Below are 144,179 nucleotides of genomic sequence, written 5' to 3'. Positions count from 1 at the left end.
CTATTCTGTATTAGACTTAGATGATGCCTTCTTCTGTATTCCACTAGTCCCAGAGTCACAAGAAATTTTGGCTTGTGAGTGGCAGGACTCAACATACAACAAAGTCAATACTGCTGGGCCGTCCTGCCCCAAGGGTTCAAAAATTCCCATACCGTCTTTGGGGAAGCATTAGCTGAAGACGTGAAAGTTCTACCTCTGTAAAAGGGAACCCTCCTTCAATATGCAGACTACGTTCTGATCACCAGCCCTACTAAGGACGCCTCTGAACTACCTAGCCAATAAAGGATAGAAGGTGTCCAAGAAAAAGGCTCAAATATCACAGACTAAGGCGACCTGCCTGGGCTTCATTCTCACAGAAGGTCGGAGAAGCCCATCCCAGGAAATGGAAGAAGCCATTTGCAGCCTTACCCCTTCTGAAACTAGAAGACAGCTTAGGGGTTCCTGGGGAGGCCGGGGTTGGCTGCATCTGGATCCCTAACTACAGTCTAATAGCTGGGTCTCTATATGAAACACTGACAGGAAAAGATGATGATCCTTTTGAATAGAATCCAGAAGCAGCCTTTCAAGAATGGAAAGAGCAGTCAATTCAGACCCTTGCCCTGGAACTCCCTAATTTAGCTAAACCCTTTGATCTTTACATTCCCGGTCAAAGGTGAATCGCCCTTGGAGCATTAGTGCAAAAACTGGGACCACTTGAAATGGAGCAACGCAAGAATGCCCTTCAGGTATGATAAACTATGGTCACCAAGGTCTTGGCCTGCCGCCCCATCCGCCCAGGATACTGGGGTATCTAAAAACCTGGAAATCAGCAGCCCACAAGGCCAGCTCCCTCCTAAGGGAAAAGGACCCCACGTGGTGATCCTACCTACCCACCATGCCCTGAAGTTGGAGGGGTCGCTCCGTGGACACACTGACCTTGAGTGAGGAGGCCCTCCAACTCCAACCACCAGAAAGACAAATGGGGGCAACGGGACCCCATGACGACTCGTGTGACCATCACTTGACCTGGAGTTTCTCTCAGAAAACAAGAGTGTGCCCCGAAAGAGCAGACTACTGCTTGCAGGACTTACTGCACCCAGAGGGGAGCTAATAAGCTTGGCAGGGGAACCGTCTATCATGCTTTCACCATAGAAAAGCCTACAGACACCGTGGTGATGGTGGCCAATAAGACCAGATGGACTCCTGGCTACTTCAAAAGGCCATTGACTCAGTGGCCGTCATGGTCCTGGATCACCACCGACCCTGGACTGTCTGGGAGTTGAGCAGGCAGGGCTCTGACACCTGGTGCTGTTTGTACATTAATTCAGGGGCCTAATTGAAGAAAGCACAGACTACTTGTCAGAGCATCTAGGCTGGCAGAAACCGTCAGCCTAAGGTGGCCGAACAAATGTGGGGCGGGGTGAAACCTGCCCCCCCAGCGTCTCTGCGCATCTCTTTCCTGGACCCTTAAAGGTCATTAGAATCTATAACACTTCCAATGCTGGTGCTCAGGCGGACGAGCAGTGAGGCAGGAGGCCTGGGGACAATCAACCTCACCTGGAGGCTGCTGCGGAGAAGTTCTGCCCCTCCACCCTGGGTATGAGGACTCCCAACTCAGCACGAAGCAGTTACAGAAGAGGGGTCTGCACCCTCAGCACCCCAAGAATGAGGAACGGGACAAAAAACAGAGGAGGTGTTTGTCTCCAGCAAAGCCCACTAAAAATTCCTGGGAGATAAAAATAGAATCTGGGCAATAAAATAAAGTCTAACCTTTTTTTCCTTTGTGCTTTGTCTAATTTCACATGCTCCTAGGGTTCTGCATGCAGAGGTCCCACACCCGGCACTTCAGACTCGATTTCCTAGTGCAGAATGGCTGGGTCGACACCTCAGCTTGCGGGGCCCCATGCAGACTCCGCGACATAGAGCCTGAGCTGCAGCCAACCCGGCACTCGAGAGCTCCATCCCCTCCCTCCCGCTGACGCTGCTGGGATCCATACACAGCAGCCCAGCCCACAGCCCACGGGGGAGTGCACGCTCTCACGTCTCCATTCTCTGATCAAAATATAAAGTTTCCTTTGCTTCTGAACCAAACTCAGTCTTGATCTGTTGGCTCCAATGACACTGCACAGGGGGGCCCTTGTTGGGGCCCACTCTGGAGGATCAGTAACAGAAATTGAGAACATTGTAACTTCAATGAACAGATGTGTGAGCCAAACTGTAATTAACATAGAGCAGTGTATAAGGCTCGGGTAAAATAAAATGTTTCTAAGACTTACATTTGATATTTCCATCACTTTATTATAAGCAAGTTCAGTGAAGAGGTTTGTCTTATTTGTCAGGTCAACATTAGAGAAATGAAGTGATTTCTTTCCAAAGATGTACATTTAATACTCTTGGCTGAAGCTTCAATCTTGTTTTGAATGCTTTTCAATTGAAAATTATACCTCTCTTTCAGCTCCCCCATTTCTGAGAAGTATAAAATCTTATAATTTATTATTACCAAAGGGGAAAGGTGGGAAGAGGGATAAATTAACAGTTTGGGATTAACACATACACACTGTTATGTATAAAATAGATCATCAACAAGGAACTACTGTATAGCACAGGGAACTACGCTCAATATTTTGCAATAACCTATAAGGGGAAATAATCTGAAAAAGAATAGATATTTTTTATCAACATCATCTATCAACAACAGATAAAATGTAACCTAAGGGAAGCCGATGGTGAGCACTTCTGACCCTGAAGACTTCAATCATCTAAAGTTCAGACTCTGCCTACTTCCCAAGGCCCTTAATGAACATACATGTAGCCGTAGCTTAAAAATTCCCCAGTTTGGGGTTCGGGGAGGCACTGATTTGGAAAAATCCCTGGTGCTGTCCTTACATGCATGGGACCCTTCCTACTGCTAAAACATGCCTGTCACACCTAGAGGATGGTACACCGTTTGATCAGGAAGAGTTTGGAAAAGGCACCTCATCTCCTCATCTCCTGGTGCTCAGGGTCACCCCTCCAGCATCTTTCCTAACAATCTCCTCACTTGGGGATGTCAGCACTGTCAACATCCTGCTGTGCACAGTTTGGAATTTGTCCAGAGGATGAAGCCGAAGGATGAGAAACAATGAGAGACAAGTCCTAGGTGTTTGGACAGGCACATGTCACTCTAATTTCCAATCAGGAAGATGAATTCACCAAAGGCTAGGATTGCCCATGGAAACAGAATAGGGCTTGAGGAAATCCCACTTTTTTGTGGCCAATTTCCAAAAACGCTAGTTGAAAAATGGAACTCAGGGGCACTAAAATTCATGAAAGTGCAGAGTTGAAAATATCTATTGTCGAAAAATGCCTTGAGGTAAGTCACAGAAAAGGACTTGTAAGCAAGGGAGAATGGCTGGAAATGGATTTGAAGAGGTAGAAAGGACTCGCCATTAAAGCACAAGAAAAGGGGTTGAACATCACCAATGATGCAGCTGGCCAAAGAAGGCATATGCGTTTTTTTCTGAATATATTCAAGGAAAGGGCATACACCCTTTTTAGCCAAGCAAACAGGTGGGCACTGGAAATCAATATTACAAAATGTATCACTTCACAGTAGTCAGAAGAGCCATCCTCATAAAGTGTAGACACCAGAAATGCAGGAGAGGGGGAGGAGAAAAGGGAGCCCTATGAGGCTGATAGTGGAAATGTAAATTGCCAACGGCCACTCTGGAGAAGTGTATTGTGTTTACTAAAACATCTAAAAAATGAGCTACAGAGCATAGGGCACTTGCACTCATGGGTGTATATCTTGGGAAAAACAAAAATCGACAGGACACAGGCACCCCAACGTTTACCACCTCTCTGTTAAAAAGAGCCTCGACTTGGATATAACCTCAATGTCCCTGGAAGGATAAAATGGATAAAAGAGATGTGGTACTTATGTAGAGTGGAATATTACTCAGCCGGAAATCAATGAAATAAGGCCAGTTGCAACAACTCTGGAGGAGTTACGTAAGATCGTTCTAAGTGACATAAGTCAGAAAGAAGAAGACACATATCATAAGGTGTCACTTAAAGGTGGAATCAGAAATGGCTATACATGAAATAAATTACAAAACAGAAACAGAGTAAAATATGTAGAAAACACACATAAGGCTGCTAAACGGGAAAGGTGGGGAGGGGTGAGGCATTATCCAGGAGGCTGAAATTAGCAAAGATACCATTCCAAATACCAAACAGGTAATCGACAAGGCCTACAAGGTACCTCAAAGAACTGCACTCAGCACACTCAAGTCACCAGAAAATACTATATACGTCTGGTAAGAATCTGAAAAAGAATTTATTGATGTCTCTCAGTACGTGAATCAAGTGGATGTACAGCAGCAAAAAACAGAGCTTTGAAAATCAGCTGTAACCAATATAATAATAAATTTAAAAAAAGACAGTGAGACAGAGAAAAATTCTTACAACTTTTGCTCAAGGGCTATGATGCAACATGGATTGAACACATCTAGACACACAGCAGGATGAGATATAAGGCTGGAAACTATTCACGCTAAGAGATATTAGTGAGGTTGGGTGAGGAAATGCAGACCTTTTAAAGTAATACTGCCTGGTACCCATTCCATGGGTCCCAAATCTGCAGGTTCAAGGGAATCTTCATACAGAGAAAACATTCATGGGAAACCCAGAGGACTGTACACCATGTGATCAGGAAAGGTGTCTAAAATGCACCTCATTTTTGATGTCCTGGTGCTCGGGTTCACCATTCCAGCCACGTTACTAACAATCTCCCCACATGGAGAATCAGTGCCTTTAACCTCCTGTTTCACACAGTTTGCAATTTGTGCAGAGGATGAATAGGAAGAGGGGGAACCATTGAGAGACTAGCTGTAGGAGTTTCGACAGGCACATGTCACTCTAATTTCCCATCAGGAAGAAGAATTAACCAAAGGCTCAGCCTGCCTCCCCAGAACCAAAATAGGTCCTGAAGCAATCCTGCAGTTTTGCAGGCAGCTCACTAAAAATCGAGTTGAAAAATGAAGCTCAGGAGTACGGCAATTCACAAACCTGCAGAGTTATAAAAGACAACTATTGTCTAAAAATATATTGAGGTTAGGCAGCGAAGAGGATATGAAAGCAAAGCAGAACTACAAGAAAAATATTTCAAGAGGTAGATTAGAGTCGCCTTTAAAGCACATGAAAAGTGGCAGGACTTCGACAATGATGCGGTTGGCCAAAGAGGGCGTATACGTTTTTTCCTGAATATATTCAGGAAAAATCACATACGCCATTTTGGGCCAACCAAGCAAGCAGACCATGCAGATCCACACTACAAAGAAGTTTCACTTCCCAACACTCAAAAGGGCCATCCGATAAAAGTGTAAAAACCAGAAAGGCAGGACAGGCCATGGAGAATAGTGAGCCTTGTTACGCTGATGGGCGGGATGTAAATTGCCAACAGCCACTCTGCATAAGTGCATGGTGTTTCCTAAAACATCTAAAAAAACAGAACTACAGAGCCTAGGACACTTCCACTCAGGGCTGTGTATCTTGGGAAAATTAAAATCAACAAGACACAGCCACCCCAAAGTTTAGGGCTGCTCTGTTTACAAGAACCTCAACTTCGGAACACCTTAAATATCCCAAAAAAGAGAAAAATGGATAAAGAAATTGTGGTACTTATGTACAATGGATTATCACTCAGCCATGAAATCAATGTCATACAGCCAGTAGCAGCATAATGAGTGGATTGAGGTATGATGATTCTAAGTGAAATAAGTCACACAGAAAAAGAAACTTATCATAATATATCACTCATAGAGGGAATGTACACATGGCTACACATGAACTGAATTACAAAGAAGAACAGAGTCACACATTTAGAAAACACACTTATGCCTGCTTAAGGGGAAAAGTGAGGTAGGGTGATGCATAAAACCAGAGTTTTAAATTAGCACAGATACCGTTCCATAAACCAAATATGTAATAGACAAGACCTACTCCTGGCTCAATGAACTGGACTCAACACCCCCTATTCAGTGCAGAGTATGACTAGTAAGAATCTTAAAACTATGTATTGATATGTCTCTGTAAGGGAATCATGTGTGTGTAGAGTGGCATGAACACAGCAGTGAAAATCAGCTAAACCCCCTTATAAAAATATATTTCAAAAACAAAACACAAAACAGCAAAAAGAGAGAGAAATTCTTAAACAATTCGTTCAGGGCCTGTGATGCAACCTGGATTGAACACATCTACATCCACAGCTGGATGAGACATAAGACTGGACACTTGGGGCTGACAAGATTGCTGAGGTTGGGTGAGCAAAAGCACACCATTTAAAGCAATACTGCGTGCTACCCATTCTAGTGGTCCCAACTCTCCAGGTTTAAGGAAATCTTCCTACAGTTAAAACATGCATGGGAAAGCCAGAGGATGGGACACTGTGTAATCGGGAAAGCTTTCTAAAAGGCACATCATTTTTCTTCTCCTGGTGCTTGGGTTCGCCATTTCAGCCACTTTACTCACAATCTCCCCACTTGGAGAGTCAGCACCTTTACCCTCCTGTTTTGCACAGTTTGCAAATTCTGCAGAGGATGAACGGGAAGAGGGGGAACCAATTAGAGATTAGCTGTAGGTGTTTGGATGGGCACATGTCACTCTAGTTTCCCATCAGGCAGAAGAATTAACCAAAGGCTCAGCCTGCCACTCCAGAACCATAATAGAGCCTGAAGCCGTCCTGCGGTTTTGCAGCCAGCTCACAAAAAAGCGAGTTGAAAAATGGAGTTCAGGGGCATGGCAATTCACAATCCTGCAGAGTTATAAAGGACAACTATCATCCAAAAATATACTGAGGTAAGGCAATGAAGAGGATTTGAAAGCAAGGCAGAATTGCAGGAAACAGATTTCAAGAGGTAAATTGGACTCACCTTTAAAGCACATGAAAAATGGCAGGACTTCAACAATGTTGAACTTGGCCAAAAAGGGCGTATGTGTTTTTTCCTGAATATATTCAGGAAAAAAAGCATACGCCCTTTTTGGCCAACCAAGCAATCAGGCAATGCATATCCACACTACATAGAAGTGTCACTTCCCTCCGGTCAAAAGGGCCTTCCGAAAATAGTGTAAAAACCACAAATGGGGCTTCCCTGGTGGCACAGTGGTTGAGAGTCCGCCTGCCGATGCAGGGGACAAGGGTTCATGCCCCAGTCCGGGAGGATCCCACATGCTGTGGAGCGGCAGCGCCTGTGAGCCATGGCCACTGGGCCTGCACGTCCGGAGCCTGTGCTCTGCAACAGGAGAGGCCACAACAGTGAGAGGCCCGTGTACCTCAAAAAAAAACCCCACAAATGCAGGACAGGCCATGGAGAACAGGGAGCCATGTTACGCTGATAGGCAGGATGTAAATAGACAACAGAAACCCTGGAGAACTGTATGTTGCTTTCTGAAACAGAGCTACAGAGCATAGCGCACTTCCACTCATGGGCGTATATTTTGGGAAAACTAAAAATCCACAAGACACAGCCACCCAAAGTTTAGGGCTGCTCTGTTTACAAGAACCTTGACTTCAGTACACTTTAAATATCCCAGGAAAGAAAAAAAATGGATAAAGAAGTTGTGGTACTTATATACAATGGAATGTCACTCAGCCATAAAATCAAAGTCATAAGGCCAGTAGCAGCATAATGAGTGGATTCAGGTATGATGATTCTAAGTGAAATAAGTCACACAGAAAAAGAAACTTATCATAAGATATCACTTATAAAGGGAATGTAAACATGGCTACACATGAACTGAATTACGAAAGAGAAAAGAGTTACACATTTAGAAAACACACTTATGCCTGCTTAAGGGGAAAGGTGACGTGGGGTGATGTGTAAAATCAGAGTTTGAAATTAGCACAGAAACCATTCCAAATACCAAATATGAAATAGACAAGACATACTCCTTGCTCAATGAACTGGACACAACACCCCCTATGCACTGAAGAGGAATATATCTGACTAGTAAGAATCTTAAAACCTATGTATTGATATGTTTCCATAAGGGAATCAAGTGTATGTAGAATGGCATAAACACAGCAGTGAAAACCAGCTAAACTCGATTATAAAAATAAATTTCAAAAACAAAACACAAAGACAGCGAAAGAGTGAGAAATTCTTACAAAATTCGTTCAGGGGCTGTGATGCAACCTGGATTGACAACATCTACACCCAGAGCTGGATGATACATAAGGCTGGACACTTGGGGCTGAGAGGATTGGTGAGGTTGGGAGAGCAAATGCAGACCATTTAAAGCAATACTGCATGATATCCATTCCAGAGGTCCCAACTCTCCACCAGGTTTAAGGGAATCTTCCTACAGCTAAAAAATGCATGGGTAACCCAAAGGATGGTACACCGTGTGATCGGGAAAGGTTTCTAAAGCGCACCTCATTTTTCCCTGTCTGCTGTTCGTGTTCGCCATTCCAGCTGCTTTACTAACAATCCAAAACCATACACTAACACACATGCTAACAAATACACTTACACTCACCCACTGCCATAGCGTAACCTGTACCCTAAACCAAACCCGTTCCCTACCCCTAACCCTAACACTAACCCTAAACCCTAACCCTAACCCTATCACTAACCCTAACCCTAACCCTAACTCTAAACCCTAACCCTAACCCTAACACTAACCCTAATACTAACACTAAGCCTAACCATAAACCCTAAACCTAACCCTACCCTTACCCTAACCCGTACCCTAATCCTAACCCATACACTAACACTAACCCTTACTCTAACACGTACCCTGACCCTAACACTTTTCCATAACCTCACCTGTACCCTAAACCTTACCCATTCGCTAACCCTAACCCTAACTCTAAACCTAACCCTAACTCTAACCCTACCCCTTACCCTAACCCATACACTAACACTAACCTGTGCCCTAACACGTACCCGGATCCTAACACGTTTCCATACCCTCAACTTTACCCTAAACCTTACCCGTTTGCTAACACTAAACCTAACCCTAAACCTAACCCTAAACCTAAACCTAACCCTAACACTAACCCTACCCCTTACCCTAACCCGTACCCTAATCCTAACCCATACAGTAACAATAACCTGTGCCCTAACACGTACCCTGACCCTAACACTTTTCTGTACCCTCAATTGTACCCTAAATCTTACCCTCTCACTAACCCTAACCCTACACCTTACCCTAACACTTTTCTGTACCCTCAATTGTACCCTAAATCTTACCCTCTCACTAACCCTAACCCTACACCTTACCCTAACCCATACCCTAATCCTAACTCATACACTAACACTAACCCGTGCCCTAACATGTGCCCTGACCCTAAAACGTTTCTGTACCCTCACCTGTACCCTAAAGCTTACCCCTTAGCTAACCCTAACCCTAAACCTTATCCTAACCCATACCCTAATCCTAACCCGTACACGAACAGTAACCCATACCCTAACACGAACAGGGTTTTGTACCCTCACTGTACCCTAAACCTTACCCATTTGCTATCCCTAACCCTAGCCCTTACCCTAACCCGTACCCTAATCCTAACCCGTACACTAACACTAACCCATACCCTAACACGTCCCCTAACACTAACAGTGTTTTGTACCCTCACCTGTACCCTAAACCTTACCCGTTCGCTATCCCTAACCCTAAACCTAAACCTTACCCTAAACCATACCCTAATCCTAAACCATATGCTAACACTAACCTGTACTGTAACACGTACCCTAACCCTAACACATTTTCGTTCCCTCACCTGTACCCTAAAACGTACCCATTGGCTAACCCTAACCCTAAACCTAAACCTTACCCTAACCCGTACCCTAATTCTAACCTGTACACTAACATTACCCCGTACCTTTACATGTACCCTAACCCTAACACATCTTCATACCCTCACCCATACCCTAAACATTATGCTTTTGCTTACCCTAACCCTAAACTTAACCCTAACCATTAACCTTACATTGACCCGTACCCTAATCCTAACCTGTACCCTAACCCTAACATGTTTTCATACCCTCACCTTTACCCTAAACCTTACCTGTTTGCTAACCCTAACCCCAACCCTTACCCTAACCTGTACCCTAATCTTAACCCGTACACTAACACTAACCCGTACACTAACATGTACCCTAACCGCAAAACGTTTTCATACCCTCACCTGTACCCTAAACCTTACCCGTTTGCTAACCCTAAACCTAATCATAACCCTAACCCAAACCCTTACCCTGACCCTAACCCTAAACCTTACCCTAACCCATATCCTAATCCTAACCCAGACATTAACACTAACCCGTACCCTAACACATACCCTAACCCTAACACATTTTCGTACCCTCACCTGTACCCTCAACCTTACATGTTCGCTAACACTAACCCTAACCTGAACCCTTAACCTAACCCGTACCCTAATCCTAACCCTTACACTAACACTAACCCATACCCTAACACATACCCTAACCCTAACTCCTTTTCGTACCCTCACTATACCCTAAACCTTTCCCATTCACTAACCCTAACTGTAACCCTAAACCTAACTCTTACCCTAACCCGTACACTACCACTAACCCATACTGTAACACATACCCAAACCTAACCTGTAGCCATACCCTAAACTCTACCCTAACCCTACCCTGTACCCTAACCCTAACACTAACCCTAAGCCGTACCCTAAACCATACCCTAATCTTAACCTGTATCCAGCACTAACATATACCCTATCATGTACCACAACCCTAAGCCATTACCATACCCTAACCTGTAAACTAAACGGTCCCCATTCCCTAAATCTAACCCTAAAATTTACCCTAACCTGTACCCTAATCCTAACCCGTATACTCTCACTAACACATACCCCAACACATACTCTAAACCTAACCTGTAGCCATACCCTAAATTGTAGCCTAAACCTATCCCGTACCCTAACCATAACCCTAACCCTAAACCATACCCTAACCTGTATGCTAATCCTATCCCATACCCTAACACTAACCCATAACCTAACCCGTACTCTAACCCGAAACCGAAGCCATACCCTAAGCTGTACCCTAACCCTAACCCATACCATAACCCTAACCCTAACACTAACACGTACACTAAACAGTACCCTAATCCTAAGCCGTACCCTAACATGTACCCTAAATCTAACCCGTTACCATACCTAACATGTACCCTAAACTGTACCCATTCCCTAACCTAACCCTAACCCTAAACCTTACCCTAACCTGTACCCTAATCCTAACCCATACACTAACACCCATACCCTAATCCTATCCCATACACTAACACTAACCCGTACCCTAACACATACCCTAATCCTAACCTGTAGCCATACCGTAAACTATACACTGACCCTATCGTGTACCCTAAACCTAACCCTAAATGGTACCCTATCCCATACACTAATCCTGACCCATACCCTAACAGTAACCTGCAACCTAACCCGTATTCTAACCTTAAACCGTAGCCATACCCTAAACTGTACCCTAACCCTATCCCGTACCTTAACCCTAACCCTAAATGTTACCCTAAACCGTACGCTAATCCTAACACTAACACTTACCCTAACACGTACCCTAACCCTAACCAGTACACTGACACCCGTACCCTAATCCTAACCCGTACACTAACACTAACCTGTACCCTAACACATACTGTAACCCTAACCCGTACCCATACCCTAAACTGTACCCTAACCCTATCCTGTACCCTAACCCTTATGCCAACACTAACCATATCCCATACCCTAAACCATACCCTAATCCTAACCCGTACCCTAACATGTCACCTAACCCTAAGGCATTACCATACCCTAACCTGTACAGTAAACCGTTCCTGTTCCCTAAACCTAACCCTAACCCTTACCCTAACCCGTACCCTAAACCTAACCCTAACACTAACCCTAAGCCTTATCCTAACCCGTACATTACCACTAACCTGTACCCTAAAACATACCCTAACCCTAACCCGTAGCTATACCCTAAACTATACCCTAAATGTATCCCGTACCCTAACCCTAACGCTAACCCATACCCTAATCCTAACCCATACCCTAACACTAACCCGTACCCTAAAACGTACCCTAACCGTAAGCCATTACCGTTTCCTAACCTGTACACTAAACTGTCCTCGTTCCCTAACCCTAACCCTAACCCTAACCTGTACCCTAATCCTAACCTGTACACTAACACTAAGAAATACCCTAACACATACCCTAACCATAACCCACAGACATACCCTAAACTGTACCCTTACCCTGTCCCATACCCTAACCCTAACCGTAAACCGTACCCTAACCCGTACACTAATCCTATCCCATACACTAACACTAACTCGTAACCTAACCCGTAGTCTTACCCTAAACCATAGCCATACCCTAAACTGTACCTTAACCCTAACCCATACTGTAAACCTAACCCGAACCCTAACCCGTACCCTAAACCAAACGCTAATCCAAACCGTACCCTAACTTTAACTCATACCCTAACACGTACCCTAACCCTAACCTGTTACCATACTCTGACCTGTACCCTAAACCATACCCATTCCCTAATCCTAACCCTAACCATTACCCCTACCCTAATCCTAACCTGTACACTAACCCATACTCTGACACGTACCCAAACCCTAACCCATAGCCATTCCCTAAACTGTACCCTAACCTTTTCCCATACCCTAACCCTAACCCTAGCCCTAAACCATACCCTAAACCATACCCTAATCCTAACCCATACCCTAACACTAACCCGTACCCTAACCCGAACTCTAACCCTAAACCGTAGCCATACCCTTAACTGTACCTTAACCCAAACCTTTACCATAACCCTTACCCTAACCCTAACCCATACCCTAATCCGTACCCTAATCCTAACCCATACCCTAATACTAACTCGTACCCTAACACGTACCGTAACCCTAACCCTTTACCATACCCTAACCTGTACCCTAAACCGTACCCTTTCTCTAACCCTAACCCTAACCCTTACCCTAACCCGTGCCCTAATCCTAACCCATACGCTAACACCCGTACGCCAATCCTAGCGCTTACACTAACACTAACATGCACCCTAACACATACCCTAACCCTATCCTGTAGTCATATCCTATCCTGCTCCCTAACCCTTAACCTAACTCTAACCTGTACCCTAACCCTAAGCTGTACCCTAATCCTAACCTGTACCCTAACCCTAATCCATACCCTAACCCGTACCCTAAACCCTATTCCTTACCCCTAACTTAATTTTTTTGTTTGCGTATTTTAAAAAATAATTTTTCTGGGGTTAAAACAAATTAGCATAACAACAAAACAAAACAGAACGTAACCTGAGTGTCCCTCAAAAAGCTAAGTCTGAAATACTTGGTACTTCTCTTCTACAGACTGTTATGTAGCTTTTAGAAAGTGTGAGAGCTAAATCTGTTTTTCTACAGTGAGAAACATGATGTTCCAGATGTAAGTAACACCTGGATAAAATGAGGAAGCTAAACATTATGCTTGTCGTTTCAGGGAGTGGGAAAGGATGGCATTTGGTAAAATATTTTCTTTTCCTTTAATCTTCTTAAATTTCACTTGTTACAAAGAACTTGAATTATAATTGTACTTTAAAAAGGTAACAATGGAAATTTAAAAGAAAAAAATATATATTGTGTGTTTAATTACATTTCATAGAATTATTATCCCTGAATCATAGTTCTGTTAGTACACCAGCATAGAGATTATTTCTTAATATTTAGGTGAGAACCATTTCCTCCTGTTTTTGAGAATAATTCTGTAAACTCATTTCCAGTAATGGCACTCTTCCCCAAATCAAAGGTTTAACGAAGGAGATGCAAGCAGAATAATCATGAAAACACAAAGCAATACAACAGCAACAAAAAATTTCTAACTTCCAATAACAGCTCAATTTAGTAGAGGGTTCATATCTTCAGAACAAAAGCATTCCTCCTTGACTTCCTAACCAGTCAAAATCTCTGTATTCTACAGAAAATCTGTGATGTTATTCCCATAAAACTACCCTTTACTGCTTCTGCCTCCATTAGATTTCCTAAGCACTAGTGTTTTAATGTACAGGTTAAAAACAAAATCCTAATGTGATTTATTTATAATGTGTGTGTTCTTTGTCTTATCCTAGTGTCTAAAGTCTTCTCCATGGCTGGACCCCAAATAATATTCCTTTACGTGCTAAGTGATATCTGGAGAGTGGGAGATGTTTAATAAATACCCAAACCCTAAAGCGTACCCTAACCCGTGCCCTAACCCTAACCCATAGCCATACCCTAAACTGTACCCTAACCCTAACCTGTATCCTAACCCTAACACTTACCCTAATGCTAACACTAACCCTAACCCCGAACCCTATCCCCTAACCCTATCCCTATCCCTAACCCTAACCCTCTTCCTCCCTGTGATGATTCCATAGACATTTCCAGCCTGGACCCCTCTCCCAGGCAAGATACCTCTGTCCAGCCACTGCATCCTCATCTCACCTTGGGGGCTAACAGGCCCCTCAGAGGACTGCAGCTCCCCACACCCAGGGGCAGCCCCACCTTCCCAGGTTGCTGAGCTCAGACACTGTGTATAACAAAGCAGGACCATATGAGAACTTCCCAGGACAGACCCCTCCCCCATATCCTCTGCTGTAGCTTCTCTCTGAACTACCTAGATAATAGTATCTGATGCAGGCTTCCTGAGTTGTTTTATAGATGCTAAAACCACCACCAAATGGAAGAAATTAACTACTTCATGATCCTGAGCACAGAGCCCCCAGACCTACTACTGCCTAAGAATTTATAACGTTAACAGCCTGTTACCTCATCTTCAACCAGAGGATTGTGCAGCACCTGCTCACATACCTTGCAACAAATGCCCCACTCACCTGGCCTTTAAAATTGCTTTGCTGAAACCCTTCTGGGAATACGAGAGTTTAGAACACAAGCCACCTGTCCTCCTTGTATTGGTGCTTTTACAATGAACACTTCACTTTCCTTCACCACAGTCCAGTGTCAGTAGACTGGCTTGACTGCACTCGGGCGAGATGATCCAACTTCAGTTCAGTAACACTGGGGCCTCTCAGTCTCCCACTTTCCCTGTGCCCCAGTGACTGGTAGCTCCTCCTCCAAGAGTCTGTGGCCAGTCCCCACACTAATTCCCCTTTATGCCCACAGCCATGACCCAAGCCTGATCCCTCCATTAAGCCCTGACAAACTCCCTGCCCCCAAAGTGCATCTCACATCCCACCCCAATGTGGTCTTTCTGAAGCATAAATGAGATTTTGACTCTCTCCCACCTGTACACCCCCCTCAAAGTTTCCCCACTTTTGCTGGGCTGTCTGGTGGGAGAGGCATCCACCATGTCCTTGAGAGTCCTCAGCATCCCCACTAGGCTGCTGGCTCCTGGGTTCCCTGGCACTGAGCACCTCAGCAGGCCAGGCAACACAGCAGGAAACCCCACCACTGCTCACCTCAGGATGGGGCTGGCACAGCCACTGCCAGATCAACGAGAGCAGAGAAGGGTTCCCCAGCTGGGACACAAACATTTCACGAGTGGCCTCTCCCTCGGCCATTGCAACACCTCCGTGGGACTTGAGGGAAGGAAGGATGGAGGCACGTGTTAGTTCCTAAGCATGATGGTGTGCACTCAGTTGTGTCCCCCAAATTTCATATGCTGAATCCCTAACCCCCAGGACCCCAAGATGTGGCTGTATTTGGAGATAAGGTTTTTAAAGGGGTGATCAAGATAAAAATGAGGTCACTAGGGTGGATCCTAATCCAATAGAACTGATGTCCTACAAGAAGAGATTAGGACACAGATAGGCACAGGGGGAGACCATGTGAGGACATGGGGAGAAGATGGCTGTCTATATGCCAAGGAGGGAGACCTCAGGAGAAACACCTTGATCTCAGACAGCATCCAGTACTGGGAGATGTCTGATGTTTAAACTACCCTGTCTGTGGTATTTGTTATGGCAGCCCCGAGCAGACTCACACACAGGGTAAATCAGGTCTCAGACTGGACAGAACCCACTGTCCATTCCTCTATATGTGAGTTACAGCAGCCTCAGGAACTGAGGAGGGTGTCCCCGAGGAGAGACACAAGATAGAAGATGCTAGGCATTAACATGACTGCATTCATGTGAATTATGCCTGAACTACATTCACACGAGATAGTTTTGTCCTATATGTACACCCACATTGGCACTTTCAGTCTGAACTGCAGACCTTTGTATTCACCACCTCCACTGAGACCATTAGTTTCACCTGCTGTGAACCACCTCCTATAGGATTTCCAGAACCACAAAGCATGGAAGAGCTCATGCTGATGTGTAATCACGTTTCACAGGACCCACAGACTGTGTGCTAGAGTCCGGGAGACCCCACCATGACATCCAGGTGATCCCGCCATGGTGGAGCCACCCAGTTGCCCACCAAAACCCGTTTTCCTTTTTCCTGTTCATGGCTACCCTGTACCTCCCAGCCTTCCCACCCCTTGCAGCTGGGGTCCAGTGTCTCGTGTTACCAAGGGGAAGTGGTAGAGGTGGTGAGGGCCTTGGCCAGCCTGCATCCTAGGATGGAGGGCATGGTGCCCACGTGGTCACCCCACCCTGCTGGTTGGAGCCCTCCACCCAGAAGCAGGGAAGAGAAACAAGGTGGAGAGAACCTGGGCCCTGACACCCACCTGCCCTGGACTCTCACATGAAGGGGACAGAGACATCTTGAGCCTCAGTCCATTTTGGGGGGAACACTTTTTGTTCCAGTAACAAACCTTTGCCCTAAAAGTCAAGTTGCTTTACAAACCCCTCCCCAGTTGTCACAGAAAGTCAGGCTTAACCTCACACACTTTTCTCAAACCCCAGCTCACGCTGAGACCACCACTCAGGTGATGGTGCTTCAGAGCAGCCCCTTTAAAAGATACCTGGAGTTCAGCTCCTCCAGCTCTGCCTTCAGCTTAAAGGAGAAGTTTCCTTGACAACCTTGACAAAACTGCTCAGTTTCCTTGACAACAAAGCTTTGCAACCTCCCAAACTCTTCTCCTTCAAACATTCCTATTCTAGGCTTGCTGCACCTAAAGTGACAGTGCTGTCATCATGTGCCAGAAAGCGATTCCTCCAAGCCTGTAGTTATTGGTTACATGATGCTATTGATGATGAAATCCCAGAAGAGCCACCTTTGCAAGGTAACTCCTTCTGGACTTGGCACTAGGTTTCCTTCCAAGGACAGGATGGAGTGGCTGTTTTCACAGGCCTTATGGTGGAAGAGCTCACCTTCTGACGAAGCCAGGCCTTGATCCTTTCCTGGTGATTCCAGGGTCTTCATTCTCCCCTGACCCCCACCCACATGGCTGCTGTCTATGCCAGTCTAAACGGGACCTTGGTAATCTCCTAAAATGAGGGTTATATTATACACAGATAATGGGTTGAATGGTGGCCCCAAAAGATGTGTCCCCCCAGAACACATGAACAGGACCATATCTGGGAAAAGGGTCTTTGGAGATGTAGTTAAGGATCTCGAGGTGAGGTCATCTTGGGTTAGAGTGACACTCAATCCAATGACAGCATCCTTATAAGAGACAAAAGAGGAGAGACACAGACACAGACTAGAAGCCACGTGAAGACAAAGGCAGAGATGGGAGGAATGCAGCCGCAGCCTGGGGATGCCTGGAGACCCCAGAAGTTGGAAAAGACAGAAAGAACCCCATCCTGGAGCCTCTGGAAGGACTTCAGCCCTGCAACACCTTGATCTAAGATATCTGGTCTTGGACTTCCCTGGTGGTGAAGTGGTTAAGAATCCACCTGCCAATGCAGGGGACACGGGTTTGAGCCCTGGTCCAGGAAGATCCCACGTGCCGTGGAGCAATGAAGCCCATGTGCCACAACTACTGAGCCTGCGCTCTAGAGCCTATGTTCCACAACTACTAAAGCCCGCATGCCTAGAGCCCGTGCTCCGCAACGAGAGAAGCCACCGCAATGAGAAGCCCGTGCACCGCAACAAAGAGTAACCCTGGCTCGCCGCAACTAGAGAAAGCCTGCGTGCAGCAACGGAGACCCAACACAACCAAAAATAAATAAATAAATAAATTTTAAAAAATAAATAAATAAAATATCTGGTCTCCAGGACTGGGAGAGGATGAAGTCCCTTTGTTTTAAACCACCCAGCTTGTGGTCATTTGTTACAGAAGCCACAGAACGGTCACACAGACCATGCTCTGTAGGATCCTGGAAGTGCGGTTCTCATTAAAGGTCAACAGAGGCTGGATTGCAGAACCCTTAGAGTCAGCATTGGGCCCGAGAAATCGTAAAGCAGAGGCTGGACACCGGAATGTTGAGGGGTCAGTTGGAAGCCCATCCCTAAGGGTGCCAGCTGCACACGGCCTCCCCAGGTTTTTACTCCTGTACATGTTGGAGATAAGTATTTCCATCCTGATTCAGGACCTCTGATGTCACCCTTCACGTTGTTAATTAAGAACCCCCTAGTTACACAGATGAAAACCCTATCAGGCACTTGCTCCAGTGGTAAACAATTCTGAAGTTGGTCAGAGGTGGAGAATCGTCTCCCATGCAGCCAGCAGGCCCCCCCCCCCGCAAGGAGTGTCCTCATTGCAAAGCTGGGGGACCGTGCCGAGGTGTCTGTGAGTAAACGTGAGCTGAGCCCCAGGCCAGCTGCTCCTGAACCTTATCCCAGGTAAAACACCTAAATATGTGCAAACACCTTACAGGCTGGATGAAAGGGCCAGTGACAGCACACTTGCTGAGTTAGCTCCTGCAGGCTATGTGGGATGGTCCCAGCCTGGATGCTTTTCTGAAAGCTTTCCATTTACCTGAGTTACCCCTCCTGTCCTGGCCCCCACTACCTTTTTCTTGCTTCTTCACATCTGCCCGGGGAGAACTTCCAGTGGCAGGTACAGGCAACACATCCTCTTCCTTAGCAGGTAGCAGCCTGGCAACTCCTGCAGAAAGTCCAGCAGAGCCCCACTCAGAGCAGGTCACCTGCAAGGCTATGGCCCCTCACTCCCTCCCACCAGCCGAACCCCACAGCCACTGACAGGGCAGGAAGTATGGTGTCAGGTAAGCTGCAAGTACTCTTGCTGTCTGGAGGGGGTGTTTATACAGACCTCAACTCAGGCACACCTGGGGAGGGCTGGCTGGCTCAGAGTTGCAGAAAATGGGCCTTGTGCTGGCCGGGTCCAAGGAACAGGTGTGGGGTCCTGAGGATCAGGATAGAAACGGGGCTGCAGCTCTGGCTTGTTTTCTAATCATTTTAACTGGCCCATAAGTGGGAGACAATTTCAAAATGACCTTCTCCTCACAAGAGGAATCCAGGAGTCACGGAGAGGAGGGATGGTGGGTAGAGACAGGGGCCTGGTACCCCGGATACAGTAGAAGCCTCTGGAAGACCCAGTAGAGGGAGCCCACACAGAGTAAAACTCAGGGTCACAGACCTGTCCAGGAGCAGCTGTTTGTTAGTTCAGGTCCTGCTCTGAGGTGCTCAGGATCAGCTCTGACCAACAGGTAGGCTGGCGGTGGTCTGCAACGAGGGCTACCTGCACTGTTCCTATGCACTGAGCCCTGCTGGGTGCCTGCCCAGGTGAGCTCCATATCCTGGGAGGGGCCTGACCACAAAAGCCCCATGCACTGGGAGGGGTGTATGAACAAGCTCCCTCTCTTTGCAGCTGGCACAGAGTTGCTTAGGATGCAGATTAAAATCAGCCGAGGGCAGAGGTGAGGAGCAGGGTCGGGGGTCCCTCGGCATGGCCACCCAGGGAAGCCCACCTGAATCCTGAGGTGCAGGGTTTATTGGGGTCTGTCACGTCAACATCGGGACCACCATGTGCCGGACCTCAGCTTTCAGTCCCCGGGGGGCCTCAGGAAGCCCCACCAGGCCTCATGCCATCAGCACAGACCAGCCTGGAGTGAGGCCCACAGAGCACGGACACTCCCGAAAGACTCAAAGTGACCTTCTGGAGCCAGGAGCAGAGGTCCGGCCTCTCTGTGGGCAGGTGAACCCACACCACACAGGCCCTGGTGCAGTGCCCGTTCCGTGTGGTCAGCATGAGTGCATGCGGGTCAGCCAGTGTCTGTGTGTCTCAGCCTGTAACCACTGGCCACACTGTCCTGCTCTGCTCAAAAGAGCGAGGCCAGTGGAGGGACAATGGAGACATAGTGTCAAAGCTGGGTCACGGTCAGGTGAGAAAGGGTCCGAGGAGCCAGAACACTGCTGCTCTTGCCTGGTGAGCTTGACGTCACCCTGTGGTCAGTCATGCCTCCCCACATCCCGTGGTAGGGCTTCCTTTCCTGTGTCCTGGGACAGGGTCCTGGGTGGGAGAAGCATTTGGGAGCATCTGGAGGGAGCTGGCACCTGTCAGCACAAGTGGTCCGAGGACACCAACCAAGGATGGGCAGGCATGGGAGCCCAGGGGATGGTACTGCATCAGCCCTGAGGCTGGACAGAGGCTGTGGAGCTGGGGGTGATGACAGTTGTGACAAATAACTTACCACCCAACAGGAGATAGGCCAGCCGGGGCAGCACAGGGAAGTGAACACTGTGCCCCACGGGAGGACGGAGAGACCAGTAGGCTCTACCACTGGCGTGAATATCCCGGCTGCTCTTTGCTGGCCTGAACCCGGCCCCGCCCCCAGCGCCATGAGCCCATCCCCGCCCCCAGCGCCAGGGACCCGGCTTCGCCCTCAGGGCAATGGCCTCCCTCCAAGGCTGGGTCTATAAACAGAGACAGTCAGCTCCAGGTAATCAATAGATCAGTTTATTATCAGGTAACTTACAGGGTGGGATCGGGAATGGGGGACAATCGGAAGCATGTGCAGCTGCACTCTGCATGGCCGCGGGGTCACTGGGACAATTTATAGTTAACGCAGGGGGTTGCTTGGAAACAAGAGGTGCATTCCTAAGTCAAGGTTTATGAATGGGTAACTGTTCTCATGGGCGCCAGGAACACGTCAGCAGAGGTCTTCATTGTTTGGGGACTAACAAACTATAGAGGCCACCTGGTCCTAATGATTATTAAACAGTCTCTATTAACTAGAAAGGCCTTGAGGACAGAGAAGTAACGGACCACACAGTACAGTCCTGGGTAGGATCAGTGAAGGACAGAAGGAGCTGTATGGACCCAGGACGGCATCAGTTATGCTGACAGCCTTACACGGGGGATGCAGGTCTGGGGAATGTGCAGGCTTGAGTCCCGCAGGGGCCACAGAGAAAGGGATGTGGGCCAGGCAGTGGGACAGGCCTTGCACCTCGAAGGCACAGGGGTCGTGGCCCTAAGAAGTGACCTCACGCTTGCTCGTAGGGACCCCGCTGTGTAGGGTGGACACGTCTGTGTCCAGGATCATGTCCTGCTGCTTTGGGACCTGACTAATCAGACCTCTGCGTGACCTCTGCAGGATGACCTCAGTGGGAGCATATTGTGTCAGGAGTCTCAGGCAGGACACATCCTCAGGGCTCGGGGAGGAACCTCACGAGGCCTTGGAGGCCAATTCTGCTGGGGGAGGATGGAAGGGCTCAGCTCCAACCACCGTGGGGAAAGTGAGCAGGGCAGCGAGTGTCCCATGTGAACAGGGAGGTATTACCAGCTCGCCTAAGAAAATAACCTTTCATGGCTCCTGTGCGTTATTTAAAAATCATGTTTCTACCATGAGGTTCTCAAGGAACTGGAGGTGCTCCGGTCTTGCTCCACAGCCGTGCCCATGTTCCAGCAGTGACCACGGACTGCCGGCAGCACCATCCACTTCAGCTGGTGGCCCCGGCCTCGGGCTGAGAGGAGTCAGGCCGCAGGCCCCGGCATCCAGGGCTGCAGTCAGTCAGTCACCAGTGCACGGCCACTGGCCCCACGAGGCTGTTCACACTTGATGATAAAGCCGGCCAGCCCTCTCAGTGGATTCTGTCCTGTGCTGCTGTGGATGCATGTACACATGGGCTGAGCCCTGGGTCCGCCTCTGGACCGCCCCGGTGTGGGGTCATTCACACCCTTGTTTACACTCCACGGTCCCCACATGGTCACCCGGGAACCACGTGAGCAAGCAGGTGGGGTCTTTCAGCAGAAATGCGAGTCCCCTGTGGTGTCAAGTTGTTGATGTGATTAACGATGTTTTTTTTTAATTGTGGTAAGATATATGTAACATAAAACTCACCATTTACCATGAAAGTGGACAACTCAGTGGCATTTGTCATGTTCAAATGTTGTGCAAGCACCACCTCTATCTGGTTCCAAAGCATTCTCAGCCCCCCAAAGGAGACCCCATCCCCATCCCCATGAGCAGTCACTTCCCATTTCTCTTCCCCTCCCCCAGCACCTGGCACCACTAACCCACTTCCTGTCTCTCTGGATTTGCCTGTTCTGGATGTTTCCTATAAATGGAATCATACAGTTTGTGGTTATTCTGGGCTGGATGTTTGTGTCCCCCCAAAAATTCACATGTTGAAATCCTAACCCCCAAGGTGATGGTATTAGGAGATGGGGCCTTGAGGAGGTGATGAGGTCATGAGAGTGGAGCCCCCATGAATGGAATCAGTGTCCTTATAAAGAGTCCCCAGAGAGCCCCCTGGCCCCTTCCTCCATGTGAGGACACAGTGAGAAGAACCGTCTGCAACCAAGAACAGAGCTTCACCAGAACCTGACAATCCTGACACCCTGATCTCAGACTTATGGCCTCCAGAACTGTAGAAAATACATTTCTGTTGTTTAAGCCCTCAGCCTGGTATTTTGCTATGGCAGCCCAAGCAGAATAAGACAGTGTCCTTCTGTGCCTGGCTTCTCTCACTGAGCATCATGTTTTCAAGTTTCATCCACGTTGTAGCCTGTGTCAGAGTTTCACTCCTTTTCATGGCTGAGTAATGTTCCACTGTGTAGATGGGCCACATTGTGTGTATCTGTTCTCTGTTCACCTGTTGATGGTCACTTGGGTGGTTTCTACCTTTTGGTTGTTGTTAATCATGCTGCTATGAACATGCATGTACAAGTGTTTGTGTGGACATGTGTTTTCCTTCCTCTTGTGTTTATACGTAGGAGTGGAATTGCTGGGCCATGTGGTGACTCCATGTTTGACATTTTGAGAAACTATCAGACTGTTTTCCAAAATAGTGGCACCATTTCACATTCCCACCAGCAGTGTTTGAAGGTTCCAATTTCTCCCCTTGTTATTGTCTGTCTTTTTGATTCTAGCACCTTAGCGGGAATGAAATGCTATGTCATAGGGGTTCTGTCAGCCCATCAGACCCTCACTCCTTTTGTATCAAGTATTTTGTGACACTCCCCTCACTTTCTGAAATCAAATGCAGAAGTAACATAATCTGTATACACATATAATTTAAATATAATTATATTTATGCATCTATCTATGCAGTTATAGTTACAATACAGAGGAGCATTAAAGGGAAATATATTTTAATGAAATAATACATAATTTAATAGGTGAGTGCTTGGCTTCAACTACACTAAGTAATCAGATGTTTGCTTGAATTTTTCTTCAATTTAGATGAAGAAAAGGTAGATAACATTCAAATGAATTCAACCTTTATATTAATGATTTTAAATGAAGGCAAATAGGCATCTTTGTATATAATTTGAATTACTGTTGTGACAGCAATCCTGGTGCATTTACTGGCAATTCAGAAACTCTGAGCCAGGAGATACGATTTTCTAAAATTTTGGAGAATTCTTGTTAAGGTTCTGAATAACTATGAGGACAAGCTTTCCTCGAATCACATCATTGTTATATTCCTGCATAATTTAGCATATCTTAACGGCATACAGAAATAACTTGTGTGTAAAGTAGAACAGAGTCAGATTCTCGGCTCAGAAAATCACGAGCAGGTCTTTCCCAGGAAGGGTGGGGGGCACAGGGCAGCCCTTCCTGCAGGAGGCCTGGCAGCTCAGGGCACCACCACAATGTGCCTGAGAACCCCAACCTTTGTGTCGAGCACAAGTGCACCATTCCACGTGTGCCCGGGAGAACCCAGCTGAGACCAGAGGTTCCCAAACAGGGACATGTGCCCCTGTCCAGGGTGCAGGAGAGTGCATGGTTTGCAAGGGGGTCATTTTGCAGCTGCCCCTGAAACTGGCCTTCCTGGAACCCCTGTGTGCAGAGCAGCTCACGTGTAGAGGGACCTTGGTGCAGTCCCCTCTTCCTAGGACATTAAATCCTTAAGGCCCTATAAATGCAAGATGTCGTAACTTGTTTACCATAACAAACACAACACACAGGGCTGCTTAAACAACACACATTTATTTCTCACAGTCCTGGAGGCTGGAAGTTCCAGAGCAAGGTGTCAGTGGGGCTGGTTCCTGCTGAGGACTCTCTCCTTGGTGTGTACACGGCCGTCTTCTCCCTGTGTCCTCATGTGGTCATCCCTCTGTGTGTGTCTGTGTCCTAATCACCTCTTCCTATAAGGGCACAGTCACGTTGGAGTATAGCCCACTCTAGTGACTTCATTTTACTTTAATCATCACCTCTTTAAAGACCTTGTTCTCCAAACACAGTCCCATCCTGAGATCCTGGGGGTCAGGACTTAACATGAATTTTGAGGACACGATTCAGCCCACAGCAGACACACGCCTGGAACACAAGACTGCCTGCCTTTCCTGGCCCAGGGATGTTTGTGTTAAGGGCGAGGACAGGAGATGGGGCAGGTGGCCTCAAGGGAAGGCAGGAAATCAGCTGTGGGTGGAGCCAGGACAGTTCTGCCATGTGTGCCTCGTCTATCCTCCAACCACATGAGAACCACTGCCCCCGAGTGGGAGCCCACTTGGACAAGGTGTCCACAGCGCTGGTGAGAGGGGTGAACACAAAGTGTATCACTTTTTTAATACAAGCAGTTCTTTTCAGCTTTTCTCTACATGAAAGGAAAGATCCCAGGAAGGTCAGGACAGGATGGGTTGTCAACTGTCATGCTGTCCAGGGCTGCGGCTGTTCCCTGGAGCAACCGCTCTGTGACTTCTTCCTGGTGGGCATGCTTTCCTGGAGCAGCCAGAGCTTCTTTTGTTTAGTTTCATGTGTGGCTGGTCCTCATCAAACCTTAGAAAATGTCTATAACTTTCTATTAATAGAGTATCTATCTGTACACTTTTCGATTAATACAGTGTATTCTACCTGCTGACCTGATCTGCCCCACCCCACCCCCAGTAAATACGTTTCTACTGCCTTGAAGTTTGACTGTGATAAAGTCATTGAAGGCTTTTTTTTTCTTTTAGCGGTACGCGGGCCTCTCACTGTTGTGGCCTCTCCCATTGCAGAGCACAGTCTCCAGATGTGCAGGCTCAGCGGCCATGGCTCATGGGCCCAGCCGCTCCATGACATGTGGGATCTTCCCAGACCGGGGCACGAACCTGCGTCCCCTGCATCAACAGGTGGACTCTCAACCACTGCACCACCAGGGAAACCCTGAAGGCATTTTTAATCTTTATGTCTTCTTAGTTACTTATTCTGAAGCTAAAAACCAAAGTTTGATACAGCCACTCCCCACACTCATATGTACATTTCCAGAAAATACAAAGTAATCTGTAGTGACGGAAAGCAGATCCAAGTTTGCCTGGATTGGGGAGAGCAGGAGGAATGTTCTGGGGATGAAGGTATGGATGAAATAAAAATTCATATTTTAGGGCTTCCCTGGTGGCGCAGTGGTTGAGAGTCCGCCTGCCGATGCAGGGGACACGGGTTCGTGTCCCGGTCCGGGAAGATCCCACATGCCGCAGAGTGGCTGGGCACATGCGCCATGGCTGCTGAGCCTGCACGTCCGGAGACTGTGCTCCGCAATGGGAGAGGCCACAACAGTGAGAGGCCCGCGTACTGAAAAAAAAATTCATATTTTAAGGCAAGACAAGACAAATTAAAAACATAAGCTTTTTCTCTGCCCTTTGGCCTCCTCCCTCCCCACTAGTATGCATGTGCATTTGCATTACGTGTTCACCTGACCTCCCCAATGACAGAAATATCTGCTCACCCACAAAAATTAATTTTTCTCCTTCTGGCAACAGCCATGTAACTCCTTATAAGGTAGCATTCCTTTCCTTATCCTGTAAGGGGTCACGATGACCCACCACTCACCTTGTACGTACAGACGTCTTTGGTTGACTTTATGGATAACGCCACTATATCATTTCCCTTAAAGATAATGATTGGTGCAGAACAGACTGGTCAGACGACCTGGGGAGATACTGGGCTGCACCTAAAATATGTTCTTAGCTTAAATACTTACTTATGACCTTATTAAAGTCACTAGCTATATTACTTGTATTCTGCCTATTTTACAAGATTTTTCTTTCTTGCATTACCAAATGTGTGACTGAGCCTCCGATAAAAATAATGATGACTATGTGACCTAAAACAATTGTCAAATACACAGTTCTATAAGATCAGTGATTGTAATAGTGTAACTCTAGATATGGGAAGAAGCCACAAGAGAGAACCATTTCCTGGACCATAACAGACTAGTAGGACAGGCGGCCTAGAGGTTTTGGGCTACTGTTAGCAGGGTCTAGTCCAGTTACAGCACGTTGAGTGGCCTATCAAGGAAATCCTCGCCTGAACTGGGAATGAGCATTCTTAGCACCGTGGGATAAATTGGTCACTAAATGCCTCCCAAACCTTGGTCAAAATTAAGACCAAAAGGGAGGGGTTGTAACATAAAGAGTGTTGCCCACCAACCAGTTCTACAAGAATTGTCATCAACCACGACAGTCGCTGACTTACAGGACACCCTGAAAGGAATTCAGACAACAATCAGGATGAGGCACTTTGTGCCCTAGGAAAACTGGCAGAACTGGCCCTTAGAGAGTTCTATATTTTCAGGAGAAAATTTTTATGAAGCTGGATTCTTGCCTCTTCCCACACTTAGAAAAGCACTAAAACCGTTAAGGTATCTGTTCCATGTGAATAGCAGTAACCTCCTAGCAAGCTGTGTGCTTGGCTGAACATAGCCCTTCATCAAAATCACATATAAACTGGCTTCCCTCCTTACCTCTTCAAGACAGTCCTCAGACCTTTCTGAAAAACTGTCTCCTGGATTATAATCCTCAGGTTGGCTCGAATAAAAATTTCCATTTCTTTCTTAGATTGACCATTGATTAATTTTTCATTGACAGTATAATCATTATCTTTATGGGGTACATGTGTTTCCAAACCTATCAAATTGTACACTTTAAACATGTGCATTTGTCGTATGTCGATTACACCTCGATAAAGCTGTTAAAGTATCCCAGAGTTTTAGGTAATAATGCATCATTGCATGTTCAGCGGCTTAATGAGAAGTGACATTTTGATCTCTCCTGTTTTTGTGACTTAAATAGGAACCACGTTCACCCCAGCTCCATCATTCTTATTCTGATCTCAGTGGAGCTCCTGTTTGCCTGCAGTTTGCCTCTCACCGGTTTGGTGAGCCTCCTCAACACAAGCACACAGTTCTTGCAGTGCACAGTGAAATGAGTCTTGACTATCAGAGAATCCAACCAGGCTGGTGGGCCAAGCAGGGAGGATGGACATGCAAATCATCTTCCACAAGCAGAATAAGCTAAATATGCAGATTTGAAGAACGTGCACTTAAAGCACATCCTGAAGTAAGAGCCCTTTATTAAAATGAAATACTACATGTACAAATGTGGAATAACATGGACATTGTTGCAACTTTCCTGGGCCATCAGGTTAAGCAAGACTTTCTCAGTGAAAGAGTAGCTAGTCAAATTGACAGTTGCTCAATTGCTGAGCCTAATGAAGGCTTTGTCCTGCTTCCTAGACACTGAGAAGGGATTCTCATAAATCCTCTTGACAGTTTCCCATGGTTTGCTTTCAGCAAGATTGAAAGAAAAGCTAATGACATCATCAGCTGATAGATTACCAAATATTTTGTGTAATATTTAGGTAGGTAATTGGGAAAGAATTGAAAGAATAAGTGACATTTTTAAAACAAAACTCCCACTCTTATCTGAACAAGGTGTCTCAGTGCTAATATGTAAAAAATACAAACTAGGAATAGATCCAATTACTGAATCTTTTCTCTTCCTAGCAAATAGTCATGGTCATCCTTGAATACATATAAAAGATAAAAGGGAAAAGTCACATTCATTCTATTAAAAGATATGTTTCCTAAAAGCATTTATCTTTAATAATTATAAAATATGTGTAATAATATATATACTGTTTTAATGAGTTGGAACTACTTATAATTGTAATAACAATTAAGAAAAAATGCAACCCTTAGAACTCTATGGTCATAGTAAATAAAACAAAAATTTAATTATCTATTTATAAACATGGATATGCTGGGTAGTCAGTGAGACTTCTAGGCATCAAAGTCCATTGCATTGGAATAACAGTCTCTGAGTGTTGTGGAATGAAAAGACAATTTCAAATAAAAAAAGAACAGGAAGTTGGTCTGAGATGTTACATCCTGTGTGATTCCAACCAAATGACATATTGGGGAGGGCAGATTACAGAGACAGTAAGAGGATGGTATTGCCAGGGGCTGGGGGCATCAAACAGGCAGAGCACAGAGGATTTTTAGGGCAGAGAAATACTCTATATGATACTATAATTGTGGATACATGACATTATGCATTTGTGTATATATATATGTGTGTGTGTGTGTGTGTGTGTGTGTATATGGTGATGTATACACACATACATGTGTAAAATAACTCAATAATCAATAGCCATACATATGTCCCAATAATACATAGCCCAGTAGAAAACTGCGCCAGTCATAAACAGCATTTCACAGAAGAGCAAACTGAATGGGCTGGTCAACAGTGGTGAGAAGGTCCTCAACACATGCCTTGTCCTACGTGGTCTGAGGTCCCACATGGCTCTCCTCTCACCCACTGTGCTGGGGAAGTTGAACCAGAATGTCTGGCCCTGTGTGTCTGACATGCCTTTACTGGCCACCCAGATACAGGGCTCCTGGTGGGGGAAAATGCAGCCCATCAAGTCCTTCTCTTTGGTCTCAGGTGCAGGGACCACCTCTCCGTGGGCCAGATGCCTTGGCACAGAACAGCCACTGGTGGGGGTGGCCCCCACTGAAGCAGCTGAAGAGGAAGGTCACCATCACCATGGAGGTGACCCTCTTCAAGAAGTACTTGCCCAGAGGACGTACTCTGCGCAGGTGCAGCCACTGAGGGGGTCACAGCTGGGGACATGGGAGCTGCTGGGGCATGTAGTGGGGGAGGGATGCTCCACACCAGGCAGGGTTGGTGGCTCAAGCCTGTGGCAGCTCTGCAGCCCTGTGGTGCCCTGCCTGCCAAGATGCCAGGTGCACCTGATCATGTGTGTTTGCACCACTGGCACATCACATGCACCTGATCTCTCACACATGTGTGCTCACTGCTGACCCCACATGTGCCTGACGTCAGACACACATATGCTCACCTGCTCACTGCAAACCCATCACATACACTTAATCACACACCAGCTCACTGCTGCCTGTCACCCCCAGACCACATAGATTGAGTCCTATAAGGAGGACGGAGTTGCCCTGCTGGACTTCATCAGCTGGTCCAGTGCTGCAGCTGTGAACTGGAGCCTCACACGGGTGCTTCCTGGCATCCTTCACACTCGGGTCATGAGTTGCACTCTCCTGCCCAGGTCAGTTTCCAAGACCAGAAGGGCTCAGATCTCTTCCAGGGGCTGGCTTAGGTAAGGGGCTTGCTTGTTTTCTGGACAACATTATCTTTTATCTCAGAGTGAAGTGGGATCATGTACCCCACAGGGAAAGAGACATCCATGTTCTGACCCCAGGGCCTCAGGACATGACCTCGTTTGGAAGTAGGGCCTGGTCGTGTAAGTAGGTAAGACAAGGGCATTAGGGTGGCCCCAATCCTGTGTAACTGTGTCCTTATAAGATGAGTGGAGTCACAGACATGGAGGGGAAGCCATGTGAAGATGAAAGCAGAGATGGGAGGGATGCAGCCACAAGCCCAGGGATGCCTGGAGTCCCCAGAAGCTGGATGAGGCAGGAAGGACCCTCCCCTGGAGCCTCAGCACTTTCCAACTAGACAGTTACCATGAATGGGCCTGAACTGAAGGCAGCACCATGGCCCTGACCATTCGGTCTTGCCCGCATGGTGCCCTGGGGAGCAGCTCTCACAGGACGTGGACCAGCAAATTGGTTTCACATGAGACCATAGGACGCTGGTCTGTAAACATGCAGGCCCTTCTCACCCTTCCTCCTGGGCTCTAGTCACACAGGGGGACTGTGCACCATGTGGGGCTGGGCTTTCAGCCTCTGCGCAGGACCCCTGGGTGTTGCTTAAAAGTGCAGGTTACACCTCAAGAATGACGGAAGGTGAATTTCTTATTCACCTCTGTGGATCTGACTGCTCCAGGGGCCTCATGTGAGTGGAATCACACAGTATTTGTCCTTTTGTGTCTGGCTTATGTCACTGAGCATAATGCCCTCAAGGATGATCCACACTGTAGCCTGTGTGAGAATTCCCTTCCTTTTTAGGCTGAATAACATTCCTTTGTGTGGATGGACCATGTTTTGGTTTTCTGTTCAGCCATCAATGGACACAGGTAGTGTCTACGTTAATTTCTCATGTCTTATAATATTCAGGGAGCAACTTGCTCAGCACAGCCCCGACTCTGATGGGGTGAGCACCTCTTTCCTCAGAGTGTCCTACTGTTCAGTGAAGGGGGTTCATTCTCCTCAAACTCAGCATCAAGAGTGGGGGGGTTGACAGCCCCCACTGGGTCTCCTTCATGTGAGACTTTGATTTTGAAAGAGCAGGCACCAGGCACACAGTGGTGGTGGGTGTGGGATGTGGGACGCTGGTGGACAGGTGGGTCACTGGGTGGAGATGGGGCAGTGTGCAAGGAGCTCAGCCTGTGCATTCTCCACTTGGGTGGCTTCCCTTGAAGAAGACAATGTGGTGCCCATTCTGGGCATCATACTAGTTCAGGAAGTCGCTTGACCAGAAGCCATAGGAGCCATCAGGCCTCCCCACACACACATGCTGCTGGGAAGCAGGACCTGAGTGTGGGGCTCTCGGTGACCCTGAATGTGCTACGCCCGGAGTCAACCCATGGGATGGACTGTTCTACCCAGGCTTCCAGTGCAGTTGTCTCCTGCTGGAAGCCTGGGACGCTGGAGTCAGCCCACTTCTGGTCTGTCCTTGCAGGAGCCTGGGCTGCACTACACGAAGCTCCCTGCTCACCCTGTTACCAAGTCCAACCTCACTCTGCTCACCACACAACAGGCCAATAAATTGGGAGACGAGATGTTGAGGCAAGGAATAGTGACTTTATTTGGAAAGCCAGGCATCCGAGAAGGTGGCAGACTAATGTCCTAGAGTACCATCTTATCAGGGCCTGGATGCCAGTTTCTTTTATAGAACATAAAGGGGGAGGAGGTAAGGAAGTAAAGTAAAAAGTCCATTAGTCTTGCAAAATATCTCCCGGTTTGGCCAGCAACAAGGAGGGGATGTGATAATGTCTTCTTTTCTGCAGCCATTCACAGGTGGGCAGGGTCAGAACCTCTCCCTGTGAGCAGAACAAAGGCACTTCAGTTTAACATTCAGGCAGAGGGGCAGGGTTCCCAGGGGCAGGCTATTATGTATGCTTACAGCTATAGACAGCATCCTTTTAATGATTATAATAACAAAAGCAACTAAAACAAATGTTAAAGTAAAAGAAACATCCAACATGGAGTCAGATTTTGCTCTTCCCTGTTACAATTCCCCACAGTCAATGTTCATTCCACAATCTTGTGGGGAAAGGGGTGATGACCACTCTAACTGCTTCCTGCAGTGTAGGATTGACGAGGGGTGATCATGGAATAGAATTGATCAGCCTTGTGCAGGGAATAATTCTTAGAATTTTTAGTAAATAGAGGAACTCCCAACTCTTTGAACCTGATGCTGTGTTGTTCAGTTGAATAGGATTAAACAAGTAGATTAACCCACCCTTGTCCAAATGTAAGGAAATTGCAATCTCAGTTTAAGGAGTTTAGCAGTTTTCCTTGTATGGGAAAATGCAAGAGTCTGGGCTCACTGAAATCATTCCTTTGATATGCCCCTCAGCTATCTGGGGCCTGAATCCTGTATTTTCACATCCTGAGTTTCCTCAAGGCTCACCATAGGGAGTGGCTGAAGTCTGATGGCTGCTAGATGGCAGGCATTCTTCCTTCCACAGGGCTCACCAGCTCATGTTGGAGGGCTGCAATCACCGATGACTGTGGAAGGAAATATTCCATTTCTCAGATCCTCCTCTTGGTCTGGAATTCGACCAATATTTGGGAGACATTTCATGACCAAATTTTGTCCCACGGCACTGGGAGGCTAATCCAAGTTCAGGGGAAAATTCTTGTTGATATGCCACTCCAGGTGCTAATTTCCAGATTAGGCCCTGAGGATAATTAAAGATTCTCTGTCTTTCTAGTCTATTATGATCCAGGAAATGTCTTCCCTTATTGATTCCTCCCATACTTAGAATCACAGTATTACAATTATTCTATAAGAGTCATAAATGTGATCTATTTCCTCAAGATGTTGAGCTATCATCAATTGTGTTGGAGGCCTGGTTACATACTGGGTACTCTAAGAGACAACAATCTTATAAAATAACAGTATAGGGCTTCCCTGGTGGCACAGTGGTTGAGAGTCCACCTGCCGATACAGGGGACATGGGTTCATGCCCCGGTCTGGGAAGATCCCACATGCTGCGGAGTGGCTAGGCCCATGAGCCATGGCTGCTGAGCCTGCACATCCGGAGCCTGTGCTCCGCAATGGGAGAGCCACAACAGTGAGAGGCCCACGTACTGCAAAAAAAAAAAAAAAAGACAGTATATAAGTAATGCAGCTAGTAACATTGACAAAGTCATAGTTCAGTAGGGAGACACAAAACATAAACAATTTGGAAACAAAGAACAAATTAAAACAATGCTTAGTATAACTAGTTGTAATCCAGTTACAGTAAATCATCAAGTCCACAGGAGAGCTAGCTGGAGAAGCCAAATTCTGGCAGGATCAGGTAGAGAGAAAAAGATAAATGTTTCACCTTTGTTTACAAGTGTATAGTTTATCAACTTGTTGTAGGTCATAGCATAAGAGAAAAGGTCTTTCTGGAAAACAAAGATTAAAGCTAGTATATTTCCCAAAGTCATAAAGTTATAAATCATATTCATCAGTTCACTCAGTCCCATGTAATTAATTCCTGTTGATCTAGATGAAGTAATCAGTTTTCCCATTAGTTTTGTCATTTGTTACCCAGTCTAATGGTATTATCTAAATGCTATCAGAAACTTATATTTGTTAAAAAATTTCTTTTTATGAGCCTTCTTTTTTTGAAATTAATTAATTAATTAATTTTTGGCTGCGTTGGGTCTTCGTTGCTGCATGCGGGCTTTTTCTAGTTGCTGCGAGCGGGGGTTACTCTCCGTTGTGGTGCACAGGCTTCTCATTGTGGTGGCTTCTCTTGTTGCAGAGCATGGGCTCTAGGTGTGTGGGCTTCAGTAGTTGTGGCATGCGAGCCCAGTAGTTGTGACCTGCTGGCTCTAGAGTGCAGGCTCAGTAGCTGTGGCACACGGGCTTAGTTGCTCTACGGCATGTGGGATCTTCCCAGACCAGGGCTCAAATCCGTGTCCCCTGCATTGGCAGGCAGATTCTTTTTTTTTTTTTTTTTTTGCAGTATGCGGGCCTCTCACCATTGTGGCCTCTCCCGTTGTGGAGCACAAGCTCCGGATGCACAGGCTCAGCGACCATGGCTCACGGGCCCAGCCGCTCCGCGGCATGTGGGATCTTCCTGGACTGGGGCACAAACCCGTGTCCCCTGCATCGGCAGGCAGACTTTCAACCACTGTGCCACCAGGGAAGCCCCTGCAGGCAGATTCTTAACCACTGCACCACCAGGGAAGTCCCTATGAGCCTTCTTGAAGATGTGGCAGTTTTGCAAAGCATCACCTTAGCTGCCTATGAATGATAAAGGTCTTAAAAAGGCAAGATTAAAGATCTGATTACAATTCTTCTTGGCAAAGAAGCTTATCCAAGTTGTTGTGACATACAACACTTTAAGATAACAACTAAAACTATAAAATTATACCAGGATATATGCAAATTTCAGAAACTTTATATAATTTTTAGAATGTCTATATCAATAACATTTATTCTACTGTACAATCTGAGGAGGCTTATCATTCATTTGACAATGCTTTCCATGTAATTTAGCATACCAACCAATTCTAATCAGTTTAATATATATATATATATTCCCCCCCCCTTGGAAGTGCCTCAGGGTCACAGTTCCCTATCCCCAAAAAAGGAAGATTCCCAACCAGTGCCCCCTCAGTACAAAAGGGAAGAACCCCAACCAATGCCCCATTGGAGATGAAGCTGAATGAATGACCAAGGCTAGTTCAAAAGGGAAAATCCCAACCAACGCTCTGCCACAGGCAAAACCTACACAATAGGGAAGGCTCTCAGGGGCCCTCTGAAGCATCCCAAAGCTAGCTGAAGTGAAAAGAACTTTAATTAGAATTTGATAGGAAAATCATCAAAAATATCAAAAAAAATTTTAAACATTTGGTTAGATAGAAAATTTAAGAACAAATACAGCTCAAAGGCAAGATAGTTCACACAATCTGTTATCAAAAGCAGCATTCTAAGTAAACTTGTTCTCTTAGCAAAGAGGCACAAAATCTGGTCCTGCACCAGTCTACTTTATTTTTTTTTATTTTTTATTTTTTGCTTTATAACAAATTTAATCAGTTATACGTATACATATGTTCCCATATCCCCTCCATTTTGCATCTCCAAGGAATGTGATTTAGTCTCCAAGCAATGTGCATCCTAGTTCCCACATGAGAGTGAGTCCCCTGTCCAGAGATGAGAGACCCCACTTGTATGACCTGTCCTCCTAGGAGAGCAGCCCTAAGGTAGTTTAAACCTGACCAGGTTCTGTCTACACAGTAGATTTAGATCTCCCATATTCTGTCTACACTCAGTATGTTTAGACCTGACCATATCCTGTCTACACTGTGATATTTAGACCCAAGAGTGATCTGTCTACACTAAGTACATTTATACCTGGCTATGTTCTGTCTGCACTGGAACATTGGAATATTTATCTGAAGGTGTCCTGTCTACCCTGAGTTTATTTATTTATTTATTTGGTAAGAAGAGATGCTTTTACTTCCCTGCTTTGTCCTCTTTGGTAATTTTTTTTTTAATTTTTGAATTTTATTTTATTTATTTTTTTAAACAGCATGTTCTTATTAGTCATCAATTTTATACACATCAGTGTATACATGTCAATCCCAATCACCCAATTCAGCACACGACCATCCCTACCCCCCCGCGGTTTTCCCCCCTTGGTGTCCATACGTTTGTTCTCTACATCTGTGTCTCAGCTTCTGCACTGCAAACCATTTCATCTGTACCATTTTTCTAGGTTCCATATACATGCGTTAATATACGATATTTGTTTTTCTCTTTCTGACTTACTTCACTCTGTATGACAGTCTCTAAGATCCATCCACGTCTCAACAAATGACTCAATTTTGTTCCTTTTTATGGTTGAGTAATATTCCATTGTATATATGTACCACATCTTCTTTATCCATTTGTCTGTCAATGGGCATTTAGGTTGCTTCCATGACCTGGCTACTGTAAATAGTGCTGCAATGAACATTGGGGTGCATGTGTCTTTTAGAATTATGGTTTTCTCTGGGTATATGACCAGTAGTGGGATTGTTGGATCATATGGTAATTCTATTTTTAGTTTTTGAAGGAACCTCCATACTGTTCTCCATAGTGGCTGTATCAATTTACGTTCCCACCAACAGTGCAAGAGGGTTCCCTTTTCTCCACACCCTCTCCAGCATTTGTTGTTTGTAGATTTTCTGATGATGCCCTTTCTAACTGGTGTGAAGTGATGTCTCATTGTACTTTTGTTTTTCATTTCTCTAATAATTAGTGATGTTGAGCAGCTTTTCATGTGTTTCTTGGCCATCTCTGGGCTTTCTATCTTGTTCCATTTATCTGTGTTTCTGTTTTTGTGCCAGTACCATACTGTCTTGATTACTGTAACTTTGTAGTATAGTCTGAAGTCAGGGAGTCTGATTCCTCCAGCTCCGTTTTTTTCCCTCAAGACTGCTTTGGCTATTCGGGGTCTTTACTGTCTCCATACAAATTTTAAGATATTTTGTTCTAGTTCCATAAAAAATGCCATTGGTAATTTCATAGGGATTGCATTGAATCTGTGGGTTGCTTTGGATAGTATAGTCATTTGCACAATGTTGAATCTTCCAATCCAAGAACATGGTATATCTCTCCATCTGTTGGTATCATCTTTAATTTCTTTCATCAGTGTCTTATAGTTTTCTGCATACAGGTCTTTTGTCTCCCTAGGTAGGTTTATTCCTAGGTATTTTATTCTTTTTGTTGCAATGGTAAATGGGAGTGTTTCCTTAATTTCTCTTTCAGATTTTTCATCATTAGTGTATAGGAATGCAAGAGATTTCTGTGCATTAATATTGTATCCTGTAGCTTTACCAAATTCATTGATTAGCTCTAGTAGTTTTCTGCTGGCATTTTTAGGATTCTGTATGTATAGTGTCATGTCATCTGCAAACAGTGACAGTTTTACTTCTTCTTTTCCGATTTGTATTCCTTGTATTTCTTTTTCTTCTCTGATTGCTGTGGCTAGGACTTCCAAAACTATGTTGAATAATAGTGGTGAGAGTGGACATCCTTGTCTTGTTCCTGATCTTAGAGGAAATGCTTTCTGTTTTTCACCATTGAGAATGACGTTTGCTGTGGGTTTGTCATATATGGCCTTTATTATGTTGAGGTAGTTTCCCTCTATGCCCACTTTCTGGACAGTTTTTATCATAAATGGGTGTTGAATTTTGTTGAAAGCTTTCTGTGCATCTATTGAGACGATCATATGTTTTTTCTTCTTCAATTTGTTAATATGGTGTATCACATTGATTTGTGTATATTGAAGAATCCTTGCATCCCTGGGATAAATCCCACTTGATCATGGTGTATGATCCTTTTCATGTGTTGCTGGATTCTGTTTGCTAGTATTTTGTTGAGGATTTTTGCATCTATATTCATCTGTGATATTGGTCTCTAATTTTCTTTTTTTGTAGTATCTTTGTCTGGTTTTGGTATCTGGGTGATGGTGGCCTCATAGAATGAGTTTGGGAGTGTTCCTTCCTCTGCAAATTTTTGGAAGAGTTTGAGAAGGATGTGTGTTAGCTATTCCATAATTGTTTGATAGAATTGACCCGTGAAGCCATCTGGTCCTGGACTTTTGTTTGTTGGAAGATTTTTAATCACAGTTTAAATTTCATTACTTGTGATTGGTCTGTTCATACTTTCTATTTCTTCCTGGTTCAGTCTTGGAAGGTTATACCTTTCTAAGAATTTGTCCATTTCTTCCAGGTTGTCCATTTTATTGGCATAGAGTTGCTTGTAGTAGTCTCTTAGGATGCTTTGTATTTCTGCGGTGACTGTTGTAACTTCTCCTTTTTCATTTCTAATTTTATTGATTTGAGTCCTTTCCCTCTTTTTCTTGATGAGTCTGGCTAATGGTTTATCAATTTTGTTTATCTTCTCAAAGAACCAGCTTTTAGTTTTATTGATCTTTGCTATTGTTTTCTGTTTCTATTTCATTTATTTTTGCTCTGATCTTTATGATTTCTTTCCTTCTGCTAACTTTGGGTTTTGTTTGTTCTTCTTTCTCTAGTTCCTTTAGGTGTAACATTAGATTGTTGATTTGAGATTTTTCTTGTTTCTTGAGGTAGGCTTGTATAGCTATAAACTTCCCTCTGAGAACTGCTTTTGCTGCATCCCATAGTTTTGGATCATCGTGTTTTCATTGTCATTTGTCTCCAGGTATTTTCTGATTTCCCCTTTGATTTCTTCAGTGACCTCTTGGTTATTTAATAATGTATTGTTTAGCCTTCATGTGTTTGTGTTTTTTACATTGTTTTCCCTGTAATTGATTTCTAATCTCATAGCATTGTGGTCAGAAAAGATGCTTGATATTATTTCAATTTTCTTAAATTTACTGAGGCTTTATTTGTGACTCAAGATGTGATCTATCCTGGAGAATGTTCCGTGCGCACTTGAGAAGAAAGTGTAATCTGCTGTTTTTGGATGGAATGTCCTATAAATATCAATTAAATCTATCTGGTCTATTGTGTCATTTAAAGCTTCTGTTTCCTTATTTATTTTCATTTTGGATGATCTGTCCATTGGTGTAAGTGAGGTGTTAATGTCCCCCACTATTTTTGTGTTACTGTCGATTTCCTCTTTTATAGCTGTTAGCAGTTGCCTTATGTATTGAGGTGCTCCTATGTTGGGTGCATATATATTTATAATTGTTAATGTCCTCCTCTTGGATTGATCCCTTGATCATTATGCAGTGTCCTTCCTTGTCTCTTGTAACATTCTTTATTTTAAAGTCTATTTTATCTGATATGAGTATTGCTACTCCAGCTTTCTTTTGATTTCCATTTGCATGGAATATCTTTTTCCATCCCCTCACTTTCAGTCTGTATGTGTCCCTAGGTCGGAAGTGGGTCTCTTGTAGACAGCATATATATGGGCCTTGTTTTTGTATCCCTTCAACAAGCCCGTGTCTTTTGGTTGGAGCATTTAATCCATTCACGTTTAAGGTAATTATTGATATGTATGTTCCTATGACCATTTTCTTAATTGTTTTGGGTTTGTTTTTGTAGGTCCTTTTATTTTCTTTTGTTTCCCACTTAGAGAAATTCCTTTAGCATTTGTTGTAGAGCTGGTTTGGTGGTGCTGAATTCTCTTAGCTTTTGCTTGTCTGTAAAGCTTTTGATTTCTCCATCAAACCTGATTGAGATCCTTGTGTGGTAGAGTAATGTTGGTTGTAGCTTCTTCCCTTTCATCGCTTTAAGTATATCATGCCACTCCCTTCTGGCTTTTATAGTTTCTGCTGAGAAATCAGCTGTTAACCTTATGGAATTTCCTTTGTATGTTATTTGTCGTTTTTCCCTTGCAGCTTTTAATAATTTTTCTTTGTCTTTAATTTTTGCCAATTTGATTACTATGTTTCTTGACGTGTTTCTCCTTGGGTTTATCCTGTATGGGACTCGCTGTGCTTCCTGGACTTGGGTGGCTACTTCCTTTCCCATGTTCGGGCAGTTTTCGACTATAATCTCTTCAAATATTTTCTCTGGTCATTTCTCTCTCTCTTCTCCTTCTGGGACCTCTATAATGCGAATGTTGTTGTGTTTAATGTTGTCCCAGAGGTCTCTTAAGCTGTTTTCATTTCTTTTCATTCTTTTTTCTTTAATCTGTTCCGCAGCAGTGAATTCCTCCATTCTGTCTTCCAGGTCACTTATCCATCCTTCTGCCTCAGTTATTCTGCTATTGATTCCTTCTAGTGTAGTTTTCATTTCAGTTATTGTATTGTTCATCTCTGTTTCTTTGTTCTTTAATTCTTCTAGGGTTTTGTTAAACATTTCTTGCATCTTCTCGATCTTTGCCTCCATTCTTTTTCCGAGGTCCTGGATCATCTTCACTATCATTATTCTGAATTCTTTTTCTGGAAGGTTGCCTATCTCCACTTCATTTAGTTGTTTTTCTGGGGTTTTATCTTGTTCCTTCATCTGGTACATAGCCCTCTGCCTTTTCATCTTGTCTATCTTTCTCTGAATGTGGTTTTTGTTCCATAGGCTGCAAGATTGTAGTTCTTCTTGCTGCTTCTGTCTGCCCTCTGTTTGATGAGGCTATCTAATTATTTTATTTTTTAAATTTATTGATTTCATTCATTTATTTTTGGCTGCATTGTGTCTTCATTGCTACGCACAGGCTTCCTCTAGTTTCAGCGTGTGGGGGCTACTTTTTATTGCGGTGCATGGGCTTCTCATTGTGGTGGTTTCTCTTGTTTTGGAGCACAGGCTCTAGGTGCATGGGCTTCAGTAGTTGTGGCACGTGGTTTCAGTAGTTGTGGCTCATGGGCTTCTAGAGCACAGGCTCAGTAGTTGTGGTGCACAGGCTTAGTTGCTCCACAACATGTGGGATCTTACTGGACCAGGCTCGAACCCGTGCCCCCCTGCATTGGCAGGTGGATTCTTAACCACTGCACCACCAGGGAAGCCCTACACTGAGTATATTTAGACCTAACTTTATCCTGTCAATCTGAGCACATTGATACTTGATGAAGTACTGTCTACACTGAGTACATTTAGACCTGAGCTTGTTCTGTCTATACTGGAACATTTAGACCAGAATACTTTCTGTCTATGCTGGGAAATTTAGACCTTACTATCTTCTTTACACCAAGTACATTTAGACCTGACAGTGTTCTGCATACACTAGGATGTGGAGACCTAGGTAGAGACCCAGCCTTGCCTCAGTCCTGGGAGCTTCAGGGTGGATGTGAAGACCTGGGTAGAGACCTGGCCTGGCCTCAGCACTGGGAAGCTCTGTGCTTGCATCCAAATGTCAGTGCTCAGACGTCTGGGGTCTGGAGCTGATGTGGGCTTGTCTGGGTAACAGCCTCTGCTCTGAGTATGGTTACCTGGCCCTCCCAGGGGATGCATGCTGAGGGTCAGTGCTGTGGTACAGGCCTCATTTCTCATCCCTGTGAGGTTCACCTTCCCTAGGGCTCATGGAGGCTCCTCAGGTGTGATACCTGGTAATTATTCCTATTCACCAGCATGCACAGGGCGAGTAGGAAGGCAGGTTTACCTGGTGAGTTGATTTCAGGGCATGTGGACCTGGGCTTAAGGCTGATGGGCAGCAGGTGAGGTTGCTTCTGCACTGTCCTTCCGGTCAACCATCCATCCTCACTCTCTGGGCCTGTCCTCCTTTTTCAGCCCTCCTGTCCCATGAGTTTTCTCATCACCTCAGTGAGAAAGGAAAGGGCTGAGCCTGCCAGAACTAAAGTTGTGTGTTCAACTTTAGCATGAAAGCGTTAAAAACAATTAAAATAACATAGAACCAAAGTGGAAGCAGGAGGGGACTGACTTCTCTGGGCCAAGTGTGGGGAGAGGAGATGGACCCTACACTTCTTCCTAGGGTCCCAGGTGGTCCAGGAACCTGCCTTGTTCACACATATAGCCCCACTTAGCACAGCCATGGTGTCCTGACCAAGGTAGATATGTGAGCCCAGGTGTGGAGTCTGGGGAGGTAGGGGTCACCTGGTGGGTGTTACAGGTAACCCCAGGTTCAGGGTCTGGGAAGGTAAGGGTCACCCTGGAGAGTGTGGACGTGTGACCCGAGGTGGGCAGTTTGGGGAGGTGGGGATCACCCTGGTGAGTGTGGATATGTGATCCCAGGTGCGGTGTCTGGGGAGGTGGGGTCACCCTGGAGAGTGTGGTTGTGTGACCTCAGGTACAAGGTCTGGGGAGGTGGGGTCACCCTACGGAGTATGGAAAGGTGACCCCAGGTAGGGACTGGGGGGATTGTGTGGGTCTCACGCCATCTGCACGGGTCAGGATCACGTGTACATCTGCTTTTTGGCTGCAGTGTGTCTTGTGCCCTCTGAGATTTCCAACATCTGAATTGAGGCTGTTGCCCTGATTAACCCGTGGTCCCTTTTCTTGTCTTAATCTTGTCACATTCATTTGAGGACAGGCACCTTTGAGCGAGTTGCTGTTCTGTGTTCTGTTGAGTGACAAATAACCCTTGGTGGTATCATACTAATATCATAGCATATTGTATATCTAATCTGGGGGGGGGTGTCACCACTGTCTGTGTTCCCGTGGACAGAGCTCAGGTATCACAGACTAGCCCCTCTAAGAATGGTCCCTCACGTGCCATGGGAGGGTACAATTATGGCCCCCAAGGTGAGGGATGGTGCTTGGGCCTCACACATTTGTGATAAAGGGGAGTCTAACTGGAATCCCAATTAATAAGACATCATTTTAAAATAATATTTTATTTTAAGTGAAATAAAACATACATTGCATACACTTTACAATCATCACGATTTTAAGTGCATGTTTCTGAGGCATCAGATATATTCACCTTCTCATGGAGCCATCACACCATCCCTAGAACTTTTCATCTTGTAAAACCAACATTCCACAACCACGAAAGTCCCATTCCCATTCCCTCCCACTCTCCTGGCACTGCCATCCACCTCGGTCCATGAGTTGTCAACTCCAGGGCCCCCATTTGAGTGGAATCCTGCAGTGTTTGCTGAGGGATCATTTTGGAAGAGCTGACTTTCAGTCTGAAGCTCTGCCTGTCTACATCTGAAGAATCTGCATTTAGGGAGAGGGTATATGAGGAAGGGGGTGTATGAAGGACAGGGTGTCTGGGGTGCAGATGAGCCAGGACCTGACCAGCTGCTTGTTGGGCCCTCTGGTACAGTCTCTTGGGCTGTGTCTCATCTGTATCATCACTGTCCCCACTGGCACCCCTGGGGTATTGCTGTCTGAGTGAGATTCCTCTGATGTCCCTGCTCTCCTCCCCTCTTCCTGTTAGTTGGGGAGGGGGCTGCTTGCTGGGTGGTCTCTACTCTGTGGCAGGAAGGACTCTGCAGGGTGGACCCATAGACTGCGAGGTGTGGTCCCAAGAGCGTGGGGCCCATGTTGGACACAGCATCAGGGCTGTGCAAGCGCTCAGGCCACTTCATCACCAACACATAATATTCCCAGGACTCCACTCAGGAGGGCGTGATGGGTGGTCTGGGACCCTGTTTCTGTCATGGAGCTCAGAGAGCACATCCCCCATGGGCTCCAAATTCACCCCTGCATCTCAGCCATCTCCTTCTGTCCTGTCTTTGAATGCAGGAAAACGACCTCTGCTGATCATTGTCCACAACATAACGCCAGGCCCTGTCAATATTAGGATTCTTTAATTTAGGTGTCCTGGGATAGCAGCTGTTTTTTAGGCCTAAGGAGGAACAGCTCATGAGTGTAAAACATTTTCAGATGAAATTAACATTTGATGATTATCTCTATGCTACTCCCTTATTGACTCCTTTTTTTTTAATTCCATTGATCTCTTTTTATATATTTATTATTTATTTATTTGTTTATTTTTTTGGCTGCATTGGGTCTTAGTTGCGGCACGTGGGATCTTCATTGAGGCACGCACGATGTTTCATTGCAGCACACAGGCTCTTCGTTGCATGGTGCAGGCTTTTCTCTAGTTGAGGTGTGCGAGCTCAGTAGTTGTGGCACGCAGGCTTAGTTGTCCTACAGCATGTGGGATCTAGTTCCCTGACCAGGGATTGAACCCACGTCCCCTGCACTGGAAGGCAGATTCTTTACCACTGGACCACCAGGGAAGTCCCTTATTGGCTTCTATTAGTTATAATTCTCCTGGTTTTAGATCTGATGTGGGGATTATAGAGGAGTCAACATTTAAATCTTCATAATCTGTGTATTCGTAGCTTCAGCATCATTACTGACCCTTAGTTTTTATGGTTTGGGAAAAGTTATTGATTTCCTGTATCATGAAAAGGATTCACAATGATGATAGGGCAATTAAGATTACAATGATGGCTGGCAAATTGTTCACCTTCTCTTTACCTGTGCATCTGTTTTACGCATATGAGTCAGTTTAGTTGTCAATATTAGTGAAATAATATAGAGGACTAGAAAACTTATTTTAAAATGATTATTAATGTGTGATTATGAAAATGTAAAAGTTCTTCCATAATAGATGATGCTGCATCTTGAGAGCCTAGATGAAATGGATGTGCCTTAGTGATACACAGGATTTTTGCCTATGATTTAACTTTGACAATGTTATGTAATTTTTTACTATTATCTCATTTATTGAGAAAGAAATAATGATTATGGTGTTGGCTTGACAGCAGTTGAAAAGAATTCAGTTCCTTCCTTATTTTAACTTTACATAGCAGTGTATGAACAGAGGTAAAATGACAGAGCTAGCATTAGACTGTAAATCTAAAGACAGAGATTGAGCCCTCTTTTTGCCAAACACTGTGGTGAATCAACAAATTGAATTGTAACTTCAAAGAAGCAGCTTCAGTTCTGCTGGTGCTTTTCCCACCTTTTTTTCCTTGATGGCAAAATTAGATTGAAGCTAGTTGACTAGAGTATATACTTATTAATGAAAATTTCCTGGGGTGGAAGAACATCAATCTAGTAAGGATTTAGCTTAATTAAAGTGTTTGATTGGCACTCAACTGATGTAGGATAGAGTCTTGCAATCCTTATTTTCAGGAATTAAGTAAATAATACTTGCTCAGGGTTTTGAAAGCTCTTGGTCTAAACTAACCTAAATTCCTAGTCCAGCACTGATAGAAATCGGAGTTAAGGGTAATAATCATGTGGCTGTTACGATTAGTAATGATAGGAAGGTTATTTGTTTTGTATGTTCGAACTGTTGTTTTACTTTTGTGTTGTTTATTGAAGGGAATATAGTTAGTGATGTGGAGTGTGTTGGCTGCAAGTAGAAGTATATGCTGAGGACTGCTATGATGGCTATTAGTGTTGGTAGAATGATGTTATCATGTTTGTTATCTCTTGGATAATTATTCATTTGGGTAAAAGCCCTGATAGTGGTGGGCAACCTCCTAATGATACTATAACGGTGAGGACGAGGATCATGATGAGAGGTGTTTTATCTCATGTGTGTGATGATGATACTGTTGTAGTACATGATCTGGACATAAATAAGAAGAAGATAGTGTTGTTACGATATAAATTAGTATGTTTAGGATTGTTATAATCTGAATATACATTATAATAGCTGTTATGCATCCTATATGGGCAATTGATGAGGAGGCTAATTTTTTCTAGGTGAGTATGGCTAAGTCGGCCTCAGCTTCCAATTATGGTTCATAGTATCACTATGATTAATAGTATGTTTAGGTTGATGGATGGTGACATGTGGTATAAAACTGATAGGGGTGCAAGTTTGTCATGTTAATAGCATCAGGCCTGCTGTTCATGGAATGCCTTGTGTGACTTCAGGCACTCAGAAGTGAGATGGGGAAAGTCCTACTTTTGTGACAAGGGCGATTGTCAAGATGGTGGATGCTGCTGGATTAAAGATTTTTGTTATTCTTTGTGTTTCTTGACCAGAGTATATTAGATTAACAATAATAGCCATTATAAGTAGTATCAATGTGGTGGATTGTTTTAGAAAATATTTGTTGAATGTTTCTATAGCTCTTGAGTTAAATTTTTTTTATTAGAATTGGGATAATAGTAACCAGTGTGAGTTTGTTACTACAATTATGGTTCCTGAGATGATGGTCAGTAGAATGATAGTAAAAATAGGGTTTCTTAGTACAGGAAGGATATACAACAACATTTTGGGGGGTATGGACCCGATAGCTTATTTAGCAGACCTTACTATTGCGTGTGGTGTTATGTGGTAGCATGGAGAATGTAAAATCCTTAAGGGTAGTTTCAATTCCTATGGTTATAGGAATAAGAGCACTTAAACCTCTAGTATTTACTCTAACATAGTGACTCTTTTCACACACATATTACTTTTGTTTGTGGTGTGACGCCTGATGTGATGACAGGTGATGAAACCTCTCATATATAATACATAGGGCTAATGTTAGTGGTAAAACAAATTTATAAGAGATGTAAGTCAGAAAGAGAAAGACAAATACCATATCATATCACTTATATGTGGAATCTAAATATGGTACAAATGAACCTATCTACAAAACAGAAACAGACTCACAGACATAGGTAACAGACTTGTGGTTGCCAAGGGGGAGCAGTATAGCGGAGGGAAGGACTGGGAGTTTGGGATCAGCAGATGTAAACTATTATATATAGAATGGATAAACAACAAGGTCGTACTGTATAGCACAGGGAACTATATTCAATATCCTGTGATAAACCATAATGGAAAAGAATATAAAAAAATGTCTATGTGTATAACTGAGTCACTTTGCTGTACAGCAGAGATTGGCACAGCATTGTGAATCAACTATATGTCAATATAAAATAAAATTTAAAAAAGATATGTATAAGTTGATCCTATCAAAATTGTGCATACGATGCTCAAATTCATAGAAAGGAGATTGTTAGGAGTGTTTTAATGATGGCATTAGCTATATATAATTCTGGTATGTAGGAAATGCGAAATGCTCCTGAAAATAAGATTGTTATGAAAATGTTTCTTATAATGATGTTGACATATTCTGCTAGGAAGAACAGGGCAAATGGTCCTGCTATGTTTTCTACATTGAAGACAAATACAGGTTTCTCCTTCTGTTAAATCAAATGGGGCTCCATTGGATTTCTGCTAGAATAGAGATAATCGATTTATGGATGGGGTCAGGAGGAAAATTAGTTACAGGTGTTCTTGTGTGCCAAATAAAGTTTGGTACTTGCCACCTATCTCTACAAGGATTAACTCACAAGCTGCTGAGACCACTGACTTTCAACAACCCCTGAAAGGAGTTTAGGGCAGAGATCAGGAATGAGGTCCTCTGTGCTCTGGGGAAAACTGGCAGAACAGGCCTTTAGATAGTTAGATATTTTCAGGAGAAGATTTTATGAGCCCAATTCTTGTATCTCCTCATATCTAGAAAAGCACCAAAATCTGTCATGGTGACGTCTGCTTCATGAGACTAGCAGCAGCCTTCTGCAAAACCACATATGTACTGACCTTCCTCCCTACCACTTTGGAGCAGTTTTTCAGAGTTGTTTGCAATGCTGTGGGCTATAGTCCTCATTTTGCTCCAAATAAAACTTAACTCACAGCTCTCACATTGTGCATTTTTTTTAGTCGACATGTGTAATAATTGCTCTTGAAAGTGTAAATGATCCATTTATCAGTAGGACTGATAAGAGAATAACTGCTACTGTTACTTTACATGAAGTTTCCTGTGCTACTGCCCATAGAGCTCCAATTACTGCATATTTTGAATCTGAAGTTCATCCAGGTCAGAGGATGGAATAAATGGCTAGGCTTGATATGGCTAATATAAATAGTATGCCTAGTTTATATTAATTAGTGGATAAGGTATAGGAAGAGGAATTCATATTGTGAGAGCCAGGGTTAAGGCTAGCACTGGCACAATAATAAACATATAAAGTGATGATGTTGATGGTCATAGTGATCCCTTAATAAATAATTTGACTGCATCAGCAGTGGGCTGTAATAATCCATAGGGGCTGATGATGTTTGGCCCTTTCTGGATTTCAATATAGCCTAGGATTTTCCATTCAGTTAATGTAAGGAATGCTATGGCGAGTAAAATTGGGTAATTAGTGAAAGAATGTTAATTATAAACATATTCTTAGGAAGAGGACATGAACCTCTGGGAATAAAGGTTTAAGTTTTATGCAATTGCTGGGCTCCGCAAACCCTAACAAACCCTGTCTACAGTAGGGTATGTATAAATTAATTGAATGTAGATTTTATCATCATATAGTTTGAAGGCGCTTTTGTAAAGTGGGCCTTATTTCTCTCATCCTTTCATACTGAGACAAATGTATAATAGATAGAAACCGACTGGGATTACTCCAGTCTGAACTCAGGTCACATAGGACTTTAATCATTATACAAACAGACCATTAATAGCAGTCACACCATTGGGATGTCCTGATCCAACACCGAGGTCATAAACCTTATTGTTGATATGAACTTTAGAAGAGGACTGAGCTGTTATCCCTAAGGGTAACTCGTTCCATTGATCAATATTTTGAATCAATAAGTGGTAAAGCATTTTGACTAGTTGGTCTAAATTTTAATCACTTGGAGGTTGTTTTATTCTTTGAGGTCACCCACCCCAAATTGTTAATCCATTAAAAGTGATGTTAGCAAAAAAAAAAAAAAAAAGTGATGTTAGCCCTTAAAGTCTATTGTTTATTTTTTGGATTAATTAATTAAAGCTTCATAGGGTCTCCTCATCTTATTTCCACCTCTTCACAGGAAGGTCCATTACACTGATTAAAAGAGACAGTAAATCCCTTGTGTGACCAGTCATACAAGTCCTTCTTTAGAGAACAAATGATTAGGCTGTGTTTCCACAGTTGGGATACCATAGCCATTAAAGAAATGTCACTGGGCAGGCAGTGCCTGTAATACCAGAAGTGCTAGAGGTAATGTTTTTGGTAAACAGGCAGGGTTTGTGATTGCCAAGTTCCTCTTACTTTCTAAAATCTTTCCTTAAATGCATACTTGTGTTGGGTTAACAATGTTTGAATAGATTAAGTATTAGTTTAGGTTTATTGTTAACTATCAGTGGGCTATCTGTTCTGACATAAGCTTATGCATGGAGAAATATTTCTTGTTACTCATATTAACAGGATTGCTTCTATTAATTAATAGATTAGTCCAGTATTAAATTAGAAGTTGGTTTATTTACTATTGGTATTCAGATGAATGTGTTGTTGACCTTGAATGCTTTCTTAACTGGTGGCTTCTTTTAAGTCAACTATGGTGATATTTATGCATACTCTCTAGGGAAGGTTGTATCTTATATCTAAGAAGCTCTACCTTTTTATAATAACATTTAAAATTATGTTAAAAGTTATGTTTTTAAAGTAATATTTAAAGTTAAACTAAAATTATTTTCTGGACCACCAGCTGTCACCAGGCTTGGTAGGCTTGTCACCTCTACTCATAAATCGTTTTCACTATTTTGCCATAAAGATGAGTTTGTTCTTGTAAACTGTTCATAAGTAGCTTGTCTGGTTTCAGGGTATTTAACTTAAGTTCTCTCTGTTAAAGTTTTCTAGTTAAATCATTATGCAAAAGGTAAAAGGGGTAAGTTTTTGCTACTTTTAATACTTCTTCCATCATTCCGTTATGGTACTTTATCTATAGCGCCCGACAAATTTCTATATCCTATACTTTAGATGTTGAATGAATGTTTTATTTAATTTACTTAATGATAGTTGAATTTGGTGGGAAGTTTGGGCTACTTGTAGTACAAAGTGTTCATGCAGTATGAACTCTCTTGGTTGTGAACTAGGTGCTTTTCTTATTTATTTATTTTTTTATTTGGGCTGTGTTTGGTCTTCATTGCTGTGCACAGATTTCAGTAGTTGTGGTGTGTGGACTTCAGTAGTTGTGGCACTCGGGCTCAGTACTTGTGGCTCGCAGGCTCTAGAGCCCAAGCTCAGTAGTTTTGGCACACGGGCTGAGTTGCTCCACGGCATGTGGGATCTTCCCAGGCCAGGGATCGAACCCATTGTCCCCTGCATTGGCAGGCGGATTCTTAACCACTGTGCCACCAGGGAAGGACCTAGGTGCTTTTCTTTAAGCTACACTTTGGTTCATCCAAGCACACTTTCCAGTATGCTCACCTCCTTACAACTTATCTCCTCTTATATGTCTGGAGCTTATTACTGGCATATGAAATTATCAGTATTGGGGGGGGAGTGACAGTCAGTGTGTGTGTGTGCTTCATGGCCTGATTCAGTTAAGTACTCTATTCTTAATTTACTACTAAATTCTCCTTTGGTTTTATTTCATAAAAACTTTCATATAAATTATTTATATTCTTGAGGTAGAAAATGTAGCCCATTTCTTCCCATTCCATAAGTTACAACTTGGCCTAATAGTTTTTTGTTTTTTTTTTTGCAGTTCGCGGGCCTCTCACTGCTGTGGCCTCTCCCGTAGCAGAGCACAGGCTCTGGACGCGCAGGCAGCGGCCATGGCTCACGGGCCCAGCCGCTCCACGGCATGTGGGATCTTCCTGAACCGGGGCACGAACCCGTGTCCCCTGCATTGGCAGGCGGACTCTCAACCACTGCGCCACCAGGGAAGCCCTGATTGACTTCTCTTTAAAGTTTCTAGTTCCTTGTTACAGTGATCTGCATTTCTATTGATAGCCTTTCTTAATTCCTTCAGCATTTTTACTACCTACTTTTTGAACTCAGGGTCTGGTAGACTGAAGAGGTCTGTTTGTTTGTTCTTTCAGGGGATTTCTCTTGTTCTTTTAATTGGGAGTGGTTCCTCTGCTTCTTCATTTTACTTATATTTCTCTGACTCTATGAATTTACAAGCAGTTATCTACTGTTGTCTTGAAGGCCTGTTTTTACATGGGAGCATCCCTGTGTAGCCTGCACGAGTCTCCTTTTTTTGGTGCAAAGGCTGTTTTTGGTATGGATGCCTGCCATGTCTTTCCTCAGGATGTGTTGGTCATTATCCCCTTGATAGGGGGCATGATAAGTGTTGTGGTGACCAGAGTCTGCACTGGATGTTAGGGCCTCCTCTTTGCTCCATGGTTGTCACAGCCCTTTTGGGGACAGGGTCTGCTCTCCAGTTTTTGGAGTAGAAGTCCCCAGATCCAGTTTTATAACCTGAGGTGTGAGGTAGGTGGAATTGGAGTGTTCCTGCTGGGAAAGGAGCCACTGTGTGTTCCTCTCCAAGAGCTGTCCAAGACTTGTACTCTGTGATGTGGCCTGTCACCCATTGTGTGTGCTCACAAAGTACACTGTTGTTGGCACTACCCTTGGGTCCACCTCAGCTACGGGAGCACCAGTAATCACCTTGGATGTCCCCCAGGTGCTGCGCTCACAAAACTGCCAGAATGAATCCGCCAAAATTGCACACCCACTGGGAGTCAGCTCAGAGTTCAGCCCTCTTGCCCCCCAGCACTTGTGTGCTCCCAGAACTCATAGCAGTGGAGCTAGGCCCACTGTGAGCAAGCTAAGAATGAGGCTGCTATGGCGGGGCCACACCCCTCCCTTCAGGCGGGCATTGATAATGGGGCTCTTATTGTGGACCTGGACTCCATCCTGCTCACACCACCAGTTGTGGCTCAGACCACACTCCAGGTACTTTGGGCTGTCTCCACAGAGCCAAACTGAGTCCTGTCCCTGTGTCTGTCCACTGAAGCCTGGATTTCAGCACCCAGCCGATGCACACACCGGCAGGTACACGTCTCAGGCTGGGGTGTTCAGTGAGGTGGCCAGGTGGCCTTCTGTGCAGGTCTCTCTCTGTCCTGCCTGCTGCAAGCAGGCTGCTGCACTCTCCTCTGAGCCTCTCAAGCTCTCTATCTGTCCCAGCTGATCTCCCAGCCAGTGAAGGGGGTTCCCAGGATGAGGGCACCTTTCGCCTTTCAGAGTTCCCTCCCTGGGGCATAGGTTCTGTCCTGATTCCTTTTTTTTTTTTTTTTTTTTTTTGCCCTTTCGTCCTATCCAGTTATGTGGTGATCTTGCAGCTCTGGTTGTATGATATCATCTGCCAGTGTTCAGTAGGTATTCTGTGAGAATTATCCCACATGTAAAAGTATTTTTTATACATTTGTGGGAGGAGGTGACCTCCATGTCCTTCTATTCCATCTTGATCTCCTGTCTGCTCTCAATTGCTTTGCTCCATTATCTACATCGTATGCTTCGTCCCACCCACTCTGTTCTATATATAGCCTGTCCCTTTAGGGATAGCTTTAGAGCCTTCTATCTCTTGCCTCTCCCTGGGTGGAATATCTAAGGCACTTCTCTGGAGCTAGGGACAGGAACCCACTTCCCTCAAAGTGATACCTGTGCTTTCTGACAGGGTGCTGAGCTGGAGTGGCAGGCTGTTTGCCTTGGCACAGAATCTGTACTCTACAATTGACCTGGGGTGAGGGAGATTGGGGCCCCAGTATTTTCATCATGCTGCACCTGAGGTGGAGCCTCTGCCCTATGAAGGGGTACTAGGTGGAGGAACGGAGCCTTGATTCTTGGCGGCACTGACCTAGGATTGAGCCTCTGTAATGTGGAGCTGGGGACATAAGAAGGGCTGGCAGCCTGACACTCCTGGGGAGATTCCATATCTCTTGACTGGAGCTGGAAGAGGAGGGGTACCTATCTTCTAGCCTCATTCCATCAAGCTGAGTTTGGAGGGGAAGAGAGGGAGTGGGTCAGGGTTAAAGTGCCACAGAATCTCACTGTTCTTACCAAGATTTAGCAGACTTTCCTGAATTTTTTTTCATGTGCTGACTGCCCTTAGGTCAATTTCCAGGACTGCAATGGTTGTTTTCTTTTTCTTTATAGTTTTCACCAGCTTTGCTTGTTTTACTGGTGTGTGGGTCAAAGTTGATCTTTGTGTGCTCAGTTTATTTACTTCAGAAGCCACATGGAGCCATCAGAGAAAAAGTGGCTTTCAGAAATGTTATCGCTAATCAGAAACCCAGTGTTCATTTTCCTCAGGATTGTTGTGTATGTTTTTTTTTGCAGACCAAATACTTGCAGACCATAAAGCAAATAATAAAATTAAAACTAATGCCTCTACATTGTAACCTTTAACATGCATTTATCTGTGCTTTTTCTATTTATGCACAATGATGAGCATCTGAACTGCCCCTAACCCTGACCCCTGATTCTGACCCTCACCCTGACCCCTACCCCTACTCCTGACAACTACCCCTGACCCCTGATTCTGACCCTTACCCTGACCCCCATGGAGTCCTTAACCTGATCATAAACATGAACACTGGAAAATATTTGTAACTTTCTAATGGCACACATTTTGGGGATTGTAGTTATGCAGTAATATATAATTGATAAAGGTATACTTTTGATTTCTCATGTCTCACTGTATCTCCAGTTACAATTCTTTACTAGGGTTAGTTTCTAAGCAAGAATCTGAAGTACAAACCAACCTCTAGTATTTTTTCCCCATATTATAGGGCTGCAGTTAGAGGTAGCCCCAAACCTATCCCCCAACATTAATCCCTATACCCTGACCCCTGATGAACTGACACATAATCTCCTTTATCCCTGGATACTCTTTGCTCTGAAATCTACTTCATCTGATATTACAATAGCCATTCCAATTTTCTTGATTGGTGTCAGCATGTATATTGTTCCATGTTTTTACTTTAACCCATTAATGTTTAAAGTGAGTTTCTTATAGGCATTTAGAGTTGACTCTTCCTTTTTTAAAATTCATTTTGACATTTAACAATGTATTTAACTGGTATGTTTCATTTGGATAGTTTGTATTGCTATGCCTTCAAGGTCAATAATCTTTTCTTCTGAAACGTCTATGCTGTCACTAATTCTATCCAGTGTATTTTTTACCTCAGAAAACCTAGCCTTCATCTCTAAAAATTCAATGGGCCTTTTAAAATTCCATATCTTTACTTACCTTTTGGAACATATGAAATATAATATTAACAACTTTTTATGTCTGGTAATTCTAACATCTGTATCAGTTCCATGTTTATTTTAATTGAATGGTTTTTCCCTTATTATTGGTCATATTTTCTGCTTCTTTGTGTGACTGGTAATTTTTTATTTGCTGCCCTGCCCAACACTCTTTTATCTTGTTTATATTCCCACAAATATATCCTTAAGTTTTGTTCTAGGACAGTTACTTGGAAACAGCTTCTAAGGTCTGGACTTTAAGATTTATTATCCTGGGTGAGACTGTTAAGTCTACGCTAGTGGTTCTTAACCAAGGTTGATTTTGTTCCCCACCCCAACTTTGCAGGAACATTTGGGACATTCTTAGTTGTCACAATTGGAGAGAGGGTGCTCCTGGCATCCAGTGGGTTGAGGTCAGGGATGCTGCTAAACATCCCACAATGCACAGGACAGTCTCAAAGAACATCTGGCCCCAAAGGCCAACAGTGCCAGGATTGAGAAACTCTGGTCTATGCAAGACCCTTCTGAGTACTCTACCCAATACCCTGTGACTCATGAGGTTTTCCTGTCTGTAGGGTTATTCCTAGCCCTGTGTGGGTGTAGGATATTCTTCCTTCTAGTCTTTGGGTGGTTCTTTCCCTGCCATTGGGTAGTTTCCTCAGATCTCTAGAGTCTTCTCTCTGCAACTGTCTCATTTTTAGTACCATGCCCTGCCCTGAAAACATCTCTGGGTATCTGTCATGTGTCAACTCAGGGAATCTTCCAGGCTCTTCCTGGGTTCCTTCTCACTCCATTGTAGCTTGGATACTCTCTCAACATAATAAGCTGGGGCAATAATTAGGTTCACCTCTTTGAAATATCACTGCCCTTCATTGCCTGGAGTCCAGTGTCTTAAAACAGTTGTTTCAAATATTTTGTCCTTTACTGGGTTATTTCAGGTGGGAGGGTAAACACAGTCACTGTTACTCCATCTTGGCCAGAAATGAAGTCTGTAAGGGGTATTACTGAATTTAATGTTCTCTCTCTGTGCATAAGGCTTTTAAACTTTTCTTTATGCTGGTCCAAATTGGAATGCAAGTAAAAAACAAGTAAGTCAGGGTGTCAAACTGTGCATATGAATTTTCTTTCACAGTTATTCTTTTTGGAAGAGATGTAACAAGTCACAACATATTTTGAATTTAGATGTTTTAATAAACAACACGAATCCAAAATAATTTTGTACAATGTACCTTGACCAAAAGAATGCTTTAACTTCCCAAATGGTCTTTCTCCATAAGATGAAGCAGTTGATCTTTAAAATGAATATAGGAAGAACTTGACTGTGCTAGACTGGCACCACTGTTCTTGCTAGAAGCTGGGAATTTCATTAAAACTCCTTTCCCTATATGCTTTTAGAATTGTTTTGCCTGTGAAATGAAGTCACATAAGACTTGGAAAGCAGAAGGAAAGTGGAGGCCAATACTCTTTGAAGGTCAGGGCAGTCAGACATGAAGATGCTAAGGTAACTGACATACCCCAGCTTTTTCTCTATCTCCTCCACTCTGCATCCAGCTCATCCTCTTGACTACTGGCCCTGCTGACCAACTGGGGACACAACTGGGTACTTGGCATCAGGTTTACTGAGCCTGTGGCTTCTTTTCCACACAAATCTTGTCACACACCTATTTTGGCAAACAGACATGTAGGGATTCTCAGGTTTTCCAACAAGCTCCACCTGTTCAACAGCACTAGCACTTTAAGTGGAAATGCTTAGGACTGTTCTTCTGATCCCCTGGCACCTCCCTTCCAGACTTTCTCTTCCTACTTTGTCATACACCTGTATAAGCTTGAAGACAGTATTAAACCCCTTGTTTCTGTAATACTTGTCTTGGCTCTGTTTTACTCATTGAATTCAAACTGAATCATAGGTTAACCACCACCGCCACCACCACTCTACCCCATTTATTATTTTTTAAAAGATGGAGTAGTCAGAAACAGATCTGCTTCTAATGTAAAACAGTGTAGGAGGGTCTAGCGCTGCTATTTCTGTTGTTATATCAATTTCATTAAGATATCCAGGGAAGCAACCCAATTTCTTCATCTATCTTGAGGCTGGGAAAGCAGAGTTAAGCAAGGAAGAATCGTTATCTGATGGAAGCCATGTCCATCTATTCTGAAGGAAACTTAGAGACTGTGACACTATTTGACCTTGTGGCCAAGGGTTCGAAGAGAAATAATTAGCTTTTACCACTTCTTTCTTTGTTCATAACAACCAAATAGCCTTTTTCCCCCACCTCTGTCTGGTTAGGGAATGCACACTTCAGTTGAAACCTGCAGGAGGTCTGGGGAGAGTTAAATGGGCTGTTTTTGAGTTGCTCTAGCATGTACAGAAACATATTCTACCATTCTTGACTTCAGTTACCTAGGTTCAAAGGCCCAAAGTGACAGATTATTGTTTCGTTGTGGCCCAGTTTTTGTACATTTGATCTTTGCCACTCTTATTTCTTTTTTTCTTTACTAAACCTGTTTTGCTCCAACAAATTATTCTCTCTCACCCTCAAATGCCTTCCTTTGAGCCATCTATTTCAGAACCAGTCAGAGTTGTGTTGAACTGGATTACAATCCCTGGGGTTCTCTTCCTGTTCTGTCTCAACCATGGTCTCAGGATGATGGCTGTAGAGGCTGTGTGGTCATTTCATGATCTTTCATTGGTTTTGGTATGACCTACATACTTTTTTAACTTCTTTTGTGTCTTCTGGTTTTGAAGAAATTTTATACACCTGAGACAGTGCTATAGCTCTTTACTGTAAGGCTCCAGGTCACACTTTTAAATGTATTTTCAGCATAAGTAAAATACTTTTGTTCTGTAAACTATGGCAAAATGCCATAAGAAGAAATTAGATTGCAGGAAGAAATTCTAAAACAAGCAACTCATTGTATTACTCTTAAATTTTATTAATGCCTTCAGTTTGTGCATCATTTAAAACAAGATATGTGCTTTAAAAAGCATTCTTATACATAAATAGATCAAGGGATGGTTAAGTAATTTATCCCTAAAACATGCACATCATTTTTATTCAGGTGTGTATAAGAAAGGGAAATAAGCTTTAAGTCTTTTTCTTTGGATTAAAGACATTTGAAATTATTATTAAGGAATGCCAAATGTTTTCATGGAACAAATGTGTTTTCCAATAGGAAATGCTGATGTAATTAAAAGGCATTAGTGTTGATAAAGAGGACTGAAAAAACATTTGCACTATACATGATCACCAGGAAAAGAGTCCCAGGGGGTTGAAAATATGTCAAATAAATGAATCAGCATGAATTGAAAGGTATAGATGGAAGAACAGGTAGCAGGTGCCAGATTATGTGACACATAAATATTCAAGGCACATGATTAGGCTAAAAAGGTGACTAGGTTTTACAGACCAATTTGTTCTTTCATTGGGAAAATAGTCAAATGTAATATAATTTCCATTCACTGGCATTTATTGATAAATAAATGCAATTAGATCTAAGGCAGCAAATGCTGTCCTTTCAGATACACACCAAAAGTACACACTAGCTAACAGATGCCAGAGTAGCCAAAGCAGTATGATTACACTCCAGTTTTTTTCACACTGCAGTTACATGGATGTTAGCTAAAATGTCTTGTACTGTTTCTATGTATCATACTGTCTACTCTCAAGTTTCCCAAAAGAATTCTTCAAAACTAGGCAGATTAAAGAACTTAATAAACCACAAAGGATGCTCAAACTACTATTCAACACCAGTCAAACCCAAACCCTGGAGTTGATTGCTGACTATATTCAGTTTGGGCTTTTCCACTGTGGTTCTTTTCTTTTTCTTTGGTGAGCCAGAGGAATGTGTCTCCTCACTCCTTCCACTACCCATTCTATTATCTATACAATTGCCTTAAATACCCACCAAAGAAAAAGGATTATGTAAAAAACCACAACCTTCAACAATATTTAAACCACGGTCTTCTCAAATCAACTGCAATGGGGAAACAGAGGCTATCAAGCTCTGAGAGGTTTGTGAATGATCAAAATTTCTTCCTAAAAGTTAATAATAGGCAGACAAGGATAATTCTGTTTGCTTCTAACAGGCTAGCAAAACGTTCCCCATCTGAGATAAAATGTTTAATACTTTACCTGCTTGGGCTCCTAGAAACACCAACAATTAATTACAATTCCCCAAATAACAAGAATTTTCCATGTATTTTATTTTCAAGCACTTAAAACCCTTCAAAATCAAAAGACATTAAGACGAGATGTTAGCAATACTATCTGTCTCTTAAACTTTTGTGTGCACAAAGGTCATCCATAATTTCAGTAGACAGCTCATAAGACAGGTGGTTTCTACCTTGGTGATAGCTTTGTGCAGTTATAAACAAAAATGTATCTATAAGTAGATGACACTAGTTAACAAACCAAAGAAACAAAATGCCTTTTTAAGGCTACTGCTGCAATAAATGGTTCAGTCTGAAGTGCACTGGAATAAATTGGTTGATAGGACAAAGATAAATCTGGAGGCATAGAAGAATATTAAAAAAAAGAGAGAGAGAAAGAAGAGGGTTGAAGAGACTGGCAGACACCATCTCTCAGTATTAAAAGGCTTGAATCACACGGATTGCTTTTAACTCCTTGTTCTGTCGTATCCTTGGTTAATGATAACTTTTTTATTTCTTCACACAGCTTGGCCATGTAAATCCACCACAGAGTGGTGACACAATAATATAGATGAATACCTGGGGTGGGGGCAGAGAAGGCAATTTTATTTTCTTGAATCTATCATAGGCTCCTAAATAATATATAAAGACTGATGAACAAATATTGGTTCCATTAGAGTGGAGTTGTGTAATAATACAATACACTAATCAAGTATTTTCGAAGACAGAAGTGGAATTAAAATGATCTTTTTTGATATAACCCACATCCACTTGAATTCCACTGTTTTCTTTTCCGGTAGGGAAAGCAGTGGGGTTGTTTCTCTTCACTAGGAAGTAGGCAGAATGGAACTATATAAGCAACTCTACTGATAACATCATTGTCATAAAGATCACAAATTAGCATGATTCCCTTAAGTATGATTTTATAATTAAGTACATTTTTAGGTTTTTGCACATGGATTAATTTTTCATTATTAGGATGATTAAAAATATTAAAAAGCATGAGTAGACTCTACATCTATATCACCTATGAGCAAAAATGTTGCCATGAACCTTTCAGTGGATAACAATGATAATTATAATTACCCAATTATAAGTAACACAGCAAAAATACTAGTCCTAATAAAGATGTACTAGTGTTTTAGGACTCAAAAACAGGATACACTATGATTCTGTTACGTGAAGTCCTAGAAGAGGCAAAACTAGTCCACAGCAAAAGAAATCAGAACAATGGTAGCCACTCAGCTGGGGGTGGGGGTTGACTGGGAAAGGACATGAACCGTCTTTCTGGGTATGAAAACACTCTGCATCTTGATGAAAGTATGGGTTACACAAATGTGTGAATCTGTCATTGAACTGTATGCTTAAGATATGTGCATTTTCCTTTAAGTATCTCAATTTTAAAAAGCTTTAAAAAGTGAAAAAACAAAAAAAGAGGTACTAGCTTTTTAATTATGGTATTATAATTTTAAATTATGATATTCTGCATGGCATATGCTTGCTCAGATTAACTACATTCCAAAAATAGATTCATTGTAAAATTTAGGTTCACTGCATTAAATCAGTCATTTTGTTCTGATTTAAATTGCAACTTTCTAAGATCTTTAAGTGACTGATTTCATTACTCACACACTTAGAAAAAAATACATTATGAATTACATGCTCCCTACCTAAAGTCAGCAAAGTGTTTTTCCTTACTTCTCTACAAATGTTGGGGGTAGGGGTTATAGAAAATTCTGGTTATTAATAAATAGGCTAAACTACTCATCATATTCACATAAACACAGATATTCCAATTTGATAGAAACTTGCCACAGCTAAAATATAAGGATTTTTAAAGCTGAAGTACAATATATTAGGTGACAACACCTTTTGGTAAAGAGTTGGCAAGTTGGCAAAGTACTCTGCATGTAATAAGTAATCAATAAATATAATCTGAATTTAATAATAATCTACCTTTATAACTCAATCTAAATTCCTAGACCAAAGAAGGAGGAAGAAGCTAAGCTGAGAAGCCAAGAATGTGCCACCTGAGGATCCTGAACAAGGGGACAATCAAGGCACAATTTCCAGTATAACATTAATAGAGCTATAGCTGTCCTTCTCTGTTAGGCAGGTCCAGCTGTCTAAGGTGGAAGACCTTCAATAGGGGTCAAGGAGAGGTGGAGCTGAGTCAGAGATATCTGCTAGGAGTTAACTTTGGGCATCTGTAAATGAAAAGAGGATGAGGAGGAAATGCTGCTTTGCCAAGACACAAACTACCCCCAAAGCAAAACATCCCTCCCCCACTCCTTAGAGCAGCTCTCAAGCTTTTGGTTCAGGACTTCTTTACACTCTTAAAAATTAGTGAGGACTCCAAAGACCTCTTGTTTAGAGGTGGGTTATAACTATCAACACTTAACCATATTAGAAATAAAAATTTAAAAATATACCCATTACATATAAACATAACTAACTACATTTCTGTGAGGTCAGTTTTGTGTGTCAACTTGGGGAAGCTACAGTGCACTGGTATCCAATCAAACACTAATCAAGGTGTTGCTGTAGTCTGTAGATGTCATTAAAGCTCATAAATCAGTTGACTTTAAGTAAGGCAGATTATCCTACATAATCTGAATGAGCCTGATCCAATCAGCTAAAAGGCCTTAAGAGTGGAGCCAAGGTTTCCTTGAAGAAGACCTTCTGCCTGTATATACAGGTTTGCTCCTGCCCCTCAGGTCCAGCCCGCCCTTCCTGCCCGCCTGCTATGTGGATTTTGGACTTGCCTAGCCAGCTCTTGCCACTGCAGAAACTAATGCCCTGTGATATATCTCTGAATATATATCCAGACAAATTCAAGGAGAGAGTATATTTGTTAACAAGTACAAGTTCCATGAAAAAAAAATGTTAAAATAAGAATAATCAGAGTTCTTAGAAATTTAAAGCATGGCTTTAAAAAAATAAACATTTAAAAATTAATTTTTAAAAAGAAGAACTGGATAGCAGAATGAACAGAGCTGGAAGAGTTAGCTGAATGATTCACCCAGAATGTGATGCAGAAAAGGAGTTTAAACATATTAAAAAGGTTACCAGACATGCAGGATAGTTCAAAGAGGTCCAATATCTTTTTATATTGGGGTTCCAGAAGGAGGACAGCATACAGACTATTTTTTGTTTGTTTGTTTATTTTGATGTGGACCATTTTTAAAGTCTTTATTGAATTTGTTACAATATTGCTTCCGTTTTGTGTTTTGGTTTTTTGGCCACGAGGCATGTGGGATCTTAGCTCCCCAACCAGGGATCGAACATGCACCCGCTGCATTGGAAGGCAAAGTCTTAACCACTGGACCGCCAGGGAAGTCCCTAGACTAATTTTTATATTTATAGACAAGGGTTAGTAAGTATTAGGAAACTGAACTCAACGTGCATTAAAAGACTACTACATACTGACCTCTTAGTACTTATCCCAGAAATGAAAGAATAGTTAATTATTAGTGCTTTCATTAATGTCATTCAATATATTAATATTAAATGTAGTTATATTATCAATTCATTGGGTAGAGAAATACCATTTCTTAAAGTGAAATGCCTATTACTGATAAAAAAACTTTTAGCACTCTAGAAATAAAAGGTTCTTTAACTTCACAATAAAAGTAACAAGAATTCATAGTAAATATCACTCATAAATATTAGAAGCATTCCAATTAAAACCAGGAACTAAATAAAGATTCCTACTGATACCACAATTATTCAGCACTGCTTGTAAATGAAATATGTGTGTGTGTGTGTGTGTGTGTGGTACGTGTATAAATAAATGATGAGGTTAAGATTATTAATAGACAGTATCATAATTTACCTATAGCAGGAGTCAACAAACTACAGCCATTGCCTGTGAGCTAAGAATGGTTTTTGTATTTTTCAACAGTTGTTTAAAAAAGAATATGTGACAGAGACTGTATGTGACGTGCAAGGCCTAAAATATTTACTATTTGGACCTCACAAAGTGCTGACTCCTGATCTACAGCACACAGAAGAATCAACTGACAAACTATTACAACTAATAAAAATTATGCAAGGTTGCCAGAAACAAAACAGATGAATTAGAAAAGAGAAAACAGAAACAAAGAAATAGAAAACAGAATTAACTAGAAAACAGAAATATTATTAGAAAATATTCACTCAATTAGAAAATGTAAGTTTAAAAGAATCCCATTTCAGCAGTGAGAAAACCATTATATAATCAGGAATATCTGGAATGCCTTAAACGACTACTTACATATAAGAATTCTCAGTAGGGAAATGGGGTTTAAGTAGGGACACTATGTCACAGTAACTTCATAGGAAAGCTAATCCCTGGTCATGTGTTTTACCATTAAAAGTTATATGTAGCTCATTTCAGAGTGCTCATCATTTTTTTTTCAGAGTGCTAACACTGAGAAAGAATTCTAGCACCTAATTTCTTAGAGATTGAAAAATAAAATCATATATTAAAAGGACAAAAACTTACAACTGATATGATGATGATGATGATAGTGAGCTTGAGATTCTTCATACACATGGCTCGGGCAAGATTTCTGCTGGTTGTTTTGAAGGTGACAGACTAGGGGAAAAAAAAAGCATGAATTGTTTGATCCCTGGCATTGACTACATGATTGATTTGCAATAATACCTGCAAAACTTTTACTTTCATTAAATTCTGTTTCAATGTTCTTTACCCCTTCCCTCTCTTCACAGGTAGAGACTGGCCATTCATAATCAATAGTTCCACAAAGCAGGACTCTGCCACATATATGGTAAGCAGTATGAGCCCACTGGAAAGGATTCCCTCCTTTTTCTTCTCCACCACAGCAATGCATGTGATGTTGAGCACGAGAAGTAGTTCTTTGTGATAGGAGAAAAGCCTTTTCATCTTCATGCTTCCAATAAGAAAGCATGAGCTAGTTGGGTGCAAACACATTTGCCTATTCTGCCCAGTATAATCCTGGCATTGTGAACCATAAGAACCTGTTCAATTTCCATAGGAAGATATGTATTTACTCGTATGAGAGCCCAAACCCAAAGAACTTCACTCCTTCAGTTATCCATTTTCTGTTGCAGCATCAATTTCTCAATATCTACTGAACCATTCCCACCAGGACACAAGCAGTTTAAAACAAACAAACAAACAAACAAACAAACAAACATCCCTAAGAGCCCAGCAATTCCACTCCTAGGTATATACCCAACAGAGATATATGCATAAGTTCATCTAAAGACATATACAAAAATGTTTCTAACTGCACTATTTCTCTAATCTCAAGACTGGAAACAACCCAAACGCCTACTAAGTGTACTGTATCGTAAAGAATTTAACCTTGCCCAAAAAGGGATCTGACCTTTGCTCTCAGCTCCTGGGAGGTACCCTTTTCTTGCCTGGGGGCCATGGGCTAGCCAAATAGTAACAATGTGATTTAATGCAGGGACTAGTCACTCTATAAAGCCCAACTATATGATTTAGGATAGGGGCTCTGGGTCTCTAGAGGAGCTAGAGACTGGAGACTGAGATTAAGCAAGTAGGCAATCAGTCAATCATGCTTATGTAATGAAACCACAATAAAAACTGAAAAATGAAATAACAAGGTCCTACTGTATAGCACAGGGAACTATGTTCAGTATCCTATAATAAGCCATAAAGGAAAAGAATGTGAAAAAGAATATATATATATATATATATATATATATATATATATATATAACTAACTGAATCACTTTGCTGTACACCAGAAACTAATGCAACATTGTAAATCAACTATACTTCAATAAAAACAACAACAACAAAACTGAACAATGAAACTTGGGCAAGCTTCCTTGTTGTACAATGCTCTGTGTATTTTGTGAAATAAAATTCATATTTTATGGCAAGACAAAAATTTAAACATAAAAGTTTTTCTCTGCCCTTTGGCCTCCTCTCTCCCCACAATGTGCACTGTGTATCTGCATTATGCATTGACCAAACCTTCCCCATCAGCAAAAACTCCTGCTCAACCATAAAGACCAACATTCTCCCAGCACCAACAAGACAACTTAAAGATAACATTCCTTCTTAATCTTGTAAGGGGTCACAGTGACACTTAGATCTGGATTGTGTAAGTGTCAATAATATGTCATTTAATGTCCAGTCCTCTGTCTCAAAAGCCTTATAGAACTGTGACTTGACTTCTAACGGGCGGAACAGTTCTCTGAGCTATCCGAGATGCTCTTCCCTGGTTATAATTCTCAAATTTGGCTCAAATAAAATTTTCCATTTCTTTCTTAGATGGACTGATTAATTCTTTGTTGACAATGTCATCACACATCTATGCTGGGAGAGTAATGAGTCCATGGGGAGAGAACAACAGAAACCGTGGGTTTGTTACCTCTCCAACTCCACCCAATATGCTGCTTCTTTTGGCTGAGCTTAATCTGTAACCTTTGCCTGCAAAAAACCATAAGTATAATAGCTTTCATAGAGTTCTGTGAGTCCCTCTAGTCAGTTATCAAACCTGAGGATGGTTTGGGGAATGAACAAACTTGCAGCTGGTGTCAGAATTGAGGGAGGCTTGGGGACTGTGCCCTCTAAACTGTACATAGTTGGTGAACTTCTCAGTTGCCCAAACTCTTTTCAATTACTCAAACACTAAGTCACAATAAAGACTCCAAGAAGGAGGAAGATAATATGAATAAGAAAAAGTAGTGAGCAATCAAACTAATAAACCTAAATACAGTTATGTGATTCAACAGGTTGGGGTGAAGATTTCTCCACAATCCTCAGGTCAGTATTTGAACACTGATATATCACCTGTTTAAAACCAGTTCAACTATAAAGAACAATTGTTACACCTTACCAAAGCTTCCCTTGGGGATGGGTGGGGGTGGGTGTAAGTAGAAAATAACAAAAATATATAAAAACCCCTGTGAGAATGACAAGGGCAAGCTGACCAGCCTGACGGCCTCTCCACTCCATGTAGATGGTTTCACTAGCAGCTGATGATGCACTAAAAATGGGCAAAGGACTTGACTAATTTCTCCCAAGAAGATATACAAATTGTCAACAAGCACACAGGAGGATGATCAACATCATTAGTCTTTAGGGAAATGAAAATCAAAATCACAATGACATACCACTTCATACCCACCAGGATGGCTATAATAAAAATATGGAAAATAACAAGTGCTGGTGAAGATGTGGAAAAACTGGTATCCTTGCACATGTTGGGAATGTAAAATGGTGTGGCAGTTATGAAAAAATGTTTGGTAGTCCCTCTAAAAGCTAAACATAGGATTACCATATGACCCAGCAATTCCACTCTTAGGTAAATACCCAAAGGAAATATAAGCAGGGACTTGAATGGATACTTGTATGCCGATGTTTATAGCAGAATTATTCATAAGCACCCAAAGATGGAAATAACTCAGTGGTCCATCAACAGATGAATGGATAAATAAAATGTGGTATATCCATATAATGGAATATTATTCAGCCATAAAAAGAAATGAAGTCCTGACACATGCTACAACATGGACGAAACTTGAAAATATGATGCTAAGTGAAATAAGCCAGACACAAAAGGACAAATAATTGTAGGATTCCAATTATAGGTCTCTAGAATAGGCAAATTCATAGAGACAAAAAGTAGGTAAGAGGTTACCAGGGGCTGGGGGGAGTGGGAATGGGAGCTTATTGGTTAACAGTTACAGAATTTGTTTGGCATAATGACAAAGTTTTGGACATAGATAGTGATGATGGCTGTACAACACTGTGAATGTAATTAATGTCACTGAATTATACACTAAAATGGTTAAAATGGCAAATTTATTATATGTATATATTTCACCACAATTAAAAATTATAATGTAATATGCCAAAACCCATTGAACTGTACACTTTAAATGGGTCAACTGTATGGTCTGTGATTTATTGATCATAAATAAATAATTAAATAAGGATGTTAGAAAAACCAAGAGGTGATAAAATGAAACAATTTTTTAAATATTTGAATAAACAAAATAAAAAAGAGGAACAAAGAGGACAGAGCAAATAAAAACCAAAGAGCAACATAGCTTACTTAAACTCAACTCTATCTTTATATTACATGTAAGTGGAATAAACATTTCAATTATAAATATACTTTATATATTAAGCAATGTAGAGGAAAGCATGCAAATGTTAAGGAGACACATGAAAGACATAAAAAAGATCAAAATCAAACTTGTAGACATGAAAAATACACAAAATGGGAGTAACAGATTACAAACTGCAGAATAAAAAGATAAGTAAACTTGAAGACACTGTAATAGAAACTATCCTAAATGAAACACAGAAAGAAAAACGACTGAAAAAAACGAACAGAGCATCAGTGAGCTGTGGGGCAACTTCAAGTGCTTTAATGTACACATAATTGGAGTCCTAGAAGGAAAGAAGGACAGAAAAATATTTGAAGAAATAACAGTTGACTGTTTTCATAATTTGATAAAAACTACAAACCCACAGCTCAACAAACCCAGACCTGAAGAAACATAAAGAAAACTACACCAAAGTATATTATAATCAAATTTCTTAAAACCAATGATAGAAAAATCTTATAAGCACCCAGAGGAAAAAAAGACACATTATATATGTAAAAACAACAGTGGAATTTTTGTCAGAAACAATATAAAAGACAGTGATGAAACATCTTTCAAATATTGAAAGAAACAAAATAATATAGAATTCTATTCTGTGAAAATATCTTTAAAAAAAGGAAGTGAAATAAAGACTTTTCAGATATACAAATACTGAAAGAATTCATTACTAGCAGACCTACACTACAAGAAATGTTAAAAGACATCCTACAGGCAGAAAGAAAATGTCACCAGATGGAAATATGGATCTACACAAAAGAATGAAGAGTTACGAGAAATATTAACTACATGGATAAATAGAAAAGATGTTTTTCTTATTATTTAAATATCTTTTGAAGGTTATATGTGTAAATAGAAGTATGACAAAAATAGCACCAAGGCCAGGTAAAAATTGGAGGTATACTATTATAAGGTTCTCATACTATTTGTGATGTGGGATAATACCACTTGGAGGTAGACTGTAAGTTAAAACCTTATACTGTAAACCTTAAAGCAATCACAAAATAACAAAACAGAATAAAAGTGGAATTTAAGACGAACTCATTAATGGAATAGAAGGCAGAAAAAGAGAGCAAAGGGAACAAAGAACAGATGGTTAAGAAAAAGGGAAACAAATAGTAAAATGGTAGATTTAAAACCTTCCCACAAAGAAAACTCCAGGCTGAGACTGCTTCACTGGTGAATCCTTCCAAACAGCAAAGGAGCAAATAATGTCGATACCACCTAAACTCTTTTGGAGGATAGACAGAGAGAGGTAACATTTCACAACCTGTTTGATGGGGCCAGTATATCCCTGATACCAAAGCCCAAAAAGAAAAATAAATTATAGACTAACATCCCTCATGAACACAGATACAAAATTCCTGAATAAATCAATAGCAAATCCAATAAGGTATTATATAAAAAGGATACTGTATCATGATCTTGCAGGAATGCAAGGTTAGTTTAACATTCAGAAATAAATATTAGTTTAGTAAGTTAGGTTCAGTCATATTAACTGATTAAAGGAGAAAAACCACATAATGTTCTCAATAAATAGAGAAAAAATATTTGATAAAATTCATGAATAAAACTCTGAAATGAGGAATTGAAGGAACTTGTTTCACCTGATAAAAGGTACCTATTAAAAATCTACAGCTAACAACATAATTGTGAAAATATTGAATTTTTCTCCATAATATGTGCTTCATTCAAGAATGTCCAGTCATGACTTGTCTTCACTATTGTGTAGAAGGTTCTAGCCAGTGCAATAATACAAGGAAAAGAAATAAAATGTAAGCACCTACAAAAAAGCTTGTAGAACTAGTAAGTGAATTTTGCAAAGTTGAAGGATACAAACCAGGTCAATATACAAAAATTAATTTCATTTCTATATAATTAGCAATAAATATTGGAAAACAAAATTTTAAATTTACAGTAGAATGCAAAAGCATGAAATTCTCAAAGGTATATTTCACAAAATATGTGCAAGACTTGTACACCAAAAACTAAAAAACACTGGTGAGAAAAATTAAAGAAATCTGATGCAAAAGCAGACATATGCCAGGTTTATGGATAGGAAGACTCAATGCTGTCAAGATTACCAATTCTCCTTAAATTGACCTATCAGTTAAATGCAATCACAATCAAAGATACAAATTTTTTTAAGGATGGAAAATAACAAGCTTATTCTGAAACACAAACGGAAATGCAAAGGACCTAAAATGGTGAAGACAGTCCTGGAGAAGAACATAGTGAAGGACTTAGGGAGTTCTATAAAGCTACAGTTAGCAATACAGTGTGGTACTGGCATAAAGATAGACAAAGAGAACAATGGAACAAAATAGAGGATCCAGAATTAAAGCCCCACAGAGGAGAATGGATAAATAGTGGTAGGTAGACTTATACAATGGAATATGTAGTACAAAACAATAAAAAATAATAAATTATTACTACATTCAACAACATGGATGAATCTCATAGGCATACTGGTGAGTGAAAGGGGACATACGCAAATATATAACATACGTTTCCATTTTTCTATACATTTTAAGAACGGGAAAAACATTATCTAGGGTGATATAAGTCAGAAAAATTACTTCTGTTGGGGATTATTAACTGGAAGGGGCTTGAGGCTGCCTTCTGAGGTGTTGATAGTGTTTTATATCTTGACCTAGGTGGTGGTTACATGGGTATAAACATATGTAAAAAAATAACTGAGCTGCACACTTACTAAAAGTAGTACATTTGCTGTACTTTATTGTATTTGTTATTCCTCCATAAAAAGAGGCAGCAGTTAATGAGTACCTTTTGTTAATCTGGGTGATGTAGTCAAGAAAATTAAGAAAGCTTTTTTTGGAAAGTGCAGACTATACTAGTACTGGTCAAACACAGGCCACTCCAGCTAAATAGGGTCATCTTCAGGGACTAAGGATACCTAAGAGATAGATTCGAAGTACAGAAAAACTTGCCATCAGATCTACAATCAGACACCTGTTTTCTCTCTTTGTCCCCAAGCAACGGTTTACAAAGTGAGCCATTATAGAACCCTGGTGTCTTAACTTCCTGTATGGTGCCACTCTTCCTCCAATTTCCATGTACTTTGGTGAAAAAACTATTATCCTCCTAAGAGCTACTGTTAATAGATGTCTCTGTAAAACTAACAATAACAATAAACCTTTAAATAGCTCTTACTATGTATCAGACACTGTGTTAGGGATTTTGCATGCATTGTGTGCTTTAACCCTCAAAACACTATGAAAAGGATTCATCTTCATTTTACAGATGATGATGACTGAGGCATAGAGAGTTTAAGTAACTTGCCTAAGGTCACACAACTAGTGAGTGACAGAGCTGGGATTCAATCCCAGGCAACCAGACTCTAGAGCTTGTGCTCTTAACCACTACAATCTACCTGTCAGTAAGAATGAAAAAGATCACTCACTGATATCTGTTTCAAGGGGTAAATTTCTACTCTTCATGTAAATTTGTAATTGTGTAGACCCAAATTGTAACTGATCTCCGCTGTCCTTCTATTCACTGTATATGTATCATCTTTCCTGAAAACTTTCATCCACCAACCAGATGGAAAATGTGGAGACACACGTAATTGTAGCATAAGTAGATTACAGGGACACATCCTTCCCTATCAATCTCTGCCTCTTGCTTAATACAAAAAAAGCTCAAGCTGTCACGGTAAGCAAGAAAGTGGCTGAACTGTCTGATTTTTAGGATCCATAATGGGTCACAACTGTCCCGCACTTTTGTTTTGCGTTTTACGAATATACAGAGAACAGACTGGTATATGTAGCTAAGGTGCTAAATTATGTAGGCATCAATCCAAAGCTTTAAAAAATTGTTTCTTTATATTGAGTACGTTTTCCAAACGAAAGCTTCCTTAATGGCTATTAATGGGTTGTGGCTTTTTTCTATGCCTCATTGATATCCTCATGATCACAACGTAGTCACATAATGGGGGTTAGAACGGAAAAAAAAACCCACTGAAGTATTGAATTTAAGACATTTCCCTATTATATTAGCCATCAACCACAGTTTCTTTAGTTTACACCCTGGAAAAACATTACCATATCCCATACTTACCGAATCCACGAGATTTTCTGTTTTATCTATCAATAATTCCAATCTTTCGCCTCGCTGAGCTACCAGATCTGAAAATGTTGGAAAAACAAAAAATATGTTTATGCTACAAATCTACTAATTTTGCCTTTAAGCCAAATCTGATTTTAATTATTGTTGGTATTCTTGACAACTCATATTTTCTATGGAAGCACTTATATCTTTAAGTAATGAAAGACCTTAGTAAAGCTTATCAACTAAAGTAGGTGTTGTCAGTTTTTTTGTAAAGGGCCAGACACTAAATATTTTAGGCTTTGTGGGCCAAATGGTCTCAGTTGCAATTACTGAACTCTGTCAGACATAAACAATACATAAATGAATGGGCATGACTGTGTTCCAATGAAACTTTATTTAGAAAAAGAGACCAGATTTGATCCAAGGGCTGTAGTTTGCAAACACCTGAATTAAGGGTATAATCTGAGACTAAAAACAAAAAAAGAACCTTCAAAATAAATGAGAGTTGGACATTTCCAGAATTGCAGTGTGAGGAGCTCCACAGAGCTTCTCTCCAATAAAACCACCATAACTGGTAAAAATTATAAAATCAAACAAAAACAATTTAAAGTCTCTGAAAACTGTGAATGTCCTAAGGGCATACAGCAAATGAAGAAACACTTACACAAGAAAATCAATGAATTCTTAGTAAGAAAAGTGAGAGTCTATGGCATTTGAGACATGATCTACTCCATGCTTCAGTTCAGTGAGATGGAAGCTCTACTCCTGGCAAATAAAGCCTGGGAGCACTCTTTCCCCTCAGGTCCCATTCAAAGGCTATGCTTTGTCCCCAGGAGGGGCAACTCATCAGCATTTATCCTCCTACCTCACCCCATACCCAGGTCCATAAGGCAGAAGCTCTATTCCAGCATGGCATGACTGGTAGGTGTGAGGCTTCCTCCATCTACCTAGCCCCCATGCACAGGGCAGAAGCTCTACCGCAGGTGGCAGGCCAAGAATAGTGGGCTCTGAGTGCCCCTGCCCTGATGTAACTCATAGAGTAGAGGTTCCACACTGGGAGAGGCAAGCCAAGAAAACCAGGGTTACCCAGCACTCCACTGGTAGGGCAAGGGTGTCACTCCAAGAGAAGGAGTCCACTGTCCCTATCCATAGCTCCAGAACAGTGGTTCATAGATTGTTCCCAGGGGGAAAGGCAGGACTTAAGAACAGAGAGCTTTCCTAAGAAAATAGACTTTATTTGGAACAGAGTATGGGGAAGTTCAAGCCTAAGGGTGCTGTCAAAACAATGGAAATTTGAGAGATAAGCAGTTACAGTAAAGCTGGGAGCTTCATGAGAATAACAAGCCAAACCATGTGACAGCTAGAAGTTTAACAGAGAGTACTTGGGGGAAGAGTCAGCTAAGAAGAACCCTCCTCAGGTCAGAACAAATACCTAAGACTGGCCTCAAACACAAGGGAATGCAAATCTAATTAGATCACTGGAGGACTTTACGTATGGGAAATAGTCAGAAAAATAAAAATGGAACAATTAGTCTGCAATTAATGGAGGCTAACAACTGGGTGAGGTACCACAGAGGCAGGCTTAATAGGGAGATTAGGAAAAGAAACAAGAGAGCTGTGTCATTCCAGGGTGATTATGTGTATGTCCAAGATTGTTCCCTCTGAGAGGTGACATTAGAGACTGCACACTGTGGGAGAAATAGACTTCAAAGTAAAAGTGCAGCCAAGTCACTAAACAAATAAACCAGCAAACAATACACCCTAGGGGTTGGGAATCAGTACCCAGAGTTGCTACATTATCGAAAATGTCCAATTTTCAAAAAAAGTTATGATATGAAAAGAAACAGGAAAGTGTGATCCATACACAGGAAAAAGAGCAGAAATTGGAAACTTACTTGGGGGAGGGGGAGCTCAGCTGCTTCACTCAACAGTGAAATGAAATTAGAAATCAATAACAAGGAAAACTTATGGGATGAAGTAAAAGCAGTGAATAGAAGGAAATTTATAGCAGCAAACACCTACATTACAGAGAAGAAAAATGTTATAGACTGAATTGAGTCCCCACAAATTCATATATTGAAGCCCTGACCCCTAATGTGATAGTATTTGGAGATGGGGTCTTTGGGAGATCATTAGATTTAGATGAGGCCATGAAGGCTTATGATGGGATTAGTGGCCTTATAAGAAGAGACACCAGAGAGCTTGCTCCCTGTCTTACTTCCAGCCATGTGAGGACACAGTGATAAGGCACCATCTGCAAGCTGGGAAGAGAGTTCCCATCAGAGCCCAACCATGCAGGCACCCTGACCTTAGAATTCCAGCCTCCAGAACTGTGAGAAAATCAATTTCTTTTGTTTAAGCCACCCAGTCTATAGTAATTTTTTATAGTACTCTAAGTTGACTAAGACAAAAGATCCCTAATTAATAACCTATCATTCTATCTTAAGGAACTGGAAAAAGAAGAGCAAACTAAATCCAAAGCTAACAGAGGGAAGTAGATAATAAACATTAGAGCAGAAAAAATATATAGATCATAAAAGAAAAATAGAGAAAATCAATGAAACCAAAAGTAGGTTTGAAAAGATCAACAAAATTGACAAATATTTGCATAAACAGACCAAAAAAAGAGAGAATACTCAAATTACTAAAATAATAACTATCAAATTCATAGAAATGAAAGGGATCCTAAGAGAATACTATGAACAAGAGTATGTCAGCATATTAGATAAATGAAATGGATACATTCCTAGAAAGACACAAACCACCAAAACAGACTCAAGAAGAAACAGAATATCTGAATTGAGCTACAACAAATAAAGAGATTGAATCAGTAATTTTTAAACTTTGCAGAAAGAAAAGCACAAGCACAGATGGCTTCAAGGGTGAATTCTACCAAACATTTCAAGAAGAATTAATACCAATTTTTCACAAATTCTTTTAAAAACAGAAGAGGAGGGAACACTTGCAACTCATCCTATAAGGTATTACTCTGGTATCAAAACCAGATAAAGATATCACAAGAAAATAATAGATCAATATCTCTTATGAATAAAGACATAAGAAGTCCTCAGTAAAGTACTGGCAAAATGAATCCAGCAATATATAAAAAGGATTATACACCATGATGAAGTGGCATTTGTTTCAGAAATGAAAGGTTGATTTAGTATTCAAAAATCAACTATTGTAATGTTTTAATAAAATAAAGGACAAAAAACAATATGATCATTTCATTAGATACAAAAAAGGACTTGACAAAAACCAACACCTTTACATGATAACTCAACAAGCAAGAAACATAAGGGAACTTCCTGAACCTGACAAATGGCACCTATGAAAGAACCACAGCTAACATCATACATAACTGTGAAAGTCTTTCTAAGATCAGGAATAAGACAAGGATGTCCACTCTTGCTACTTTCATTCAACACTGTACCAGAGGTTCTAGCCAGGGCAATTAGGCAGGAGAACGAAATGAAAGTTATCCAGATTGAAAAGGAAGAATTAAAACTCTACTTTCAGATGGTATGATCCTATATACATAAAATCATAAGGAACTATTAAATGAGTTCAACAAGATTGTACACGATCAAAATACAAAAACCAACTGTATTTCTATACATGAGCAATGAAAAATCCAAGAAAAAAAGAGAAAAATTCAATTTACAATAGCATAAAAAAATGGGAACAAGGCAAGAAAGATGTTGGAAGAGAGATACTATTAAAAAGAAATTATTCTGGCACTTGTCAAAAATGGTAAGAAAGACTTTATTCAAGACTATTGCAATAGGGGTCAAGATTATTGGAATAGGGGAGAGAGACTGAGCTCAACTCTGAATATAACAAGGACAAGTGATGTCAGCATCATAGTGGCATAAGATATTCCTTTTTGTCCCCCCTTTTAAACAACTAGTTAGACATCCATCCACGAACAAAAGTCCCTCTGTTAGAGTTCTGGGATCCAGGTATGCCAAGGGACCTGGGAGGAGTCTCATCCACCTGTGCATCAGTAATAGGCAGAAAGACCATTGTATGAGCTGTGGAATCAGCAGGACCAGTGAACCTGCCCCAATCCCTCTTGGCCATGGTTGGGTTGGGGAAAACCTGAAGAGTACTGACTTGAGCAGGCACACAACGACAAAAGAGAATTTGTAGAACTCCAGCCTTGCTGAGGGGAGATTCTAGCATGCTACTGGAGCAAAACAAAACAAATTTGAGGCTGGGACCTCCATGACTGGGGGAAGGGAAGAAATTAGTAAAGAAGCAGGTAAGAATATCAATATTAAAGGGATATAGTTCCTGATGACTGTGTTCAGGACTTCAGTGGAAAGTCCATCTGTGAGCTTCTGGGAAACCCTCAACCAATGATCCCCTCACCAGTCCCACAGTCACCCCCAATGCCCAGAGTGCAAGACTCACACCTCCTCCCACTCTCCAGCCAGCTCCTTATATGTGCTCCTGAGTTCAGTGGCAAGAGCAAACTCCAATAAAAAAGTGCTCTCAAAATATCTGACCAGGGTCCATGTGAAAGGGAGAAACCAAAAACTTGAACTGTAGTGCTACATTCTGAAAAACAAAAGAGAGGTTCTAGCAGACATCCTGGTGAGCTGTAAGACCAGACAAGACATAAAAGCTTAATAATTATGCCACAAGAGGGAGCAAGAAGCATGGAGCAGGTATATCCACACAAGGTCAGAGAAAACCCCAGATATAACAGGATGTATGAACAATATTTCCCACCTGAAGGCAATTAGCAAAGTTTTGAGGAGGTGTCTGCTACTTCATATGTGAAAGCAGTGACACAAAACTCCAAGGAACATGAAGAATCAAGGAAACATGATATCACCAAAAGGTAATAATCATTCACCAATAACCAAAATCAAAGACACGAAATTTTAGGATCTAGCTGATAAAGAATTCAAAATAGCAGTCTCTAAAAAAATTTTATTCCTTTATTTATTTCTTTATTTATTTATTTATAGCTGTGTTGGGTCTTCGTTTCTGTGCGTGGGCTTTCTCTAGTTGCAGTGAGCGGGGGCCACTCTTCGTCGTGGTGCACGGGCCTCTCACTGTCACGGCCTCTCTTGTTGTGGAGCACAAGCACCAGACGCACAGGCTCAATAGTTGTGGCTCACGGGCCTAGTTGCTCTGTGGCATGTGGGATCTTCCCAGACCAGGGCTCGAACCCGTGTCCCCTGCATTAGCAGGCAGATTCTCAACCACTGCGCTACCAGGGAAGCCCAAAATAGCAGTTTTGAGGAAACCAAAAGAGCAGCAAGAGAACACAGAAAGACAATTCAACGAAATCAGGAAACAGTACATGAACAAAATCTGAAATTTAATAAAGAGATAGAAATCATGGAAAACAACCAAACAGAAATTCTGGAGCTGAAGAATTCATGAGTAAAATGAAAAATGCATAGAGAGCATCTATCTCAGAGTAGACTGAGTGGAAGATAGATTAAATGAGCTAAAGTATAGGAAATTTGAAATCAGGGATAACAAAGAAAAAAATAATGAAAAAGAGTGATTTAGAAAGCCTATGTGATCTATAGAACTCCATCAAACATACAAATATTATAATAACTGGGGGTTCCAGAAGGAAAAGAGAGAGTTAAAGGCAGAAAAGTTATTAAAGATATAACAGCTGAGAACTTCCCAAACTCAAAGAAAGACTGGGACATCCAAATTCATGATTGCTAATCACCTTTATCTCAATGCAAAAAGACCTTCTTAAGATAAATTACAATGAAACTGTCAAAAATCAAAGAGAAATTCCTAAAAGCAGCCAGAGGAAAAAGACTGTGATCTACAAAAGAACCCCCATTAGGTTATCAGCAGTTTTCTCAGCAGAAACCCTACGTGCCAGGAGAGAGTGGAATGACATATTCAAAATGTTGAAAGAAAAAAACTGTCAGCCAAGAATACTCTACATGGAAAAGTTATCCTTCAGATATGAAGGAGAAATAAAGATGTTCCCGGACAAACATAAGCTGAGGGATTTCATCACCACCAGACCTGCAATGCAAGAAATGCTGAATGGAAAAGACTCTAATTAGTGAAATGAAAACATATGAAGGTATATAATACACTGGTAAAGGTAAGTATACAGATTTAGAACACTCTAATTCTGTAATAGGATGGTGTGTTAAACACAACTACAGTATAAAGGTTAAAGCAAAAGAGTATTAAAAATAACTACAGCTACTGGAGAGGAGTCAAGATGGTGGAATAGGAGGACATGGAATTTGTCACTCCTCACAAGTACATCAAGAACACATCTACAAATGGAACAATTCTCATAGAGCACTTGCTGAACATTAGCAGAGGACTTCAGACAACCTAAAAGGACAAGAAAAATCCCCTCACAATGAGGTAGGATGAAAGAAAGAAGAGAAAAAGAAAAGAGGAATCAAAACAGGGACCAGCAATCTGGCGGGAAGCTGAAGGTGAGGGGAGGTCCCCACACTCAGAAAAACTCCTTCACAGTGGGGATATCAGCTGGGATAGAAACGGACCTTTGGGGGATCAAAGGAGAATGCAGTGGACACTCTGTGGAAGGCAGGACAAATACTGCATGCATGGTCTACACTGCAGCTCTGCACATTCTGGCCTGAGTCATGAGTTGCCTGTTACGGAGGGGGGCTGGGTGCTGGAAAGTGGGGTTTGGAGTGTGGACCCAGGGAGGGGATAGCTGTTGGCTGTGAAAAGACAGCCTGAAGGGACAGGAGTAAGGAGCTCCACAACCGGGAAAGTCTGTGGAAAAAGCCCAGGATACCATAGAAGCAAGGTGTCATTGTTCAGTGGTACGTGAGGGATGGAGCTGCCATTACAAGCCCTTTCCCCACCCACCGGCTTCTTCGGCCTCTGCAGGCACTGAGAGGGGCTGCCATCTGAGCAGGCCCACTTGCCCCTCGAGCTGGGGTCTCTGCCCGTGGGCTCTGGGGGACTGAGTGCTGCACACCCCAAAGCCTCCTTGGGAATCAGCTCTGGGCACCCCTGCCTGGGACAAAAGTCTGTCGATGCTGGCGGGGGCTGAGAACTAAAGTGTGGGGTTGGGAGAATGGGTCTGGGGAGAGGAGTGCTGTTGGCTGTGTAGATATAGCAGAGGGGACAGGAGTGAGGGGATGCACGGCTGGGAATGCCCCTAGAGGAAGTGTGGTCCTGCCTGGGAAGCAAGGTGCCATTGTTGAGAGACACGTGGGGGGCAGGACCACCACCGCCCCCACATTCCAGCTCCTGCCTACGCGGGCACTGGGAGGGACTCTCACCAGAGCGAGTGTGCCAGTCTGCTGCAACTGCCTGCTGGTTCTGCCACTGCAGGCAATTTGCACACAGCCCAACTGTGGCCGCTGTACCCCTCCCTGGCCTGAGTAAGTGTGCCGCAAGCAGCCACTGCTTTCGCTCCCTCTCACCTGGGCAAGGAACAGATGCCTGAGGGTGGTGCACACGCAGAGGTGGGGTCAAAACCAAAGCTGAGGCCCAGGGGCAGTGACTAAGGAAGAGGAATGGAAATCTTTCTGTGCAGCTGCGCAAACCGCGGATTACATCCCTGAGGTTGGCTTGCTAAATCCTGCGTCTGTGAAATACCTGAGTAGACAACGAGTGTTCCATAACTGAGACCAGTCTAGCCTTTGCAGCAGTGGACACTGGGGGCAAGGAGTCTGGCCAGGTCAGAGTCTGAGCTGGCCCCACAGTACCCACAGCAGGTCCCGAGGCCTAACTAGAGGTATTGGAAGGCCTCCTGAGGAGACAAGGATTGGCTCTGGCTCACTGTGGGGGCAAGGACACTGACAGAGGAGGCCCCAAGAAAATATTCTTATTACTATTATTCTTTTTTGTTTGTTTCATTTTGTTCAGATGTTGGTGCTGTTGCTTTTATTATTTTTTACCTTTCTATTCTTTATTTTTATTTAAAAAGAATTTTTTAACATATATATTTTTAAATTTTTACTTTACTTTTTTGTTGTTTTGTGGGTTTATTCTGGTTTTTGTTCTTTCCCTTTTATTTTTTTATTGTTTTTATGTCTCTATTTTGTTTTCTTCACTTTTTTTGCTGTTTGCTTTCTGTTTTAGTTTTATTTTTCATTTTTTTGTTTTTGTTAGTTTAGTCCTTATGGACTATTCTCATCTTTGAATTCCTTTGTTTGTTTGTGCTCTTGTTTTTATTTTCTTTTCTTTTTCCTGCATGTGTGTTTGTTGTGTTGTTGCTGCTGCTGTCTCTTTGCTGTCGTTTTTGCTATTTGTCTTGGATTTTGTCTGTTTGTTTTCTTTTCTATTTTTCCTTTTTTCTCTGGCCGCTCTGTGAAGCTTGTAGGCTCTTGGATCCCTGGCCAGGGGTCGGACCTGGGCCTCCGGGGTGGGAGCGTCAACTCCAGGACACTGGACTGCCAGAGAATCCCCGGGCCCAGGGAATATTAATAGGTGCACGTTCTCCTGGAGGTATCCACATCAACACCAGGACCCAGCCCGACACAACTGCCTGCAGGCTCCAGTGCTGGACACCTCACACCAAACAACCAACAAGACAGGAACACAGCCCCACCCATCAGCAGACAGACTGCCTAAAGTTGTACTAAGCTCACAGAAACTCCAAAACACACCACCTGATGCGGCCCTGCCCTAAGAGGGAAAAGACTCAGTTCCACCCACCAGAGGACAGGCACCAGTCTCTTCCACCAGGAAGCATACACAAGCCCCTGGACCAACTTCACTCACTAGGGGGCAGACAATAGAAGTAAGAGGAATTACGACCCTGCAGCCTGTGGAAAGGAGACCATAAACACAGTAGGTCAGACAAAATAAGACGACAAAGAAATATGTTGCAGACGAAGGAGCAAGGTAAAAACCCACAAGACCAAATAAATGAAAAGGAGAGAGGAAATCTAGCTGAAAAATAATTCAGAGTAATGACAGTAAAGATGATCCAAGATCTTGAAAACAGAATGGAGGCAAGGATAGAGAAGATACAAGAAATATTTAACAAGCACCTAGAAGAACTAAAGAACAAACAATCAGTGATAAACAACACAATAACTGAAATGAAAAATATACTAGAAGGAATTAACAGCAGAATAACTGAGGCAGAAGAATGGAGAAGTGAGCTGGAAGATAGAATGGTAGAAATAACTGCCATGGAGAAGAATAAGGAAAAAAGAATGAAAAGAAATTAAGACACCCTAAGAGACCTCTGGAAAAACATTAAACGCACCAACATTTGAATTACAGGGGTCCAAGAAAAAGAGAAAGGGAAAGGTACTGAGAAAATATTTGAAGAGATTGTAGTTGAAAACTTCCCTAATGTGGGAAAGGAAATAGTCAATCAAGCCCAGGAAGTGCCGAGAGTCCCATACAGGATAAACCCAAGGAGAAAAACACCGAGACACATATTAATCAAACTAACATAAATTAAATACAAAGAAAAACTATTAAATGCAGCAAGGGAAAATCAACAAATAACCAAGAAGGGAATCCCCATAAGCTTATCAGCTTATTTTTCAGCAGAAACTCTGCAGGCCAGAAGGGAGTGGCAGGACATATCTCAAGTGATGAAAGGGAAAAACATACAACCAAGATTACTCTACTCAGTGAGGATCACATTCAGATTCAATGGAGAAATCAAAAGCCTTACAGACAAGCAAAAGCTAAGAGAATTCAGCACCACCAAACCAGCTTTACAGCAAATGCTAAAGGAACTTCTCTAGGTGGGAAACACAAGAGAAGGAAAAGACCCACAAGAACAAACCCAAAACAATAAAGAAGATGGTAATAGGAACATACATATCTATAATTACCTTAAGTGCAAATGGATTAAATGCTCCAACCAAAAGACATAGACTAGATGAATGTATTCAAAAACAAGACCCGTATATATGCTGTCTACAAGAGACCCACTTCAGACATAGAAACACATACACACGGAAAGTGAGGGGATGGAAAAAGATATTCCATACAAATGGGAATCAAAAGAAAGCTGGAGTAGCAATACTTATATCAGAAAAGATAGACTTTAAAATAAAGACTATTATAAGAGATAAGGAAGGACACTACATAATGATCAAGGGATCAATCCAGGAAAATATAACAATTGTAAATATTTATACACCCAACATAGACGCATCTCAGCACATAAGGCAAATGTTAACAGCCATAAAAGGGGAAACTGACAGTAACACAATAATAGTGGAGGACTTTAACACCCCACTTACACCAATGGACAGATTATCCAGACAGAAAATAAATAAGGAAACACAAGCTTTAAATGATACAATAGACCACATAGACTTAATTGATATTTACAGGACATTCTACCCAAAAGTGGCAGAATACACTTTCTTCTCAAGTGCTCATGGAACATTTTCTCCAGGATAGATCACATCTTGGGTCACCATCAAGTCTCAGTAAATTTAAGAAAATTGAAATCATATCAAGCATCATTTCTGACCACAATGCTATAAGAAATCAATCACAGGGAAAGAAAACTGTAAAAAATACAAACACATGGAGGCTAAACAATATGTTACTAAATAACCAAGAGATCACTGAAGAAATCAAAGAGGAAATCAAAAAATACCTAGAGACAAATGACAACGAAAATACAATGACCCAAAACTTATGGGATGCAGCAAAAGCAGTTCTAAGAAGGAAGATTACAGCAATACAATCCTACCTCAAGAAACAAGAAACATCTCAAATAAACAAGCTAAACTTACACCTAAAGCAACTAGAGAAAAAACAAACAAAACCCAAAGTTAGTAGAAGGAAATAAATCATAAAGATCAGAGCAGAAATAAATGACATAGAAATGAAGAAAACAATAGCAAAGATCAATGAAACTAAAAGCTGGTTCTTTGAGAAGATAAACAAAAATGATAAACCTTTAGCCAGACTCATCAAGTAAAAAAGGGAGAGGATCCAAAACAATAAAATTAGAGGGGCTTCTCTGGTGGCGCAGTGGTTGGGAGTCCACCTGCCGATGCAGGGGACGTGGGTTCATGCCCCAGTACGGGAAGATCCCACAGGCCATGGAGCGGCTAGGCCCATGAGCCATGGCTGCTGGGCCTGCGCGTCCGGAGCCTGTGCTCTGCAACAGGAGAGGCCACAACAGTGAGAGGCCCGCGTACCGCAAAAAAAAAAAAAAAAAAAAAAAAAAATAGAAATGAAAAATGAGAAGATACAATTGACACCACAGAAATACAGAGGATCATAAGAGACTACTACAAGCAACTCTATGCCAATAAAATGGACAACCTGGAAGAAATGGACAAATTCTTAGAAAAGTACAACCATCCAAGACTGAACCGAGAAGAAATAAAAAATATGACCAGACAAATCACAAATAATGAAATTGAAGCTGTGATTAAAAATCGTCCAACAAACAGAAGTCCAGGACCAGACGGCTTGACAGGCGAATTCTATCAAACATTTAGAGAAGAGCTAACACGTATACTTTTCAAACTCTTGCAAAACACTGCAGAGGCTGGAACACTCCCAAATTCACTCTACAAGGCCACCATCACCCTGACACCAAAACCAGACAAAGATACCACAAAAAAAGAAACTTACAGGCCAATATCACTGATGAACACAGACTCAAAAATCCTGAACAAAATACTAGCAAACAGAATCCAACAACACATTAAAAGGATCATACACCATGACCAACTGGGATTTATACCAGGATGCAAGGATTCTTCAACATACAAAAATCAACGTGATACACCATATTAACTAACTGAAGAATAAAAACCATATGAGCATCTCAATAGATGCAGAAAAAGCTTTTGACAAAATTCAACACACATTTACGATAAAAACTCTCCAGAAAGTGGGCACAGGGAGAACCTACCTCAATATAACAAAGGCCATATACGACAAACCCACAGCCAACATCATTCTCGATGGCGAAAAACTGAAAGCATTTCCTCTAAGATCAGGAACAAGACTAGGATGTCCACTCTCGCCACTATTATTCAGCATAGTTTTGGAAGTCCTAGCCACGGCGATCAGAGAAGCAAAAGAAATACAAATGGGAATACAAATGGGAAAAGAAGTAAAACTGTCACTGTTTGCAGATGACATGATACTGTACATAGAAAATCTTAAAGATGCCACCAGAAAACCACTAGAGCTAATCTATGAATTTGGTAAAGTAGCAGGATACAAAATTTATACTCAGAAATCTCTTGCATTCCTATACACTAACAACAAAAGATCAGAAGGAGAAATCAAGGAAATGATCCCATTTACCACTGCAACAAAAAGAATACCTAGGATAAACCTACACAAGGAGGCAAAAGACCTGTATGCAGAAAACTATAAGATATTGATGAAAGAAATCAAAGACAACAAAAACAGATGGAGAGATATACTGTGTTCTTAGATTGGAAGAATCAATATTTTGAAAATGACTATACTATGCAAAGCAATCTACAGATTCAATGTAATCCCTATCAAATTACCAATGGCATTTTTCACATAACTAGAACAAAAAAGTTCACCATTTGTATGGAAACACAAAAGACCCCAAATAACCAAAGCAATCTTGAGAAAGAAAAATGGAGCTGGAGAAATCAGGCTCCCTGACTTCAGACTATACTACAAAGCTACCGTAATCAAGACAGTATGGCAATGGCACAAAAATAGAAATATAGATCAGTGGAACAGGATAGAAAGCCCAGAGATAAACTGACATACCTATGGTCACCTAATCTATGACAAAGAGGCAAAAATATACAATGGAGAAAAGACAGCCTCTTCAATAAGTGGTGCTGGGAAAACTGGATAGCTGTGCGTAAAAGAATGAAATTAGAACACGCCCTAACACCATACGCAAAAATAAATTCAAAATGGATTTAAGATCTAAGTGTAAGGCCAGACACTATAAAACTCTTAGAGGAAAACACAGGCAGAACACTCTTTGACATGAATCACAGCAAGATCCTTTTTGATCCACCTCCTAGAGTAATGAGAATAAAAACAAAAATAAACAAATGGGGCCTAATGAAACTTAAAAGCTTTTGCACAGCAAAGGAAACCATAAACAAGACGAAAAGCCAGCCCTCAGAATGGGAGGAAATATTTGCAAACAAAGCAACTGACAAATGATTAATCTCCCAATTATATAAGCAGCTCATGCAGCTCAATATCAAAAAAACAAACAACCCAACCAAAAAATGGGTGGATGACCTAAATAGATATTTCTCCACAGAAGACATACAGATGGCCAAGAGGCACATGAAAGGATGATCAACATCACTAATCATTAGAGAAATGCAAATCAAAACTACAATGAGGTATCACCTCACACCAGTTAGAATGGCCATCGTCAAAAAGTCTACAAACAATAAATGCTGGAGGGGGTGTGGAGAAAAGGGAACCCTCATGCACTGTTGGTGGGAATGTAAATTGTTACAGCCACTATGGAAAACAGTATGGAGGTTCCTTAGAAAACTAAAAATAGAACTACCATATGACCCAGCAATCCCACTACTGGGCATATACCCTGAGAAAACCATAATTCAAAAAAAGACATGCACCCCAGTGTTCATTGCAGCACTATTTACAATAGCCAGCACATGGAAACAACCTAAATGTCCACTGACAGATAAAGAAGTTGTGGTACATATATACAATGGAATATTACTCAGCCATTAAAAGGAATGGAACTGGGTCATTTGCAGAGACGTGGATGGACCTAGAGAATGTCATACAGAGTGAGTAAGTCAGAAAGAGAAAAACAAATATCGTATATTAACACACGTATGTGGAATCTAGAAAAATGGTATTGATGATCTTATTTGTAAAGCAGAAATAGAGACACAGACATAGAGAACAAATGTATGGATACCAAGGGGGAAAGTGGGGTGGGGGTGAGGAAATTGAAATTGACACATATACATTATTGATACTATGTATAAAATAGACAACAAATGAGAACATACTGTATAGCACAGGGAACTCTACTTAATGCACTCTGGTGACCTAAATGGGAAGGAAACCCAAAAAAAGAGGCAATATATGTGTATGTATAACTGATTCATTTTGCTGTACAGTAGAAACTAATACAACATTGAAAAGCAACTATACTCCAATAAAAACTAATTAAGAAATAATTACAGCTACTATAATTTGTTAATGAATGCACAATATAAAAAGAGGTAAAGTGTGATGTCAAAAAGATAAAATAGGGATAGTAAATGGGTGGAGGTTTCTATGCAAAGTTAAGTTGCTATCAGCTTAAAATGGACTATTTTATCTATAAGAGCCTTTATGTAAGCCCAATGGAAACCACAAAACAAAAATCTGTATTAGATTCACAAAAGACAAAGAAAGGGGAAATAGAGGACACAACCACGGAAAATCACCAATTTAAAAAGGTAAGCAGAAATAGAGGGAAATAGGAACAATGAAACCATAAAACAGGCAGAAAGCAATGAATGAAATGTAATTAGTAAGTACTTTCATATCAATAGTTACTCAAACTGTAAATGGATTGAATTTACCAATCAAAAGGCACAGAGTGGTTGGACAGATAAAAAAACAAGACTCAACTATATGCTGCCTACAAGAGACTCACTCCAGATTTAAGTCCACACACAGGCTCAAAGTGAAGGGATAGAAAAAGATATTCCATGCAAGTAGAAACCAAAAGAAAGTGGGTATAACTATACTGATCTCACACAAAATAAGATTGTACACCAAAAATGGTAACAAGAGACACATAAGGTCATTATAAAATAATAAAGTGGTCAATTCATTAAGAAGATATAACAATCAATGATATGCTCACACGATATCAGAGCACCTAATTATCTTAGGCAAATACTAAAAGATCTGAAGGAAGAAATAGACAATACAATATTAGGGGACTTCAATACCCCACTTTCAGCAATGGATAGATCATCCAGACAGAAAATCAAAAAAGAAACATTGGACTCAAAACACACATTAGACCAAGTGAACCTGACATGTACAAAACAATTCATCCAACAGCAGCAGAATACACAGTCTTCTCAAGTGCACACAGAACATTCTCCAGGACAGATCATCTGATAGGACACAAAACAAGTCTTAACTAACTCAAGAAGATTGAAATCATACTATCTTTTTTGTCCACAATGGTATGAAACTAGATATCAACAATAAAAGGAAAGCTAGAAAATCTACAAATATGTGGAAATTAAATAACACACTCCTGAACAACCAATGGGTCAAAGAATAAATCAAAATGGAAATAAAAAATATCTTGAAACAAGTGAAAATGGAAAGACAACACACTAAAACCTAGAGGATGCTGCAAAAGCAGTCTCAAAGGGAAATTTATAGTGATAAATGCATATATTAAGAAAATAGAAAGATCTCAAATAAACAACCTAACTTTACATTTCAAGGAACTAGAAAAAGAACAAAGTAAGCCCAAAGTTAGCAGAAGAAAGGAAATAACAAAAATCATGGTGGAAATAACTGAAATAGAGACCAGAAAAACAATAGAAAATATCAGCAAAACTAAGAGCTGGTTTTCTGAAAAGATAAACAAAATTGACAAAGCTTTGGCTAGACTAAGAAAAAAAGAGGACTCAAATAAATAAAATCAGAAATGAAAGAGAAGATATCACAACTGATAGCTCATATGATAGCTCAGAAATACAAAGGACCATAAGAGACTACTATGAAAAGTTATATGCCAACAAACTGGATAACCTAGAAGAAATGAATATATTCCCAGAAACATACAACCTACCAAGACTAAATCAGAAAGTAACAGAAACTCTGAAGATTCTAATAATGAACAAAGAGATTGAATCAGTAATCAAAAGCCTCCCAACAGAGAAAAGCCCAGTACCAAATGGCTTCACTGGTGAATTCTACCAAACATTTAAAGGAAAGTTAATGCCAATTCATCTCAAACTTTTTGAAAAAAATGGAAGAGGAGGAAATACTTCCAAACGCATTTTACAAAGCCAGCATTACCCTGATACCAAAGCCAGATAAGGACACTATGAGAAAACAAAACTAGAGCAATATTCCTGATGAATATAGGTGCAAAAATTCTCAAAATATTAGCAAATTGAATTCAACAACACATCAAAACAATCATACACCAACTAGGTGGGATTTATCCCTGGGATGCAAGGATAGTTTGATATACACAAATCAATACATGTGATATACCACGTTAATAGAATGAAAGATAAATATTTATGATCATCTCAATAAATGGGGAAAAGACAATTGACAAAATTCAGCATAATTTCATGACAAAAACTCTCAACAAACTGAATATTGAAGGAGTTTACTTCAACATAATAAAGGCCATTATGTCAGACCCATAGCTTAACATCATACACAATGATGAAAGATTGAAAGCTTTTCCTCTAAGATCAGGAACAAGACAAGGGTGCCCACTCTCATCACTATTATTCATAAAATACTAGAAATCCTAGCTAGAGAAATCAAGCAAGACAAAGAAATAAAAGGCATCCAAATTGGAAAGGAAGAAGTAAACTTGCCATTATTTAAAATGATATGATATTATACATAGAAAATATTAAAGATTCAACCAAAAAAAACTGTTAAAACTAGTCAATGAGTTCAATCAAGTTGCAGGATATAAAACCAACATACAGAAATCAGTTGTTTCTATATAATAACAAAATATCAACAAAAGTAATAAAACTTTCCCAATCACAATACCATAAAAAATAATAAAATATTTAGGAATAAACTTAACCAAGGAAGTGAAGATCTGTGTGATAAAAACTATAAGACTTTGATGAAAGAAATTAAAGAATATACAAACAAATGGAAATATATCCCATGTTCATGGATCAGAAAAATTAATATTGTTAAAATATTCATAGTACCCAAATTCATCTACAGATTCAATGCAATCTCTATCAAAATTCCAATGGCATTTTTCATGGAAATAGAAAAAACAATCCTAAAATGTATATGAAACCACAAAAGATCCCAAATAGCCATAGTAATCCTGAGAAAGAAGAACAAGGCCAGAGGCATTACACTTCCTGATTTCAAACTACACTATAAAGCTATAGTAATTAAAACAGTATTGCTGGCAAAAATAGATACATGGACTATTGGAACAAAATAGAGAAACCAGAAGTAAACCCCCACATATAGAATCAACTACGATTTGACAAGGGAGTCAAGAACACTCAATGGGGAAAGGATGGTCTCTTCAGCAAATGGTGTTGGGAAAACCACATGGAGAGCCACATGCAGAAAATTGAAATTGGACCCCTATATATATCACTCAAAAAATTAACTTGAAATGGATTAAAGACTTAAATGTAAGACCTGAAACCAATAAAACACCTAGAAGAAAATATAGGGAAGAAATTTCTTGACACTGGTCTTTGCAATGATATTTAGCATACCAAAAGCACAAGCAACAAAAGCAAAATCAACAAGTTGGACTACATCAAACTACAGAGCTTCTGGACATGAAAAGAAACAATCAACAAAATGAAAAGGCAACTTATAGAAAGGGAGAAAATATTTACAAACCATATATTGGATAAGAAGTTATCATCCAAAATATATAAAGAATTAATACAACTCAATAACAAAAAAACAAACAATTGGATTAAAAAATGGGCAGAGGAACTGAATAGAATTTTTCCAAAGAAGATATACAAATGGCCAACAGGTACATTAAAAGATGCTCAACATCACAAGTCATCAGGAACATGCAAATAAAAACCACAATGAAATATCAACCTCATACCAGTTAGAATGGCTATCATCAAGAAGAAAGAGATAAGTGTTGGTGAGCATATGGAGAAAAGGGAACCCTTATGCACTGCTGGTGGGAATGTAAATTGGTTCAATCACTATGAAAAACAGTATGGAGTTTCCTTTAAAAAATTAAAAATACAACTACCATATATATCTAGCAATTCCATTTCTGGGTTTCTATCTGAAGGAAATGAAAGCAGGATGTTGAAAGGATATCTGTACTCCCATGTTTATCGCAGCATTATTTCACAACAGCCAAGATACGGAAACAAGCTAAGTGTCTGTCAATGGATGAATGGATAAAGAAGATGTGGTGTATATATATAATGGAATATTATTGAGCCATGAGAAAAATGAAAATCCTGCCATTTGCAACAATGGGGATGGATCTTGAGGGCACCATGCTTAGTGAGATAAGCTAGTCAAAGAAAGACAAATATTGTATGATATTACTCATATGTGGAATCTAAAAATGTGAACCTTATAGAACCAGAGTAGAATGGTGGTTACCAGGAGCTGGGGGGTACAGGAATTGGGGAGATGTTGTAAAAGGGTACAGACTTGCAACCAGAAGATTAGTAAGTTCTGAACATCTAGTGTACAGCACACTAATTGTAGTCAACAATACTGTATTATATACTTCAAAATTGCTAAGGCCACATTTTATATAACTCCATTTATATGAAATATCCAGAACAAGCAAATCTATACAGACAGAAAGGAGATTAATTGTTGCTTAGGTCTGCAGGTTGAGGGGAAGAGAGGAGTGACTGTAAATGGGTACAGAATTTCTTTTGGGGGTAATGAAAATGTTCTAAAATTGATTGTGGTCATAGTCATACAACTCTGTGGACATAGTAAAAACCATTGGACTGTATACTTTAAATGGGTAAATTGTATGGTATGTGAATTATATGTCAATAAAGCTGTTAAAAAAATCAAAGGGAGATGATTAGGAAGGTTTTTGCTACATTTTAAATTTGCTATTTATGTAATTCTAAACATAAATGTCATTTAAGAGGAGTTGATTAAAAAGGTTCATTTTCTGGAAACATGCATCTGCAATAAATACTATTGTAGCAGTTGGCTGCTTCCACTTTTAGGCAAAATAAATATATTTGGTGACCAAAAAAAGAGAAAAATATTAGTAGTTTTTCAACAGGTATATTGAAAGATATATTTAAGAGTTCTCTAGTCTGCATCTAGACCTATATTTAAAACTAAAATCAATGAAAGGAAATCACTTCAAATAACCAAGAGACACATATTAAGAAATATAAAAATGTTTCTGCCTTTTGATTATTAATCCCATTCCTGGGAACTAATCTCAACAAAATAAGAAGAATAGGCACAGAAACATTTATAACAGTACTGTTACTATAACACAAACTCTAAATCAGTGCTACCTAAGAGTGTTTGCTACTGCTCAACTAAGTCTCCAAGTATACTGTTCAGTCAAATTGACATTTTCATAGCAAGATGTTCTCAATGAAGGAAGCACAGCATTGACTTCTATTCTGGAGCAAGCTCCTTATCTGGTTGTAAAACAGCACTCTGAGTAATAATGCTCTAAAGACCCAAAGTGTCCAACATAAGGACATAATTGGTCACCTGTGATATAACTCAAAGAAATACTGTATGAGCATAAAGTAGACTAACAGCTAACAATCATTCAGCTCTTACTATGTGCCAGGGACTGTACACAGTGTTTTACATACATTACCTCTTTTATCCTGGTAACCTCAGGTTCTATTACCTCCTTTTTGCAGATTAAGGAATAAAGGTCAGAGAGGTTAGAGGACTGATCAAGGCCTAACAGCAGGTAGGAAGTGAAATCAGGACTCAAACTCAGGCATGTATGACTCCAAATCTTGATTACTCTATTATACTGCCTCCACAAAACTGAATATAAACTATGATTAACTATGTATACATGTAAGTAAAAACTTAAAGGAAAGAAAATGTAAATAAAACTTTAGGATGTTGAGACAAAGTAAACTTTTAAAATGTCTTTTCATAACTTTTAAGTGTTCTAATAATAAATGTAAAATTCAAACAGTAAAATCAAAATTATGATTAAATGGACATCTACGAAATGACGTCTCAGTTAAATATCTTGTAAAGCATTTATATACTAATTTTTGTTCAATTTTATATTAAGAATTTATTCTCTGCAAGACATTCCTCTTAGAAGATATATTTAAGAGTGGTTCTATAACTTGAGTATGCACTGGAATCCTCTGGAGGGCTTGTGAAAACACAGATTTCCCACTCCAAGAGTTTCTGATTCAGTAGGCTTGGGGTGGGGCCTGAAAATTTGCATTTGTAACAGGTTCCCAGGGGATGCTGATGCTGCTGGCCCAGGGACTACATCGTGAGAACTGGTGCTATTAAAAAATTAAAATCATCCTAAATCTAAATACCACTGTTATAATCGATTAAAAAATAAACAGCGCATTTCTCTGGATTATTTTAATGTGGTAAATAGGTTCTTGACAAAACACAGGCCAATGGAATTCATGCCGTAGTTCATTCTCTTGAAGAATACAACAGTTTTTTGGTCCAATTCTTTCTCAGCCAAGAGCTACAAACTTTCTAAGGAGGTCAAATAGTTATACTTTAAGTGCCTATACTGATGATAACAACTATCTGGGTATTTCCAGCCAAAACTGACTAAATTATTCTAAGTTGCTGAACTGTTTAAGGGTCCTAGTCTTTGCTTAGTCTTGCTAAGCAAGCTAACAAATTTAGAATGAATAGTCATAAGTGCTAAAAAGAAACCATCATACAGCAGGCAGTATCATAGGTAAGTAATATCCATATCTCAGCTGACAATTAGCTTCCAATATTAAGAATAAGGAAGTGCTCTTTCAGCCTCTCTAGAATGATTTGACCCCAATCAAGTAATCTATTATCATTTTTGCCCTCATGCATGCAGAGTATGCCATGAAACATACCTATGTTTCTGACCATGATTCCTTTAAGTTCATCCACTTGGGCTTGAGTCTCCATCACTTTATCTAGGCCCTTATTCTCGGAGTGATGCTTCTATAAAAGAATATGATTTAACTCATGATACCCAGACATTATTTACAATATGAAAACAAAAAGAGGAGGAATGACATTGAAGAATGCTATAAAACTGTCTTTATCTTTGGCACAAAAGATAGATGTCACTTCATTCAAAAATTGTTACCAAAAATATAGGCAAGCATAAAACTTGCTACCATATGAAATATAAGCATTATAGTATAAAAAGATCACCTTGTTTTAAATGAAATAAAGCTAAATGTATTATATCAAATATACATCTGAGACTCCTGGGGCAGAAGTAGGGTGTTATATAATCTGTGCTCAGACAAGGAAGAAAGGAGAAAAGACTGTAGTGGGGGCAGGGGGAACAGGACAGGGAAAGGGTACTCTAAATTTTTCCCCATTTCTTGGGTATGATGAGGTAGGGACTGGCCCAGCTTCTGAGCATCTGTTCTTGTATCTGTTGGGATCAGAGTATGCATCCTATTTTCATTGGCTTCTTATAGGATCTAGAAATGTAAGACACTGAAGATAGTATATATTTTGAAATTATTATCTATAGCAAACAATTGTGGACTGCTTAATACACAATATTCCAGTCACTTCACTGTGCTAAGTGCTTCAAATAGGGGATATTATTTAATCCATGCAAAAACTCTATGATGAAGATGCCATTATTATTATCTCCATTTATAGTCAAGGATCCTGGCACAGATTTGTTTAGAGGTTCACATACACATCTGGAGCTAAAGACAAACAAGCTAAATTGAAAGTTTTGCTGCCAGCTAACCCTATTTACCTTTTTCCTCCCTTGTGATGAGAACTCTTAGGATTTACTCTCAACAATTTTCATACATAACATAAAGCATTATTAATTATATTTATCATGTGGTCCACTATATCCCCAGTATTTATTTATCTTGTAACTGGAAGTTTGTACTTTTTGACTGCCTTCATCCAATTCCCCTCCCCATAATGCCACCTCTCTGATCTCTCTTTCTATGAGTTTGTTTTTAAAGTATAATTGACCTATAACACTATGTTAGTTCCTGTTACACAACATAGTGATTTGATATTTCTACACATTTCCAAATGATCACAACAATAAGTTTAGTTATGATATGTCAAAATTCAAAGATATTACATAGTTATGACTATATTCCCAACACAGCACCTTTCATACCTATGACTCATTTATACTGCAACTGGAAGTCTATAACTCTTAATCTCCTTCACCTATTCTTTCCTACCCCCAACATTCTCCCCTCGGGCAACCTATTTGTTCTCTGTATCTATAACTCTGTTAATGTTTGGTTAAGTTTGTTCATTTGTTTTGTTTTTTAGATTCCACATATAAGTGAAATCATACAGTGTTTGTCTTTCGCTGACTTATTTCACTTAGTATGATAGCCTCTAGATCCATCCATGTTGTTGCAAATGACAAGATTTCGTTCTTTTATATGGTTGAGTAATATTCCTGTGTGTGTGTGTGTGTGTGTGTGTGTGTGTGTGTGTGTGTATGCCACATCTTCTTTATCCATTTATCTCTTGATGGGCATTTAGGTTGCTTCTATATCTTGGCTGTTGTAAATAATGCTGTGATGAACACAGGGGTGTATGTACCTTTCCTAATTATTGTTTTTGTATTCTTCGGATAAATACCCAGGAGTGGAATTGCTGGATAATATAATAGTTCTATTTTTAACTTTTGGAGGAATCTCCATATTGTTTTCCATAGTGGCTGCACGAATTTACAATCCCATCAACAGTGCAGGAGGGTTCCCTTTGCTCCACATCCTCACCAACACTTGTTATTTGTTGCCTTTTTTGAAAACAGCCATTCTGACAAGTGTGAGGTAATATCTCATTGTGGTTTTGATTTGCATTTCCCTGACAATTAGTGATGTTGAGCATCTTTTCATGTGCCTGTTGGCCATCTGTATGTCTTCTTTGGAAAGACAGCTATTCAGCTCCTCTGCCCACTTTATAGTTGGTTTGTTTTTTAGATGTTGAAGTTCTATCAGTTCTTTGCACATTGTAGATATTAAGCCCTTATCTGATATACTGTTTGCAAATATCTTCTCCCATTCAGTAGGCAGCCTTTTCATTTTGTTGGTAGTTTCCTTCACTGTGCAAAAGCTTTTCAATTTGATAAAGTCCCATTTGTTTATTTTTGGTTTTGTTTCCCTTGCCTGAGACATATCCAAAAAAATATTATTAGTACCAATGTCAAAGAGCATACTGCCTATGTTTTCTTCTAGAAGTTTTATGGTTTCAGGTTTTATATTTAAGTCTTTAATCCATTTTGAATTTATTTTTGTGCATAGTGTGAGGAAGTAGTCCAGTTTGATTCTTTTGCATGTAGCTGTCCAGATTTACCACACCATTTGGTGAAGAGGGAAAAAGACAGCTTTTTCCCACTATATTCTTACCTCCTTTATCGTAGATTAATTGACCATATAAGCATGGGTTCATTTCTGGCCTCTCTGTTCTGTTCCATGGATCTATGTGTGTTTTTGTGAGAGTACCATGCTGTTTTGACTATTGTAGCTTTGTAGCATAGTTTGAAATCTGGGCGTGTAATACCTCAAGCTTTGTTCTTCTTTCTCAAGATTGTTTTGGCTATTCTGCAACTTTTGCGCCACCATACAAACTTTAGAATTATTTGTTATAGTTCTGTAAAAAATGTCATTGGTATTTTGATAGGTATTGCATTGAATCTGTAGATTGCCTTGGGTAATATGGTCATTTTTAACAATATGAATTCTTCAAATCCATGAGCACAGTATATCTTTTCATCCATGTCTTCTTCAATATTTTCATCAGGGTCTTATAGTTTTCAGAGTACACGTCTTTTACCTCCTTAGTTAGATGTATTCCTAAGTATTTTATTCTTTTTGATGTGATGGTAAGTTGGATTGGTTTTTAATTTCTCTTTCTGATAGTTTGTTGTTAGTGTATAGAAATGCAACAGGTTTCTATATATTAATTTTGTATCCTGCAATTTTACTGAATTTATTATTTCTAACAGTTTTTTTGGCAGTATCTTTAGGATTTTCTATATATAGTATCACATCATCTACAAAGAGTCACAGTTTTACTTTCGAATTTGGATTCCTTTTCTTTCTTTTTCATGTCTGATTACTGTGGTTAGGACTTCCAATACTATGTTGAATAAAAGTGGCAAGAGTGGGTGCCCTTGTCTTATTCCTGATCTTAGAGGGTTTCAGCTTTTCACCACTGAGTATGATGTTAACTGTGTGCCACTCCCTTCTGGCCTGCAGGGTTTCTGCTGCAAAGTCAGTTGATAGCCTTAAGGGAATTCCCTTGTATGTGACACTTTGCTTTTCCCTAGCTTCTTTTAATATTCTTTCTTTAATTTTTGCCATTTTAATTACAATGTCTTGGTGTGGTCCTCTTTGGATTGATCCTGTTTGGGACTCTCTGTGCTTCCTGGACCTAGATATCTGTTTCTTTCCCCAGGTTAAGGAAGTTTTCAGCTGTTATGTTTTCAAATATGTTCTCTGCCCCTTTTTCTCTCTCTTCTCCTTCTGGGACCCCTATTATGCAAACGTTAGTACATTTGATGTTGTTTTAGAGGTTTCTTAAACAGTCCTCATTTCTTTTTATTCTTTTTTCTGTTCCACCTCAGTGATTTCAACTACTCTGTCTTCCTGCTCACTGATCCGTTCCTCTGTATCATCTAATACACTGTTGATTCCCTCTAGTGTATTTACTTCAGTTATTGTATTCATCTTTGTTTGGTCATTGCTTACACTTTCTCTTTGTTAAAAAATTCTAACTTCTCACTCTGTTAATCCAATCATCTCCTGGGTTCTTTGATCATCTTTACAATCACTACCTTGAGCTCTTTATTTGGTAGATTGCTTATCTCCACTTAGCTCTCCTGGGATTTTATCTTGTTTCTTCGTTTGTAACATGTTCCTCTGTGCCTTCATTTTTCCTAATTTCCTTTTTTTATTTCTATGTATTTTGTAAGTTGATTACATTTTCCGACCTTGAAGAAGTTGGCCTTTTCTAGGAGACGTCCTACGAGTCCCAGCAGTGCACTTCCCTCTGGTCACCAGAGCTGTATGCTATAGGGATACCTCCTACATGGGCTGTGTGGATCCTTCTGTTGTGGCTGGCTGACTACTGTGGATAATCTGGTAGGCATGGCTGGCCCCCAGTCTGGTTGGTTGCCAGATCCTGCCTTGTGTGGAGGCTGTCAGCCGCTGGTGGGCAGGGCCAGGTCACAAGGCAGCTGGCTGTAGAGGTCCAGGGGATCCTGGGGTCTCTGGTTGCAGGGCCCTGGAGGTCCCGGAGCTGGTGTTGGCCTGCTGATGGGCAGAGCTAGTTTCTGAGATGGCTGGCTGTGGAGTGTGGGGTGTCCCGAAGTTGGTGTTGGTCTGCTGGTGGGCAGGGCCAGTGCCCAGCAGGTCCTAGGGCTAGTGCAGGCACACTGCTATTCAGGGCCAGGTCCTGGGCCCTTTGTTGGGCAGAGCCAGGTCCTGGAGTAGCTGTAGGCTCAGGGGTTCTTAAGGCAACCAGCCTGCTGGTGGGTGAAGGTGTGTCCCTGCCTGGCTAGTTGCTTGGCTTGAGGTGTCCCAGTACTGATGCAGATAGGCTGGTGGGCAGGGCCAGGTCCTGGCATTAATACACTAGAGGGAAGATTCTAAAATGGTGCTTGCAAGCTCCATTAGTAAAGGATGGTAGAAAAAGCTCCCAAAAAAGGCTGCCACCAGTGTCTATGTCCCCAGAGTGAGCTCCAGGTGCCTCCTGCCTCTCCAGGAGACTCTCCAAGATCAGCAGTGGGTCTGATCCAGGCTCCTTTAAAATTACTGCTTCTGCCCTGGTTTCCAGAGCATGTGAGTTTTTTTTGTTTTGTTTTTTTGTTTTGCAGTACGCGGGCCTCTCACTGTTGTGGCCTCTCCCATTGTGAAGCACAGGCTCCGGACGCGCAGGCTCAGCGGCCATGGCTCACGGGCCCAGCCGCTCCATGACATGTGGGATCCTCCCAGACCGGGGCACGAACCCATGTCCCCTGCATCAGCAGGCGGACTCTCAACCACTGTGCCACCAGGGAAGCCCAGCATGTGAGATTTTATACACGCCCTTTTAAGAGTAGAGTCTATTTCCCACAGCCCTCTGGCACTCCTGAAATTAAGTCCCACTGGTCTTCGAAGCCAAATGTTCTGGGGGCTCATCTTCCCAATGGAGGACCCCAGGGCTGGGGAGCCTCATGTTGGGCTTGGACACCTCACTCCTTGGGGAGAACCTCTGCAATTGTAATTATCCATTTGTGGGTTACCCACCCAGAGGTATGGATCTTGATTATACTGTGTCTCTGCCCCTCTGTCTTACTGTGGTTCCTTCTTTATATCTTCAGTTGTATAAGATCTTTTCTACTAGTCTTCTATTCTTTCTCATCAATAGTTGCTCTGTAAACAGTTGTAATTTTGGAGTGCCCATGGAAGGAGGTGAGCTCAGGGTCTTCCTACTCCACCATCTTGGCCACCAACCTGACCCTATTTACTTTCAAATGGGCACTAGTATATATTTTGCTGATGATGTTTTACATAGCTTCACATATATGAATGTTTCCTAGTGGAAGTATGAAACAAACCAACTGATTGAATAATAAAGATTTTAACTATTTAAAGGAACTTCATCCCTACAGGATGCATATTTAGAAGTGTAATCCTCAAAAAGGGTATTAAAAAGGAGAAGTGTAAAGGATCGTATTCAATTACAGTAAGTCTCTTTTTCTCATTCACAACACCATCATAGATAAAACTTATGTCTTTGCACTCAAATAGTTTCATGGATAAAAGGTAACTAAGCATTTTTTAAGGTCTCCACATCCTTAGTCATCAGGGAAATGCAAATTAAGACCACAATGAGATATCATTATACACCCACAAGGACGAATTACATTAAAAAGACAGACCATAACAAGTGTTGGCAAGTATGCAGAAACACTGCAAGTGCTAGTGGGAATATAAATGGTACAACCACTTTGGAAAAAAAGTTTGACAATTCATTATAAAATTAAACATCATTCACCATATGACCCAGCAATTCCATTCCTAAGTATTTACCAAAGAGAAATAAAAACACGTCTGCACAAAGATTTGTACATGGATGTTCATAACAGCTTTGTTTGTGATAGCTGAAAACTGGAAGTAACTCAAATATCCTGCAACAGGTGAACGGAGAAACAAATTGTGGTATATGCATACAATACTACTCAGCAAAAAAGGAAACTACTGATTTATACAACATGGATGAATATCAAAAAGCTTACACTGACAAAACAAGGAAGACACAGAAGAGTATATAATGTATGATTCCATTTATAGGAAATTCTAGAAAAGATAAAACTAATTTATGGTGACAGAAAATAGAGCAGTGGTTGCCTCAGGCAGAGTGACGGGGAGGGAACTGACTGCAAAGGGATATGAGGAATCCTTTAGGGTCATGGAGATGTTTTGTACCTTGAAAAGGGTGGTATTTCACGGGTGTATACATATGTACAACTTTACTGAGCGGATAATTAAGTATTCATACAGATGAACAGACTTTCAAATGACTGACTGAGCTGTTCAAAAATTAAATCTGCCTCATGGGAGGGTAGAGGTTAATGTATAGGTTAAGAGGCCATTTGGCATGTTGAGTGGATTTACACATTAAATGGGTAGTTGAAGTAGATGATCTTTAATCTCTTCCCCAACCCTGAGATACTCTGACCACCATTTATAGAGAATATCACCAATTATTCACTTTCCATCCTAAAATGGCCCCTGTATATATATTTTTAATCAGGGAAGTTTTACTATCTTGGCATATAATAACACAATCAGAAAAACACACTGCAGGTCAGAGTCCCCTATATTCACGGTGCTTTAAGGTAATAAAGAAGATATGAATCAAATACTATATCCTGAGAAAGATCTTACCAGCTGTGCAGCCAAGACACTTGAGAACTCACTATTCATGGCATATGGGAGCGCTGTTTGTGCTCTTGAACCATACGTAGTCTGGAACCTCTTTTTTATCTCATTCAGAAAATTAAAGGCTCGGGAACGCTCAAAATCCTGAAAGGAGATCAACACAGAGTTTACATTACAGTAAACAAAGATGATATGGATGATTAACAACAACCAGAAGAACAGCTAACATTTACTAAGCAATGATTCTATGAGGAGGAACTGACCTCATTTTACTGATAAAGAAACAAAAGCTCTGAAAAGGTAACTAATTTGCCAAAGGTGAAACAACTAGTAAATGAAAGAGCTGAGAGTCTAATCCAAATATGTTTGATTACTGCCAACTAAGATAACAGTACCTAGGTTAGCTTCTTGAGAGCAGGAATTGGGTTTTACTCCATCTATGTCTTTCACAGAATCTATTAGAAAGTCCAGCACAAGAAGATGCTTAAGAAATCCATAATAATAGTACAGTCTTTCACATACAAAGATAACACTATTGACATAAAGTTTGAATTGATTTTTTCAATAGTGGTGGTACTCTTATCTAGTCCCAGTCAAAAAGTGTGTGTGTGTGTGTGTGTGTGTATAACATATATACAAAAAGATAATTATAGCTCAAGAAATATAAGACTCAACTCTGACCATCCCAAATTTAGTGATATTTCTCGCCTACTCCAAGCACTTTCACATCAGTCATTTCAGATATAGCTGTATTTTTAAAATAATTTTAGAAAATACTGTGAAATCAGGAAATATAAATCATTGTGATGATCACTGTGGTTGACGCTCATCTCCATTTCACCTAAGATGATTAGTCTAAGCCAAGGGTTCTTAAAGTGGGGTCAATGGTCCAAATTCAAGGAGCTGATGTACTTGGATAGAAAACAAAAAATCTCATCATTATTTTCACCAATCTTTAACTCAAATTTCAATTGTGAATGTAGTAACAAACCGGAGAAGTATTTAACAGTACCTGTGACCTTGTCACCAAGAGAAGTCTTTTTTTCATATACCATCAGTTATAAACATCTCTCAAAATATTATTTATACCCATCACATCAAAATAATTTTTATTTATTAGACCCATGAGTAGAATTTGTTATTTAATGAATTCATAAAGAAGCATATATATTACTATATCAGTATTTAAAATATTTTGAATACTGTATTTCAATATAATTGGTTTTGTTTATAATCACACATTTAAAAAAATTCTGGGAGGGGCCCATGAGTGCCAAAGGGGTCTGTGACACAATAAACGTAAGAACTCTGACCTATGGCAATCATGCCAATTCCATGCCTCTTGTCAGTGATCAATTTAGAAATAAATACGTAACCTAGTCCTAGCCAATAAGTCATGAAAAGAAGTCCACTTTGAAAGCACGGGGAGGGTAGTGTGTGCATCTGGGAAGTTTCCTCATTCATACAGTAAGAGACTTGAGAAGACATAGTCCGTCTTTTTTGGACACAAATAAAGAAGCATGTGGCTCCATGCAACCATAAGGGGAATGTGTCCAGGAAGAAGCTGACACTAGGATTGCAGAGAGGAGAAAGGACCTTGATGACCACCATTAAGTTATTGAGCATTTTCCATCTAGAAGCTACAAATACTCAAAAACAACCTACCAATGTGAACTACAGGTTTACAAAGCTGATCATAATGTATTGTGATTTTGTTTTCCCAAAGTCCACATACATTAAAAAAAATTCACTATTGATTGGAGGAGTGAAATAATCTATTTACTATTTCAGATAAATAAATTTTGAGAGGGTCTGATACCAAAGAATCATAATTATGAACACCAATTCTCACTACACAATAGAATAAATGTAGAAATTACAAGAGGTTAAGCTAAAACTCTACAAAAGCAAGCTTATTTGCATATACCCAGATATCAACTTTTCTTTTCATTTGCTGCTCTATATGATAAATACAAAGTATAGGAAAAAAATTTCCAGCTATAGACAGTTATATTCACATCACCTTTACCCACCACAGATACAGATAATTAAGAACTGGCTCTATTAACATTACACATACTTAAATAGCAACATGTCTTCAAGTTACTTACATCATCAGTGATACAAAGATATACAATCCTGTCTTGGCAGATGTAATGAAACAAATAACTGTAGAATAAAAGATATAAAACTTACTGTGGTTATGAGTAATATCTCTTTCACTTCTATCTATGCATAAGAAATTTTAGTACTGCCAACATGACCGTATTATTTAGAGATACTGTCTATTCTCCCTCTCCCCTATATACATGTTCCTCTGAAGTCAAACTGATAGAAATAAATAAGAAATTAAAACAAGCTACATAGTGCAGTGTTATGCACATTACCCATTAAAATAATATCTACAAAAGCATAATTGGACTTTTTTTTTTTTGGCTGTGCCACGTGCCTTGCAGGATCTTAGTTCCCCAACCAGGGATTGAGCCTGGGCCCTGGCAGTGAAAGCGCCAAGTGCTAACCACTGGACCGCCAGGGAATTCCCAGATACTTAAGGTTTGAACAAGAGATGACATCTGAGGGACAGGTAATTAAGAATAACCCCTAAATGGGCCGTACAGTGTTCTTTGCCTTCTCCTAAGATCTCATAGCAAACACTTTTTCTACCGAATACTCAACAGTAACATTTATTTGGCATCTACTTTGAACCAGTTACTGGGCTAGGTGCTGAGGATACAAATAAGCAAAAACGTCAGTCCCTGCCTTTACAGAGATGAAAGTGCAGGCAATTGTGGAACAACATAGTAAGCAGGATGATAAGGAGTTAAGGGCAGTACATGGTGCTGTGGGGACATAGAGGAGACACCTAACAGAGTTTGTCAAAGGGTAACAGGAAGACATCCTGGAGCAAGTGATGTCTGAGCTGAGACCTGAAGACTAAGTAAGAGATGGCAAAAAGAACAAGCAAGAGTGTTCCAGAGTGAGAGACCAATAAGCTTAAAGGCTTTGAGATAAAAGAGCAAATACTGGGTTTAAAAGTAAAATTAGTTAATATGACTAGAGCAGTTGTCCCCAACCTTTTTGGCACCAGGGACCGGTTTCGTGGAAGACAATTTTTCCACAGGCAGGGAAGGGGTGATGGTTCAGGCAGTCAGGCGAGTGACTGGGGGGATGGTTCAGGTGGTAATGAATGTGAGCGAGCAATGGTTCAAGCAGTAATGCGAGTGATGGGAGTGATGGGGGGCAACAGATGATGCTTTGCTCGGTCACACGCCACTCACCTCCTGCTGTGTGGCCCGGTTCCTAACAGGCCTTGGACCACCACCGGTCCGCAGCCTGGGGCTTGAGGACCCCTGGACTAGAGTATAGAATGTACGGAAAAAATAAACTGCTTGCACAAATGAGGTTGTAAGTAAGCAAATACCGTGCTGTATAAGACTTTCAAACCTCACTATGCATTATCCTAAGGACAATGAACAAGCATCAAAGGGTTTTAGCCTGGGAGTGTGATCAGATTTGCCATATAAAAGGATGCTTTGGCTAAAGTGTGGAGAACTGACCAAAAGGAGGACCAGACAGAAGACTACTGAAGTAGAACAGTGAGAGAAACAAACTAAACTACTATGGGCAGTGAAGAAGAAGGGACTGAGAAGAAATAATAGAACTTGATGACTGGCTACTGGGGGTGAGGCAGAGGGATAAGTCTATTTTGCTTCCCAGATTTCTACCCTGGGCAAGTAGACAGACAAGAATACTTGTTGAATTGTATTATTAATGTTCACATAGAGGCTTGATATGAATTACAAGGAGGTATGGGAACTCAGGCAAAATGTCTTCCTCCAGCACTGAAATTGTTCACATCAACTCCACCAATGATTTCCACACTGCATATCCAGTGGCTCTCTGACACATTTGATAGTGCTGATCACTTCCTTCCTCTAGAAAGTGTTTTCTCTCCACTAGATTTCTTGACACCAGGCTTGCCTAGTTTATAAGATAGTCTCTTTTGCTCTCTGTTGATGTCTTGCAGCATCCTCAGCCCCCTGCTTTTCTCACACACACTCCCTGGAGGGTGGCATCCACTCTCTTGTTTTGCTGTCAATATCTGTTTTCAGCTACTACAATTATAATGATTCCCAAATCTAAATCTGACCTATCTCCCGAGCTCCAGGCCTGCATACGCTACTGTCTACTAGACATGTCCAACAGGAGTACCATAGACAACTTAAACACTACAGGTGCAAAAATGAAAGTCATAATTTTCCCCACAAAATTTGTTTCTCCTAAACCACACTTGGGAGGACGTTGGTGCAAAGACCACAGAAGGTAATGAGATATGGTCCTTGTCATCAAGGAGCCTATAGTCAGAGGACAGAGACAAAAAATAAAGATAGCAATTATAACACTGCGTCATAAGTGCTACAATATGAATAAACACAGGATGCTATGGAGACACACAAAAAGGGGGCACCTGGCCCAATCTTGGAGTTCAGGGGTTTCCAGAAGAGGAAACGTATAAGCTCAGGAAGACAAACTCAGATTTTTAAAAAGTAATAGCTATTGCAAAGGCTAGGAAGAGAGAAAGAACCCAACACTGAAATGCACATAGCTGAGTATGGTTGGAGAACAAAACTGAGTGCTCAAGTAATGAGAGATAAGGACAGAGAAGGGAGCAGGGGCAGATCTTGAAGAATCTTTCAAGTAGTGTTAAGGAACTTTACCCTGAGTACCTGCTGAAGGAAGGGACATGATCAGAACTGCCCTTTAATCAGAAGGATTAAAGTGACAATTAAGAAAGTATTTCATTTGGAACCTGTAAAATGAGCAAAAGTTTACCGGGGGCCTAGGAAGGGAAGGACATTCCAAGACACAAAGTCATGAAAAAAATATACCAAAGCTTGAAATAACATAGATAGGTCAGGTAATGACAAAGATTTCTATAGAGATAAGGATAGAAAAGTCAGGAATAGACAAAATTGTGAAAGCTGAGTTTCGGCTTTATTCTAAAAGCAATGGGCTTTAAGCAAGAAAGTATAATCATGGGAATGTGAAATACAGATTTAAGGAGGGATCAACTAGAAGCAGAAAAACCAGCTAGGAGGAGGTTACTAGAAATGAGAAACAATGAATGCCTGAACAAACACTATGACAAGTGAGGACAGAGGAGATTGAAATACCTCCTGTAGGAGAATGGCAAGGATTTGGTTAAGAAGTCAAATATGATTCTGAAGCTTTAGGCTCAGCCAACTGAATGACTGGTGATGCTATTAAAGAAAGAAAGAAATAGCAAGAGGAAGGTCAGATTTCAGGGAGAAATGATTTTCATACAGTAAAATGTACTTTTTTCTGTTGGTGTACAGTAATAAAAGATATTTTTGATTGGGATGATGGAACATGATTATAGGAAAGAAACTAAGGCAGAAGGTTAAAAAGAAAAGACAACTCAGTGATAGAGACTTACTCCAAAGGATACCGGGTAGGACTGGGTCAGGATGCAGGTGGAAAGACACAGCAGATGGATAACATCACTTTCTTGCACTATAACCACATTTTCGTTGGATTACATAGTCTAGCTTCCCTTGTAGCTAGATATGGCTAGTGACTAAGTTCTGCCTGATAAAATATGAGTGGAAGAAACATGCCCTACTTCCCAGCCTTGCCTCTACAAAGATGACATGTGCTTTCCTTGAGCATTTTCCTGGGAACTGACTAGAAACACGATCGTTGAGCCCAATAAATTTTTGAAGAAACCCTAAAGCCATACTCACAAGAAACTGAGGTCATTTAACCCAGAGGTAACTTCTTAGCCCCTAAACTACACCAGGAAGTAACAGAATACAAAACCTATACAGTTCCCAAAGATGACACACTAACACCCATTCTGGATGTGGCCACAGAGGATAATGGACCAGGAAGAGCCTCCTGGAGAAGAAAGGGAGAAAAGATGAAGAATTTCTTCCAAGAAAGCAGAACCACTAACCACTCCCAGGTCAGAATAGGAGTCTCTGAAATTGCTGTGGAGTAGTTATTTGAATACTGCTAAGAAGCAGTGACATCTATGTGTTTCTTGTTCTTCCCTTTTCTAAATCGAGGTTTACAACTTCCACTTAGTGATGCTGTTCTTATTCCACCAATGTCTATTGGGTTGGTCTGGTGAAACAGGGAGATCATATGACTTGTCTTTTAGTTTGTTGTTAATGGGCCACAGGAGCCACTCCTGGGCATGATGGAGAGGACTGTGTATCACTCGGACTGCCTGGACCTGGAGCTGGACACAGCGATCAGATGAGTCTTTGGGGCCACCTCCTGCAGAGAGGAGGTATGCTCTAAGTTTGGGAAGAAGAGTACATCCTAATATTTTGGTGGCCTAGAAGAGTAGACTGGAAGACTGTATGTTGTCTACTGATGTCCTATAACTTCCTCCAGAGTAACAGAGTTTTAGCTGAGCATATGGCTGCACAGCTAGAGATGACAAATTCTAGTCTCCATTCCAGCTAGGTTAGCTACATAACTATGCAGTGAACAATAAACTGTCAGGCCACTTCTGGGCTTTGCCTTTAAAAATACTGGGCAAGCACAGGGAAGTAACAAGAACTGAAGAAGCTGCCTTGGCCAGAGTTGGAAGGCACTAATTAAAAAATGGCAGAGCCACCCCACCAGTCCTGAAGCACTCATCTCTGGGCTATCTCATAAATTAATACTGTATTTTGGGGTCTCTCTCTTACAGCAGCTTAGACTAGATCCTAAATTATACAAGGAGTTGGCCCTGGAAACCAATAAGGACGTCCTTCTGAGACAGGGTCTAAGGAAATTAGGATGAGTTAGGTAACAAAAGATAGTTAAGTACTGAGGAGGAAGGTTGAGGCACTTTTTATGATTACTAAGATTTCCCCACTATGCCCCTCCAATTCATTCTCCAACCAGCCACGACAGTGATCTTTCTAAAGCAAAAGCTTACCACGTCACACACCAGCTGAAAACTTTCAATGCCTTCCCATTGCCCATACGGCAAAGTACAACCCCTTAACATGGTCTATGAGGCTCTACAGGACTTCTCTTCTGTCGGTCTCTCTAGCTTTATTTTCACCATGTTGGGCACCAGTCACAGACAACCACCTGCAGTTCGCTAAATATGCCTCCATACTTCTCTACCAGCTGTTCCTTCTACCTGGAATACCATCCCCCTGTCCACTAGCTTCTACCCTCTACTGTGATTACCTATGGATATGACTGTCTCCTTCATTAAACTATAACCTCCATGAGGGCAAATACTGAGTGATTTCTTGTATCCCCAGCACCAAGCAAAGCGTCTGGCGATAGTCAAGTGCTCAGTAAATATTTACAGACAGAATGAAAGAAAAAAATATTCTTTATCTTAACTACATCAAGTTTCACATGTACTAGAGCTCTATAGCAGAGTCACTTTTACATCTAACATTTCCATATCTTTCTTTAAAATATTAATATCACTTTGATGAAAGAATAAAATAATTTTTAGTTAAATTTAAAATTAATAGAACCAGACATTTTCTAAACTGGTAAAGATTATTGTTCTGTCAGCTTATTCAAATTATCTACTGAGAAGCTTGCTTTTCTAGTTTTCTACTGTTCTGATTATAATAATATAATTCACTTCTTTCACCCACTACCCACACAGAGCAGAACTCACTTGCCGTGTGAGTACGTTAGCTTGTTATTTTCAGAAGGTATCTTAGCCAGAATCTGCTCTGTCACCTCCAGGAAGTTGCCTCCACACCAAGCATGTTTGGCAAGGATAGTGGTTCCCCTGGCAACAACAGCGAAAAGAATGGCCATGGCTTCGATCTATCAAAAGGAAAAAAGACACATAAGACTTAGAATATTTCTTTGACATAATCTTTCAAAAGTAACTTACTATCATTACCAACATCCATCTGGAGACAGTATTGACCAAGGCACTGTAACATTAAACAGAACAGACTTAACAACAGACTTAACAAAGTCAGTCTTCTACGAGCTTATAATCTAAACCACACTGATATGCATTCATATTTAGAGAAAAACCAAATGCATACACATAATATATTTTTATGTGTGTGTGTATATACAATGTAATGTATATGTGATACATGCACACACACACGTACATTACACTGATAGGTTGCATTTACAAATTACACAGCACAAACTGTTATCATCCTCTGAAAAGCAATGACCATAGACGGCAAAGGGACATAAAAATGTCTTCATCCTTTAATAAAGTAATCCCATCCTGAAAATTTATCCTAGGGAAATAGTTCAACAGCAGTTAGATTCTATATTCACAAATATACCTATTAACAATAATAATAGCCCATATTTATTAAGCACTTACTATGTGCCAGGCACCATTTTAAACACTTAATTTAATCCTTATGTCAATGAAATTAATACACTATCATGATACTTACATTAAAATGAGGAAAATGAAGTATAAATGACTTAAATAATTTGTCCAGAATTACAGAGCTAATAAGTGGTAAAAGATGGGATTTAAACCCAGGCAGTATGGTTCTAGAACACACAATATTATCCCTATACTATATTCTGCCTGTCCTATGAAGGCATTATCCATCACAGAAATAAACTGAAAATAACCCGAATCTTCTGCAAGAGAGTAATGGTTCTATAAATTATGGTAAGATCCTTTATAAACAAAATATTTCTAAAACAACACAGAATGAGTTAAAGATTACACAGTAATACCTCAGAGGTATTGCAAGTTCAGTTCCAAACCACCGCAATAAAGCAAATAACACAATAAAACAAGTAACGTGAATTTTTTGGTTTCCCAGTGCATATAAAAGTTATGTTTACAATATGCTGTAGTCTATTAAGTGTGCAATAGCATTATATCTTAAAAAAACACAATGTACATGTCTTAATTTTAAAAAACTTAATTGCTAAAAAATGCTAACCATCATCTGAGCCTTCAGAGAGTCATAGCAGTAACACCAGAGATCACTGATCACAGATCACCATAACAAACATACTGAAAAAGTTTGAAATATTGCAAGAATTATTAAAATGTGACACAGAGACATGAAGTATGCAAAATACTGTTGGAAAAATGGCACTGACAGACTTGTTCAATGCAGGGTTGCTACAAACCTTTGATTTGTTAAAAACACAAAAACAACAACAAAAAACCCCAGCAATATCCGTGAAGCACAATAAAGCAAAGTGCAATAAGAAGAGGTATGCCTGTATTTTCCTCATGTTTATGAATTTGTACTATTTTTTTCCCCACAGAACAGCCTGGTTTCTCTTATTTAATGGCAAGAACTTATAAGAGAGATGAACAAACATCTTCCTATTCTTCAACTAACTCTTCAACCTAATGTTATTTGTTAACATGTTCAGTTTCATCCAGTAAGCCAGAGTCATCTTGGGTGGCAAAGTGAGAGTCACTTATTAAAAATTCAAATCCTTGGTATCATTCCCTGAAATTCTGATTCAGTAGGCCTGAGGTGGGACCCTAGAATATATACTTAAGAGCCAAGCCTGTCTGGATGCAGGTGATTCACATGAACACGTTTTGTGAAACACAGCAACTAAAAAATGCTTGAGGTCAGGGAATCCACTGATTCCCTCTTGGAATGTCTTTGGTATGAAGGACAGCATACAGAACAGAAATGCTCATGTGTCTCTTAAGCTGAACTCCTCTTGGGGTCTCTTCATTGCACTCTGTAAATGAAGGTGTTTCCCAGGGTTGTGTCCTCAGCCATCTTCTTTCTGGATTTCTCCAAACACATATGTAGTAGCATGTTATAATTTCCAAATGACTTTCTCATACATTATATCCCTTGAACATAAAAGCCTCAACTGACCATGTAACATGATCCAGGTACTGCTCCATCTCTTAAAATTATCATCTACACACTATCTCTGCTTCTCTATCTTCTTTTAATTCTTCTCTTCTATAATCTGGCTTTTCCCCTCAACACTCCACAAAACCATGCTTGTCAAGATCACCAACAGCCTCTACATTACAAACTTCTGTGGTCATTTCTCTATTCTCACCTTACTTGATGTCTCAGAAATAGTCAACACAGCTGAATAACCCTCCTTCTGGGAACACTCCTAAATGTCTGGCTGTTCCTTCTGTCTTCTTGCTGAATCCTTCTCCTCTAGCTGACCTCTAAATGTTGACTTTCCATGGGGATCGGTTCTGCACTCTCTTATCCTAGATGAGCTCATCTAGACCTGCCATTTTAAACATGCTTTATTTGCCAAAGATACATTGCATACATAAAAAAATCAAAGGCACAACCAAAGTTGAGTGAAAAACCAAAGACAAAATACAAGGCATACCAAATAGTTGAGGGAAAGGTAGATGAATAATAGAGATCCACAAAGAAGATGGAAGAGGACCAACCAGGAAAGCGAAAGGAAAGCCAGAAGAGTGTGGTGGCCTTGAAGCCAGAAAGAAACCTTGAAGAAGGAACAAGTGTCACCTCCCAGCTCTGTTCACTGATACACAGTATTAAGACTATAAAACAGTCACTGAAATTATTTATAAGGAAGGAGGTCATTGGTAAGGGTGAAAGAGACATGCAGTGGAGTGGGAAAAAAAAACACAAAGAGAAACAGAGATGAGAAATCATATGGCCCCTGAGACAAAGAAATGAAAAGGTAACAGCCTCAGTCCTTTAGCAGTTTCAAGAAGAAAACTGAGTTTAGCAACAATACAAAAAGATCTAGTGTGCTAGCGGACCATAAGTTCGCTATGAAGTGTTATGATGTAATTGCTTAAAATGCTTATGTAATCTTAAATTACATTAAGAAACAGGGTGTCTTGATCTCTTTAAGTACTATTGCCATTATACTCTGTGCTATTTAGAACACATGTGTAATACTGAGTTCAATTCTAGGTATAGTATTCTAAGACTGGACAGAAGGGCAAAGTATGGTGAGAGACCTGGAGATTGTATCACTTGAAGAATGGCTAGAGGAACTAGAAATATTACACATGAAAAAGACAGCAATCTTCAAGTTTATATAAAGTATAGTCACCTAGAAGAGGGAGGACATTATTTGGAATATAACCAGGAACAGTGAATATAAGTTATAAGGATAGCTACGTAAGTTATGCATAGCAGTGTTTTACTCAATAAAAGCAGTCCTCAATTTTAAAAATAGCTATTAAACATTGGGTATATAGCAACAGAAACTTTACTTTCCTCTCAGATGTCACTAATAAACATTTCTTGAGGGGACCTTCAAGATGGCACAGGAGTAAGACGTGAAAATCACCTTCCTCCCCACAAATATATCAAAAATACATCTACATGTGGAACAACTCCTACAGAACACCTACTGAACACTGGCAGAAGACCTCAGACTTCCCAAAAGGCAAGAAACTCCCCACGTAGCTGGGTAGGGCAAAAGAAAAAGGAAAAACAGAGACAAAAGAATAGGGACGGGACCTGCACCTCTGGGAGGGAGCTGTGAAGGAGGAAAAGTTTCCACACCCTAGGAAGCCCCCTTCACTGGTGGAGATGGGGGGAGGGCGGGGGGGGCAAGCTTCAGAGCCACGGAGGAGAGCGCAGCAACAGGGGTGCAGAGGGCGAAGCGGAGAGATTCCTACACAGAGGATCGGTGCTGACCAGCCTCACCAGCGTGAGACGCTTGTCTGCTCACCCACTGGGGTGGGTGGGGGCTGGGAGCTGACTGGACCTGCCTAAGAGGCAAGAGACTACTGTTTTGGGGTGTTCAAGGAGAGGGGATTCAGAGTACCGCCTAAACAAGCTCCAGAGATGGGCACAAGCCATGGCTATCAGCTTGGACACCAGAGACGGGCATGAGACGCTAAGGCTGCTGCTGCAGCCACCAATAAGCCTGTGTACAAGCACAGGTCACTATCCACACCTCACCTCCCAGGAACCTGTGCAGCCCACCACTGCCAGGGTCCCGAGATCCAGGGACAACTCCCCTGGGAGAACACATGGTGAGCCTCAGGCTGTTGCAACGTCATACTGGCCTCTGCCGCCGCAGGCTTGCCCCACATTCCGTACCCCTCCCTCCCCCCACTGGCCTGAGTGAGCCACAGCCCCCTAATCAGCTGCTGCTTTAACCCTGTCCTGTCTAGGCAAGAACATATGCCTGAGGACGACCTACATGCAGAGGCAGGGCCAAACCCAAAGCTGAACCCCAGGAGCTGTGCGAACAAAGAAGAGGAAGGGAAATTTCTCCCAGCAGCCTCAGGAGCAGCGGATTAAATCTCCACAATCAACTCAATGTACCCTGTATCTGTGGAATACCTGAACAGAAAATGAATCATCCCAAAGTTGAGGCGGTGGACTTTGGGAGTAACTGACTTGGGGTCTGCTGTCTGGAACTGATTTCAGATTTTTATGTTTATCTTAGTATAGTTTTTAGCACTTATTATCATTAGTGGATTTGTTTATTGGTTTGGTTGCTCTCTTCTTTTTTTCATTATTACTTTTTTATCTTAATTATTTAAAAAAAATTATTATTCTTTTTTTCTCTTTTTTCTTCTGAGCTGTGTAGCTGACAGGGTCTTGGTATCCTGGCCTGGTGTCAGGCCTGAGCCTCTGAGATGGGACACCCGAGTTCAGGACACTGGACCACCAGAGACCTCCCGGCCCCATGTAATATCAATCAGCGAGAGCTCTCCTAGGGATCTCTGTCTCAACGCTAAGACCCAGCTCCACCCAATGGCCGGCAAGCTCCAGTGCTAGACATCCCATGCCAAACAACCAGCAAGACAGGAACACAACCCCACCCATTAGCAGAGAGGCTGCCTAAAGTCATACTAAGTTCACAGACACCCCATAACACACCACCAGTTGCATCCTGCCCACCAGAATGACAAGATCCAGCCCCGCCCACCAGAACACAGGCACCAGTCCCTTCCACGAGGAAGCCTACACAACCCACTGAACCAACCTTAACCACTGAGGGCAGACACCAAAAACAACGGAAACTACAAACCTGCAGCCTGCAAAAAGGAGACCCCAAACATAGCACGTTAAGTGAAATGAGAAGACAGAGAAATATGCAGCAGATAAAGGAGCAAGGTAAAAACCCACCAGCCCAAACAAATGAAGAGGAAATAGGCAGTCTACCTGAAAAAGAATTCAGAGTATGAGAGTAAAGATCCAAAATCTTGAAAACAGAATGGAGAAAATACAAGATATTTAACAAGGGCCTAGAAGAACTAAAAAGCAAACAAACAATGATGAACAACAAAATAAATGAAATATAAAATTCTCTAGAAGGAATCAATAGAAGAAAAACAGAGGCAGAAAAACAGATAAGTGACCTGGAAGATAAAATAGTGGAAATAACTACTGCAGAGCAGAATAAAGAAAAAAGAATTAAAAGAATAGAGAACAGTCTCAGAGACCGCTGGGACAACATTAACCACACCAAGACTCAAATTATATGGTTCCCCAGAAGGAGAAGAGAAAAAGAAAGGGGCTGAGAAAATATTTGAAGAGATTATAGTTGAAAACTTCCCTAACATGGGAAAGGAAATAGTCAGTCAAGACCAGGAAGCGCAGAGTCCCATACAGGATAAATCCAAGGAGAAACACACCAAGACACATATTAATCAAACTATCAAAAATTAAATACAAAGAAAAAATATTAAAAGCTGCAAGGAAAAAGCAACAAATAACACACAAGGGAATCCCCATAAGGTTAACAGCTGATCTTTCAGCAGAAACTCTGCAAGCCAGAGGGAGTGGCAGGACATATTTAAAGTGATGAAAGGGAAAAAACTACAACCAAGATTACTCTACCCAGCAAGGATCTCATTCAGATTCTACAGAGAAATCAAAAGCTTTACAGACACGCAAAAGTTAAGAGAATCCAGTACCACCAAACCAACTTTACAACAAATGCTACAGGAACTTCTCTAGGCAGGAAACACAAGAGAAGGAAAAGACTTACGAAAACAAACCCAAAACAATTAAGAAAATGGTAATAGGAACATACGGATCGATAATTATCTTAAATGTAAATAGATTAAATGCTTCAACCAAAAGACATACACTGGCTGAAATTATACAAAAACAAGACCCGTATATATGCTGTCTACAAGAGACCCACTTCAGACCTAGGGACACATACAGACTGAAAGTGAGGGGATGGAAAAAGATATTCCATGCAAATGGAAATCAAAAGAAAGCTGAAGTACCAATTCTCATATCAGACAAAATAGACTTTAAAATAAAGACTAAAACAGGAGAAAAAAAAGACACTACATAATGATCAAAGGATCAAACCAAGAAAAAAATATAACAATTGTAAATATTTATGCACCCAACATAGGAGCACCTCAATACATACGGCAAATGCTAATGGCCATAAAAGGGAAAATCGACAGTAACACAATCATAGTAGGGGACTTTAACACCCCACTCTCACCAATGGACAGATCATCCAAAATGATAATAAATAAGGAAACACAAGCTTTAAATGACACATTAAACAAGATGGACTTAATTAATATTTATAGGACATTCCATCCAAAAACAACAGAATACACTTTCTTCACAAGTGCTCATGGAAAATTCTCCAGGATAGATCATACCTTGGGTGACAAATCAAGCCTCAGTAAATTTAAGAAAATTGAAATCATACCAAATATCTTTTCCGACCACAACTCTATGAGACTAGATATCAACTACAGGAAAAAACTGTAAAAAATAAAAACACATGGAGGCTAAACAATACACTACTAGATAACCAAGAGATCACTGAAGAAATCAAAGAGGAAATCAAAAAGTACCTAGAAACAAATGACAATGAAAATATGATGACCCAAAACCTATGGGACACAGCAAAAGCAGCTCTAAGATGGAAGTATATAGCAATACGATCCTACCTCAAGAAACAAGAAAAATCTCAAATAAACAGCCTAACCTTACACCTAAAGCCACTAGAGAAAGAACAAAAAAACCTCAAAGTTAGCAGAAGGAAAGAAATCATAAAGATCAGATCAGAAATAAATGAAAAAAAAATGAAGGAAACAATAGCAAAGACCAATGAAATGAAAAGCTGGTTCTTTGAGAAGATAAACCAAATTGATAAACCACTAGCCAGACTCATCAAGAAAAAAAGGGAGAAGACTCAAATCAACAGAATTAGAAATGAAGAAAGAGAAGAAACAACTGACACTGCAGAAATACAAATGATCATGAGACAACTATGAGCAACTGTATGCCAATAAAACGGACAACCTGGGAGAAATGGACAAATTCTTAGAAAAGTATAACTTTCCAAGACTGAACCAGAAGAAATAGAAAATATGAACAGACCAATCACAAGCACTGAAATTGAAACTGTGATTAAAAATCTACTAACAAACAAAAGCCCAGGGCCAGATGGCTTCACAGGTGAATTCTATCAAATATTTAGAGAAGAGCTAACACCTATCCTTCTCAGACTCTTCCAAAATACAGCAGAGGGAGGAACACTCCAGAAATCATTCTATGAGGCCACCATTACCCTGATACCAAAACCAGACAAAGATGTCACAAAAAAAGAAAACTACAGGCCAATATCACCGATGAACATAGATGCAAAAATTCTCAACAATCAACGTGATACACCATATTAACAAACTGAAGGATAAAAAACATATGATAATCTCAATAGATGTAGAAAAATCTTTCAACAAAATTCAACACCCATTTATGATAAAAAATCTCCAGAAAGTGGGCATAGAGGGAAGTTTCCTCAACATAATAAAGGCCATATATGACAAGCCCACAGCCACCATCGTTCTCAGTGGTGAAAAACTGAAACCATTTCCTGTAAGATCAGGAACATGACAAGGGTGCCCACTCACCACTATTATTCAACATAGTTTTGGAAGTTTTAGCCACGGCAATCAGAGAAGGAAAAGAAATAAATGGAATCCAAATCGGAAAAGAAAAGTAAAACTGTCACTGTTTGCAGATGACATAATACTACACACAGAGAATCCTAAAGGTGCTACCAGGAAGCTACTAGAGCTAATCAATGAATTTGGTAAAGTAGCAGGATACAGAATTAGTGCACAGGGCTTCCCTGGTGGCGCAGTGGTTGAGAGTCCGCCTGCCGATGCAGGGGACACGGGTTCGTCCCCTGGTCTGGGAAGATCCCACATGCCCCGGAGCGGCTGGGCCCATGAGCCATGGCCACTAAGCCTGCGCATCCGGAGCCTGTGCTCCGCAACAGGAGAGGCCACAACAGTGAGAGGCCCACGTATCGCAATAAATAAATAAATAAATAAAAGGAAAAAAAAAATTAGTGCACAGAAATCTCTTGCATTCCTATATACTAACGACAAAATATCTGAAAAGGAAATTAAGGAAACACTCCCATTTACCACTGCAACAAAAAGAATCAAATATCTAGGAATAAACCTACCTAAGGAGACAAAAGTCCTAAATGCAGAAAACTATAAGACACTAATGAAAGAAATTAAAGATGATACAAACAGATGGAGAGATAGAGCATGTTCTTGGATTGGAAGAATCAACATTGTGAAAATGACTCTACGACCCAAAGCAATCTACAGATTCAATGCAATCCCCATCAAACTACCAATGGCATTTATCACAGAACTAGGCCAAAAAATTTCACCATTTGTATGGAAACACAAAAGACACCAAATAGCCAAAGCAATCTTGAGAAAGAAAAACAGAGCAGGAGGAATCAGGCTCCCTGACTTCAGACTTTACTACAAAGCTACAGTAATCAAGACACTATGGTAATGGCACAAAAACAGAAATACAGATCAATGGAACAGGATGGAAAGCCCAGAGATAAACCCATGCACATATGGTCACCTTATCTTTGATAAAGGAGGCAAGAATAGACAATGGAGAAAAGAAAGCCTCTTCAATAAGTGGTGCCGGGAAAACTGGACAGCTACATGTAATAGAATGAAATTAGAACACTCCCTAACACCATACACAAAAATAAACTCAAAATGGATTAAAAACCTAAATGTAAGGCCAGACACTATCAAACTCCTACAGGGAAATATAGGCAGAACACCTTATGACATAAATCACAGCAAGATTCTCTTTGACCCACCTCCTAGAGAAATGGAAATAGAAACAAAAATAAACAAATGGGACCTAATGAAACTCAAAAGCTTTTCACAGCAAAGGACACCATAAACAAGATGAAAAGACAATCCTCAGAATGGGAGAAAATAGTTGCAAATGAAGCAACTGACAAAGGATTAATCTCCAAAATATACACGCAGCTCATGCAGCTCAATATCAAAAAGAAGCAACCAACCCAATCCAAAAACGGGCAGAAGACCTAAATAGACATTTCTCCAAAGAAGACATACAGATTGCCAACAAACACATGAAAGGATGATCAACATCACTAATCATTAGAGAAATGCAAATGAAAACTACAATGAGGTATTACCTCACACCAGTCAGCATGGCCATCATCAAAAAATCTAGAAACAATAAATGCTGGAGAGGGTGTGGAGAAAACAGAACCCTCTTGCACTGTTGGTGGGAATGTAAATTGATACAGCCACTATGGGGAACAGTATGGAGATTCCTTAAAAAACTAAAAATAGAACTACCATATGCCCCAGCAATCCCACTACTGGGCATATACCCTGAGAAAACCATAATTCAAAGAGTCATGTACCACAGTGTTCACTGCAGCACTATTTACAATAGCCAGGACATGGAAGCAACCTAAGTGTCCATCAACAGATGAATGGATCAAGAAGATGTGGCACATATATACAATGGAATATTACTCAGCCATAAAAAGAAACGAAACTGAGTTATTTGTAGTGAGGTAGATGGACCTAGAGTCTGTCATACAGAGTGAAGTAAGTCAGAAAGAGAAAAACAAATACCATATGCTAACACATATATATAGAATCTAAAAAAATGGTTCTGAAGAACCTAGAGGCAGGACAGAAATAAAGACACAGACATAGAGAATGGACTTGAAGTTACAGGGAGGGGGAAGGGTAAGCTGGGACAAAGTGGGAGAGTAGCACTGACATATATACACCCCCAAATGTAAAACAGGTAGCTAGTGGGAAGCAGCTGCATTGCACAGGGAGATCAGCTCGGTGCTTTGTGACCACCTAGAGTGGTGGGATAGGGAGGGTGGGAGGGAGACGCAAGAGGGAAGGGATACGGGGATATATGTATACATATAGCTGATTCACTTTGTTATACAGCAGAAACTAACACAACACTGTAAAGCAATTATACTCCAATAAAGATGTTAAAAACAAATAAGCATTTCTTACTCTCTCCTCTACTGCTAAAAACCACACCTGTAATCAAGTCTCACATGGGCCCACTATTATTATCTTGCAATAGAATCTGTAATGTCTTAATGAATATTGGGATAATAGAAACAACTGTGGCCAAAAGAATACTGCATTTGAAGTCTGAAAACATGGCTCTGCTAATTATTAGCAGTATGTGAATGTCCATTAAATGATAAAGTGCTATATAAGGTCAGGTTCAAGAAGAAAAAGAATTAAACTATAAGCCAGAAAGAGAAGAACAAAAAAAGATAATGGAATATAAAGGAAAGTTGTCTTAACACTGCTCTTCCCTGTTCTCTTACTCACTCCTTGCTTGGTCCATAGCCATCATCCCAATTCTACTACATTCCTGCTAAGAATCCTGTATGAGTTTCCTGTGGCTGCGTGACAAAGTACCGAAAGATGCAAGGCTTAAAATAACAGAAATTTATTGTCTCATAGTTTTGGAGGCCAGAAGCTCGAAATCAAGATGTTGGCAGGTCCATGCTGCTTCTGAAATCTGTAGGGGAGAATCTCTTCTAGAATCTCTTCCTAGCTTCTGGTGGTTTGCTGGCAATCCTTGGTGTTCCTTGGCTTGTAGCTGCAGCACTTCAATCTGTGCCTCCATAGTCACATGGCAATCTCCACATGTGTCTATGTCTTCACATGGTAGTCTTTGTGTCTCTTCCCTTCTTATAAGGACACCTACTCCAGTATGACCTCATTTTAACTTACATCTTAATTACATCTGCAAAGACCGTATTTCCAAATAAGGTCCCATGCACAGATAGCAGGGGTCAGGATTCAACATGTTTTTTGAGGACACAACAAATCCCATCTTGGGAACTCACCATTCCTCCCAAATCACTCCTACTCTCCCCTCTCCACATATTCATATCACCCCAACTTGCCTCCCTCTCTTCTCCAAAACCTCTGTCTCACATCCTTCCATAATCATATTAGAGGCCTGTCCTTAGAACGATGGGCCAGAAGAGCAACCTCCAACAGCTTGGAGTTAGAAAGACCAGTTTCTACTGCCCAGAAAGTTCTAAGGAAAGAACATTTTTGTTTCAGTTGCTGGGATTCCGAAAAAAAGATATGCTACGGGGGAATCCGAGTGAGAATTCTGAATGTAGTTTTTTATAGAGGAATTATTAGAAATTGTGGTGAAGGTCTTTAAGTCCATTAAAGGTTATATATGATGCTATTCATTGGCTTAACAACTGAAATGTCATAAGTAGCATTATTTATAGAAAAAAATGCACCCAGAGTTTCAAACAATAATCTAACAAAGGAACTTCTGGGATATATCCATTTGTAAGGGATTGCCTGCATTAAAAATATTGCTAACAAAATAGCACAGCAACAACATAAATGTTCCTCCTCAGTGGAGGCATCTTCAAGTGGAAGTTGAAGATGGTTTCAGGGAACTGAGTAGGGTAAAAGGACGAGTCAGTGTTTCCCACACTCAAGTCTTTGTGTTCTGAGAAATTTTTTAATTCTGTATTTTTATTTTGATAACACTAAAAATATATACGAATACCCAGATTATCTACATGTATACCATATAAATGAGTGATGGCAAACAATTCAGTGCTGCATTTGCATTACGAAGGCATAGGTGCCAAGAAATTCCCTAAAACAGTGCTTAATTTTTAATGTACTGGAAGCATGTCTGGCTGCTCCTAGGTTGACACATCCTAAAATCATAATGACAATCATGACTCAAGCACTCTTGTATTCCTGTTGTGTTTTTTAATCAGTTATAAGGACAAAATTTATACTTTGCAGTAACAATTTACATCTGAAAGATGTCTGCATGGAAAAAGCCTTTTATTTTTAAGAACTGAGACTTAGTTTTCTGACATTCTTAAAATGACAGTGTGGAAGAATAACATTAACTCATAAATTATCTCAAGCTAAGCAAAAAATAATACTCAAAGGTGTTTATACCAAGTGGAACCCAAATGATACTATAATGTGCTATATGAATAAACGTTGCACAACTATTCAAACAGAAGAAAGAAATGGAAGAATTAACTCATCACATAGCGCATGGCAATAGCCAATGCCAAATCAAACGAAAGCATTCTGTATCATTATCTGTATTACTGCAAGGAAATATATTACGTTTAATCCTTGCAACAGTTCATTAGCAGAATGTTTCACAGGAAATACATTATGGAAATTAAATTTTTTCCACCCTTGTATCATGGGGCATACTATTAAATTGTCCCATTAAATTAAATGCGGGGGGCATGGAAGGTGCTCAGGAAAAAGATGGGAACTCATTTTAGGAGACAGCTATGGAACAAGAGAAGGCACAGAAGTGAGAACATGCTTGAGAAGGTAAATAAACTAGCCTGATGAGATGGAATGGTCCACATTTGGCAAATGAGAAGGTATAGGGATAAGTCTAATGGCCATATGTAAAAAGAAGGCCTTGTATAAATTAAATAACTTGTATTTGCTCAAATAGTTTTTCTATTTCAGTTCAACACATGTTCTAAGGCTTTACTATATGGCACCCAATATAGTAAACACTGGAGGTATGAAGACCAGCCAGAAAGGACGTCTATACTCAAGGAAACCATAGTAAAATATGGAAGACAGACATAAACAAATAAATGAAATAAACTTTAAGGTTGAATAATCTAAGAATGCACCCAATTGTTTAGAAGATTTCTTAAAGTTTTGTGATTATCTCATCTTGGATGAAGAAAAAAAAATGCAGGTGTCAGCCTATGTATTGGGAATTTCCTCAGTATACAGTTTTTTCTTCTTGGAAGAGAGGTCAAAGTGTCTGTTTTATCCTTACTAGGTTCTCAATGCCCAGCACAGTGCCTGATATATAATAATCCCTCAAACATTTAATAAATAAATAAACACCAAGCATGTTTTGGTTTTAAATATACTATTATAGACAGATAACTTTATATTCAGTAGGACCTGGAAAGAACAATATTTTGATTACCAAACTATCTCCCTAAGATAAAGGAGTTGAGCTGAGAATAATCCAATCCTCAACTCTTCTTAGGGAGGAACTAAGCAAATGACAGAAAAGCCACCAATTCTGATGTAATAACCTTGGAGGAGACAGAAGAATGAAGAACAAACATTGATATGAGAGAGAAAAAGAAGTGTTTATGAAAATCCTGAAGTCTGGTCACAGATCAAGACTATTCTTGTTGGTATTACAAATATTCTTTTGGGGTGATGTTCTGAGACCCAACCCAACCCTTCTAACTTTCTCAGGACAGGAGACTACCCTGTCAAGTAAAACATTTGTTCTATTTTGCATTAACCACCACCACCACATAACATCACCTTGATTCTTCTTGTTTGCCCCTTCCACACACACTCACAAATATGTAAGCTACTGAGAGTAGCGATCTCCTATGTCGTTTCCAGCTATATCCCTTGCACTTAGAAGAGCGTCTAGCACATATTAGCTGTTCAATAAATGTGTGTTAAACAAAACATATGAGTGGCTCTACTCTCAGTCACAGCTATTCAAGGGAAAAAATGTCCGAAACATGACAGTATATTCCGGGATCAAGGGTGGGACAATGGAGGTACAGGTAGTTGAGAGCAATTAATAAGACAGAAAGAAAAGGACTTGATAACTGATTGTTTGTGGGGATTATGGAGGAGGGAGGTGTAAAGCATTTACTAAAGAGTCTAGTACGTGGTCAGTTTATTAAATATTGGCCAATAGTAATAAGAAGAACAACACTGTACAGGTCTGACGCTGAGGAAATAGGTCGGGGCAGAGATATAGAGCTCCTATCCGAACTGAGGAAGAAGAATTACAACACTGGGCCTTGGAGGAAGGGCACGCAGAGGGCTAGGAGCCCAGAAGTAGGAGGTAAAGCAGAAAGTGACGTCATCGAAGCAAGGGCGTAGAGAGTTTTTAGAAGATTCAAGAAATCTCAAGATATTCAAATGCTACAAAGAGGTCGTGCAGAATGCAAACTGAGGGAAAGTTAACATTCTTTTTTCCTCTGTAACAACTTAAGTGACGCATTCTGACTCTTTCACTCGAGACCCTTTTAGCGGCATAAAACGCACTTCACCAAAACTGGACCTGTCCGACAATTCGAACTGTCGACACCAGAGAAGCCCTAGTCACCCTTGCATTGCCTCCTAATTCCACCTTCCCGTCGACACCTCTGCCCTCCCTCTGCCATCGTCTCCCGGCCCAGCGCTCCCCGCTGCTTTTACCTGTCCGGACACCGTGTGAGAACTCGGGGATCGGGACAGAGTTGCGCGGGTTAGCGCGGGGTCGCCAACTGCCTGCTCCCGGAGGAGGCTGAACCGGACGCCGCCGGCTTCCGCAAAAGCGCCCCGCCCGCGCGCGGCTTCCTGGGAATGTGAGCGCTCCTCCAATGGGAGCGAGAGGCGGGGAGGGGCCTGCTGCGTTCCCAGCCCCCTCACTTCCCAGGAGCCGCACTGCATTCTGGGAGTGGTAGTTTCGGCTGGCCTATCGCCGAATCCGTCACCCGCTCCATCAACAATTCATGTTATAAACAACATCAAGCGCTGTTCCTTAGAGAAAGTGAGAGAATGCACGGCCACAAAAAGTCCACCGGCGGGATAAATGAAGAGCCGAGCTTTCCCCACCGTCTCCCTGCTTAGTCTCAGCAGGTAACATCGCCTGTTACTTCACAGACAACATAGAATTCATCTGACAGGAATTCCCTCTAATTTCGCCACGAAATTCTTTTAACCTCCTTGGATCCTTCAGCAATCCTTTCTCCCATTCTTTTGCAATAATAAAAATGGTAATAATAATAATAAACCAACTACTCTCCTTTGATGTAAACTCCCTCATCCCCTTTACATCCCTATTCCTTCTTACTAACTCAGTCGAGCTCCACTAATAAACTACTCTGTCTCGTGTCTCAACGGCTCCCTGCTTATTTGCCCTTTATTATCAGCATTTAAAGACTGTCAAAGTTTCTCTCATCTAAAATATTCCAAAGTCACGTTTCTCAACCCCACACCACCCCAAACCTCTCACCACACACAGACTTAACTTCTCCTTTCCAGTCAAAATTCTCAACGGTGTTGCTAAAATAGACACTTTTTAACCATTACCATACTTCACCTCTGCAGGATTTTACATTGGTTATTCCCTCCTTCTTGAAACCCCCTTAGTTTGGGCTGCTTTAACAAAATACCTCAGACTGAATGGCTTAAACAGAAATTAATTTTCCACAGTTCTGGAGGCTGGGAAGGTTCAGACCAGGGTGTCACAGTGTGGTGGGGTTCTGGTGAGGACCTGCTTCCTGGCTTGCAGGCTGCTGCCTTCTTGTTGTGTCCTCATGTGGTGGAGAGATAGTATCTCTCGCACATCTCTTATAAAGGTACTAATCCCATTCATGAGGGCCCCACCCTCATGATCTAATTAACTCCCAAAGATCCACCTCCAAATACAATCACATTGAGGATCCAGGCTCTAATATATAAATTGGGGTGGGAAGAACACAAACATTCACTTTATAGCACCCTTTATTCTCTTAGCTTTTTCTAAGATGCTGCACTCTTCTGGTTCCCCTCCCACTTTTGTGGCAGATCCTCATTTTCCTTTGAAATGTTCATTTTCCACAGGGCTCTTCCTTACACTCTCTTCTTTTCTCAGTTGTAAAACTTTTCTTGGGTGATCTTAACTAATCCCATTGCTTTGATTATCATCTGTATGCTGATGATTCTCACATATAGGAAGCCCAGACAAGACTCCTGTAACCCAGACTAAATATCTAATGAAAGCTGGGCATCTCTTTCAGGCACCTAAAACTTAATGTAGTCTTTAGTTGACCTAATACATTCCTACTCTCCCCTCTCCCATAAGCTGTTCCTCCTTCTCCTCTAATCCCATCTCAGTGAATGGCACAACCATGCAGTCAGTTGCCCACACCAGAAAGCTGGGTATCATTTTGGATGCTTTCACTCCCTCATAGCTCACATCCAAATAATCAGCAAGCCATGTTAATTCTATTCCCTAAATATCTCACTTGTCAAACTTCAGTTTTCTCATCTTTGAAATGAAGATAATAACGGCACCTGTCTTCAAAGATTGCTGCAGTGATAAATAAGCAATACTGCCTGGCAAAGAGTAAGCACTCAAGGACAATAAGCATTTATTGAACAAGCATTATATTTGTCATTGGTTCTTCTTTATTAGGTCTTACATAATAATAGCTAGCATTTACTTTATATTTAGGGAGAAAGAAAAGGAAAATGAGAAATGGTGAGATATTTTGTGTAAGTTACAATCCACTCCATTCCTCAGTATTTTTCCAATCATGACAAAAATATAGCAGTAGTCACAAAGCACTATACAAACTGTTCTACTCTAATGTGTGCAGCATATACCATACTTTATTTATTGTTATCAGCTCTGGATGGGCTATAAACATTAAAAAAATCATGACAAATGATCTGAGCACTAGAAACCAGAAGTAATATCTCTGTACCTACAGTATCTCCTTCACCATCTCCCTCCCACCCACTCCTCATCACTTGAAATTGTTTTATCTAAAACAAAATCTGATCATTTCCAACTTCTACTTAAAATCTTAATTCACTCCTCATTATGTAGAGGATAAAGTCTAAGATTCTAAACGGAGAATTCAAGGCCCTCCATGACCTGACCTCTCTTGACCTTCCCTGCTTCATATTCTGCTTCTCTCACCAACACATCCTGTGTTCAAGCCTACTCTTGTATGGTGTCATTCACTAATTCATCCATCTATCTATTCCTCCAACAAATATGTACTAAGTGCCTACTATGAGCCAGGCCTATTCTGGATTCTGGTGATATAGCAGTGAACAAGACAGACAATGTCCTTGCCTACTGAAGTTAACACTTCAATACCATGCTCTTTCATGCCTCAGTGACTTTGCACAGGCTGCCTCCCTTATCTAAATATTATTTACCCTTCAAGACATATCTTAAATATCACCTCTTAACTTTCCAGCAAAGTATATGCTTTTTTAAGCTTTTTCATCCTCTGCAAAGGTTTACTTTTCATCTTAATATTAATTTAATTTTATTCAATGCCTATTATTTGAGAGACAGCATAGTATCTTTTTTTTTAAAGACACCAATTGTACTGGAACATTTGTTACTTTTTAAAAAAATTTATTTATTTACTTTTGGCTGCGTTGGGTCTTCATTTCTGTGTGAGGGCTTTCTCTAGTTGTGGCAAGCAGGGGCCACTCTTCATCGCGGTGCGTGGGCCTCTCACTATCGCGGCCTCTCGTTGCAGAGCACAGGCTCCAGACACGCAGACTCAGTTGTTGTGGCTCACAGGCCTAGTTGCTCCGCGGCATGTGGGATCTTCCCAGACCAGGGCTCGAACCCGTGTCCCCTGCATTAGCAGGCAGATTCTCAACCACTGTGCCACCAGGGAAGCCCGACAGCATAGTATCTTAGAAAGAGAAGTTTTGGAGCCAGACAGTCCTGAGTTAATAGCTGTATGAACTCTAAATGTTGCCTCAATTTAGAGGTTTTAGAGCTCTATCAAAGCCCCTCTTTTACTCTATAGTCTCTCCTAAAGTAATCTCACCTGTGCTTCAAAATTTGTATCTCTAGCACAAGCATTTATTTAATAATATTAAATTATATTTAATTTAATATTTAAGTAATATTTAAGCTGAAATATAAATGTCAAGAAGGAATCAGCCATAAGAAGATCAGAGGGAACAGAAATAAAGCCATAGTGACTGGAGGGTAGTGGAAATGAGGGGAGAATAGTAGGAGAGGAGATCACACAGGCCTTTCTGCTCCTCAAATATGTCAAGCTCCTCCTCACTTTATATCTTTGCACCGGCTCTCTCTGCTTGGAGTTTTATTCCCTCTTATCTTTTTGTGGCCAGAGGGTCTTGCAAGGCTGCGTAAGCTAGAAGAAGGAGTTTGGACTTTATTCTAAGTGTAACGGGAAATAGAGAGGTTCAAGCAAAGGAGTGGTCTGATGTATGGGTTTTAAAAAATTATCTGGCTTTATTTAGCATACCAGTATACTGTCTACCCTGGTAATAAATTAATATGTACAGTTTTCAAAATATGTTGGGTAGTTTCCAAGAGGAGTGCTTCTGGATGTGTATACTACAGTGCATGCAGAACCGTTTAAATAGGTGGCTTTATAATTTGATAATTTTCAAATTTAGAAGTTCTGTTACCATTTCATCAGGTTACTGAAAAATGGATTCTCTTTTTTATAATACATGATTTTAGATAGTATGAGCTTATGGAGTAAAGGTTTCAATTTCCATTTCAGTTCCTTCAGCTACCAAACCTGGAATTATAGAACTGATGGTTTAGATAACCTTATCCAGTCTCCCAATTGTACACATGACAAAGATTACAAAGCTAAGAAGAGATGGAGCCTGGATTACAAACTAGCTTTCTTATAGTAGATGCTCCAGAACTGTCTGTTGTACTAAAATAAGATACATATATCATACAGAACTCTAGTCATATCTGAGAGATCCTGGTTTTACATTCTGCTTAACAGGATTGGATCGTGATGTGTTATTTTGTAGTTCACAAACAAATCTAGTGACTGTTGTTTTGGCATCACCATCATTCACATTATTGCAATTTATCACTGATCACCAGTGCTATTTATGCTTCTTTTCTCCTGGATATTTGGACTTGGGAAAATTTTCTTCCTGTTCATCTGTGCCCAAAATAGATCTACCTTGAGAATGCATGTTCTCCTTTGAAATTCACAATCAGTAGAGGGAGCTAACACATTATCAATATCTACAAAATCATTGACATTTGAGTATGGGACAGTTTGTTTCTCTTTGTAGCTCATTCCAGTTAGTGTCATCACACTTCCGGCTCTGTTGGTCTGAGCCATCAATGGTTCCAACATCAGCTTTGGCAAAGCAGTTGTGGATTACTTCTGAGGTTTCTATCTCACATAGCAATGAAATTCTCATCATTTGGACATGCCAATGGACATGCCATTTCTTTACACCTGCAATAGAACAGTGCTTCTCATAACATACCAAGCATTTCCATCATCCAACTTTTGATGATTTATTATTTCTCAGTCAAATGGCTACACATAGCCATGGTGCTGGCAGGCAAAAATAAAAGACTACAAACGTTTTAATTTAAACCTCTGGTGTCCATGTGCAGCTAACAGTAATAGAATGTTCACATTCTGGTAAGTCATTTTACTTTCTAATCGCAGGAGCCATTTTCCAAACAACCTGCCAGACGTCAGTGCATTTTTGTTAAGTTTATATACACACAGGAAAGTTGTGTATAAACGGGGAGTTTTCAAATTTCCATATTGATTCTAATTTCTTGCTCCTCTCAGCATTCTAATGGAGGAAAGCTGATGACCCAGCTTTCTTTCTTTATTTATTTTTCTCCAGGACAACATTCTTCTGTCAGAGTGTTCCTCTGGTTTGGTCACAGATTATAGAGGCGCATTAGATATGCCCCCAAGGACACATCTATTCAGATTTGACTTCTCATTTTCAAGACAATCATCAGCAAACAGAGTTATTGTAGGTGCTTCACTGTTTAGGTTAAGTGAAATGATATTGTGATAATGCTGAAAGCATTGTTGCCAGTCATAAAGACTTGACATCAACTCCCATTTGAAGAGCAATTTCATTAGCCTTTTCTAAAGACAAGTGAGCATCCAGATATAGAAATATCTTCCCTGGTCTGGCAAAATTATTCAAGTGTTCCACTTACTAAGTTGGCATATTTTGCTCCTCTCATTCTGTTATGAATTTTACCTCCCTCAGCTCCTTGACTTTTTCCAGTTTTCAAAAAAAAATACAGAATATTCATGAGAAAATTCCAAATTTTGTGACCATTTAACTTTTTGACTTTTCTTTTTTATCCATGAACATTTAGTCCTGGAGAAATTGGGAGCTCACTATATTTTCATTTTAATGGCATGACAAATACCGCATGGAGTGTAACAGAAAAGGCCTGCTTCATAGAACATGAACATTCTCAAAAGGGCAAGACCAAGGGCAAGCCTGAGGCTTGGTGCAGGAGATGAAAGTGCAGCACTGACAAGGCAACTAATTGTCTTAAGTTCCAAAGTTTCCAAAGCAAACGTGATGTCAAACTGTAAAATGGGTTACTTTGAATTATTTTTATAACCAAGTCAAAAATGAGGGATACTAATGACTTTGGGGTAGATACTGCTGCTATCAGACAGCAAGTAATTAGGTTTAAGACATTAAAATGATGAAACAGAGGGAAAGAAAGCACTGACTTGAAATTATCCTCCTTTACAATTCTGGTGAAAAATTGAGAACACTTAGAGTTCAAAGCTCTAAGCATAAAATCCATATGTTGGCTTACTTCTCATATGATGTAAAGAATCCACAATCTAACGCAATAGCAAACCACAAAACTGGTGTCCCTATGGGAGAGGCCTGTAACTTGACATTTGTTTTTTCCACCTTGCCTCATTTCCAATTGTTTAGAATTTTTGACTCCTCAAGCCTTCAGCCTTTAACCAATTATTTGCTGGTGGAAGGGGCTGGGGTTGTTTCTCCACACATAAACTGATCTTTGTCATCAATCACTTTCATAATGAGAGAACATCCAGGACACATAGCAGTGTCTTCCCCATTCTCCAACTCTTCCTTGGTAGGGATGAAGATGTCCATATAAGTTATCCCCACATGCACAGGGGTAGAAATACATCTCTAAGGCATGATCATATTGCAAGTCCATGATTTCTATCTTGGAACAGACCTGGTATGTTCCTACCTTTGAGTTTTTGCATCAGCTGTTTACTCAGCACTGAATGCTGAACCTCCACATCTGTGCACATGTCTTTCTCTGGTATCAAATAGTATTCTAAGATAAATATATATTACTGCATTTAATCATTGGTGTAATGGTAGGAAGTCATTATTATTGTCATCAACCTTTTTTTTCCAGATAAGAAAACCGTGGCTTCAAGTTGCACAGAAACTCAAGGGGCCAAGGTTTGCCTCCCGAGGTCTTGGCTTCCTAACCCACCCCCTCTTTCGTAAGTTTCAGAAGTTCCTTAAGAGGGAATGCAAGGAAGGATAGGCAATCAGTGTTGGTTGACTAAATCCAACAGTCCCAGATCGACCTGTTTGTTTCCGTTTGTCCCCTCCATTTCTGTTCCTGTGTCCTGAGCCTTCCTGTCACCTTGAAAAGGGATGATTACAACGCAGAAGCCACAGAGATGGGGGAGGGAGCAGAAATCTCACATTTCTCAGCAAAATGGTTGGAAGACAGTCCGTAAGTGCTACCGAAGGGCGAAGTATTTCAGAGTACACAGCCCAGGGACCTTGGCAGAAAGGGCCCAAGGGGCCCAGAGCTTGAAACAGAGCCGGGAACAAGGTCAGGGGACAGGGACCAGGCAGGCCCGGTGTTGTGTCACTGCCTGTGGCAGCTTCTCTGATAAGGGTGCAGCGCTCCAGTGAGGAATGGAAGGGTAGGAGGGCCGCTACCCTTCCATACTGAACATGGCCACTGAATGCGAGCTTGTGACCCCGGTTCGGGAAAGCAGCGGGAAACCGACTGAACCTGTGACCTTCTTCAAGGGGCAAGGGAACAGAACAATCATGAAGAGCAGGTTAGCTTTGGTTTTCTTTTGTCTCTTTTATTGCTTCTCAAAAACACAGTGAGCAGGATTTCATCTCCCTCCCCACTCGGCTCGGGATTTACCTGGAGCACTTCTCTGACAGGGTGGGGGTCGGGGTAGGGACCACCGATAGAGTCCACTCCTAGAGTCTAAAACAGTAAGGCTCACAGGGGTTGCTCTAAATCATCCCTGGGTTAGAGACTGTGGAGCTGGGACTAGAACCCAAGACGGCTGCCACCCACACCTTTGGTGTCCCCAAGGCATCACAAGCCTTTTTTTTTTTTCCTTCCCACTACAGCCTTCAACGTTATTTCAAATATGTGGCCGCGGTAGTTCCCTGTAAGGAAAAGAAATTTAAAACGGCTTCAGATAGCTTACATGTAAAGATAATGGTTTTCACACTATGTTTTAAGAGTATCTGAAAGCTGTGAGTCCATATGTAACACAATGGGAATCAAGGGATATATGTTTTTAATTTGTATATCTTACTTCCTTCTGGGAAGTAATTGCAGAGTGTTTTAGAAGCTCTGTAAAAAAAAGTGGCTGGAATTCATTCACATAACCTGTGGCTCACAAGATCTCTAGGATACACTCTTGCTCAACTCTGCACTGTATCTTCACACAGCTGTGCAGATAATTAGCTTTGTTGAGAGATGGAAATACTTTTTGTAAGAAGACAGTAAGTTTCTATGTATAATGGAAAGTCATATAGAAATTTAAGAGGATTGAATCAACATACAGGCTAATAGCTTCTATTTAGCAAACATTTATTGGAGCCTGCTGAAGACCAAGAACTGGGAGACTACAAACAAGGATAAAACCATACGTTCACAATCTGGGTCAAGGTACTTAGCATGGTAGAACAATAATTGATATGAGAGAGATTTTATGAACAAAGTAGGCAGAGGAAAGGAAACATTAACATTTTATTTATTGAACATATATTTAATGAGTCCCTGCTATGTCCGAGATACTAATGCAACAGTACACAAAACACAGTTCCTGCTCTCTTGGAGATTGCAGTTGTTGAGTTCCTACTAAGCGTCAGGCAAGTTCTTACATTCATTTTTTTAGATATATGTGTTCTCAGTTAATATTCCAACAACCCTGGGTAGTATCTTCTTGAGGTCCATATCTTAAAATTTCAGTAACAACTAGAATTTTACAATCCATAGACATCTCCTTATCTAGATATATAAAAGAACATGGTGAAAATGGTGAGAAATCTTGGGTTTAAATCTTGTTAAAGGTTAATAGCAAAGCATAAATTCAAATCCAATGTCTATTTTTACTCCATGGTCCCCATATACCTTTATACAATGCAGCTTCCTGTGGGGCCAAGCCCAATCTGACTTCACAGTCAAACTGCATCTTAAAGGATGAGTGGGACAGGAGCATAATAGAGACAAAGGTTACTGCTTATGTAATAAATCCCACAGAAAGAACTTCTTTTCTTCAGTCATTAAGGTCACATGATTCAGTTATCCAGACTTACTGAGTTATTCATACAATTTTAGCCTGCCAAAGTAGGAAGGCCAACATTCTAGGAAATTTTTTTAGAAGTTATCGCCATGACTTTGACTATCTGCAATTAAACAGAGAGGTGCAGTTCAACAAACTTCACTGAGGCATCATGTGCCAAGAAGTATGCTAAGTACTAGAGATACATGCTCTGAAAAGACTTAAATAATATATGCATTTGAGACATTTTTGTCCTGGATTTTGTTACAATTCTGATTTCAATACAATTCATATGACTTCATCTTTCTGACTCTCCTCTATAAATTATGAGGTTGTATTAGCTGGTCATTAAGAAAAATTTTTATAATCTAGCTGTATTAGAATCTGGCAAAAAGTTTTCTTTAAGTGGTTACTTTTCTCTTTCAAATTTTGCTGCATTCTATGGTCTTGTACTTGATACTGAGGAATAACATAATAATCTTTCATTTTATCTTGGTTGGCAGGTGCTGGCAGTTGATGCATATAGAAGTTGTATCACGTTTTTATTGCCCAAGGAGGACCCTAAGAAACTCTCATTATATGATCATGAAGAAGTGAGTGTAAATGTCCATTCACCAAGAGTTTGGTGGTTTCTTCCTAGAACCATTGGACTAAACATTGATCCTTTAACACCAGTGTATGGATAGGCTACACAAGAATCACCTGGGGTGTTAGCTGTTAACATAGATTCCTGGCCTACAAAGTCACATTTTTGAGGGTTTAAGATGAGTATCTGTATTTGTAGCAAGGAACACAAGTGATGCTGATAAGCTTAGAAAATACTGCAAAAGCAGAGACTATGGAAACCTATTTAATTCCCCAATTCCAAAATAGGATCAGATTTAATCCTAAACTGGGATCAGATTTTTCAATTTGCAATAGTGCCTACCAGAGTTAACAACACAAACAGAATGTCGTTTAGTAGATATAACCAAAATCTATCATTCTTTAGCTTCAAGTCCATTTACTGTCCATAGCCTCTAGGATACACTGCTACCAAGGCCTAATTTCAGTTGCCACTTTGAAAAACAAATGCAAACGAAATCTGTCACTAGACAGACTATAAGCCTCATTATTTTCCAACATTATTCAAAACCTACTTTCATTTGATAAATCATAAAAGTTTTTTAAGTTACACAAGTAATGCATGATCCGTAATAGAAAAATCTGAAAATGCAAGTAGGTAATAAAGAAAATATAAAAATCAACCTTAATCCTACCATTTAGGGTATATATCTCACAAGACTTTACATGTATATAGACGTGTGTATGTTTGTGTAAAAAATTAATTTTTTTCTGAGTGTGTATGATTTATGACATTGTATAGGAAATTAAAATTCATTATACCATGGAAAAGGCCACCGATGAATTGATCACATAAAATTAGTCCGCCTCAAAAACCTAACAATAGCATCTATACTCTTCATCATATCATTGGTCCTTCGTTGACTACTGAATGCTAACAATGCAAAAATTACAAATTAATGGTAATTCCCTGGTGGTCCAGTGGTTAAGACTCTGCTCTTCCACTGCAGGGGACGCAGGTTCAATCCCTGGTTGGGGAACTAAGATCCCGCATGCTGCGTGGCATGGCCAAAAAAAAAAATTACAAATTAATTGCAAGGTAAAATTATAAATCATGCAAAAGATACAGGATTTCATAAAGTTGAAAGTGGTATTGGATAATTGCTTCAATACACCAAAGCCACTGACACATGAATTAGATCAGTTAACAACTGAAGTGAAGAAAATCTACATGGAGGATGATTGATAGGTATTTTCATACCAAATTAATGAGGAGTCTTTAGAAGAAACAATGAATTGTTCAAATGTTTGGGCAAAAATCACCTTTTTATGCTAGGAGAACAATAAATGGGGTGAAGGATACTATATCATGTGATACTTTTATTGGAAAAATGCCCCAAATCCCCCAAACAATTCTTATTTCATTCTTTGTCCAATCTAAAAATTAGTGCATAGCTGCAATTAAAACCTAAATTCTTTTAAATATGAGATTAAGCAAGCTTATTTTCATAATCTTAGGTCTTATTTTTCCGGATGAAGTCCCAAACAAACCTTTTATCCATCATTAGTGATGAAATTTTTTTCCCCTTTTAGGTTGATTCCCTTCAGGTAGCATTTTAAGTACCAGTTGTCCTTGGATAATGAGGACTTTCTATGTGTGTGCATGACACTGTTTTTGTTTTTATTTCAATTGAGATATAATTGACATATAACATTATACGAGTTTTAGGTGGAACCTAATGGTCCAATATTTGTATATATTGTGAAATGATCACCACAATAAGTCTAGTTAACATTCATCACCACACGTAGTTACACCTTTTTTTCTTGTGATGAGAACTTTGAAGATCTACTCTCTTAGCAACTTTCAATTATATAATGCAGCATTATTAACTATAGCCACTGGGTTCTATATTATATCCCCAGGATTTATTTGTTTTACAGCTGGAAGTTTATACCTTTTGATCACCTTCACCTATTTTGCCCACCCTCCCAAATCCCCCACCTCTGGCAACCACCATTCTATTCTCTGTATTTTTGAGTTCAGTTGTTTTCCCAAGATTCCACATATGAGATCATACAGTATTTGTCTTTCTCTGTCTGACTCATTTCATTTAGAATAAAGCCCTCAAGGTCTATCCATGTTATTGCACATGGTAAGATTTTCTTCCTTTTTATGAATGAATACTATCCCATTTGTGTGTGTGTGTGTGTGTGTGTGTGTAAAACATTTTCTTTTCCATTCACCCATTGATAGGAACAGCTTGCTTCCATGTCTTGCTATTGTAAATAATGCGGCAATGAACATGGGGGTGCATATATCTTTTTGAGTTAGTGATTTTGTTTCCTTTGGATAAATATCTGGAAAAGGAATTGCTAGATCATATGGTAGTTCTACTTTTATTTTTTGAGGAACCTTCATATTGTTTTCCACAGTGGCTGCACCAATTTACATTCCCAACAAGAGTTCACAAGAGTTGTCTTTTCTCCTCATCCTTGCCAACACTTGTTATTTCTTGTCTTTTGAAAATAACCATTCTAACAGGTGTGAGGTGAAAGCTCGTTGTGGTTTTTTATTTTATGTACTTTTTTTTTACATTTTATGAGAGTACAATTGCTTTACAGTGTTGTGTTAGTTTCTACTGTATCACAAAGTGAATCAGCTATATGTATACATATATCCCCATATCCCCTCCCTCTTGTGTCTCCCTCCCACCCTCCCTATCCCACCCCTCTAAGTGGTCAAAAAGCACCTAGATGATCTCCCTGTGCTATGTGGCTGCTTCTCACTAGCTATCTATTTTACATTTGGTAGTGTATATATGTCCATGCCACTCTCCCACTTCATCCCAGCTTACCCTTCCCCCCATCCTGTATCCTCAAGTCCATTCTCTACATCTGCGCCTTTATTCCTGTCCTGCCACTAGGTTCACCAGAATCATTTTTTTTATAGAGTCCATATAAATGTGTTAGCATACAGTATTTGTTTCTCTCTTTCTGACTTACTTCACTCTGTATGACAGACTCTAGGCCCAACCACCTCACTACAAAACTCAATTTCGCTTCTTTTTATGGCTTAGTAATGTTCCATTGTATATATGTGCCACATCTTCTTTATCCCTTTATCTGTCAATCGACATTTAGGTTGCTTCCATGTCCTGGCTATTGTAGATAGTGCTGCAATGAACATTGTGGTACATGTCTCTTTTAGAATTATGGTCTTCTCAGGGTATATGCCCAGTAGTGGGATTGCTAGGGCATATGGTAGTTCTATTTTTGGTTTTTTAAAGAACTTCCATTCTGTTCTCCATAGTGGCTGTATCAATTTACATTCCCACCAACAGTGCAAGAGGGTTCCATTTTCTCCACACCCTCTCCAGCATTTACTGTTTCTAGATTTTTTGATGATGCCCATGCTGACCGGTGTGAGGTGATACCTCATTGTGGTTTTGATTTGCATTTCTCTAATGATTAGTGATGTTGAGCATCATTTCATGTGTTTGTTGGCAATCTGTATATCTTCTTTGGAGAAATGTCTATTTAGGTCTTCTGCCCATTTTTGGATTGGGTTGTTTGTTTTTTAATATTGAGCTGCTTGTATATTTTGGAGATTAATCCTTTGTCAGTTGCTTCATTTGCAACTATTTTCTCCCATTCTGAGGGTTGTCTTTTTGTCTTGTTTATGGTTTCCTTTGCTGTGCAAAAGCTTTTGAGTTTCATTAGGTCCCATTTGTTTATTTTTGTTTTTATTTCTATTTCTCTAGAAAGTGGGTCAAAAAGGATCTTGCTGGGATTTATGTCATAGAGTGTTCTGCCTATGTTTTCCTCTAAGAGTTTGATAGTGTCTGGCCTTACATTTAGGCCTTTAATCCATTTTGAGTTTATTTTGTGTATGGTGTTAGGGAGTGTTCTAATTTCATTCTTTTACATGTAGCTGTCCAGTTTTCCCAGCACCACTTATTGAAGAGGCTGTCTTTTCTCCACTGTATATTCTTGCCTCCTTTATCAAAGATAAGGTGACCATATGTGCATGGGTTTACCTCTGGGATTTCTATCCTATTCCATTGATCTATATTTCTGTTTTTTTGCCATTACCATAGTGTCTTGATTACTGTAGCTTTGTAGTATAGTCTGAAGTTAGGGAGCCTGATTCCTCCAGCTCTGTTTTTCTTTCTCAAGATTGCTTTGGCTATTCGAGGTCTTTTGTGTTTCCATACAGATTTTTAAATTTTTTGTTCTAGTTCTGTGAAAATGCCAGTGGTAGTTTGATGGGGATTGCATTGAATCTGTAGATTGCTTTGAGTAGTATAGTCATTTTCACAGTGTTGATTCCTCCAATCCAAGAACATGCTATATCTCTCCATCTGTTTGTATTGTCTTTAATTTCTTTCATCAGTGTCTTATAGTTTTCTGCATACAGGACTTTTGTCTCCTTAGGTAGGTTTATTCCTAGATATTTTATTCTTTTTGTTGCAGTGGTAAATGGGAGTGTTTCTTTAATTTCCCTTTCAGATTTTTCGTCGTTAATATATAGGAATGCAAGAGATTTCTGTGCCTCAATTTTGTATCCTGCCATTTTACCAAATTCATTGATTAGCTCTAGTAGGATTAGGATTATCTATGTACACTATCATATCATCTGCAAACAGTGACAGTTTTACTTTTCCTTTCCAATTTGGATTACATTTATTTCTTTTTCTTCTCTGATTGCCTTGACTAAAACTTCCAAAACTATGTTGAATAATAGTGGTGAGAGTGGGCACCCTTGTCATGTTCCTGATCTTACAGGAAATGGTTTCAGTTTTTCACCATTGAGAACGATGGTAGCTGTGGGCTTGCCATATATGGCCTTTATTATGTAGAGGGAGGTTCCCTCTATGCCCACTTTCTGGAGAGTTCTTATCATAAATGGGTGTTGAATTTTGTTGAAAACTTTTTCTGCATCTATTGATTATCATATGGTTTTTATCTTTCAGCTTGTTAATATAGTGTATCACATTGATTGATTTGCGTATATTGAAGTATCCTTGCATTCCTGGGATAAGCCTCACTTGATCATGGTGTATGATCCTTTCAATGTGCTGTTGGATTCTGTTTGGTAGTATATTGTTGAGAATTTTTGCATCTATGTTCATCAGTGATATTGGCCTGTAGTTTTCTTTTTTGGTGACATCTTTGTCTGGTTTTGGTATCATGGTGATGGTGGCCTCGTAAAATGATTTGGGAGTGTTCCTCCCTCTGCATTTTTTGAAGAGTTTGAGAAGGATAGGTGTTAGCTCTTCTCTAAATGTTTGATAGAATTTGCCTTTGAAGCCATCTGGTCCTGGGCTTTTGTTTGTTGGAAGATTTTAAATCACAGTTTCAATTTCAGTGCTTGTGACTCATCTGTGCATATTTTCTATTTCTTCCTGATTCAGTCTTGGAACGTCATACTTTTCTAAGAATTTGTCCATTTCTTCCATGTTGCCCATTTTTTTGGCATATAGCTGCTCATAGTAGTCTCTCTTGATTATTTGTATTTCTGCAAGGTCAGTTGTTTCTTCTCTTTTTTCATTTCTAATTCTGTCCATTTGTGTCTTCTCCCTTTTTCTCTTGATGAGTCTGGCTAATGGTTTTTGTTTTCAATTTTCAAAATGCTTTCAATTTTGTTTATCTTCTCAAGGAAGCAGCTTTTAGTTTTATTGATCTTTGCTCTTGTTTCCTCCATTTCTTTTTCATTTATTTCTGATCTAATCTTTATGATATCTTTCCTTCTGTTAACTTTGGGGTTTTTTTTTTGTTCTTCTTTCTCTAGTTGCTTTAGGTGTAAGGTTAGGCTCTTTATTTGAGATTTTTCTAGTTTATTAAAGTAGGATTGTATTGCTATAAACTTCCCTCCTAGAGCTGCTTTTGCTGCATCCCATAGGTTTTGGATCGTCATGTTTTCATTGTCATTTGTTTCTAGGTATTTTTTAATTTCCTCTTTGATTTCTTCAGTGATCTCTTGGTTATTTAGTAGTGTATTGTTTAGCCTCCATGTGTTTGTATTTTTTACAGTTTTTTTCCTGTAATTGATATCCAGTATCATAGCATTGTGGTCGGAAAAGATAGTTGATACAATTTCAATTTTCTTAAATTTACCAAGGCTTGATTTGTGACGCAAGATATGATCTATCCTGGAGAATGTTCCATGAGCACTTGAGAAGAAAGTGTATTCTGTTGTTTTGGGATGGAATGTCCTATAAATATCAATTAAGTTCGTTTGGTCTAATGTGTCATTTAAAGCTTGTGTTTCCTTATTTATTTTCATTTTGGATGATCTGTCCAATGGTGAAAGTGAGGTGTTAAAGTCCCCTACTATTATTGTGTTTCTGTCAATTTCACCTTTTATTGCTGTTTGCATTTGCCTTATGTGTTGAGGTGCTCCTACATTGGGTGCACAAATATTTACAATTGTTATATCTTCTTGGATAGATCCCTTGATCATTATCAAGGATCAATAGTGTCCTTCTTTGTCTCGTGTAATAGTCTTTATTTTAAAGTCTATTTTGTCTGATATGAGAATTGCTATTCCAGCTTTCTTTTGATTTCCATTTGCATGGAATATCTTTTTCCATCCCCTCACTTTCAGTCTGTATGTGTCCCTAGGTCTGAAGTGGGTCTCTTATAGACAGCATATATATGGTCTTGTTTTTGTATACATTCAGCCAGTCTATGTCTTTTGGTTGGAGCATTTAATCCACTTACATTTAAGGTAATTATCGATACATGTATCCCTATTACCATTTTCTTAATTGTTTTTGGTTTGTTTTTGTAGGTCTTTTCCTTCTCTTGTGTTTCCTCCCTAGAGAAGTTCCTTTAACATTTGTTGTAAAGCTGGTTTGGTGGTGCTGAATTCTCTTAACTTTTGCTTGTCTGTAAAGCTTTTGATTTCTCCGTTGAATCTGAATGAGATCCTTGCTGGGTAGAGTAATCTTGGTTGTAGGTTCTTCCCTTTCATCACTTTAAATATGTCCTGCCACTCCCTTCTGACTTGCAGAGTTTCTGCTGAATGATCAGCTGTTAACCTCATGGATTCCTTTGTATGTTATTTATTGCTTTTGTCTTGCTGCTTTTAATATTTTTTCTTTGTATTTAATTTTTGATAGTTTGATTAATATGTGTCTTGGTGTGTTTCTCCTTGGATTTATCCTGTATGGGACTCTCCTTGCTTTCTGAACTTGACTGACTATTTCCTTTCCCATGTTAGGGAAGTTTTCAACTATAATCTCTTCAAATATTTTCTCAGACCCTTTCTTTTTTTCTTCTTCTTCTGGGACCTCTATAATTCTTTCTTTTTCTCTTCTTCTTCTGGGACCTCTATAATTCAAGTGTTGGTACGTTTAACGTTGTCCCAGAGGTCTCTGAGACTGTCCTCAATTCTTTTCCTTCTTTTTTCTGCTCCGAGGCAGTTATTTCCACCATTCTGTCTTCCAGGTCACTTATCTGTTCTTCTGCCTCCAGTGGTCCAATCTCGCACACACACACACACACACACACACATATATATATATACACACACACACACACATATATATATTCACATTTTGCTTATCCATATATCCATTGATTGACACTTGGGTTACTTCCACATTTTAGCTATTGTGAATAATACTGCTATATAATTGGTGTTCAACTATCTCTTCAAGACCCTGCTTCTAATTCTTTTGGGTATACCTCCAAAGTGTAATTGCTAGATCATACGGTAGTTTTATTTTTAATTTTTTGAGAAACTTCCATACTGCTTCCTACAGTGATAGTACCATTTTACATTACCATCAACAGTGTGCAAGGTCTCCAATTTCTGTACATCCTTGCAACACATTATTTTATGTTCTTTAGATATTATCCATCTTAATGGGTGTGAGTTTTGATTTGCATTCATCTAATGATTCATGATGTTGAGAATCCTTTCATGTGCTTATTGGCCATTTAGATTTCTCCATATCTTCTTTGGAGAAATGTATGTTCAAGGGCTTTGTCCATTTTGAATCAAGTTGTTTGTTGTTGTTGGGTTTTAGGAGTTCACTTTATATTCTGGATATTGATCCCTTATCAGATATATGATCTGAAAACATTTTCTCCCATTCTGTGGGCTGCCTTTTTACTGTTTATACTGTCTTTTGATGCACAAAGTTTTTAAATTTTCATGAATTCCAGTTTGTCTATTTTTTCCTTTTGTTTCTTGCACCCTTGGTGTCATATCCAAGAAACCACTGCCAAATCCAACGTCATGAAGATTTTCCCTTACCTTTTTTCTGAGCGTTTTAGAGTCTTATGTCTTACGTTTAGCTATCTGATCTATTTTGAGTTAATTTTTTTATATGGTGTTAGATTAGGGTCCAACTTCATTCTTTTGCATGTGGATATTTAGTTTTCCCAGCACCATTTGTTTAAAAGACTGTCCTTTCTCCCATTAAATGGTCTTGGTAACCTTGCAAAAATTATTTGACCATATGCATGAGAGTTTATCTCTGGGCTCTCTATCCTATTCCATTGATCAATATGTCTGTCTTTATTCCAGTACCACATTGGTTTTGATTTGCATTTTCTGATGATTAGTGATTATAAGTGCCTATTCATATGCTTGGCCATTTGTGTATCTTCTTTGGAGAAATGTCTATTCAATTCCTTAGCCCACTTTTTGTTTGAGTTCCTTATATATTTTGGATATTAACCCCTTATTAGACGTATGGTTTGCAAATATTCTCTCTCATTCCATAGGTTGTTTCCTCACTCTGTTGATTGTTTCCTTGCTGTGCAGAAGCTTTTTGGTTTCATGCAATTCCATTTGTTTATTTTTCTTCTGTTGCCTTTGTTTTGGGTGTTTGTGATGCTTAATTTCATGTATTAACTTGATTGGGCTAAGGAATGCCCAGATAGCTGGCAGATCATTATTTCTGGTGTATCTGTGAGGATGTTTCTAGAAGAGATAGCCATTTGATTCAATAGACTGAGTAAATAAATCTACCCTCAACAATGTGGGAGGGGAACATCGAATCTGTTGGGGGACCTGAATGGAGCAAAAAGGCAAAGGAGGGGCAAATTCTCTCTCTTTTCTTGAGCCAGGATGTCCATCTTTTCCTGTCATCAGACATCAGAGCTCCTGGTTCTTGGGACTTCAGACTTCAGGACCTACATCAGTGGTTTTTTCGTTCTCAGGTCTTTGGTGTTGGACTGGGAGTCATACCATTGGTTTCCCTGGTTCTCGGGCCTTCAGACATGGACTGAATTTTACCATCAGAATTCCTGGTTCTCCAGCTTTCAGATAGCAGATTGTAGGACTTCTTGTCTCCATGACCACGTGAGCCAATTCCTATAATAAATCTCCTATCTATCTATCTATCTATCTATCTATCTATCTATCTCTGTCTCTATCTCTAAGGTTCTGTTTCATGGAAGATCCCTGACTAATACAGGGTCATATCCAAAAAAACTCATTATGCAGACCAATGTCAAGAAGTTTTCCCCTATGATTTATTCTAGTAGTTTTACAGTTTCAGGTCTTATGTTTCAGTCTTTAATCCATATGAGTTAATTTTCATATATGGTGTGAGATAAGGGTCCAAGTCCATTCTTAGATATTTACAAAAAGAAAAATTTCTTTTTGTAAATATCCAATTTTCCCAATACTATTTATTGAAGTGATTATTTTTCCTCATTGTATATTCTTGCACCCCTGTCAAGGATCAGTTGACTGTAGGGGTATAGATTTATTTCTGGGCTTTCTATTCTGTTCCATTGGTATGTATGTATATTTTTATGCCTGTATCCTATTGTTTCAATTACTATAGCTTTGTAATACATTTTGAAAACAGGAAGTGTGTTGTTTCCATCTTAGTTCTTGCCAAAGATTGCTTTGATTACTTAGAGTCTTTTGTGGTACCATATGAATTCTAGAATTGTTTTTTTCTATTTCTGTATAAAATGCCATTGAAGTTTTCATAGGAGTTGCATTGAATCTATAGATGACTTTGGACAGTATGGACATTTTAACAATATTAATTATTCCAACTCATGGACACAGGATATCTTTCCATTCATTTATGTCTTCTTCAATTTCTTTCATCAATGTTTTATAGATTTTCAGTATACACATTGTTCTCTTCCTTTGTTAAATTTATTCCTAAGTATTTTATTCTTTTTGATGTTATTGTAAATGGCATTGTTTTCTTAATTTCTTTTTTGGATAGTTGGTTGGTTGTATATAGAAATGCAACTTATTTTTTTGTGTGGATTTTGTATCCTGCAACTTTTTAAAATTCATTGATTAGTTCTAACAATGTTTATGTGGCATCTTTAGGGTTTTCTGTGTATAAGATCATGTCATCTGCAAACAGACATTACTTCTTCTTTTCTCATTTGGATGCCTTTTATTTCTTTTTCTTGCCTAATTGCTCTGGTTAGGACTTCCAATGCTATGTTGAATTGAAATGGTGAGAGTGGACATTCTTGTCTTGTTCCTGATCTTAGAGGAAAAGCTTTCAACTTTTTACCATTGACTATGATGTTAATTGTGGGCTTATCATATATATCCTTTATTATGTGGAGGTAATTGTAGTTAGAAAAGATACTGATATGATTTTAGCCTCTTAAATTTGTTAAAATTTGTTTTGTGGCCCAACATATGATCTATCCTTGAGATGTTCCATGTGCACTTGAGAACAATGTGCATTCTGCTGCCATTGGATAGAATGTCCTGTATATATCTGTAGGTTCATTTGGTCTGTAGTGTTACTCAAGTGTTCTGTGTCCTTATTGATTTCCTGTCTGGATGGTCTATTGTTGAAAGTGGGCTATTGAAGGCTCCTGCTATTATTTTATTGCTATCTATTTCTCCCATCATTTCTGTTCATATTTGCCTTACATATTTAGGTGTTCCAGGGTTGGATGCCTATATATTTACAAAAGCTATATCCTCTTGATGAATTTACCCCTTTATAATTATATACCTATTTTGTCTCTTCTCGCAGTTTTTGACTTCAAGTCTATTTTTCTGGTTTGACTATAGCTAACCCTGCTCTTTTGATTATTTGCATGAAGTATCTTTTTCCATCCCTGCACTTTCAGCCTATATGTGTCCTTAAAGTTAAGTGAGCTTCCTGTAGGCAGCATATAGTTGGATCTTGTGTGTGTGTGTGCCTTTTTAAAAAATCCATTCAACCTGACAGCTCAAGATGGTGAAGTAGAAGGATGTGTGCTGACCCCTTCCTACAAGAACACTGGAATCACAACTAACTTCTGAATAACCATCGACAAAAAAATGCTGGAAACTACCACAAAAGATACCCTACATCCAAAGACAATCAAGAAGCCACAGCGAAATGGTAGGAGCGGTGCAATTGCAATAAAATCAAATCCCATACCCATTGTGTGACCCAAAAACTGGAAAACAATTATACCACAAAAGATTTCCCATTGGAGTGAAAGTTCTGGTCCCCACATCAGGATTCCCAGCCTGGGGGTCTGAAAATGGGAGAAGGAGTCTCCAGAGAACCTGGCTTTGAAAGCCAGTGGGTTTGACTGCAATACTTCCTCAGGACTGGGGGAGACAGAAACTCCACTCCTGGAGGGCACACACAAAGTCTTGTGTGCACCAGGACCCAGAGCATAAAAGCGGTGACCCCATAAGAGACTGGGCCAAACCTACCTGCTAGTATTGGAGGGTCTCCTGCAGAGGTGGGGGGCAGCTTGGCTCACTGCAGGGACGAAGACACTGGCAGCCGCTGTGCTTGGAAGTACTCATTGGTGTGAGCCCTCCTGGAGGCCGCCATTAACCCCACCAAACAGCTTGTAGGCACCAGTGCTGGGTTGCCTCAGGCCAAACAACCAACTGGGAGGGAACACAGCCCCATCCATCAGCAGACAAGTGGATTAAAGTTTTACTGAGCACAGCCCTGCCCACCAGGGGAACAAGACCCAGCTCTACCCACCACCAGTCCCTCCCATCAGGAAGCTTGCACAAGCCTCTTAGATAGCCTCATCCACCAGAGGGCAGACAGCAGAAGCAAGAAGAAGTACAATCCTGCAGCCTGCAGAACGAAAACCACAGTCACAGAAAGTTAGACAAAATGAAAAGGCAGAGGATCATGTCCCAGATGAAGGAAAAAGGTAAAATCCCAGAAAAACAATTAAGTGAAGTGGAGCTAGGCAACCTTCTGGAAAAGGAGTTCAGAATAATGATAGTGAAGATGATCCAGGATCTCAGAAAAAGAATGGAGGCAAGGATTGAGAAGATGCAAGAAATGTTTAACCAAGACTTGAAGAACTAAAGAGCAAACAAACAGAGATGAACAATACAATAACTGCAATGAAAAATACACTAGAAGGAATCAATAGCAGAATAACTGAGGCAGAAGAATGGATAAGTGACCTGGAAGACAGAATGGTGGAAATCACTGCTGCAGAACAGAATAAAGAAAAAAGAATGAAAAGAAATGAAGACAAAGAGAACTCTGGGACAACATTAAACACTCCAACATTTGCATTATAGGGGTCCCAGAGGGGAAGAGAGAGAGAAAGGACCTGAGAAAGTATTTGAAAAGATAATAGTTGAAAACTTCCCTAACATGGGAAAAAAAACAGTCACCCAAATCCAAGAAGTGCAGAGAATCCCAGGCAGGATAAACTCAAGGAGGAACATGCTAAAATACATAGTAATCAAATTGACAGAAATTAAAGACAAAGAAAAAATATTAAAAGCAACAAGGGGAAAATGACAAATAACATACAACGGAACTCCCATAGGGTTATCAGCTGATTTCTCAGCAGAAACTCCACAGGCCAGAAGGGAGTGGCACAATATATTTAAAGTGATGAAAGGGAAGAATCTACAACCAAGAATACTCTACCCAGCAAGGCTCTCATTCAGATTTGACAGAGAAATCAAAAGCTTTACAGACAATCAAAAGCTAAGAGAATTCAGCACCACCAGACCAACTTTGCAACAAATCCTAAAGGAGCTCCTCGAGGCAGGAAAGAGATCAACAACTTAAAATAATCTTGTACATATATAGACTGCCACATCAAAACCTCATGGGAATAGCAAAGAGTAAAAAATTTTCATGCACATTTGATTATGTCATTACCTTGATTTCCATTGTTCTTTGCAGCCTCCTAATTACTAAAACAAACTTCTTAACGTTGCCAGGTCACTGCCTAGTTCTTTCCTATCTCATATCCTACCTTATCCCCCTCACTTTATTCCAGGTATACCGGAATAAAGTGGGCCTTCTTTCACTTCCTTAAACATACCAAGTTTTCTCCTGCCTCAGGCCTTTGCCCATGTTGGACTATCAAACCAACCCTCTACACATAGCTTACTACTGCTCATTCTTTAGATATCTTAACTATAACCTTTGGTTCTGGTCCCTTGAAGACTAGATTATGTCCTCATTTTACATACACTTCTATAGCATTCAGTGCTCTCACTACTAGTAGTTATTTAATTACATGTAATTATTTAATTACATATTTCATTCTTTCTTCCACTAAAATATAAATTTCATGAGGGCAGGAATAATGATAGTGTTGTTAATTGTTGTGTCCTAACTACCTGGTATATTGTAAAACTGCTAGAAAAAAAGAACACATATCAATGTACTACAGTCTATTCCACTGACAAATAAAAATAAGTTTCAGATTATTTCTCATTAAAGGTCATTAATATCACTGTTCCCTTATACTAAGGCATAAAACTGAAAGCTATCTGTATTTCAATTGTGTCTATGACTTAGGCCTATACTTCATTCTCTATTGCAATCTTATTATAAAATGTGCCTGAGCTGTTGACTCAAAATTTTTAATTTGTATTATATGCTGCTTGAGAGTCATGCATTATTCATTCAATGTCAAAATATTGCCAGAAGTATTTTTAATTCTTCCTCATTTCTTACTGTGATTTTTTTAAATCCTGTTGGGTCAGGTGGCATTGACTCATCTTGGAAAATATACTCATTTGACTTCACTTACTTTGACTTTCAAATAGGAGTTCCTTATATTACAAAAGAAAAGAAACATTTTCTCTTCTCCTCTCTTGGATAAAAAACCAAGACCCAACTAAGAGACTCTATTATAAAGACACAGAAAGGTAAAAAGGAAATATGTGGCAAGTGATACACAATGCAAAAATAATCTAAAGAAAGATGAAGTGGCTATATTAACATTATATAAAGTAGATTTCAGAATAAGAAATATTAGGAATAAAGACAGATATTTCATAATGATAAACAAGTCGATTCTCTAGGAAGACATAGCAATCCTAAATGTGTATGCACCTAACAACAGGGATTGAATGTACATGAAGTAAAAACTGACAGAAATGAAAGGCAAAATAGACAAAACATGATTATAGTTGGGTATTCCAACACACTTTTCTCTGTAACTGACAGAACAAGTAGACAGAACATCAATAAGAGTATAAAATATTTGAAGAGTTAGATCAACCAACATGATTTAATTGGCATTTATAGAAAACTCCACACAACAACAAAATACACATTCTTTTTAACTGTACATGGAATATTCACCAAAATAGCCATATTTGGGGCCATAAAACAAATACCTAAATATTTGGAATTGAAAACAAATTTGTATATAACACATGGGTCAAAGAAATCATAAATTAAATTAGAAAATATTTTTAACTGAATGAAAATGAAAATATGCCATACAAAAATTTGTGGGTTATAGCTAAAGCAGTGCTTATGGGTTATTTATGGTATTGATTATTAGAAAGGAAAGAAGTATTCAAGTAAATAATCTAAGCTTATACCTGAATAACTAGAAATAGAAGATCAAATTCAATCTAAGGTGTGGAAGGATAGAAATAATAAAGAAAGGGAATCAATGACATTAAAAGCAGAAAAACAATAGAGAAAATCAGTGAAACCAAGAGCTGGTTATTTGAAAAGATTCAAAAGCCTTACTAACGTGGTCAAGAATAAAAGGGAGAAGAAACAAATTATGAACATCAGGAATGAAAGAGGGCTGTCACTACATATCCTTCATATATTAAAAGAAAGTATTAATAAGAAAGTATTATGAACAACTTTATGCCAAGACATTTCACAACTAGATGAAATTCACAAACTGACTGTAAAAAAATCAAATTTTTGAAATTGACTAAAAAATAGAAAATTGGAATAAGTTTATATTCTATAAAGACATTTAATTCATCATTTAAAACACTATAGGACCAGATGGACAAGATGAATTCT

General features: G+C 40.3%; 1 protein-coding gene across 2 annotated transcripts; it reads right to left on the bottom strand.

Moving 5' to 3' along the window:
• Nucleotides 1–31,299: 31,299 nt before the first annotated feature.
• VAMP7 (vesicle associated membrane protein 7) lies at nt 31,300–119,660 on the bottom strand. 2 transcript variants are annotated; one of them, XM_082610282.1, is made up of 9 exons: nt 119,528–119,619; nt 104,690–104,844; nt 99,135–99,192; nt 97,030–97,167; nt 89,995–90,085; nt 69,290–69,357; nt 61,578–61,670; nt 32,051–32,148; nt 31,300–31,457 (listed from the first exon to the last, which is right to left on the bottom strand). In XM_082610282.1, the coding sequence occupies exons 2-8, from the start codon at nt 104,833–104,835 to the stop codon at nt 32,080–32,082; spliced, it is 663 nt and encodes a 220-aa protein (XP_082466408.1). In that variant the 5' UTR covers nt 104,836–104,844; nt 119,528–119,619; the 3' UTR covers nt 31,300–31,457; nt 32,051–32,079. The 2 variants fall into 2 exon arrangements, with proteins under 2 accessions (XP_082466408.1, XP_082466409.1); XM_082610283.1 differs by lacking the exons at nt 31,300–31,457; nt 32,051–32,148 and adding an exon at nt 57,479–57,670 and having other exon boundaries at nt 119,528–119,660.
• Between the last annotated feature and the right edge of the window lie 24,519 nt (nt 119,661–144,179).

Source organism: Mesoplodon mirus (genome assembly GCF_964341445.2).
Source record: "Mesoplodon mirus genome assembly, chromosome: X".
In the NCBI taxonomy this organism is placed as follows: domain Eukaryota; kingdom Metazoa; phylum Chordata; class Mammalia; order Artiodactyla; family Ziphiidae; genus Mesoplodon; species Mesoplodon mirus.
Note: the sequence above shows the minus strand (reverse complement) of the source record. Positions and strands in the feature narration are given on the sequence as shown.

What these genes read in the sequence shown, in the direction of transcription:
- VAMP7 (XM_082610283.1), bottom strand. Translation starts at nt 104,835, where the DNA reads ATGGCCATTCTTTTCGCTGTTGTTGCCAGGGGAACCACTATCCTTGCC. An exon ending in CTAACGTACTCACACGGCAA is followed by an intron (nt 99,193 to 104,689) that starts GTGAGTTCTGCT and finishes TTTATTCTACAG; the next exon opens with TTATTTGTTTCATTACATCT. An exon ending in GTGTCTTGGCTGCACAGCTG is followed by an intron (nt 90,086 to 97,029) that starts GTAAGATCTTTC and finishes ATTCTTTTATAG; the next exon opens with AAGCATCACTCCGAGAATAA.